The following is a 144,179-nucleotide window of genomic DNA, read 5'->3' as shown; positions in this document are numbered from 1 at the left end:
TCAGCCAGTCTGTGTCTTTTGGTGGGAGCATTTAATCCATTTACATTTAAGGTAATTATCGATATGTATGTTCCTATTCCCATTTTCTTAAATGTTTTGGGTTTGTTATTGTAGGTGTTTTCCTTCTCTTGTGTTTCTTGCCTAGAGAAGTTCCTTTAGCATTTGTTGTAAAGCTGGTTTGGTGGTGCTGAACTCTCTCAGCTTTTGCTTGTCTGTAAAGGTTTTAATTTCTCCATCAAATCTGAATGAGATCCTTGCTGGGTAGAGTAATCTTGGTTGTAGGTTTTTCTCCTTCATCACTTTAAGTATATCCTGCCATTCCCTTCTGGCTTGCAGCGTTTCTGCTGAAAGATCAGCTGTTAACCTTATGGGGATGCCCTTGTGTGTTATCTGTTGTTTTTCCCTTGCTGCTTTTAATATGTTTTCTTTATATTTAATTTTTGATAGTTTGATTAATATGTGTCTTGGTGTGTTTCTCCTTGGATTTATCCTGTATGGGACTCTCTGTGCTTCCAGGACTTGATTAACTATTTCCTTTCCCATATTAGGGAAGTTTTCAACTATAATCTCTTCAAATATTTTCTCAGTCCCTTTCTTTTTCTCTTCTTCTTCTGGGACCCCTATAATTCGAATGTTGGTGCATTTAATGTTGTCCCAGAGGTCTCTGAGACTGTCCTCAGTTCTTTTCATTCTTTTTTCTTTATTCTGGTCTGCAGTAGTTATTTCCACCATTTTATCTTCCAGGTCACTTATCCGTTCTTCTGCCTCAGTTATTCTGCTATTGATCCCATCTAGAGTATTTTTAATTTCATTTATTGTGCTTGTCATCGTTTCTTGGTTCCTCTTTAGTTCTTCTACGTCCTTGTTAAATGTTTCTTGCATTTTGTCTATTCTATTTCCAAGACTTTGGATCATCCTTACTATCATTATTCTGAATTCTTTTTCAGGTAGACTACCTATTTCCTCTTCATTTGTTAGGTCTGGTGTGTTTTGACCCTGCTCCTTCATCTGCTGTGTGTTTTTCTGTCTTCTCATTTTGCTTATCTTACTGTGTTTGGGGTCTCCTTTTCACAGGCTGCAGGTTCGTAGTTCCCGTTGTTTTTGGTATCTGTCCCCAGTGGTTAAGGTTGGTTCAGTGGGTTGTGTAGGTTTCCTGGTGGAGGGAACTAGTGCCTGTGTTCTGGTGGATGAGGCTGGATGTTGTCTTTCTGGTGGGTTCGTCCACGTCTGGTGGTGTGTTTTGGGGTGTCTGTGGCCTTATTATGATTTTAGGCAGCCTCTCTGTTAATGGATGGGGCTGTGTTCCTCTCTTGCTAGTTGTTTGGCATAGGGTGTCCAGCACTGTAGCTTGCTGGTCGTTGAGTGAAGCTGGGTCTTGATGTTGAGATGGAGATCTGTGAGAGATTTTCGCCGTTTGGTATTACGTGGAGCTGGGAGGTCTCTTGTGGACCAGTGTCCTGAAGTTGGCTCTCCCACCTCAGAGGCACAGCCCTGATGCCTGGCTGGAGCACCAAGAGCCTTTCATCCACACGGCTCAGAATAAAAGGGAGAAAAAATGGAAAGAAAGAAAAAAAGAGGATAAAATAAAATAAAATAAAGCAATTATAATAAAAAATAAGAAAAAAAATTATTAAGAGTAAATTTATTAAGAAAAAAAATTTTTTTTTAATTTTTAAAAATAGATTTATTAATTTTTTATACTAAAAATAAGAAAAAAATTATTTAGAAAAAATTTATTAAGAAAAAAAATTTTTTAATTTTTTAAAATAAAAAATATGAAAAAACTTATTTAAAAAATTTTTTTTAAAAATAGAAAATAAGGAAAAAATTATTAAGAAAACATTTATTAGGGGAAAAAAAAAAATTTTAAGCCAAAAAAAAAAAAAAAAAAAAAACGGACGGACCTAACCCTAGGACTAACGGTGAGAGCAAAGCTATACAGACAAAAATCTCACCCAGAAGCATTCACATCTACACTCACAAAAAAAAGGAAAAGGGGAAAAGTTAATATATCCTGCTCCCAAAGTCCATCTCCTAAATTTGGGATGATTCGTTGTCTATTCAGGTATTCAACAGATGCAGGCACATCAAGTTGTTTGTGGAGCTTTAATCCGCTGCTTCTGAGGCTGCTGGGAGAGATTTCCCTTTCTCTTCTTTGTTCGTACAGCTCCCGGGGTTCAGCTTTGGATTTGGACCCGCCTCTGCATGTAGGTCCCCTGAGGGTGTCTGTTCCCCGCCCAGACAGAACGGGGTTAAAGGAGCAGATGATTCGGGGGCTCTGGCTCAGTCAGGCCGGGGGGAGGGAGCGGTACGGAGGAGGCAGGGCGAGCCTGCGGCGGCAGAGGCCGGCGCGACGTTGCAGCAGCCCGAGGCGCGCCGCGCGCTCTCCCGGGGAAGCCGTCCCCGGACCATGGGAGCCTGGCCGTGGCGGGCTGCACAGGCTCCCGGGAGGGGCGGCGCGGAGAATGACCTGTGCTCGCCCACAGGCTGTTTGGTGGTGGCAGCAGCAGCCCTAGCGTCCCACGCCCGCCTCTGGGGTCCGCGCCGACAGCCGCGGCTCGCGCCCGTCTCTGGAGTTCGTCTAAGTGGCGCTCTGAATCCCCTCTCCTTGCGCGCCGCGAAACAAAGAGGCAAGAAAAAGTCTCCTGCCTCTTCGGCAGCTGCAGACTCCTTCTCGTGCACCCTCCCGGCTAGTTGTGGTGCGCTAGACCCTTCAGGCTGTGTTCACGCAGCCAACCCCAGTCCTCTCCCTGGGATACGACCGAAGCCCGCGCCTCAGCTCCCAGCCCCCGCCCGCCCCGGCGGGTGAGCAGACAAGCCTCTCGGGCTGGTGAGTGCTGCTCGGCGCCGAGCCTCTGTGCGGGAATCTCTCCGTTTTTCCCTCTGCGTCCCTGTTGCTGTGGGATCCGCGCTGATAGCCGCGGCTCGCGCCCGTCTCTGGAGCTCGTTTAGGCGGCGCTCTGAATCCCCTCTCCTTGCGCGCCGCGAAACAAAGAGGCAAGAAAAATTCTCTTGCCTCTTTGGCAGCTGCAGTCTTTTTCCCGGACTCCCTCCCGGCTAGCACCGAAGCCCGAGCCCCAGCTCCCAGGCCCCGCCCGCCCCGGCGGCTGAGCAGACAAGCCTCTCGGGCTGGTGAGTGCTGGTCGGCACCGCTCCTCTGTGCGGGAATCTCCGCTTTGCCCTCCGCACCAATGTGGCTGCGCTCTCCTCCGTGGCTCCGAAGCTTCCCCCCTCTGCTACCCGCAGTCTCTGCCCACGAAGGGGCTTCCTAGTGTGTGGAAACCTTTCCTCCTTCACAGCTCCCTCCCACTGGTGCAGGTCCCGTCCCTATTCTTTTGTCTCTGTTATTTCTTTTTTCTTTTGCCCTACCCAAGTACGTGGGGATTTTCTTGCCTTTTGGGAGGTCTGACGTCTTCTGCCAGCGTTCAGTGGGTGTTCTGTAGGAGCAGTTCCACGTGTAGATGTATTTCTCATGTATCTGTGGGGAGGAAGGTGATCTCCGCGTCTTACTCTTCCGCCATCTTGCCCCTCCCTCCTTCCTAATCATCTTGTTTCTCTTTTCTATCAGGAAAAACCTCCTCCTTTGCCCTTTCGCATGAACACTAGATTACTAAAAATGAAGATGTGGTCCTAAATCAGTCAGGTGGATAAATGCCTAGGTGAGAATTAGTGGATAAATCTGGAGTCAAAGAAGTGTGATGAGAGCTTTGGAAAGGGTGTAATCCAGGGAACTGCCAACAAAGTACATGGCCTCCTTGTCCTTTTCTTTTTCTCTGCTCTGAGTATTCTCTGTGTTCTAGAGGTCCTATGGATTCAGCCCTCAAACAATTGGCAGAAAGGTCCCTCATAATGAGAAGAATTTGACTCCATCTTTCTCCTCTGTTTCAAACACTGACCCAACTGTTGTATCTTAACCGTGGCTCCTCCTTTATTATCAGGAACTTCATGTTGCTGTCTCTCTGTTAACTGGAACAATGTACTAACTAGTAGAGAGATGGTAAGATCAATTAACATAGGTAGGACATCAGCCTGAATACACCTGTTTGTATGCGTAGTGGCAATTAGCTACACTAGTTTATCAGCAGTCACACCTGATTAATCTTCTGCTTGGTAAATGTCAGGAGATACCTGTGGTCACACAAAATAAAGTTCTTTCTTATAGAATTCTAACTGGTCCATTGAATTGTTTTTCTTGGGTTAAGTAGGATTATGAGTTAAATGAAACTTTGTGAATATGTGAAATTCAAATTGTAAACTATTTGAAACCTGATTCAACAGTTATATATTAATAACATCTAAGGCAATTGGTAATAAAGCAACTTGAATAGTGGCTGAATGTGAAAATATATGTAAGTTGAGAAAAGAAAGGAGAAGGAAATAAAGCAGGAAAAATTAAGAGAAGAAAGAAGGGTAAATATTTGCGAAGTAGGGTGGGAATTAGAGGCTTATGGAAAGTGAGCCACTCTCAAGCTTCCACAAGTCTGCCCAGAGCACAATTTGCCATGCCTGAATCTCATACAGACACATCTACAAGGAATAATATCCAGGTACTATGCCAGACACCTTCCCTTGGACCTGTACATTAGTCATGAACCGAATCTTCATGGCAGAGAAAGAAATAGTCTTTTACCATTTACTAAACAGTAGGAAAATACAGACTGACAAATTCATAAAGATGTTTTAAAAATAGAAATTAGGAAGTTAGGATTAACATATACACACTACTATATATAAAATAAATAATCAACAAGGACCTACCGTATAGCACAGGGAACTCTACTCAATACTCTGTAATAACCTATATGGGAAAAGAATCTGAAAAAGAATAGATACATGTATATGTATAACTAAATCACTTTGCTGTACACCTGAAACTAACACAACATTGTAAATCAAATATACTCCAATATAAAATAGAAATTAAAAAAATAAAATAAAAACAGATAGTAACAAAAAATAGATACATCGCTGGGAGGGAGGATACCAACTAGTATATGGTTCTTCTGCAGAACAATCTAGCAATACAGATCTAAAGCCTTCAAAATATTTATATTGTTTGACCTAGTGATAAACCTTGAAGACATTATGCTAAATGAAATAAATTAGTCACAAAAAAAACAAACACTATATAACCCTACTTATATGAGGTACCTACAGTAGTCATATTCATAGAGACAGAAAGTAGAATGGTGGTTGCCAGGGGCTGGGGGAGAAGGGAATAAGAAGTTATTATTTAATATATAAAGTTTCAATTCGAAAAGATGAAAAAGTTCTGGAGAGGGATGGTGGTGGTGTTTGCACAACAAGATGAATGCACTTAATGCCACTGAATTGGACACTTAAAAATGGTTAAAATGGTAAAGTTTCTGTTATACGTATTTTACCACAATTAAAAATTCTTCTGAATATTTAGCAACAGGAAAATGGTCAACATGGGAGAAACAGTAGCAAATATTTTCCAGATTTTTCTACAAAAATCACTGTAAGCACATGTAAGGAAGAAAAGATCAGAAGGTTATTCCAAAGCACAAAATGTTAGTAGACATTATTTCCAGGTGAGATTATGAGTGATTTTCTTTTTCATATTTATCTGTATTTTCTAAATGTTCTAAGTAAATATACAGTATATTTATAACTAGATAATAAAATAAAATTTAAAAGCCCACCTACTACATCTCTATCCTCTTACCCTGCTTTATTACTATAGTAATGGCACTTATTACTACCTGAAAGTATATTGTCTCCTTATTTGTTTCCTTGCCATAGTCTGTTTCCCCACGTAGAACGTAAGTTCTCTGAGGTCAAAGGCATCTGCATCCTTTATTCTTGAAGAGTTTCAGGCACTTAATGAGCACTCCATACATATTCGAGTGAAGGAGAATGAGTCAAAATGAATGGATGAGGGAATGAACAGAAAATCAGTCATGCTCAAGTATGGACAGTGAAATTCCTTTCTCATGTATCCCCACTCCAGGCACCTGGGGTAGCGACCCTCTTCCTCCCACCTGTAACCAGCTCAGGATTGGAGGAAGGGCTTTCTCCAGATTAAGCATCATCAGAATGAAACAAAACCTGAAATGTGTCCAAATTAGGGCTAAGAGAGTAGGAAGTAATCTAGAAACCCTCTCGCTTAAAGGATAGTTGAAGGGCCTGAGAATGTGAAAGAGAAGGCTTAAAAGGGAGGGAAGATGTAGCCATTTCCAAATCCTGGAAAGTAGTCAGGTGGAGTCATGCATTTATTCCATAAATATCCATTGAGCCCCTTCCGGGTGCCAAGGACTGAAATAGGCACCAAGAATACAGAAAAAAAAAAAAAAAAAGAATTAGATTTCATCTGTTTAGCTCCTGAGGGAATACCAAGGATTGGTGAGAAATTTGGAAAGACAGATTTGAATGCATTGTAAACAAAAGAGTCCACAATAGCATTTCTTAAAGATCATTTCATGGAACCCCAGAGATACATGGAATGTTCATTTATGTTACATAAAAAAAGAATTATGGGGCCAAATAAATTTAGAAAATCTCAAGATGAAGTTAGCGCTTTTTAAACTATAGCACACGACTTCTCAGGGTCTTTAATACTGTATATCATTGTAAACTGTGACTCTCCTAAACAGCGTATGATTCCTTTCCCCAAACCTTTTGGTCAAGAGGACAATTTTTCAAGGCCTCGGACTTCCATAGGATGAGCATTAGGAAAAGTTATCCTCTCTTCATAATGAGAACATTCACCTGTGGAAACAGTGGCCTGCGACCATGGGTGCAGACAGGCACTGCAGCTTGCCCCTGAGACACATACTGGCACCACACACCGCAGATGCCCAAGTCTTCATCCTGAATCACTCCTATAAATCCAGTCCTCTCACCTCATCCCCCTCACCTCACAATTTTCCCAGTTACCAGTCTCAGCACTCAATTATTCCCCTTTCCATCCTTGCTTTGAACCTGGCCTTAAAGAACCATGCCTTGTATTTCTGCTTCTGAATTGTGCTCTGTGTAATAATGATTCTGGTTCTTTCCCTAAGCTGCCGGGTGCCACCCTGGGTAAGGCTCCCCGGGTTCAACTCTTTCATCCAGCTCACCCTACATGGAGGAGGGAGACCCAGACAAGGAGTAAGAGTTTCTTGTGTCAGGGATGCCATAAATGGGGAGAGCTTGGGCTTGCTGATGTGGAAAGTTTTTCCCTGTTCTTATTTTTGGCTACTTCTTCGACAGGTCTGAGATTCTGTAACGTCCTATTTCTAGACATTATTTTAAATACATTTAGTATCTGGGAAACCAGCTATTTCTCTGACTGCATCATCTTGTCAGTTCTCATATGAAATGCAGATGCTCCGCCACACAACTGAGAAATCTTTCACGTGATGAGGCAAAGCTACTCATCGAAGGTCACTGGGCTTTGGTGTACCTTCCAGCCATATGAATAAAAACCCACGATGCCTTTGAAGCCTTGCATGAAACTCCTGTGGGGAGAAACTCTTGTGACTTTAGACTATAGTCCTCAAAGTCTGTCCCATTTTTGTTCTCTTACCTTGTAACTTGGGTTCTCATGCCAAAATCCAGTGACCTCATTGATTGCAGCACCTCAATACAGCCCATGTACTGGAATAAGAAAAGAAAAAAAAGAACAAGTAGGAAAAAATAGCACAAAGATAGCTCTTAGCTTCAGAGTGATTTCCTGGGAAACACCTTAAATCAGCTCCTGATATCAAATTACATTCGCACACTCAGCCTGCCATTGATATTTCTGGCCATTAATGGATACATGCCTTCAACTGCAGTTCAGTTATAAAACATCAGCTGAATCCAAAATATGATATCAGGAATACAGCTGTCATCCCTGACAAATGTGAGCTCAGAGGTTAAGAGCTTGGGCTCTGGGGCCAGACCATGTGAATCTGTATCCTGGCTCTGCCAGTTGTTAGTTATGGAACCCCAGCAAGTTACTCAACTTCTCTGCATCTCAGGTTTGTCACGGTAACATGGGGATACAATCAGAATTGTCGTGAGAGTAAAATTATTTCCTACAGGTGTTCTAATAGCAGTGCCTGATACATTCATGTGCTCAAAGATCAGAGGAAGCAAAACTAAAGGTAATACAGGAATATCACATCTTCTAGGGAGATAAAATAAGCATATAAGTGCAGATAATACAGGACAGTAATATAGGAAGATCTTATTTTTTTTTGCAAGATCATTTATTTATTCAGAGGGTTCAAGGGGAAAAAAAGTCATGTCCTACACCAGGAATGAGTACATTTAGCTTGAACATGGAGTATTGGAAAAGGCATGGAGACGTATAAAGCTAAAAGATGGTTTATATTTAATGTGGCAGCAGTGGGAGCCATCAGGCTGCTGGAAAGAGAGTGATGGGATCGTCTGTCTTTGAGGAGCTTTATGTCAGCAGCAGTATGAAGGTGGGCTCATGGCGAAGAAAAAGGGACGATGCTCCTTTCGAGAGGGAAGTAAGGACAGCTCACACTGAGGAGGGATGGTGGCAGTAGGAAGGAGGGGACAGATTCAAGTGACATCACGGAAATAGATACTACACCATTCGGCAGTTGATTTGATCTAGAGAATAAGGGAGAAGGATGAGTCAAGAATGACTCAGATGTTTCCAGCCAGGGTAGCAGAGGGAACAGTGATTCCATTAACAGAAACAGGAAAGCCAGGAGAGGGGAAGATGGGTTGGTTTAGGACCCACTGACTGAAAGACACTGGTGGGGTATCCAGGAAGTAACAAGCTGATAGTTGAAAACTGGATTCTGGAATCGTGCAGAGGCATTACGTGTAGGGACTTAGTAGTCTTCTGTGTAGCTTTGCCAGGTGAGGCAGTGGGAGTAATCCTCTTAGCAGAGCCTCAGTTGACGAGGGAGAGTGTTTCTCTGAGAATGAGCTCGGAAATGTTATGAGAGCCAAGTGGTCTGATTGAAAGTGACCTGTAGGCTCCTTGGAAAAGATCAGCTTCCTGTTTAGCTTTCCTCTGGAAGCCTTGCAGCCTCCCTCTGCTTGTGCAAAGATGGCAGGAGCTGGGGGTGCCTCCCCAGATACTTCTTGCAGTATTTCTCGGCGAATTCTACAGATTTCACATCCTAAGAGGAGGTCAGTGCACCAAGTGTTGCCTAGAGCCTTGTGCAAGGGAGAGCGTACTGGCCAGGACAATTACCTGGCCATTCTCAGCCAGATTCCTGTTCATCACATTCCTCCTGGGGGGGGTCTAGTATTGACAAAAATTTTTTTTAATATTTTATTCTGTCCCAATCACATGTAACATCCCAAGGCTTGAGTACCTCAAGGAAGTAAGCGATGTCTAGAGATTTCTGTTCAATAAACCATTAGACATATTAGGAAAGGAAAGCTAGATGTAGCACTGTAGTAAGCCCATCTCAAAACTGTCATGAAAGGAGATTGCAAGGGTCCAAGCTCCATGTCGAGAGTGGATTGAAAAGAAAGTTTTCCTATCCTCACTGGCTGCTCTGGCTTTTCCTGCCTTTCTGTGTCTCCTCCCATTCCAGAACTTAGCACCTGCTCCCCTATTTCCTGCACCTCTCAACCTGGAGAGAATGGACTCCCCACACAGGTTGGGGAACAGGTCTAGGCTATACCTCCAATTCCCCCCAGGAAGCCTTGTTGGTGCAGAGGTGGGTGTCATCTTTCCCTTCAGCTGTAAATTTTCAATTTAAGACCAGGTGATACAGCCTATCCAGGTACAGTTTTTGAAAATGTGACGAAGCACCTCCAGTTTTCACACTCAGCCAGAGTGATTTTTAAGAAATGAATATCAGGCCATGTCCCGCCATTGCTTAAAACCTCTGGCATTTATTATCAGAACAAACCTGTTGCCATAAACACTTAAATGCTGTGTTTTCTGACCCCTGTTTACCCCTCCAACTCCATCTGTGTCACTCTGCCCCTGTGCACTTTGCTGCCACATTGGCTTTCCTTCTATTCCTCAAATACACCCAACACTTGCCAGATACAAGGCCTTTGCACTTGCTGTTCCATTGCCAGCTCTGCCTAGCTCTTCCCCCACTGCTCTGCAGGACTAACTCCTTTTTGTCCTTCAGGTTTTAATTCAAATGTCACTGCCTCAGAGGCCCCCTCCTGTCACCCTTCATCACAGTCCCTCATTTGTCATTTCATGCCACTATCAGGTTTACTTGTCAATTTGCTTATTACCTGTCTTCATTCCCTTGGCCATAAGCACCGTAAGAGTAAGGCCCATGATCACCATGGTATTTCCAACACCTGGGACAGCGCCTGGGCCACAGCGAACTCTATAGATTTTGCATCCAACGAATACTGGATGAAAGAGTGGAGAAAGCTTCTACTGTTCAGCTCCAACAGGAGCTTTAAAATGAGCAGGGGGAGGTGAAGGTCTGACCGTTCTCCCCATCCTGGGGATGAGTGAAGAGTACAGAACTGAGGACTCAGAAAGGGACTCAAGGGGAAGGTGGGGAGAATGGGCCCAACTCCCCAGGTGTTCCAGGGGTGGGGAGAGCCCTGAGCGATAAAGTTGATGGTGGGGACTCTAACAGGGGAGGAGATTAGGCTGCGGATCTGAACAGGGCGGGGAGAAAGAGGCAAAAAAATGTCAGCTGGGACAGAAACGCTCCAAGGCTGATGAAGCTCAACAGCCACGTGCGGGAGGGTGTCAGATGGTGCAGTCCTCAGCCCAGTGAAGTGACGCACCAATGGCGGGATTCTGGTTAACAATGAGGAGAGGGGTTTTTAGTAGAGAGTGGGAGAGGAGGACGGGGAGGAGGGGAATCTTCCAAGGTTTTGTTCTTTTTTTTTTTTTTAATTTATTTATTTATGGCTGTGTTGGGTCTTCGTTTCTGTGCGAGGGCTTTCTCTAGTTGCGGCAAGCGGGGGCCACTCTTCATTGCGGTGCGCGGGCCTCTCACTATCGCGGCCTCTCTCGTTGCGGAGCACAGGCTCCAGACGCGCAGGCTCAGTAGTTGTGGCTCACGGGCCCAGTTGCTCCGCGGCATGTGGGATCTTCCCAGACCAGGGCTCGAACCTGCGTCCCCTGCATTGGCAGGCGGATTCTCAACCACTGCGCCACCAGGGAAGCCCCAAGGCTTTGTTCTTCATCACGCTTCATGGAGATAACCACCTCATCCCCTTCCTTCTAAGGCAGCCCCAGGCGTTGCTTCCGATCCCCTCCCCTTCCTTGAAACCTGTTTTGCTTCACACGCTTGTCTGTCAGCAATGGCACGCCTTCTGCCAACCTCCCTGTGATAAACGTGAGTCATAGCCTGAGGTGATCGTGACCATGAGCACGTTCCCCGTCGACCCTGGGCACGTGAGGAAGAAGCCACTCTGGGCAACGTGAAGGGAGAAAATCAATGCCTGATTTTTTCCACAACGACCCTGAAGCCCAGATGCAGCTGGTCTTCCCTTTTGACTGACTCCGTCCATTCCACTCTGAAACCATCGCTGTGAGGAAGCAGGGAGAGGGCAGTGCATGAAAAGAATCTGTCTGCATCTTCATTCAGGTACCTGACGACTGCACAAGGGGAAAGCGGCTGAATGTTCAGGCCCGAGGGAGGAGGAGTTTAGTTTGTTGATTTCAGTATAAACTAGGGATGATAGTACCTCCCATTCATTTATTAAATGTAGATCTGCATAAGACATGCTCTCTGTTCTTAAGAAACCCAGCCCCATGAGGATAGGCCAACCATGAAAGAGATGATTTATCTTTTCTTTCTATGAGGTTAGTCATTGTTAATTCCATTAAACAGACGAAGAAATTAAGGCCTGTTAAAGGGAAGTGGCTGGCTCGGTTTCATGTATTCAGTGAGACTGAATCAGGGCTTATTCTGGAGGCCACGGCCCCTTTCTGGGAACCTTTGTGTGAACCTTGTGGAACAGGAAAAGCAAAAAGAAAAAGAGTCATCCAGCTGCTCCCACTGACTCTTCCTTTGGTCTTCCCAGGTGTGTAAGAAGGTAGCGAGCCTGGGGGCCACATGGTAAGAGCAGGCATGAATCCACGCTCTTCCGGGGCCTGCAGGAGGTGGCACATGAGGCAGAAGACACTCCCTAGTTCCTGACCCTGTGATGAGGAAAGGACACTGAAGACCTTTATTAGAGGCATCCAGGAGTGGTGAGAACGTGGCGACACTCAGACAACCTTCCCATTCAGCACCTGACAGACGGCTCACCTAGCTCCCGGCTCACACACTCCCTTCATGCCCCAAGGCAGTCATAATATTTTTGTACTGTCTGAGCTTCAGCCACTTGCCTCCAGGGAGAGATGAACAGCCTATTCATGGCCTGTGTATCTTGGGTTTTGCATTCCAGAGAAGAAATGACTGCGGTTTTCAGAGAAAAGGAATGAGAGCTAACTTATGGGAAATTTTCACCTGACTCTTACGGAATGATGACTTCAAAAGACCTAAAGAAAAAGGATATATATTCTTATATCCTCAGAAAAAAATGTCTGCAGGATACATAAGACACGGTTAACAGTGGTTACCTCTGGGAATGGGAGAGAGGCAGCCCTTTTACTTTTTACTTTACATTTTTGTATTGCTTATGTTTGAAAATAAGTAGATGGTATTATTTTAGAGTTTAAAAATTAAATAAGGCCTACCACTTAACCTCTTGGGATCACAATTTTTAAATTACTAAGTAGGGTTAAATCCCTTTTTTTCAATGGCATATTCCCTTCCTTAGAACGTGCCTGTCCCTGTGCTAAGAGAATGGAGGAATATTGTTCAAGAGAAGGTTAAAGGCATTGGCCCTGCACTTAATAAGATGGGAAGGAATGACACTTTGAAACAATCAGAACACTGAAGAACAGTATATCAAATACGATATGACAAGGGTCTGACCTTCATGCAATAAATGTTCAACAATGGTAGAGGCCACCAATGTGGCCTGAAGACACTGCAGGATTTTTCTGCCACCTCTAAATAACATCTAGTCTTTCCCATTTAAAAAAGAAAGGGGGGGGGGAATGGGGAGAGGACATTCTCTTCATAACCTTGAGACACTGTCTCCACTTCTTTACTTTCCATTCATGCTTCAACCCACTACAGTAGTTTCTGGTCTCAAGACTCTATTGAGACTCCCTGAGCAAACCAATGATCTCCTCGTCCACAGTGACCTGTTCTGGTCTCCAATTCACCTATCCAGAGCAACTGCCATTGCTGACCTCTAGCCACCTCCTTCTCTTTCCTTGGAGCGTCTCTCCTTGGTTTTCTTGAGAGTATTCTCTGGTTCCCCATCTTTATCCTCTGACTCTTCCTTCTCTGTCTCCTTTGCTGCTTCCTTTTCCTCCCCTGTCTTTTCTTTAAACAATGTCCCTTCTCCCGTCACTCTATACCATTGGTTCTTAACTCTGACTGCATATTAAAACCGCCAGGGAAGCTTAGAAAATTCTGGTTCCCGAGTTCTACTCCAATCCAATAAAATCAATCTCTACCATGTATACTCCTTTGCCTTCACTTATTACCTGGATGCTGATGGCACACAGATTTTCAACCCAAGCTCTCTCCCATGTTCCAGATCTGTATAATCACAGGAATATTCCACTTGCATCTCAAATTCAACAAGTCCAAATTATTCCTCTACTTTCATTTCTGATCTCAACCAGTGGTATCACCATCTACCTCTCTATACAAACCGGAAAACGCAACTCTTCCCTTTCTTTCAAACCCCTCATCCAACCAGGGGCCAAGTTCCATCAATTCAATCATCTCTCACATCTGCCCTCTCTTCTCCCCTCAGCTCCACACCCTGCCCCAAATTTTACCACCCTAGTTTAGGCACACTCTGTCTCTCAATTGCAATAGAGTGTACTCACATCCATTCAATGCACTTAATTCAACTACTATATCCATTTGGCCGGCAGAACGTAAGAGATCAGTCCCTTCGTTCAGCCCTTCAGCCCCCAACCCTACTCCTCAAACTAGACTTTGACCTCAACTGCCCCAGGAAAAGGGGACCTCTGCAAATACAAACAGAAATATGAGTGATTGACTCTGAACCTTGATGGTCCAGGTACACAGGTGTTAGAGATTTCAGGGATTACCCAGTGCATTCTTTACCTGAGTTTCACCCTGGTGTTGAATTTAGAACACAATCCCCTGAAGAAGGAGTGTCCTACCCTCTGAATCTGCCTTTTCCAGTACAGCCAGCACCTTACTGAAATGCAGGTCTAGCAGGATATCACTCCATCCTATCACACCTCATTCCCACTTAAAACCCTTACAGACCCCCCCACCTTCTTAAAGCAGAGCTTCTCAAACTTTAGAGAACTTCAGAATCAACAGGGAAACTTCAATGGCAGATTTAAAAAAACAGATTCCTAGGGTTCTGACAGATTCTGCTTCAGTCGGTCCAGGAGATTGCATTTTAATAAGCATTCATGGGTTCCACTACAGCTGGTCCAAGAATTAACACTTTGGAGAAAACATCAGTCTTCAGGAAGAGATCCTACTTTCTTAGTTTAATGGACAAGGTCCCCAGCTATTATCATTCAAAAGTCACTTCCATGAAACCTCTCCTCTTTTCCTCCTTTCTTACCTTCAGGCTTGACCACTACCTTCTCTGGACCCTCCTCCACACATTATATGGATGTCCAGAAGACCTTTCATAAAACATTAATTGTCCATATGGCTTTTATTGGTCAATGTGTGTATATCTCTTTTAGGGTAGGAATAGTGTCTGTTTGTATCCTCAGTGTTGAGCCTAGCTCACCAATGTTCCTGAGATGAATGAGTAAAATATGGCTTGAATAACTTTTAAGAAAAGATAGGATGTATGTATAAAAATAATTATATTAAGGACTTAGATCATATTAATCCTTTTTTCAAACTGAATCTCATCTAACTTAGATTTTCCAAAAGAATAATCATAAAGGTCAAAAACTCAATGCTTAATAATTAAGGCATTAATGAGTGAGTGGATCCAGGTAGAAGAAAGTAGCCAGATACAGGCAAATCTGGAACTATACGGCCTACAAGAAAGACAAAACCCAAAGTACTCACTCTAGCTCCTTGTTGTCATTTGGGAAACCAGGTCTGATTTTTCAAGAGAAGTCAGAAGTAAGACTTTATTTATGAATTTTCCTAAATTTTAAAACTAACAGGTCACAATGAACAATCCAAAAGTTAAATTTAAAAAAATCTATTTATAATAGAATCCAAAGCAATAAAATATTTATGAATAAATTTAACAAAATAAATACAAAATTTATGCTTTGAAACTATAAAATATTGTTGAAAGAAACTCAAGAAGACCAAAACAATTGGAAAGACATTCCAAGTTCAGAGATCGGAAGACTTAATGTTAAGGTAGCAGTACTCCTCAAATTGATCAACTAACTCAACTAACTAATTGCATAAGGAAAGACATATAGATCAGTGAAATAGACTTGAGAATCCAAAAATAAACCCTCACATTTACTGTCAGTAGACTTCTGACAAGGGCACCAAAACAATTTAAGTGGGGGAACAACAATGTTTTCAACAAACGGTGCTGGAGCAATTAGATATTAACAGAATGAAATAACATACAAAAGAATGAAATTAGATCTCTATTCCATACCATATGCAAAAATAAACTCAAAATGGATCTAAGACCTACATATAAGAGTTAAAATGATAAAACTCTTAAAAGAAAATAGGCAAAAATCATCAGGACCTTGGATATGATACCAAAAGTACAAGCAACCAAAGAAAAAAACAGATAAATTGAATTTCATAAAAATTACTTTTGTGCTTCAAGGGACACTATCAAGAAAATGAAAGGACCACGCACAGAACGGGAGAAAATGTTTGCAAATGATTTATCTGATAAGGGACTTGCATCTAGAATACATAAAGAACACAACTCAATAATAAAAAGACAAATAACCCAATTTTTAAATGGACAAATGATCTGAACAGACATTTCTCCAAATAAGATATACAAATGGCGAGTAAGCACATGAAAAACTGTTCAGTGTCATTCATCACTAAGGAACTGCACATCAAAACCACAGTGAGATACCACTTCACACCCTTTGGAATGGCTATAATTTAAAAAAACAAACAAACTGAAAATGGAAAGTGTTGGCAAAGGTGTACAGAAACTGGAACCCTCATAATGGGAATGTAAAATGGTGAAGCCACGAGGGAAAACAGCTTGGCCGTTTCTCAAAAAGTTAAACTAAGAATTACCATATGGCTCAACAATTCCACTCCTAGATATACACCCATGAAAAGTGAAAACACATGTCCACACAAACACCTGCAGTCAAATGTTCATAGCAGCATTAGTCGTAATGGCCAAAAAGTAGAAACACCTGAATACCCATCAACTGATGAATGGATCCATAAAAAGTGGTATATCATGCAATGGAATAGCGTTTGGCAATAAAAAGGAATAACTACTGATAAATGGTACAACATGGATGAACCCTGAAAATATTTTTCTAAGTGAAAGAAGGCAGTCACAAAAGACCGCATATTGTGTGATTCCATTTATATGAAGTGTCTCGAATAAACAAATCTATAGAACTAGAAAGGAGGGTTGGAAGGTTTGGGGGGATGCGGTATGAGTGCTACAGGTTACAGGGTTGCTTTGGTGGTTGATAAAGATGTTCTAATATTGGTGATGGTTGCACAACTCTGTGCATATACTAAAAGCCATTGAATTGTACACGTTATATGGGTGAATTGTATGGAATGTAATTATATATCAATAGAACTATTATCAAGCAAGAATAACAACAATAATAGGCCAAACAAATAATATGTTCAGGCAGTGTAGGATCCTGATATAAATTATTTAGGAAATACGTGTGAATGGATGAATAATCAATCTATGAATGAGGCTTCAGAAATCATTATAGTTGTTTGAAATCTTCAGCACTCTTGAGGCAGAGTTCATTGCTCTTCCTCTGGGCTCCCAGAACATCTTGGTCACACCACAAGGTTGTACTCACCCAGTGGTGCTGCAATTTATCTGTTTAAATGTCTATGCCTGCCCGCTGCTGGACTGTGGGCTTCTCAAGGGCAGGCAGTGAGTCTTAGTCATCATTATCCCCAGCACCTCTTACAGGGCAATAAACGATTTATTTGAATGAAGTAGCCAAGAAATAATGTTCAGGAAGTCTCAAAATAATCTGCATCCTAACTGGTCCATCTGTAATGTGTTCCTTCTTAAAGAGGTATATTTCCAGTTAAAATAATCCTGAAGTGAAGCTGGTCAAAGCCCTCCTTGTGCCAGGTGTGAGTTGGAAGTTGCATGTGTGAGAAGGGAGTGGAAAGTCCTTCCCCGTTTAGTGCAGCACCAATCTATGCAAACCTGGGCAGATGGACACTGGGGAGGGGAACTCTGCCTCTGGAATGGGAGCAACATTGGGGAGGGAGTTCAGGGGGGGAGATCAGTGAGACAGGCCTCAAGAGAAGAGGCACAAGGGGTCTTAGCAAACACTGCCTTTTCTTCCTTTTTTTTTTTTTTAAATTGAACTATAGTTGATCTACAATATTGTGTTAGTTTCAGGTGTACAGCTTCAGATTCCTCTCCCTTACAGGTTATTGCAACATACTGAATATAGTTCCCTATGCTATACAGTAAATCCTTATTGTTTGTCTACTTTATATATAGTGGTGTGTATCTATTACTCCCATACTCCCAATTTATCCCTCCCCCTACCCTTTCCCCTTTGGGAACCATAAGTTTATTTTCTATGTCTGAGAGTCTATTAACACTGCCTTTTCTTAGATGATCTTACAGCACCTTTGAAGCTTCTCCTCCAAGAGCACAGGGCTGCTGACACTTTCCTGCTCTCCACCATTCTTTGTCTTCTTGTATTTGCTTTTCTTCAGAGCACTTATTGCTGACAACAGTCAGTATTTGTTCATAGTCTGTCTCCCCCACTAGAAGGGTAGTAGCGGAGAGCAGGACTGCTCTCTCTCCAACACCTAGAGTACTGTCTGGTACACAGTAGTCCCTCAAAATAAATTTTGGTTGATTAAATTGAACAGGTGGGTTTTTTTTTTGTTGTTTGTTTGTTTATAAATTTACTTATTTATTTATTTTTGGCTGCGTTGGGTCCTCGCTGCTGCGCGCGGGCTTTCTCTAGTTGTGGCGAGTGGGGGCTACTCTTCATTGTGGTGCGCGGGCTTCTCATTGAGGTGGCTTCTCTTGTTGCAGAGCACGGGCTCTAGGCATGCGAGCTTCAGTAGTCGTGGCACATGGGCTCAGTAGTTGTGTCTCGCGGGCTCTAGAGCACAGGCTCAGTAGTTGTGGCGCACGGGCTTAGTTGCTCTGCAGCATGTGGGATCTTCCCCAGACCAGGGATCGAACCCGTGTCCCCTGCATTGGCAGGCGGATTCTTAACCACTGCGCCACCAGGGAAGCCCCAGGAACAGGTTTTTTAAATCCAAACATCTACCCTGATGAAAACTCCCTCTGCTCCAGGTTCAAAAGCCTGAAAATTTGGATTTGGTCATTCATTCCCACTTGGGGTCTTCGCAACCAGGGAATTTCAATCCTCCGAGTCCTTAATGTTTACAAAGATGGAATCTTCTAAAGTAAGTTGTGTGTTCTGCTTCTCCCTCCAAAAGCAAGATCTCTCTCTCCAGGTTTCCTGTCCAAGCCAAAGCAGGGCTGTGAAGGGAGCAAACCCTATCACTCTGGCCCAGATTCTCACCTTCTATGCTCTTTCCCCACTAAGTAGATTCCTTCGCCTGCAGCAGATGGAGAGAGCACCTATATTTTAAAAGTCCATCCCTAGGGGCTTCCCTGGTGGCACAGTGGTTAAGAATCTGCCTGCCAATGCAGGGGACACGGGTTCGAGCTCTGGTCCAGGAAGATCCCACATGCCGCGGAGCAACTAAGCCCGTGCACCACAACTACTGAGCCTGCGCTCTAGAGCCCGCGAGCCACAACTACTGAGCCTGTGTGCCACAACTACTGAAGCCTGCGCGCCTAGAGCCCGTGCTCTGCAACAAGAGTAGCCACCGCAATCAGAAGCCCATGCACTGCAACGAAGAGTAGCCCCCGCTCACTGCAACTAGAGAAAAGCCCGCGCGCGCGCACAGTAACCAAGACCCAACACAGCCAAAAAAAAAAAAAAAAAAGGTCCATTCCTAGTTACCCTAAGGCAAGCAGAACTGATAACATCTTAAATATAATCTCCTGGGGAATTTTAAAATTAAATAAGGGCATTTCTAAGTTGATTCAGAAGAAAAGTTTCTCTTTAACAGTGGGCAACCAGGATCCTGCAAATAGAGTATCTTGAGGTCCAGAAGCCCAGGTAAGCAATAAAGATCTTGGTCTGGTTGGCATTTTGTTGACACTCTAATATGCTAGGATATAAGCTGCCTACAAGCAACCAAAAAAAAATTTCAATTCATCTGAAAAAGAGTACTGGTTTTCTGTGGGCAAGGAAAGTATGACAACCATCTGCGTTACATGAGGCGGCTGTGCAGCATCTCATACCAACAGTCCTACTCGCATTGAAAATTCCTTACACTCAGGCATTTTTCTGAACTGAGAGAGGTTTCATCTCTGCCTACAGACCTGAGCACAGAACAGTCAATCAGCTTGAGGGTCATCCCTGCGGCAAAATCCACACTGAGAGCATTTGGAGGGCTCTGACCTCTCCTAGGAATAACTTTACACCCATGTCTTGGGAGACACGAATGGCTCTTTCTGCGGCTGGGCACAGCCAGAAAAGTCATCGTACGTGATCATGAGCTTTTGTAGGAACAGCGATTTACACTGTCTGTTCTCACAAGTGTTATCTCATTTGATCCTCACGGTGAAACTATGACAGAACCTGAACGGGTGTATGATACCCCTTTGACAGATGGGAAACTGATTCTCAGGGGTTCAGTGCTCTGCTCAAGGGCCACAGGACTGGTTCATGGAGAACCCAGATCTTTTGATGTTTAAAGCTATGCTATTCCACGTCATCTCCCTGACCTGGAGAAGTTGAGCATCTAGGGGAGTCTCCAAGCCCTACATCTATAAAAAACACAAGCTAATGCACAGTGATGTTGAACACCAATGTAAGAGACTCAGGTGTGCGATTTCCCCACAGTACCTGGGTCAGGTAAGAGAAGAATCCCCGTGATGCTTACCTCCTTGCAGTGCCCTATGTTCCATGATGGGTAGAGTCTAGGGAGACATGTAAAATGAAAATGAATTCAGGGAACTGAAAACTTCTGGATTGAAGATATTGCATTGTATCTCTCCTCCACTCACCTACCCAAATAGTCATTTTATATATATTTTTTTCTCTTTTTAATATATATATATTTTCATTATAGCATGAAGAGAAAGAGTGGGAAAGCCAGGCATCCTCTATCGGTGGCAGATGTTTTTATATTCTATCATAATTTATAGGAACTTGAGGATTGATTGCTGTAACCATCACCTAAAACAGTAAGTTCCCCACGGTGTTGATCACCCTTTGTGTTCTGGAGAAATAAACACTACATTGTACAAAGGTGAATTCTCCATGAAAAAATATTCTCAATGTGCTCTTTGCAGAAACTCCTTGGGGGCCTTATATCTTACATTCAATTTTGATATTGTTGAGATTCAAAAGCTGCAACCAATAGCTTCAAGCTAAGTCGTTTGTGGAGAAGAGCAAGTGTTGGCCCTGTGACCCAGTCTCCTAAGAAACTTTTAAGAGAGTTTTATCACTGTGTAGGTATAATCCTAGGAAATCAAGAATGCTATTTTCTGTTGTTCTTGGAGAAGGCCTCTAACCTGGAGGACTGGCCCCCATAATGAAAATGAGATTTGGAATATTAGCCCTATTCAGATTACGTTGCCCTTGAAATAGCAATTGACTACTCACTCCTGATGGATCCAGTGAAATCCTAAGTTGTGTCAAAGCGTTAATATGTTCAGAAGAGAAGAAACCTTAGCAGTCCTGCTTACAGGAAGAACAACTGAATAAGTGATCCCAACAGCCATTTAACTAGAGACCTGTGGTTAAAAAGGCAATCTTTCTCTTATTCCCTGGAAGGTCCTCATGCTTTGGACACTATCGTCTATGCCGCTGAGACGCTGGGATTGCTTATTAACATAGAATGACCTAGTCTATCCTGACCCATATGGCAACCATGAAGGAGGAGAAGGAACAGACCATAGCGTCTAGGAGCATGGGGTCTGGGAGTCAGGCAGGCGGGGTCTGAAACTCAGCTTTGCATGTGTACTAGCTGTGACACCTTGGGCAGATAAGTTACATCTCAAGGACTCAGTTTCCTCATCTGCAAAACAGGGACAATAACTTATCTGTTTCATAAGTTTATTATGAGGCTCAAATAAGGTAATGCAGGTGGGGTGCTGAGCACAGTGATGGAAGGGCTCAGAAAAAGTCAGTGACTATCCTGGGATGTTGTTGTTCCTCCCCCTCCTCTTCAGTTCCATCCACCTGCCTCCTAGTTTGGGGAGCTGATGAATAAGCCTCAACTACTGTGAAGGGACCTCAATCAAGAGCACTCTTTATAGGAGTGTGATAAACACCGGGATGCAAGGTGCTATGGGAGTATGTAGGAGGGGCTCCAACCCAGCCTCAGGGAGTCAGGGATGTTTCAGAAGAAGGGATGCTGGTGTGAGTCATGATGGGCAACTAAGGAGAGGATGGGGGAGGGTGCGAGGCAGTGGGCACGGCACGTGCAAGAGGTAAAGGGCAAGAATAAGTGGTACTCCAAAAGCCCTCAATATTCAATATGACTAAAGTCCAGAGATATGGCTGGAGGTCTAGGCAGGGGCTACAGTATATTAGTTACCTAGGTCACTGTCTGCCCACATAATTCAATGGGCTCTTGGTGGCCAGCATCTGGGTCCCATTTACCTTGCATCCTTAGAGTCCCGCACAGTGCATGGCACACAGTAGGCTCTCTATAAATGGTCACAGAATGTCTGATGATTATAACCAAATTTCAGGCCACCTAAGGTTAAGTGTGATGCCAATTTCTCCTCATTCTTCCGTAAGTTTCCAAACAACACTTCCACCCAGCCCACTTCACAGACCCAAATAAATACAAGCTAAAAATATAGCCCAGGTCATGAATCATAAATGAGATGGAAAAGCAGTGACTCACCGAAGTTAATCTGCTTCCCAGGAGAGTGCTGCTGGATGTCCTTTGCTCCAAAGGTGAGGCAAAATGCCAGCACCATCACTGCGCAGATAGAGCTAATGTAATTCCCAGGCCTGCCATTGGGTGCTCATCTGGTATGCTAAGGCTCCCATTCAGAGGTGCCAAGGGGCAGCAGCTCTGTGCATCCCATACAGGGCAGCAGAGGGATGGGCCCTGGCACAGAGGCGGACAGGGTACTCTGGGTGTGTGCTCAAGAAATGGTGTAGGGCCCTGTCTACTGTATCAATGGTCCAACATGTCCACCATCTTGTTGGCTATGGCCTTAATTTGGTTATCGCCATAGCCAAGGCAACACCTTCGCAGAATGGCTTAGTGGATGACTTACCAATGTATTTGTATCCTTGTCTAATTAAGAACTTAATATAATCTAATAATGATGGTGTGTGTATGGTCTCTCCTGTAAACCTATAAATCCCCTTAAAATGCTACAGCTTTGGGCTTCCCTGGTGGCGCAGTGGTTGAGAATCTGCCTGCCAATGCAGGGGACACGGGTTCGAGCCCTAGTCTGGAAGATCCCACATGCCGCGGAGCAACTGGGCCCGTGAGCCACAGCTACTGAGCCTGCGCGTCTGGAGCCTGTGCTGCGCAGCGGGAGAGGCCGCGATAGTGAGAGGCCCGCGCACTGTGATGAAGAGTGGCCCTCGCTTGCCACAACTAGAGAAAGCCCTCGCACAGAAACGAAGACCCAACACAGCCATAAATAAATAAATAAATAAAAACTTCTGATTGTCTTTAAAAAAAAAAAAAAGCTACAGCTTTGAGCTTTTATGTCCTTATTTCTCAGTTCAGAGCATTTCAAAAAAATTAAAGTATACCCCACACCCCCAAATCCCACAAATCTGACTCAGCCTTGAGTACTCAGGACATAGAGTTTTTGTAAAATTAAACACTTATTGAAGGAACACTACACACTCACAAATGAGAGCATCTGCAAGTACTACCACAAGGTACACAAACTTTAGCAGCCCCATCAAACTTTCTCTTCTTGTCACTTTTCTCCACCGAGCAGTGTCTGCACCCATCCCAGCAGAGACTCAAAGACCCCTAAACTTTTGCTCCTGCCCCTGCCTGTCAAATTGAATTTTACCCTCGATAAATAATCTGAAATCTCGGATAGCAGTACATCTAACTAAACTACTATGAAAAACTGGGTACCATTTAATTTAGTATTACTGGAAAAGGCCAATTGAAAAAGGCCAACATTTTTGTCATCAGTTGTCATGTTTAGTCAAACATGATGTCCACAGTAGAAGCATCCATGTGACAGTGGTTTCCAGCTCTCTAGGACTGTAACGATGCCCAGTGTGTGGTCATGTCTGGAGGCCATGGTGGCCAAAGAACCTCATTCACGCCACCTTCCTTCCCAGTCACGGCACTGAAGTCTTATATGAATAGTCAGTTGTTCAGTTATGCTGAAACCACAAATCACATTTGTCAGTCTCCCACTTGGTGATAAACTGCTGAATGATGCCGTACTAGTTTTCAGCTTTTATAATTTCTCTGAAAAAGAAGCAGCCAACAATGTGCCTTTGCAGAACGGCAGCCCAAATGTTAATAATCTCTCATTACACTTCTTTGTACATGAAACACAAGAGTTTTCTGTAGCTCAAGTCAGTGAATTCTGACTCCAGATAATAAGACTAAAAGGATACTAGGGCTTGAAAGGAACTTAGAGATTATCCATTTCAACCCCTCTACTTTTCATGGCTAAAAAAATTAAGTGGTTTATCTGAGGTCACTCAGCATTTAAAGCACAGGCAGAGGAAAGTCCACTAAAGACACAAAACGAAAGTCAGGGGCTTCCCTGGTGGCGCAGTGGTTGAGAATCTGCCTGCCAATGCAGGGGACATGGGTTCAAGCCCTGGTCTGGGAGGATCCCACATGCTGCGGAGCAACTGGGCCCGTGAGCCACAACTACTGCGCCTGCGCGTCTGGAGCCTGTGCTCCGCAACAAGAGAGGCCGCGACAGTGAGAGGCCCGCGCACCGCGATGAAGAGTGGCCCCCACTTGCCGCAACTGGAGAAAGCCCTCGCACAGAAACAAAGACCCAACACAGCCATAAATATATAAATAAATAAATAAATAAATAAATATTTAAAAAATTAAAAAAAGAAAGTCAGAAATGTACAAGGAGAACCAGAAGAGTATGATACAGTGGACATCGAGGGCACAGAGAGTTTTACAGAGGAAGAGATTGTTAACTGAATTCAGGGCGGCTGAGAAGACCAATAGGCTAGAGGCTGGAAGATGTCCACTGGAATTTGGCAACTATCGGTTTTAACTGTTGGTTTTAGTGGACCAATATCAGTAAAGCAGAGGAGTAGAAGTCAGAGAGCAGGACATTTAGAGGGTGATCTAGAGGTGAGAAAGTAAACCAACGAGGAGAGTGCTTTTGATGTTATTTTTGTTTTGAGAACTTTATATTTTAACAAAAGAGTAAAGATAAGCTAAGGGAGGAGGTTACTTTAAGGATGGAACAGACTTGAGCATTCTCATGCTCATATGACAGAAAGGTTGACAGTAACAGAAGAAGGTGAGATCATGGTCCCCGGGAGGCAGAAGTGTAGACTACCCAGGAAATATGTAAGGTCTGATTCAAATAATTTCTTTAAATGAGTCAAAGTCTCTTGGGCTTCCCTGGTGGCGCAGTGGTTGAGAATCTGCCTGCTAATGCAGGGGACACGGGTTCGAGCCCTGGTCTGGGAAGATCCCACATGCCGCGGAGCAACTAGGCCCGTGAGCCACAACTACTGAGCCTGCGCGTCTGGAGCCTGTGCTCCGCAACGGGAGAGGCCGCGACAGTGAGAGGCCCGCGCACCGCGATGAAGAGTGCCCCCGCTCGCCGCAACTAGAGAAAGCCCTCGCACAGAAATGAAGACCCAACACAGCCAAAAATAAATAAATAAATAAATAAAATTTAAAAAAAAAAAAAAAAAAATGAGTCAAAGTCTCCCAAGTACCCAAATTAAACAGCTTTCAAAGTTGGAAGAAACATTCGCCCTTTTCAAATGTCTGGATATTATTTGGAGATTCTTAAATATTCTTTTAAATAGTCAGGACCAAGCCTAAATTCGCCTAAGTGGAAACGCCATTTATGGTGGACAGCAGCAAGATCCTACCACTTCAGCAACCACAGGGTTGCTTCAGAATTAAATCACAGGAGCATTGTGATTGGATCGAGTCAATGTTTGAAAAAAAAACAAAATAAAACAAAACCCTAGACTCATGAAACTTTTGCATTGGAAAAGACTATTTTTCCCCACCACCTTATTTAAGTGACTTGAAAAAGGTCACAAAGCTCTAAACAAGTATAGACATTTGCTGATCTGTTCACAATCATAGACATCAAGTTCCCAACGAATTCTAACATAAATTTATGAATCAAACTCAAATAATGCCTTTAGACTTCTTAAAGTGACACCTTCAGAAAGCAACTCAAATAGACTCTCAGATTCAGTTTGCTTATTTTATAGCTTGTACTTAAAAAAAAAAACCCAGAATTTTTAGCTGAGGAGAAAGAAAAGAGAGCAGGAAGATCTATACTTTCCTTTAAAGTCCATTAGCGTGAGGTGGCTCATTAGTACCATCGGTTATTAAATTAAGTAATGACTTTCTACAAGAATATATAGTTCATTGTAACTAATCAAAAGAAGGGAACAGGGCTTCCCTGGTGGCGCAGTGGTTGAGAATCTGCCTGCCAATGCAGGGGACGCGGGTTCGAGCCCTGGTCTGGGAAGATCCCACATGCCGCGGAGCAACTAGGCCCGTGAGCCACAACTACTGAGCCTGCGCATCTGGAGCCCACGCTCCGCAACAAGAGAGGCTGCAATAGTGAGAGGCCCACGCACCACGATGAAGAGTGGCCCCCGCTTGACGCAACTAGAGGAAGCCCTCACACAGAAACGAAGACCCAACACAGCTATAAATAAATAAATAATTTTTTAAAAAAAATTTATACTTGAATGCTCATCGCAGCATTAGTCATAAAAACCAAAAAGTGGAAACAGCCCAAATGTCTGTCAACTAATGAAAGGATCAACAAAATGTGGTATATCCATACAATGGAATATATTCAGGCATAAAAAAGGAATGAAGTACTGATACAAGCTACAACATGGATGAACCTTGAAGATATTATGCTAAGTGAAAGAAGCCAGACACAAAGGGACACATGTTATATGGTGCCATTTATATGAAATTTCCAGAACAGGCAAATACATAGAGACAGAAAGTAGACCAGCGGCTACCAGCGGCTCGAAGATGTGATGGGGAGTGACTTCTAATGGGTACGTGGATTCTTTCTGGAGTGATTAAAATGTTCTAAGACCAGACAGTGGTTATGGTTGCATAGTTCTGAGAATATACGAAAAACCATTGAATTGTACACTTAAAGAGTAAATTTTATGGTATGTAAATTATATCTCAATAAAACTGTTATAAAAAAATAAAACTTAGATCTAGAGAAAAAAGTCTGGCATTTCCCTCTCAAGAATTTTTTTTCAATCAGCTATCAAGCATCTCTGAAGAGAAAAAAGCATGTAATCTTCATTAGACAGAGGTTTCCATACAAAATATTTTCAGTTCTAGAAGACTGACTTCTAAAGGGAGAAACTTCAGTTATCTGAAAAGTTCAATGATTTCCTGGTGATGCCAACTAAATGAGCCTGACTTATCAGGATTCCTACCAGTGGTGCTGACAGCATCTGTGGGCACCTCATTCAGAAAAACAGCCCCACTCTTAGCTCACTTAGACAGTTGGGTGATGACTCACAGAGTTTCTGCCCTCTCATTTTTCAGGGTTGCTCAGTGTGCGTAGGAAGCATTAGCTCACTAGCAGGTGAGCCGCCTCAAAACCTTTCTGGAAGTCAGCAGGGTATAAATCAGAAATAAATATATCACCCGTGAGTATGCACATTACTCTTCCTGGAGGCCTCCAGGATCAATACTCACTCCTTGCCAGGACCCAGGGGCCTCCCACAGCAATGTTCACGTCCCACCTCATCCTTCCGCTTCCTTCTCCTCTCCCTTTCCTCTCCTCCTCCTCTTCCTCCTTCTCTTCATAGCTGATAGCCTAGTTAGCAAATCCGATTCTTAACGTTTTCTGAAGGGAGATTTGCAAATTCACCACACACCCCAGGCCAGAATCTCTTTTACTTGTGTCACGTTGGGGTTTGCTGCATGGCCCTCTCCCCTCTTTTTTGCCCTCTCTCTGTGCAGTACATTCTGAATATTCCCTCCACAAAGCATTCCTATCACTGGACCAGGCACAGTGATGCGGCGCTTGAAGTCTTAGCCTTTTATTTTCACAGAACTTTGCAACCTATTACTGTTTGTCAGAAAACATAAAGAATTTAAGATCTGGTGTTGAAGAAGGGTTTCTTTGTTTTTGAGTGAACAGCTTAGAGCTACTCCAGATGGGTTAACATATTTTTTAAACTCATCTCTGTATGTGAAGGGATTGAGAAGAGATAACTTGAAATAACTCAGACAGGTCCGGAGAGTCCAGCATTATGCAGCCAGGCATGTGTGAGCTCGCATGAACTCTCTACCCGTGATGTGCGTCATGGGGAGTTGGAGATAGGGGTGGATGTACAGTTAGAGCTACTCTGAAAGTTTTAAGCATTTATTTCAAACTTTCAGTACTTCCAAGACATTTTACTTTCAAATCAAAAACTTTTTCCAAGTATCTCTTCATTTAGCCTGAATAGCATCTTTAACACCCTTTCAGAAAACCAAAAGAAAACCAGCATAAAAATACTTGAGCCTCGGGCTTCCCTGGTGGCGCAGTGGTTGAGGGTCTGCCTGCCAATGCAGGGGACACGGGTTCGAGCCCTGGTCTGGGAGGATCTCACATGCCGCGGAGCAACTAGGCCCGTGAGCCACAACTACTGAGCCTGCGCGTCTGGAGCCTGTGCTCCGCAACAAGAGAGGCCGCGATAGTGAGAGGCCCGCGCACCGCGATGAAGAGTGGCCCCCGCATGCCGCAACTAGAGAAAGCCCTCGCACAGAAACGAAGACCCAACACAGGCAAAAATAAATAAATTAATAAAAATTAAAAAAAAAAAAGGCACACCTGAATTTATTTAATTCTGGTGTTATTCTCTAATAGAAATACATCAGACAAAAACCACAGGTTTTGCTTTCCAAAACAACACACACGCTCACATCGACAGACATGCTGCCACACACCGGGGTGAGTTGTTGCAAGGTGGCTAATCTTAGTTAAGTCTCTCTCACTTTCCTTGGGGAAATGGTCTGTCTTGATGGATCTCAGCATCCCCAGCTACAGAATAAGTGAAAGAGCATGTCCCTATGCTGAGGACCAGGATCCCCTTGGGTCTCCCAAGGGAACACCTCCCGGGGAACCGGGCTTGGGCAAGCAGCTATGCAGGTGAGGAGAGCAGCTTAGGGACAGAAGACAGCAAGCTGAACAGGGCAGGAAAGGAGAGGTCTCCCTCTCAGGGCCAGGAATTGTCTCTCAATAGAGGAATGACCAGAAGCATGGCCCCTCCTCTGGGACACTACATTGCCACAGCACGTACTGACACAGGAGGGTGCCCCGATCTACCAGTCAGAGACAAAAAAAGCATGATGCAGAACAGGGTGTCCGGTATAATCTTCATCTGTGTCAACAAGTATGCGTGGACACAGTATGTCTGTGTGTATACATAAATATGCAATGCTTAGGGGAAAAGTCTGAGAGAATACAAAACAAACTTAAGAGTGGCAATTACCCTACAGAAGGGGTGTTCACCTTTAACCTTCTGCATTGAATTTTTCCCAAAATGAGTATGCCTTACCTTTGACATTGCACAAAATACAATAAAGAACAAGATTCGATTAAACAAAAAGAACTCAGAAAAGTTAGTCCTCATAGCTCTTTTTTCCTTACTATAGTCCTGACTTTTCCATTTTTAAAAAATACAGATGAGAGAACAACCTCATTTACCACAATCCGGGAAGCCTTTGCATCCCAACGAGCACCAAGCAAAGAAGAGTTAAAATATATCCATTTTGTTGAGTATGACAAATAGCTATGTAAAGTCAAATTGGTTTTTGGTAGAGCATATTTCTAATACTTAATGTTGTTGCACCTGAGAAAGATATGTATTTTTTCCAAGTGACAAACAAAAGCTAGTGAGAATAAATTACATCTGCCCTTGTAACAAACTTATTCTATTTGTTTAATGTTTACAAAATTACATGGAGATGCAAAGGGCACCCTATAAAATGCAGAATGTTATTAAGAGAAAAAAAAAGAGGGCCTTCTTAGTCTCAAGCTGGTAAAAATGTTGATAACAGTGAGGGGAACTCAAACCCCAAGTGTTTTCTGGTTTTCTTTATAAAGGGAAAGGCTTAGGGCCATAGATGGGTTTCTAAATTTAAACTTCCATCCCCAGAGATACCCTTACAGTTGCTGATTCAGTTTCATCTCTTAAAAACAGGGTCTTGAATGGGATTCTGCATGGGTAGTCAGGATATCTGCTGTATTCCTAGCTGTGGTTTTTATTTCCTAGTTTGCCTTCGGACACTCTCTGTACATCTTTTTCCCTGAACAGAAACCGTTTGGAGACTAAGTACAACAGAATTCATTAAATGCTGTTTGCTCTTCAAGGGCAAGATGTTGTTGTCAAGTTTAGTAGGAAAAAAAGTAGAATGGACAACATGCTCACTGATTACAACCATGCAACAAAGCGTTTCTATGTGATGACAAAAATTGGAAATGCATTGTGAGACATATCAACAAACCAAGTTGCTGTACTGTTAACACACAATACTACAATAAAACTCTGCTAACTGGTTGCCACTTAACTAACTTGCTGCAGCCAGCAGGGTACTGGAATGTCCACATCTTCTGCTGCCACCATTTGAATTGTGGACTGACCAAGAACCCCGTTGTATTTGTGCCATACCTGCATATGGAAGTTGTAATTCCTATTGAAATCACATCATCTAAGTAGATATTAAACAAAATGATAAAATATGATTTTTAAAGGTTATAATTTATCTAAAAATTAAGTCAAAAGCTTTAGAAAGACTTTATGGAGACAAGATGCTTTTAAAAATAATGTTGGGCTTCCCCGGTGGCGCAGTAGTTAAGAATCCACCTGCCAATGCAGGCGACATGGGTTCGAGCCCTGGTCCGGGAGGATCCCACATGCCGCGGGGCAACTAAGCCCATGTGCCACAACTACTGAGCCTGAGCTCCAGAGCCCGCGAGCCACAACTACTAAGCCTGCGTGCCACAACTACTGAAGCCCGCACGTCTAGAGCCTGTGCTCCGCAACAAGAGAAGCCACCGCAATGAGAAGCCCGCACACCGCAACAAAGGGTAGCCCCTTCTCACCACAACTAGAGAAAGCCCGCGCACAGCAAAGAAGACCCGACACAGCCAAAATAAAAATAAAAAAAAAATTAACTTTAAAAAATAATAATAATGTTAAATTAGATGTGGATAAGACAACTCTAAAAGATTTTTTTAAATAAAACTGATTCTGCACTCAGATTGATTTGAAGATGTCTCTGAGAACTCACCTCACTTTAAAAAAACTGAAAGGAGGAATGTAGATGAGGAACTATATAAATTCTATGAGTAGAATTTATGCAAGAATGATGAAAAGGGATATTAATCGTTGTATGTATAAAACTGAGAGAAAAGGCCTGGACTCTACAACACAAAAGCACATTTATATAATTTTAACTTGAGTCAAAAGTATACGTGAAACATTTCATCAGAGAAGGGGCCTTCTACTATATAACATTAAGAAACCCTCCATTCTTTACCACTCTCAAAAGTCACCTAAACTCTCTCTGCCTTACTGGGACAATTGTCAGATAAGGACGCCCAATTGCTTGGCTTGACTCACATAGTGCACACCAGGCCTGATGCTCTCCCCAACTCTGCCCACCTGCAGGACACCTCCCTCTCGTCTAGATAACTCTCAGCAACTTCAAGCTTCACGTGTTGGCAATTGAACCTCTTACCTTCCCTCTCAACTCTGCTTCTCCTCCTGTCATCCTCCGTGTCTTTTACTGGCATGTCCTCCCATCCCACCCCAAGCCTTTTACCTCAAAACCTCAGGCAGGTTGGATTGGAATCTGCCCTCCTTCTCTGCCCTCTTCAAATTTTTCTTCCGCAATGTCTCTACCAGTGTTTCTTTATTTCACTCCTTCTATCAAGACCCTAATATAGACACTTCTCACCTTGATTATTGCTGTAATAAACTTTGAAAGGGCTTCCCCACCTCCAGTCACTCCCTTCTCTAGCACAAATGAATCCTAATGCCTCTGCTTCAACCTCTAAACTCCTTAGCCTGCTATTTAAGGCCTGCTCAAATAATAATAATCTGGCTCAAATCTCAGTTTACTATCTACTGGTTTTTCCCGAGCAGCCTCTACTCTAGCCAACCTGAAATCAGTGCTCTTTCTTATATATAACCTATATTTCCTTATCTACATCCCCTCATCTGGAGTACCCTTTTTAAAAATAGTCCCTGTGGTTGGACTTCTATCCAACCTTAGGGACCATCTCAAATGCCATCTCCCCTGGGAGCCTTCCCTGACCACCCAGCTAGAAGTTGTCTCTGCCTCTAAGAGTTCAGTACACTGATGTATCTGACTATTTTCTATAGGTGTATATCATTTCCCACCTCATGTTATGATTATTCATCTCCCAGTTTCAACTGAAAGCTACAACAGTAGAGTTTCGCAAAGTGTGTCTCATCAAACAGTTCCGTCAGAAGTTGATCACTGAGTCTGAAAATGCTGCCTACTGTAGTCTCCACCGTAGAAACTGCAGTGGAGGTGGAGAAAAATGGATGTGCATGAGAAGCGTCCTAAAGGTGGAGCTGACTGGACTTGATCATTGCAGGCTGTGTGGAGTATGACAGAGTGAGTCGTTCTGACTTGGACAAGTGGGAGATGCCACTCACTGAGAGGGCAAGGGGAGGGAGTGGGAGGGTGGGGCATCCAACGCTGTGCTTGGTTTGCAACAGTTGAATCTGAATACCTTAGCGGAGAGGGGGAGTAAGAAGATGAAAGGACAGACCATGGCTCTTTCTCAGTTCTCATCTTCCTTGAATCCTCCATGGGCTTGACACTCTTTCATTCAACCTCTCTCTCCCCGAAACTCTCTCCTCCTTCTCCCTAGATGACCCTGTCCTCTCTCCATCCTGCTCTGCATGCTGCTAATTCTGTCATCAAGGCCTGTTCTTCCTTCCCCTCCACAGAATACTTCAATGTGGCATCCCCAAAACCCTCTTCTCCCCCCTGCTCTACACTCTCCCTTTGGTAGCCTTGTCCATTCCCTGGGCCTTGATGCCAACAGCAACAAAAATAATTTCTCCTCAGTCCTAACCGTTCTATTTTCTTCTGGAGATTTCCACCTGGATGCTTTGAGGTCACCTTGAAAGCAGCACATGTGAAATGGAATTCACCCCTGACGCCCAAACCCTTCCGGCCTCCGCCCTTCCTCACCAAGTGGGTCTCACATCTTTCCTTGTTTCTATCGCCACTGCCTTTGTTCCCAACCCGCTCCTCACCTGGGCTTCCTTTCTTCAGCATCCCTCCTTTTGGGTCCTCTCTGAGCACTGCAGCCCATATAATCTTTCTAAAACATACCTCCGAGTTTGTCATTCCCCTATTCAAAAAACTTTCAATAGTTCCCTGTTGGAGAACCCAACTTGTCAGATACTATACATATTTGTTATAGCACCAGCCCATGCTCTGATCTCCAGCATATACGTAACACACTGTCCAACCGGATCCAAGTACTCTCTATTCTCCAAACACATCCTCCACTTTCCTGCCTCCATGCCTTCACCCCTGTCATGTTCTTTGCCTATAATGCTCTTCCTCCATCTCTGCCTATGGAAACTCCACCCATTTCTCAAGACTCAGTTAAGATGCCTCGTCCTTCATGAAACCTTCTATGATCACCTCAAAGGAGTCCCCTTTCCTCCCTGCACTCCCACACATTTTACTCGTGTCACTTTGGTGTCATCTATTATGCCCTGCCTTATATTACAGAAACTTTTGTGGACACCTTTGCTCTTCTTTCATACTGTAACCTCCTTATGCAAGGTTACATCTTATTCACAAAAGGTAGTGAAAAGAGCCCTGACCTGGGAGTCGGGAGACCTGAATTGTAACCCTTGCTCGACCGCTCATGAGCCCTGTGACCTTGGATCACTTAACTCACTATGAAACAGAACTTTGTAGTCAATGAATCAGTCTGAGTCCTGAGTCCAGGGTTAAAAGAGCCCTGCTGTAGCACAGGGAGATCAGCTCGGTGCTTTGTGTCCACCTAGTGGGGTGGGATAAGGAGGGTGGGAGGGAGATGCAAGAGGGAGGAGATATGAGGATGTATGTGTATGTATAGCTGATTCACTTTGTTATAAAGCAGAAACCAACACACCATTGTAAAGCAATTATACGCCAATAAAGACGTTAAAAAAAAAAAAGAGCCATACTGAGAACAGAGGACAGGGAGGGACAATGTCTTTCAAGGACCTGGAGTTGGCACTAGGTAAAAAAAAAAAAGAATTATACATTCACCATTTCCCAATGAATGATTCATATAAATTATTCTCTGATGACACTGAGGGGAAAAATCTAATTTCTGCGGTTACACTTACAGCATACAGACTTTTTGCTCAAGTTGCTTGCTTTCTGGCACTTCCTTCCCTCTAACTAGAGGAAGTTTCCAATCCAAGACAGGCTCGGTTCTTAAAATCTACTTGTAAGTTAGCTGTTAAAACCCTGAAGGCATTTCCCTATAGAAATGAAGGTACAAGTAATGGTAGGATACCCTGGTTAGGATACCAACTTAGCCTATAAATGCCATTTAGCCCAGAGCACACCTGAGTTAAGGCCGAATCTGCTGCCAATGTGGACATACCTGATGTACAGCTGAGTCATAACAACGTAGCCCCCCCCCCCCACTCTCATTCCCACCATCTGAGATCCTAATATGGAAGCCAGAGGAGTATTGCTTGGGTGGAGGTAAGAGAGTGAACTGTAATTTTAGAGACTCTGTGGATTTAAGAGAGGGTAAAGGAGAAAGCCTGAGGAAATTAGAACTACGTTAGGTTAGATTTTTACAAGTTAAATGCTGAAGCAGGTGTTGATTCTTTTAGTCACAATTACCTCCTAATGCACAGCCCAGGTTTACGTGCTTCATCCCTCTGACTCAGGGTTTCTCAGCCTCAGTGCTATTGACAGGTCGGGCCTGAGAATTCTGTGTTGGGGGGGATCTCCCGTGCACTGTAGTGTGTTTAGCCCCCATCCCTGGCCTCTAGTCTCTAAAGACCAGTAGCGCCTCCTCCCCCTCCCCCGTTATGACCACTAAAAATGTCTCCAGGTGTTGCCAAATGTCCCCTGAGTGGCAAAATCATCCCTGGCTGAGAACTACCGTACTAACTGGACTCAGCAGAGGTTCCCAAATTTTCTGTGCATCAGAAAATTTGTGCATAGGAAGCTTGTTTAATATGCAGGTTTCAGGGCCCCAGCCTCAGAGATTCAGATCCAGCAAGTTCAGAATGGGGACGGGGAGGGCAGAGAATCTGCACTTTTAGCAAGTATTTTTGACTGATCTAGTTGGCTCTTGGCAAACTTTGGGGAATACTACAATGAAGATGCGATGAAGTTATAAATATTTTCCAAAAGCAAATGCTTTTCCCTCTGCTGCACTGAGGGAAGAGGAATGCTGACTAGTAAAGGAATACTAGGCAACTTTAGAGAAGAGGGCAGGCCTGCCCTGGTGAGCACTGTAGGAAAGGCTTAGGGAAGAAAGTTCCATGGGGGTGGCACTACTGTCCGGGAGAAAAGATGCCAAAGGGAGGTGGTAAAACGCCAAAATCAAAGTTAGTCTATTTCAGATTTCTTTTGCCCAGAGGCACACCTAGACCTTTGAAAGTTCATTCTCCTCCCTCCACCTGGGACTTACCATGTGACAAGCTCTGCGCTAAGCTTTGTACGTATACAACTTCATCTAATCCTCTCCCTAGTCAGATGAGAAAACTTTATCAACCTTTAACATTATTTCTCTGGGAAAATTCATTGTAACAAAGAACTGATATACAAACCAACTTTGCCTAACACATCTTCACAAAATAGGGACAGCCTGTACTAGTCCTGGAGCTCCACCACTCTTGAAAACTCTGCAACTTTGTTAGGATGGGAAGAGGCTCTCTGAGTTGAGAAGGCCAGATCCCGGTCTCCTGGGTCTCACCCATTCCCAGTACTCTGTTCCATGCCCCGCATAAAAGAAAGAAGCCCTGCTATTTTGCCCATGAAGAAGACATTCTCAGCTTCTCTCCCAGGTATTCTGAATTGGAAAATGAAAGATAACGTTACAGGTGGGTATGCAAACTCAGCCACCTTCGGGGGGCAGACAGGTGATGTAAGTGAGTGAAACTGGGTGGGACCGTGGCTCAGGCCCCAGCTCTGGTCATCTGTTGACATGTGGTCAGCCTGGTGCTGCCAGCTCTTCTAAGAAGCCAGAAATCCAGAGTTTTATATGGAATGTCTTCGTTTTTAAATGTTGGCACTAATCCAGAGAAAATTTTTTTCTAATTTGGCCAAACAAAATATATCGCTAAACTGTTGGTTTATGACCTCTGTGTTCCAGATTCTTTTCTGGGTAGGCACTGCCTGTACTCTGCATTCTTTTCCCTCTCTCCCTCCCTCTCTCAATCCCATGAACCTCCCACGGGCAACAAGATTTCCAATTCCTCCCAAGAACTGCCTTCGGCCTCATTTTCCTTCAGAATCCTTGGCTGCCAATGTCTAACCCTGACAAATGGGAGCAGCTCCTTCAACTTCATTCCATCCTTCCTTAGCCTTAAATGTCTGCCCTCTCCTTCCTACCCTTGTGCTGTGTCCTCTCACGATCACACCCCTTTGGTTGCTGGTTGCTTCTGGATTTCCCATGAACTTGCTTTAGTCATCTGTCATCCCTGTTCTTCAGGGGCATAAATGGGAAGGCGATGGGTGGTTGATATTGGTGGGCCTCTAAGCATTACAGACCCCTAACCTGCATCCTGGCCAGGCTCCAGGGAAGTACAAGGCCTCTGGAGGGGAATGGCTGGAGGGGGAGCTAGAGAGGCTGGATTCTCAGAAGGGGCTCCCAGAATGAGTAAACATCCTAGTGGACAAATGGAGGTCTAGATGCAGGGGTGCTCCTGCCTTTAGGGGACCATCGATAAACAATGAACTGAAGCTCAGAGACCTTTCCCTCATTTAGGGGTGCAAAATAAGCCCCTTGATTCATTACATGATCCTGAGATTGGGGGACAAACAGTGATCAAAATTGACAGTATTGTCAAACAAACAAGAGAGGGCTTGATGTTGGATTTCATGTGATTTTAAATATATATATATTTTAATGTCATCCCTTGTACACCCGAGCTAATGGTTGCAAATTTATACTTTTTTATCATCATTGCTATGCTATCAGTAAATTTTCATATGATGCTCCCAATAAATGTTTTCAAAAATCCAGCTCTTTGAGGCCTCTTGACTTTTCCAAATACCCCTTCACAAAACTCTCTTGTTTCAGATGCAATCTTTTCATGTAGCAGCTATTTGCATGCAGCATTGAGGCCTGCATCTTTTGGTCACCATGATCTTAATACTTCATTGCAAATCTGACCAGACCTCCCTGAGATCCAAAGCTTGTATCTCTTAGGAGAGGGTAAGAGACCCCAGCTACCTCATACTCCTACTCTGGGGAAGAAACTGTGAAATGGCCTTGCCCTGTGAGCTGTGTGTATCATTTAGATCACTCTCCTCGTGATGGGACTGTCACATTGGGAAACAGGGTTGGTTCAATCCAACCCATGTGATGACATGGTATTGGCTTTAAAGTAATATGAAAATGGAAGTGAGAGGAAAAGCCACATTAAGGAAATGACCCCAAAGGGTTTCGGAAGATGAATGAAACGGGGCCAGTCCATGCATGTTGTACAAGTCCTGGTCCAACGTGGACACGTTGCCACCCACAGGGACCTCCATAAACAAAAGGGTAAAACTGGCAAAGCCACTGCACTTTGGCCTCCTTGCCACTCTTCCTTGCTCTCTTTTTCCTTCTCACTGCTTTATAAAAACAGTTTTCCTATTAGAAAAAAGTTTTTATTCTGGTGTTTAAAAAAACACATACGCTCAACATTTCAATCAAGTAGACATGTTTGACATAGCGCATTTACTCTGGGGAGTGAGGGAAGGTGAAGCAAGATAGGGGCAGAAAATAGAGTGTTGGACATACACACTGCAATATATAAAGAGATAACCAACAAGGACTTACTGTATAGCACAGAGAGAACTATACTCAATATTTTGTAATAACCTATAAGGGAAAAGAATTTGAAAAAGAATATATATATCAGTTATACATATATATATATATATACACACACACACACACACACATATATATGTATGTATGACTGAATCACTGTGCTGTACACCTGAAACTAACACGACATTATAAATCAAATATACTTCAATAGAAAAAAAAAAGAGTGTTGTAGACAGAACTGGGAGCTCTTGTCTGGGCTCCACCACTAAGTTGCTGTGTGGCTTGGGGCAAGTCACTTCACATCTCTGAGCCTCTCTCCTCAACTGCAAAATGAAGGTTTTGGACCTGGTGATCTCTGAAACTCTGTATTCCAGTTAATGCTCTAGTGGTCAGGGGTGGTCAAGGACTGGTCAGATCAAGGGATGTGTGAGAGTTTAAAGAGAATAGGAACAACAGGTCAAACCTACCAGGATTTTCCTAAGTTCTAGAAGAATCTACTTCTTCATCTACTTCAAGAAAGAAACAGGAAGGAAATATAATACCCTCCATGCCAAATTGTCAGTTTTAGCTGGAATTATTTCCTCCCACCCGTATTACGTCTCTTTTAACCACCAATAACTTCGAGAAAAGGGAAATTAGCAGAGGCAGAAAGCACCTCCATTAGCTGTGGGCACCTGATCCACACCACCAAGGTCTGCCTTTATTTTGCATAAACCATGGGACAGTTTCTTCAAGGGTTTCCCAGGGTTAGAAATCTTCCTCTTTCAAGGTTAGAGTTACCAGACTGCCTATGTGTGTGGCAGGGCCTTTTTCTCTTATCACTTTTGTCCAGAGACAACAGAGAAGGGTTAACTCCTGCTGCTCCTGCAGACCTCAGATTGGACACCAAGCCCCAGCAGGACCCAGCCAGCTAGACCACGTGAGCTAGGCCACGGTCCCGGAGTGCCGGCCACCATCATTCACCCTGGCCCGCCCCCTGGACCTGTCCGCCCTCCACTCCTCCCTGGAATCCCACACTTGGATGCTGTTCCATGTGACTCCTATCTCACCATCTCTCTTAAAATGTTGACCACCTGCACCCAGGCCAGTGCAATGTTTCTGCTTTGCTGGTAAAGCCAACTCAGTGTTAGTAAGAGGGTGCTAAGGACATTCCATCTCTTCTCTATTAAGACAAAGATGTGAAAAGTTATTTCCTTCAGAAAAGAGATCCTAATAGAAGGAGATTTCAGACCAGTGGGAAAGGAGACCTGGGGTCTCAGGATCTTAGGCAGCATTCTATTCAAACTCTTGTTTTAAATATGAGAAAATGAGGAGGTGAAATGACTCGTCCCAGGTCACACAGCTGGCTAGTGTCAGAGCCATTACTTTAACCCAGATCTCATAATTCCTAGACCAGTGCTCTCCTGCAGAAAAGACACTTGGGGCAGACAGAACTTTGTAGTACCATCGACCACATCTAGTGTAGACAATAGACAGTAGACAATACTAGTCTACAGCTTCAGGATGGTGAGACTATACCGTGAGATTTACAAAGGAAGTAAAAAAGATCATATTTGCACACAAAGCTGATGAGCCCAATACCCAAGAAAGTCTCTGTGGACAAACACATTGCAGTAAATGTTCTTGGGGACTGTTAAGGGTTGAATTGCATTGCTCTAAAAGATAAGGTGAAGTCTTAACCCCCAGAACCTATGAATGTGGCCTTATTTGAAAGTTGAGCCTTCGCAGATATAATCAAGTTAAGATGAAGTCATAATGGAGTAGTGTGAGCCCTAATCTAATGACTGGTGTCCTTGGAGACACAGGAGAGAAAGCCATGTGAAGATGAAGGCGGAGACTGGAGCCATGCATCTATAAGCCAAGGAATGCCAAGGATTGCTAGCAGCCCCCAGAAGCTAGAAGAGGCAATGAAGGATCCTCTCTGAGAGCCTTCAGAGAGATCATGGTCCTCCTGATAGCTTGATTTCAGACTTCTAGCCTCCAGAACTGAGAGAGAATAAATGCCTCTGGTTATAAGCCACTCAGTTTGTGATACTTGTTATAACAGCCCTAGGACACTAATACAGTCTGGGGAAACGGTTGGGCTGGGTGAGGCTGAAGTGAGGAGACTGAAATCATGCAAATGAATGCAAGCGGACAAATTCTATGGGTTGGTCCTATAATAAAGTTCTCCTGCCCAGCGTGGTCCTTCATCTGTGCTACTCTATTTACGAACCTGCAGGACTGCCTGACTTGCTCAGAGGTAAGGGGAGAGGGTGGGAAGAAGACAAGCACTGGAGTGAGACAAACCTGGATTTGAATTCTCAGCCTGCTACTTACGTAAGCTGTAAAGTGTAGGGTAGACGACAAACTCTTGGGGTCTTTGTGCCCTCACCTGGAGAAAACAGCCTTCCTCAGAGGGTTATTGTGAGAACTACCGTGCTTACCTGTGGCAGTTCTATCTGGGTTAGTTTCTTTGCCTCTACTTTATTTAGTCTTTGAATTAATCTGTAGGCAATCTATGGACTGGGTGTGGGAAAGGAAACTAACATTTAAATACCTCCCATGTGGAGAAAGGAGCCTTAGTGCCTTCAAATGCTGGTGATGGTACATTATGTATGAAAGTGGTTAAGAGAGTAAATCCTACGACTTCTCATCACAAGGAAAAAGTATTTCTTTCTTTTTCTTTTATTTTGTATCTATGTGAGGTGATGGATGGTCACTAAACTTACTGTGGTGATCATTTCATGATGTATGTAAGTCAGATCATGACGCTGTACACCTTAAACTTATACAGTGCTGTATGTCAATTATATCTCAATAAAACTGGAAGAAGAAGAAAATGCTGGTGATGGGGGCACCTTAAAGGCCATACAGACCAGTCCTCTCATTTTAGACACGCGAGCACTGGTCATGTTGTATATTTTCCACACTCACCATGCACAGACCACGTTGGGCACCTGGGAGACCTCCACATGAATGTTTGTTGCTGGATGAAGTGACTTGGAAAGACCTCATAAAGAAATGAAACTTAATCTTATGGTGGGAACAAATGTCACCATTTGGCCACATTTAACAGATTTCACCCACCTCACTACTTTGCCCAGACCCAGTCTGGCTGTCCATTTCTAACTTGGTATCTCTCAAAGAATGGTTTGCTAGCCCACCTTCCTTGAGAGACCTTCAGGGGGTTCAAGTTCTGAGCTTAAAAGAAAGTTACTCAAAAATAGGTGCTCAGCATTCATCAAGTATTCTCAGCTGTAAAATTGATTCTACATCATAAGACCAAAAGAAGAGTCCTTTTTAAAAGGATATTTAATCCAAAGTCAACTCTTAACTTAGAGTAGATGGCAAATTAAGTCCCTAATGTGAAGATAAAAGATGCAAGACAAACTTAAAAGTAGCTCTAACTATGCCATTTTTACCCAGGAAGAATACAGTATCCTCCATCTCTACCCAATAACTGCCTTTCTTACTTCCCCTGCTTTATTGCTCCCTAGCACTTATTACATGTGACATATTATATTTACTTGTTTATTCAATCATGGCTCAACTTCCCTCACTGGAATGTAAGTTCCATGAGGGCTTAGACCTGGTCTCTTAATTCACTGATGTATGCCCAAGGCCTGGAACAGTTCCTGTCACATAATTCGTTCACAGTACATATTTTTTCAATAGATGAGAGAATGAATAAAATAAATTTGGGCAAAGAGAGGAGCAGTCACATGATGTGGATAAGAGAGTAGAATATGTGGCTGCCTTTTGCCTAAAAGAGTTGCCCCTATGTCCACTAGCCATCAAGAATATCTCTATCACCTCATACCAGTCAGAATGGCCATCATCAAAAAATCTACAAACAATAAATGCTGGAGAGGGTGTGGAGAAAAGGGAACCCTCAAACAATGTTGGTGGGAATGTAAATTGGTACAGCCACTATGGAGAACAGTATGGAAGTTCCTAAAAAATTTTAAAATAGAACTACTATACGATCTAGAAACGTCACTTCTGGGTATTTATCCAAAGAATTCAAAACACTAACTCAAAAAGATATATGCACCGCGATGTTCATCACAGCATTGTTTATATTAGCCAAGGTATGGAAGCAACCTCAGTGCCCATCAACGGATGAGTGGATAAAGAAGACGTGGCATATATATATATATATATATATATATATATATATATATACACACACACACACACACACACACACACACACTGGAATATTAGCCATAAAAAAGAATGAAATCTTGCCATTTGAAACAATGTGGATGGACCTTAAGAGTATTATGCTAAGTGAAATAAGTCAGACAGAGAAGGCAAATACCATATGATTTCATTCGTATGTGGAATATAAAAAACAAACAAACAAAAATAAACAAAGCAACACGTAGATACAGAGAACAGAGTACAGGTTATCAGAGGGGGAGGGGCAGGCGGCGAAATGGGTAAAGGGGTCAACTGTATGGTGATGGATGGAAACTAAACTTTTGGTGGTGAGCACACTGTAGTGTATACAGAAGTAGAAATATAATGTTGTACACATGAAACATATAATGTTATAAACAAGTGTTACCTTTATAAAATAAATTTAAAAAAAAATAATGTCTCTCTCGCTTCTCTGCTCTGATTCCATCATCACCAAGAAACCTTTGATTTAAATCTTTCTATGTGCATTTTCCTACAGATGGGATCACAATTTTGGTTTACTTGGCACAATATTTTTCACTGTAAAGTAATAGGTTGGCATTTCGCCTTTTAAAATTGGTTCACATCACACCTAAAAGAATTCTGAGAAGGATCTTAATCAGGATGAAAACCTGTGGTGAAAAGAGCAAAGACTGGCACATGGGGCAATTGGGTTCTAGTACTAACTCTCCTTTTGACTCACCTATGTGGCCTTAAAAAAAAATCACTTCTCTGGCCTTCAGTTTCCTCACAGAGGCACTGAACTTGATAACTTCTGAGTTCCTTCCATCTTTCAAAGTAGGGTTTTATAAAAATTAATAAAGTAGGCTTTTCCATGTATTTTGACTTCCTAAAATAGGTGTTAACTGGTGTCACGTCACTGTCTATTGGCAACATAGTATGATTCACGTGGATCATGGGGTCAGCACTTTTCCTGGGGTCAGTCATCATTGCCAGGAAAAGACAGTCGGCATCCTCATTAAACATCTAAAATGCCAGTGGCGACACTCCCTAAGGAAAATGGAGATCACACAGCAACTCTTTCACATTTAAAATTGTACAGGTGTGTGGGTGTGGGGAGGTGGAAGGAAGTACAAGAGGGAAGGAAAGGCAAGGCAGACGGTAGAGGATGTCTAGGTGATGGGAAGGCAGGTGCCAAGTATGGGTTTGGAGAGTCACATTTTTCCATTACAGCCTGGCAGATGCCTAAGCTTGACCAGTGAGAATTGCCCACGAACTTTTAGTAGATACATGTAACTATTTCCATTTTGAGCTGTGTCACTGTGAGGGAGGGCAAGAGCTCAGTGTCCCATAAATTTATCTTCCTTGGAGATTTTTGTTATCAATTCACCTAGGCTGCCCTAGCCTGCTCTCACTGTAACCCTTCCACTGTTCATTATTTGGCCTTCTTTGAGATCTTAACTGCCTGTGTGTGATACAGTTATTGGGCTCTCTCTCAAATGTCTACTTTCAGATCAGACTTCTCACCTGAGTGCTAGTCTTATACGACTGCTACCCACAAATTAGTACCACTTAGATATCATCACTTTAAACATAACATGTCGAAAGCAAACTTAGCATGACCCCCTTCCCTACTCATTCTGTTTCTATCACTGACATCACCAATCCCATTCTGAGGCTTACATTTGAAGTTATTTTTCATTCCTCACAACTCCTTTATCAATAATCATCCACAACCTCTATAAATAGCAATAACACACTCAGAAATCTACCCACTGCTTAATAAATGTTCACCATTCTGTTATGTGTATTGTGATCTGAAGTGATCTGCTCAGTCACCCAAGACTGTTGAGGCTTCTCACAGAGGCTCTTACATTCATCTCCTTTCTCTCATCTTCACATTAATCCATGTTCCCATCCCCTGGTGCCTAAACTCCCGGAGTATCTTTCTTATCAGCCTCCAAATCTCTAATTTTTCCCTGCTTCAGTCCATCTAAAATAAATTCACAGACTGATCTTTTTGAAACCACTTTCATCAAGTTATAGTTGGCCTACAAACCTATGATGGTTTCTGTTTATGAATCAGAGTGTTTATAAACTCCCCATACGGCATTAAGAGCTTTGGTCAGCTGCTCCCTCCTCCCCAAGCTACCCGAGATCTGTATTTGTCTTTATTCGACTCAAATTTGTTTAAGCATCAACTATGTGCCAGCCATACTCTCTATCACCCACTACCCTCCAGCATCCCCTCTCTTCTCCAGTTAAGCCCAGTGTGATGCTCCCCTGCAGCCACCACAGTGATACCTGCCATTTGGACTTTGCTCATATTCTTGCCCTGCCAGGAGTCTCCCCCTTTCTGCCAATAAAAATCTGATAGCTCTTCCAAGATGCACCTTCTCCTGAAGGTTTCCCATATGAAAGAATCCCAGACCACAACAACCTTTCCCTTTTTCTGAATTCCTTCAGCATTCTCACACCAGATATCTATTGCTAAATATTGTCCGCTTATTATTTCACATGCATTTGTTGGTCTCCCCGATTGAAACGTGAGCTCTAGAAGGGCAGAGGTCAAATCTTCTATTCTTCTTTTACCCAGATCTGGAACGGAAAAGGGCAGATGCAAGGCCAGTAAAGACCTTGATTTTGCACATAGCTCATGGGCAAGGACCAGTGGGCACAGCGTAGGCAATAAAGACAAAAAATGTGCACCGAAGACCTAAGACTAGCTCCTAGCACAAGGCTAGAAGCTCAGCCATGTTCTGAGAAGTGTTTGTTAAATGCTGAATTAGATTTTCAGAAATAATACAAGTCCCTTACACACCATGTATTCCTCTAGCACAAAAATCTCTACTGAAACACAATGGCCAGTAAAATTTATGGGGTCTCAATCACTAATTAGATTTGAAATTCTTGAGTCTTCTTGGCCAGAATGATCAGTCCAGTGGGGACATCTCAGCTGTCTCTATGAGAAGTTGCCCCTACACCTGGCAACTACCTATGAGTTAGCACCAGTTCATGCCCCTGAGCCAAAAGTTGTGTGACTCCAATACAGGCCAGATATCTGTAGGGAAACCTATACGCTCAGCCTCCCTCCTCCCCTCCCTCCAGCTACACAACGTCTTATCCAAACCTAGAACCCGGCCAGGTGATGTGCAGTCCCTTTCAGAAAGCAGAGAAGGTGCCCCTTGTAGAAGGAGTGCAGAGAGGAAAATGGACTTACCCTCACATAGTAGTTCATGCCCATCCCCAACAGGTGCTGCAGAAAGTGCTTGTCCTGCCTGCTCCCGGGGGTTGGCTCCCCAGGGCCGGGAAGCGGGCAGGCATCAGGAGTTAAAGAGGTTGCCCTGTGCCCCAGAGAGTCCCGCTGAGGCGGAGGTGCTGGCACGGCCCTATTCAGACTGGTTTCAGGGGAAGCCGGGCTGCTGGGAGCCGGGTCTTGGCTTTCCTGGAGCTTGAGTCGAGGTACCTCTTTGGTACCCAAGCAAAAGTTTTTCAGACTCAGCAAGGTGGCTGGGTTGGCCAGCTTTACGCTGGCCATGCGAGGGATCAAGGTGCACAGTGGGGTGGGGCTCTCCTGGGACGCCAAGGTGGCATCTTCAGCCGGCAGGTGAGGTGCCAGGGCGGGGTAGGGAGGTTGCGGCGAGCCCTTGTTCCCCGCCGAGCCTCCGGGGCTGCCTTCGTCCAAGGACGTGATGGACTCGTTCCGAAAGCGGCTATACTTGGCCCTGTGCAGCATCCCGGGGTGCCTGAAGAGTCCTACATACAGCACGAGTCCTGCCAGGCTGTCCGGACCGCGTTCTCGCATAGCCTTGGCAGTGCTGAAGCAGGATACTGTTGCATAAATCGCCTCGTCGTCTGCTACATAAACAGTGCGGAAAGCAAATGCCTCAACGCCCCGTGCAACTTGGAGGCAGCCACCTCTCCAACTCCGTTCTCGCCCTCGCCCGCCTCGGCTCCGGGTCCTCGAGGGTAACAGCCCAGGGGAAAACGCCTTCCCAGCTGATTTCAGTCCCTCCCCGGCCCAGCGGCGGCACCCGGTGTTCTCGCCTTGGATTCCCTGCTGGGAAAGCCTGGACCCAGCCTCGCGGCGGCGGCGGCAACCGCTCACGGCCAACTCTTAGGCAGGGAACGGGGCCGCGCGCCCGGCCAGCCGGTCCCGCCGCATCGCTGGCGGTGCGGGAGCCTTGCAGAAATATTTAACGCCCCCTACCCCCCAGCCTCCCCTTCTGCACACAGGAACTTTCAAACCTGCTCCCTCCGGTTCCCACAGGGCGGGGCAATGTCTGGCTCATTAACCCTTTACTTGTTCCAGTGATTGCTCATTTTTAAAAAAAGGAGAAAAGAAAATGCATATGTGGGCCAAAGGCCCTTGTGCCTGGGTTCGTTTCTTCTGATGGCTGCCCTCTCTTGGAGGATCTTATCATGCATCCCTTCTGGGCCACAAGCCAGGAGTGCTAGTGACAGGCGCTGCTCCGCATTATTTCAGGGACTTGTGATCCCTCCGTGTTCCTCAGGTCCCCTCCCAGCCTGCCCACCCTGGCTCCGAGCTTCCCTCCCTCCCCGACTCCCCTCAGAGCTTCTTTCAGGAGCCTATCCGCAACAGAAGGCTGAGATGTGCAGGATGATACGCAGAGTGTTGAAATTTTTATGAATGAACTTTGCTGAATGAATTTCTCTCTGTGTGTGCAAGCTAATAAATCAGTGAATGAAGCTGAGAATAGCTGTAATTGACTGATGGTCTCAGGGGTGCTTGGTTTTTATCCAATCAGGCGCCAGCTTGATGACTCATGCACCATAAATATACTAAACTAGTAGCCAGGAGAAATAAAGCTGGAGGGAGAGAAAGGAGAGATTTTATTTTGTGATATCTGAGGAAAGGGTTAAAGGGAAAGGCAATCTTTAGTGTAAATCATCTGTAAGCTGGGCAGCAGGTTAAAAGGTCCATTTTCTTTTTTGTTGAGATGGCTGGGAAAGCCAAGCAGAAGAGCTAAAAATTAGACCCATTGTTCCACGGATATTAGGACATATGGTACACAACTCCTGTGGGAAGACGTGATGCATTTTTCTTAGAAACATAGTTTTTTTTTTATTGATTGCTGGTTCCATCTCCCGTCTGGTGCAACTTCCTGTACCTATCAAATGCATTCTGAAGACATGATGACAACTGCAAGAGGCTTAGCACACAGGAAGCCAGGAAGGGAGCTGAGAAAGGGAAATGCAGGTTCTTTTAGGAATGGAGAAGAGGAAACTGCTGAAGCACTGAGAGGATGTGAAATCACATATCAGAAGAGACAAGAAAATCTTGGCTGAAGGTTACATTTCTTGGTGGGCCAAGGCTCTTGCATCTGAAACTGAACATTAATCCAAAAATTAAAACAAACCGGCAGCCACAGGAATCAGGGATGCCACCTTCACTGTCTTATTGCCCACAAGGCTGCATTAGGCTCATGTGTATTTATGACTTTGGTGGCCTGAGTTCTCTTGAGATCCAAACACAGGTTCTGAATTAAATGGTTACTTGTAAGCAGCTGAAAAGGCATCCTTGCTGGCTTCCTGCTCCCCCACAGAAATTCTGCACCTTTTCACATCCCGCCTGCCAAAACTGTTAGGATGGTTTTTCCCTGGGAAGGCCTTTTTTGCATCTTCATAAATCTTGCCGTCAATGCTCACTGACCTCCCCTCTCTGCCCTCACACCTCCTCCTGGCAAAACTGAAGAGAGTGGCTAAGCCAGTTGGACTCCACATCCCTGGGGCTGAGGAGATAGGCTCTGGGCAGGACTGTGAAGTAACCTTCCTCATTTTCCTTCCTCCCCACCTCTCTCCTTCTCTCACAAGGGTCCCTTCCTTGGTGTCACAGACCCCATGCTATGCTGCCTTGAGAAAGTTACTTTACCTCTCTGTGCCTGAATGCCCTCACCTGTTAGGAGCAGCCACCTAATGGAGATGTTATAAGGGCTCATGAGATCATCCTAATCCCTGTAAGGCACTTGGCACCATGCCCCACACAGTGCCTGCCTCACCAAGCACATGACTGGCAGTGTAGAGAAAGGCCATTGGAACTTGGGCTGCCTGCCCCTGAAGCTGGCACTCTTACCCCCTACAGAGTAGAGTCTACACCATCCAAGGCAACTAAAAAGAAAAATTAGCACAAAGTAGGAGAAGCTGAGAAAGCCAACACTGTTCAAAGAAACAATTTCCTAACACTTGTGTGGGCCTGGAGAAGGAAGGATAAACAGGAGCCCGCCTGGCTTATGTGAATCCTGGCTGAGGTCTTCATGCCTGGAGGAGGGGGTGCCCAGGGATCCCGCTCACCCAGGCAGGCACTGTGCCGGCCAGACTCCGGGGGCTCAGACCAGCCCCCGTCCCTCAGGAGGAATGAATCCTAGAAGGGCTGGGGAGGAGAGGGAGGGGAACCAAGTGGGACCAGGTAAGGTAAGAAAGCAGCCATGGCCACCGTGGGCTGCTTCTCTTTCCCTAGGGACCCTGGAGATCTTGGCTCTGGTAGGCATCTCTGCCGGGGCCTTTTATGAGGGTGAGAGAAACCAGATCTGCAACTGGGGAGTGGGGAACAGCCTCAGAGGCCCAGCCAGCCCAGCCGGGCAGCTCTCAGCCCAAAGACGGAAGCTGAAAAACTACCCCAACAGCCCCAGAGCAGGCTCCTTAACTGAGTAAGATCTCCATTCCAGGTGGGTGGGTGGGCAAGGCCGATGGCTTCCTTTCTCCCAGGATGTCAGAACGCCCTCTTCAGTTAGTAATGATGAAAATAATATTCACAAGAGCTACTAATGATGGAACAAAAGACAGTTTACCTGCACTCACATTCAATCATTATAACAAATGTCGGAGGCCGGCACAATTTTCATCACCGCCTTACCGACGTGGAATATAGGCTCAGAGCAAGTTCAGTGACTTGGGCAAGGTTCCCTGGCTGTTGAACAAGGAGGCCAGGATCCCTCCAGCAGCTCTGCCTGGCTGCAGAGACTGTGCTGGTAGCCACTGTACTCCGCTGCCGCCCAGGACACCAGAGAGCTCAAGTCTAGATCCCAGGCCTGTCATCTCCACACTACAGAAGACACAGTCAAGGTTCCGAGTTTATAGTAAGCTGCTCCGGTTTACTGGCTTGTGCAAGCCCCATGGTGGGTCTCGTGTAGAACTGAGCGCTGACTCACTTCAGGCACGTACCCTTCCCTGCTGGGAAGGGTAACAGCCAGTGTGTGCAAGAACCTAACTACTCACACTTGGTGCTCACTAAATGTCAGTTTTTGCTCCCCTCTCCTCTTTGGAGATCACATCTATAAAATTCGCCCGAAATACCTCACAGGACTGCTAGGAGTAAAAATATGAATAATAGATAAGAAAAACCATTGTTGTCATTAAACCATCAGAGTACATTAACCCCTCTCATCACTGCCCTTGGAAAGCAGGGGTCTGCTTAGACCACTGTGTATGCCTCCTCTGCTTTGAGACACACTGCCCCCCTCCAAGGGAGCCTGTTGTGAATCAAAGTGTCAGTTTCAGGGACAGCCTGCCCTGGCTGGGCTACTTGGGTGGAACAGGCAGTTTCAAGGAAGTGCTGGCTCAGGCTGGGCCATGATAGAATTAGCCAGGTCCTGCTAGGATTTCTTAGAGGAGTGGAGGAGAAGGGGACCTGGGCAAAGATGCCTGCTCAGCTTTGGAAGAGAACCCAGTGTGGGATTTGGGATGGAGGAAGGGTGTGCTAGAGAGTATAGGGAGGTCGAGATAGAATAAGACAAAAATAACTCTGGGAGATGGTGGACCAATTGTTACTTTGGAACAAAGTGGAGCAGGTAGCACCAGAGGCTAGGACTCCTACTCCAGCCACCGATACCATGTCCATCACAAAGCAGACCTACTCCTGAAGAACAGTCACTGGGCAATACCTACTCCTGAAGAATTTTCACTGAGGATGAGTCCAACGGCCCATCAGTGAGGAGTGAAAACACTGCTGAAGCTCTATTTCAGGAAAAAAATTTTCCACAAGACAATATTCATATAAAGCTCTTGGCAGAGACCAAATACCCTTTTTTTAAAAAATTTATTTTTGGCTGCCTTGGGTCTTCATTACTGCGCACGGGCTTTCTCTAGTTGCAGCAAGTGGGGGCTACTCTTTGTTGCAGTGCACGGGCTTCTCATCGCGGTGGCTTCTCTTGTTGTGGAGCACGGGCTCTAGGCGCGCAGGCTTCAGTAGTTGCAGCATAAGGGCTCAGTAGTTGTGGTGCACGGGCTTAGTTGCTCCGTGGCATGTGGGATCTTCCCGGAACAGGGCTCGAACCCATGTCCCCTGCACTGGCAGGTGGATTCTTAACCACTGCACCACCAGGGAAGCCCCAGACCAATACCCTTTTAAAGATGGGGTAGTGAGGTAGTGAACAAGAGTTGAGTCTCCGAGAGTCACGGCCTAGCTTCGAAAAACGGAGGCAGAGTTTTTCCCAGAGTCGTCATTAACTCTGAAAGCAACATCTTCTTTTTGCCTCCTGAACCAAACGTTTCCAGTTTTCCCACAGTCTTCAGCTTTGGTAGGTAAATAGCTCTCTGATGGTTGCTGTTGGCCCTCACTGGCTCTCACGGAAGCAGGGCCAGCTAGAAACAGCACAGGAAAATGGATATTTTCCCATCTGTTGAAAATGAGATAATGTACCTGAAAGTGCTATGTAGAGTTAGACATCATGCAGACGAAAAATAGATGAGTTACTTAGGGTCAGGTTCAGTTGAAAATAACAGAAAAATCCTAAAGAAGAGTGGCTTGAACAAAAAATGTATTTCCATGGAGGTGGGAAGTCCAAGGGTAATGTCAGCTCTTGGCCATCCTTAAAGTATATCTCTTTTCCTCATAGTCCAAAATGGCAGCTAGAGCTCCAGCTATTTCATCTCCACTCCAGACAGCAAAAAGGATGAAAGGACAAAGAAGGACATGCCCACTCTCTTTAAAGAAACATCCTAGAAGCCCAACACAATGTTCCACTTACATCACATTAGCCAGAGCTTAGTCACATGGCTGCAACTAGCTGTAAGAGAAAATGAAGTCTTCTTTATCTGAGAATGAAGAAGTCTTTTGTCTGGGTGCATCGCTGCTGCACATAAAATCATAGTCTGTTACTGGGGAAGGAGAGGAGAATGGATATTGTGATAGAAAATAGTATCTCTGCCATAGTAATATTTTCAGAAGACCTTCTACCTAAATAGAATTTAAAGCTAGCATAGAATAAAAACGTCTTTGGTCAACGTGGCCTATTTCCCCTTTTTTCTGTGTGCACATGCACCATGTTGCACACACACACACACACACACACACACAGCTTTAAAATGACCCATTTAGGGCTTCCTTGGTGGTGCAGTGGTTGAGAATCTGCCTGCCAATGCGGGGGACACGGGTTCGACCCCTGGTCTGGGAAGATCCCACATGCCGCAGAGCAGCTGGGCCCGTGAGCCACAATTACTGAGCCTGCGCGTCTGGAGCCTGTGCTCCGCAACAAGAGAGGCCGCGATAGTGAGAGGCCCGCGCACCGCAATGAAGAGTGGCCCCCGCTTGCCGCAACTAGAGAAAGTCCTTGCACAGAGACGAAGACCCAACACAGCCATAAAAATAAATTAATTAATTAAAAATCACTACTTTAAAAAAAAAAAATGACCCATTTAAAAACAGGTGCTGTCAGAACAGAAGATTGCTTGTACATACCCAAAGGGACTGGTGGAGTCTCTAGGCCTCTGAAAGGTGGCCAGGTGCTTCCAGGGCCAGCAGCAGACAGTGACAGGAAGTGCATCCAGATCGCTGCAGATGGCATTCTAAGTGGTTAATTGGGGTTAGGGATATCTTACAAAGAGCGTGTGGGTGTAGGACAGGTGGTCAGAGCGCAGTCATCAGGAGGTGTCTGACCCAGGAGCAGGATTCCAATTCTAACTGTGGATTGGCAAGAGAAGAAGGCAAAGACAGGGTCCTGGACCAATTGAAACTCTGGCATTATGAGTTGGCTAATCCAAACTTCATTTCCAATCCTCTTTTCCTTTGCCCACCTCTACCGGGAAAAGCTAAATACCCACTTTCTCAGGCTTCCTTGCAGCTGCAGGGTGTCAGGGCGTGTGACACAGTTCTGGTCTATGAGATGTAACGCAAGTTTCATGGGGGCTTCTGAGAAAACACCTCCTTTCCTGACAAAAGGGGCAGAGAAAACTGGAGCCTCCCCTCCCTTTCCCTCATCTTCCTATCCTGAATGTGGATGTGCTACCTGGAGCTGTGGCAGTCATACTGCAATCATGAAAGAAAGACCAACCAAGTTATCAAGCCAATGGTCTTGGAATCCTTGAATCACTGCAACAAGACCAGCGATCATCCCTAGATACATTGTTATATGAGAAAAATAAACCTTTACTGGTTTAAGCAGCTCAAGCAGCTCTTGGTTATCTGGTACCTGTTACTTATGGCCCAAAGCATTATTATCTGATACAAACATAGTGGCAAGAACAGGGGTACAAGATGAGCAGAGCCTCTGGGCAATTAGGAAATAACTATGGAGTCTGGTGAAAAAAGTCCAAACATAGTCAGACTAACCTGGGTTCAGATATGGATGCTGACATTATGGTAGGCAGACTAAAGACTCCCAAAGACATCCATGTCCTAATATCAGAAACATGGTAAAAGAAACTTTGCAAATGTAAAAGGTGGTCTAATCACCAGATTCCAATGTGTGCAGGAGGGTGTGTTTCCCCTACACCACTAGGTGTCCTACAATTCAACTCAGTTCTGGCACTTTCTATCCAGAGATAACATCCGATTCCACACGTTACGGGCTTGGTTCCACCAGACTGCCCTCCACTTCAGATGCCAATCCCAAGCCCAGGTTGTTACTTGTGCTTCTGACCGACAGGCTATAGATTGGGGGTCTCAACAACCCCTTCCTTGGGTCCGATTAATTTGCTAGAGCCGCTCACATAACTCAGAGACACATTTTACTTATTAGATAACTGGTTTATTATGAAAGGATATAGCTCAGGAAGAGCCAGCTCAAAGAGGTGCATAGGGCAAGGTGTGCGGAAAGGGCATGGAGCTTCCATGCTCACTCCGAGTGTACAACGCTCTCTAAATCTCCAGGTGTTCACCAATCTGGAAGCTCTCAGAACACCATACTTTTGGGTTCTTATGGAGGCTTCATTACATAGGCATGATTGATTAAATCGCTGGCCACTGGCAATCTATTCTACCACCAGTCCTTCTGCCCTCCCCAGAGGCTGAGGGCTAGAGCTAAAAGTTCCAACCCTCGGGCTTCCCTGGTGGCGCAGTGGTTGAGAATCTGCCTGCCAATGCAGGCGACGCGGGTTCGAGCCCTGGTCTGGGAAGATCCCACATGCTGCGGAGCAACTAGGCCCGTGAGCCACAGTTACTGACCCTGCGCGTCTGGAGCCTGTGCTCGGCAACGAGAGGCCGCGATAGTGAGAGGCCCGCGAACCGCGATGAAGAGTGGCCCCCGCTTGCCACAACTAGAGAAAGCCCTCGCACAGAAACGAAGACCCAACACAGCCATACATACATATATACATACATAAATAAAAAGAATGTAAGCAGACAAGAATATCATTAAAAAAAAAAAAGTTCCAACCCTCTAATGACATGGTCGGCTCCCCTGGCAACCAGCTCCCATTCTTACGTGCTTTCCAAAACTCACTTCATCAATATGACAAAAGACAACTTTGATGCTCTCATCACTTGGGAAATTTTATAGGTTTTAGACCAAATATATATTTCTTACTATAAATCACAATATCACAGAATGTGATTAAGATTACAGATCTTGAGATGGGGGAATTATCTGGGTGGGCCCAATCTAATCACATGAGGCTTTCAAAGCAAAGAACCCTTCCCAGCTGTGGAAAGAGCTGGGAGATTTAAGACAGAAAAAGGAGGAGAGATGTGAAACATGAGAAGGACTCAACCTGCCGTTATTGGCTTTTAAGAAGGAGAAGGCTGGTCATGAGTCAAGGAAGCTAGGAAGGGCCCTCAGTTGACAACCAACAAAGAAACAGGGGTATTAGACTTACAGCTGCAAAGAACTGAATTCTAACAACCCAAATGAGCAAAAACAAAAAACAAATAAACAAAACTCTCGATGCTTTCCTAAAACCTCCAGAGAGGGATGCAGCCGTGCCAACACTTTCTTTAAAAATTTAATTTAATTTATTTATTTTTTATATAGCAGGTTCTTATTAGTTACCTATTTTATACATAATAGTGTATACATGTCATTCCCAACACTTTGATTTTAGCCTGGTGAGACCCATGGCAGATCTCTAATGTGCAGAGTAGTAAGATAGTAAATTTATGTTGTTTAAGCTAAGTTGGGGGTAATTTGTTGTGGCAGCAATAGAAAACTAATACAGATTTTGATACCAGGAGTGGAATGCCACTGTAGCAAATACAAAAAATGGAGTGGCTTTCAGACTGGGCAACAGGCAATGGCTGGAAGAATGATTTTAAAAGTCTAGATTTCTTTTGAGTGGATTACTATTAGAAATATGGACATTAAAGGTACTGCCTATGAGGTCTCAGAAGAAACTGAAAAACAAGCCCTTAGAAACTGAAGGAAAGAGAATCCTTGTTATACAGTGGCAGAAAGTTTAGTGGTGGACTTCCCTGGTGGCCCAGTGGTTAAGAATCTGCCTGCCAATGCAGGGGACATGGGTTCAAGCCCTGGTCCGGGAAGATCCCACATGCCACAGAGCAAATAAGCCCGTGAGCCACAACTACTGAGTCCGTGTGCCACAACTACTGAAGCCCACGTGCCTAGAGCCCGTGCTCCGCAACAAGAGAAGCCACCACAATGAGAAGCCCACACACCACAATGAACAGTAGCCCCCGCTCGCTGCAACTAGAGAAAGCCCGCGCACAGCAACGAAGACCCAACGCAGCCAAAAATAAATAAATAAATAAAATTTTTTAAAAAAGAAAAGTTTAGTGGAATTGTGTCTTGCAGTTGTGTGGAAAGCAGGATTTGTAAAAACTAAAATTGGACATTTAGCAGAGGAGATTTCCAAGCAAAGTGTTGAAAGTGAGTTCTCGTTTCTTCTTGCTGGTTTTAGTAAAATGTAAGAGGAAAGAGATGAATTGAGGGAAGAACTGTTAAACAAAGAAGAGCCAGGATTTTTATCATTTTGAAAACTCTCAGAGTATCTGGATGGCAAGGTGCTAAAATCAAAAGATTCACTGTTGGAAATGTGCACTCTACAGAAAAAGCTGAAGGTGTGACATCTTGGAAAGATCAAAAGGTCAGAGAATAAAGTCACAAAAGGCCCTTGGATTAAGGATGTGCCTTATAAATACCCTCAATCAAACTAGAGAGTTTAAGGTGTGTTCTCTCAGCCATATAAACAAAAGCCAAAAATAGAAATGGGATTACCTAGGAAAGGTTTGTGAATGAGCCTCTTGTCTAATGGACTAAATCCCCATTACATACATGGGAGACCCACAAGGTTCTTGAGAATGTCATGCCAGCAGAAACCCTGCCAGCTTGAACTGAAATGGACAGAGAAAGTCCAAAATTAAAGAAGGTTGTCAAACTCCAAAAATTCTATAGGTAGGAAACAGGCTGATAAAACTACTCCCAGCTGCAAACCCATGCTACCCTTCATGAAAAAGGAAAGATGACAGAAGGCAGAGCCATGAGTCCAGGGGACAGAGCCACAGGCCACAAAGGATTATTCTCAGACCTTGAAACCTAATGGAATTTGCTCAGCTGGATTTAGAAATACTTGAGACAAATGACTCTTTTTTGCTTTCCACTTTTTCCCTTTTTGAACTGAAATACCTATAACTGTTATCCTATGCCTGTCCCACCATTATATTTTGAAAGCAGATAACTTGTTTCTTTAATTTCACAGGTCCACAGGTAGAAAGAAATTGTGCCCCAGAATGGATCATTCCCAGAGCTTCCCCCATACCTGAGTTGATGATGAGATTTAAACCTTTTGAGCTGATGAGATTTTGGACTTTGAGTTGATGCTGTAATAAGTTGAGACTCTGGGGTAATTTGGGATGAGGTGACACGTGGGACAGATGTGGACTTTGGTGGCCAGAAATACACTTACCTATGGGAAGTTAAAATAATACATTTGTGTCATTTAAGCTGCTAAATCTGTGGCAATTTTTTTATGGCAACAATAGAAACAAATACAGACACTTAGTACTAAGAATCAGGGGGGGAAGAAGCATTTTGCACACAGAGATTAAAAAAGAAACAACAACAATAACCTGAATAAATAAGTAAATAAATAAATGGGAGAAAAAGTTTGCCCCATCTAATTCTGTCCCCAAAATAAATGATATCGTGAGCCTTTCCTGTAACTTACACACTCCCTATCCAAACTGCTTTTGCAATACTGATGAGTGAAGATATGTGATGGCTTCTGCAGATGTGATAATCACAAGAGAAAATCGGTGTTCTTCCACCATGAGTGGACTAAGTGCAAACCTGGTAACCTTGGTAACTTTGTGTTTTTCTCTTTAAATATCCATTTAAATTTCCCCTTAAATACCTGTTCAGCCTTGGTAAGGTTCAGTTCTTCCCCTCCCTTTGGCCTCTGTTCTAATAATAATGGCTATCTCATAATGATGGCCTACTCTGTGTCACACACCCACTTAGTCCTTACAGTAATGCTGCATAGTAGACATTTATCTATCTATCTATTTATTTATTTTTGGCTGCCTTGAGTCTTCATTGCTGCACGTGGGCTTTCTCTAGTTGCAGAGAGCGGGGGCTACTCTTCATTGCCATGCACAGGCTTCTCATTGTGGTGGCTTCTCTTGTTGCGGAACATGGGCCCTAGAGCGTGTGGGCTTCAGTAGTTGTGGCATGTGGGCTCAGTAGCTGTGGCTCGCGGGCTCTAGAGTGCAGGCTCAGTAGTTGTGGCGCACGGGCTTAGTTGCTCCGCGGCACGTGGGATCTTCCCGGACCAGGGCTCGAACCCGTGTCCCCTGCATTGGCAGGTGGGTTCTTAACCACTGCGCCACCAGGGAAGTCCCAACATTATTTTTTTTATACATAAAGAGAAACTGGGGCTAAAACTGAACAGAAACTTTTTTATTTTGTGAGCTAAGCTTTCGAAAGCCTGAGCTCCCTTAGAGAACCTCCTTAACAAGGTAAACAAGTTTTTCTTTTGACCAAAAAATGCTTTGGTCTCTAGTCTTCCCTTCATACCATCTATGTCATTTTGGCAAGTTACTTCACCTCTCTGAGCCCCAGTTTCTCTTCATCTGTATAAAAAAGATAATGTCTGTCATATACATAGCATTACTGTAAGGGCTAAATGGGTGTGTGTGTGACATATAGCAGGCCATCGTTATGAGATAGCCATTATTATCAGAGCAAAGGTCCAAGGGAGGAGCAGAGCTGAACAACAGCAAGGCTGAATGGATACTGAGCCCATACATTCTAATCTAGAACATCTTAAAATTTTCCCTAAATTATGTCCCCTTCAAAAGTCCTTATCTTTTAGAGATACATATGGAAGTATTTAGTGATGCAGTGACATGATCATCGAAATTTACTTTAAAATAATCTAGCAGGGGAGAAAAGTAGGGGGAATGGGGCACAAATGAAACAAGATGGTTGTATGCTGATAATTATTGAAGCTGGATGATGGATACATGGGAATTAACTACACTTTGCTCTCTACTTTTGAAGCCTGGAATCATGTTGATCCTACAGGTGGGGCATGGAGGTCAAGAAAAAGCACTGCAGAAAGCAGGGCTGGGGAGGGACAAAAATAGGGTAGACAAATTGTCCCATACTCAGCTCTGCTCTTATCAGGCTTGTCAATAGACAGGAAGGCATGAGGGGTGTAAAGTTTGGGTCAAGTCACCTGTGCTTGCCAGGACTGCAGCATTACCTCTAGGAAGTGTTCCTAGTCTAATCTTCCATTCCTGCAACATACATTTAAGAAATGTGCTTTATACAGCCACTATGGAGAACAGTATGGAGGTTCCTTAAAAAACTAAAAATAGAACTACCATACGACCCAGCAATCCCACTATTGGGCATATACCCTGAGAAAACCATAATTCAAAAAGAGTCATGTACCACATTGTTCATTGCAGCTCTATTTACAATAGCCAGGACATGGAAGCAACCTAAGTGTCCATCAACAGATGAATGGATAAAGAAGATGTGGCACATATATACAATGGAATATTACTCAGCCATAAAAAGAAATGAAATTGAGTTATTTGTAGTGAGGTGGATGGACCTAGAGTCTGTCATACAGAGTGAAGTAAGTCAGAAAGAGAAAAACAAATACCGTATGCTAACACATATATATGGAATCTAAGAAAAAAAAAAAAGTCATGAAGAACCTAGGGGTAAGACGGGAATAAAGACACAGACCTACTAGAGAATGGACTTGAGGATATGGGGAGGGGGAAGGGTAAGCTGTGACAAAGTGAGAGAGTGGCATGGACATATATACACTATCAAACATAAAATAGATAGCTAGTGGGAAGCAGCCGCATAGCACAGGGAGATCAGCTTGGTGCTTTGTGACTACCTAGAGAGGTGGGATAGGGAGGGTGGGAGGGAGGGAGATGCAAGAGGGAAGAGATATGGGAACATATGTATATGTATAACTGATTCACTTTGTTATAAAGCAGAAACTAACACACCATTGTAAAGCAATTATACTCCAATAAAGATGTTAAAAAAAAAAAAAAGAAATGTGCTTTGTCTTCCTAAGCCTCCAATTCCACAAAGTAAAATGGCTGTGGGGAATGCATATTTTTTGCCAAGGTGGTGGACAGTGAACTCTTCATGGCTCTGGAAAACCATGGACTATTCACTGTTCGTTGGGCAGCTCTGTTCATGGCAGTAGCGTACTGTAATTGAAGAGGATGCCCTCTGGTGAACTATGCAATTGTTCCCTAGCCAGTGAAGTAGTGGAGAGGTTTCCCAATGATATGTTTTTCTTCAACACTCAATATGCATGTCCATGGCTTCGATTCATAACCAGTGAACTGCTAAACTTCATTTTCTTTCTAGTCCAAACTCTTAAGTTCACATTTCTGGCAATCTTCAAACTCAGCAGGTCAAAAATACAGACTTTGATCAACATCACCATCTTCCCATCCATCCAACTGTCATCTCAGACTCCTTCCTCTCTTCATTTCCTACATCTCATCACTCACCAAATCTGTCTGTTCTACCTTGGAACTGCCATTTGATTTTATACTCAGCTTTCCATTCATATATATTCACATACAAGTCAAACCCTGGTCATCTCTCACTGAGATTCTCCCTCCACCCATCCAATATACTCTTACCAAAATTATCTTTCTTTCTAATTCAAAAATATGATCCTATCAGTTCCTGGATTAAAACCTTTAATAACTCCTATGATTTATTTACAGGGTACAACTCCAACCTCTCACCGTGGCTAACCCCAACTAGCTTTTCAACTTCTTCTCCAGTCATTATTCTTTGTAAATCCTGTTTCTAGCAAGCCATGCTTACTGGCCACTGCTCAAGGACAAAGGAACTATGTGAAAAAAGGAACTATGTGAAGGTATTCTCGTACAACTGTCCTGAGAAGTTTAGCTAATCTCCCCTCCCCCCATGCACCCTCTCCCTCATCTTCCTCACATCCCAAATACTGTATCTTTCAACTTCTCAAAATCTGTTCTCAGATTCTTCATTCACACTGAGGCAAATAATTGATAATATTTTAAAGTGGTATAGGTGGTAACTGCCTTTAAAGAGATTTTATTCAGCTCATCAAAGAGGGATGAAACCAGCAGTATGGTAAAGCTGTTTCAAATGGGAATTGGAGGAACAGGGGTTTATACAGTCTACCAGGAAAGGTGTTATGGAATAAGTCTGCCAAGCTAGGGACAAAACTGGTTAATGTTCTACAGGGCCATAAAACCATAACCTTTGGGGTTATCTTTTCTACTGGACAAAAATTATTTGCCTCTATTCTAGACAAAGTCTACAAGTTAACATGTAACTTCAGAGTCTGAGCCCCTAATTAATAGTAAAAAGCAAAGTCAGACACAACTACATTCCCTGGATAATTAAAGAATTCTTGGTTGAGTCTGTTAAACAATGCTTCACCGTAACATTGAAAAGATACTGTTCACTTTTTTTTTTTTACTTTATTCCCAAGTTTTTAATGATATTCTTTTTCAAACACATCAATGGAGATGATTGAACTGGAGGAACTTCAGACATCAGTCAGTAGATGTATACGGGTAGATTAGAATTCTAATATGTGTTCCTGCCCTTGAAACCAACTGTAAGGATAGTTTTGCTGGTAAAGCAAATAATGAAATTAGGGAGGAACTTCTCAAAGGCTAATACCATCTGATGAGCTCACTGATTTTTGGATCAAAGACAAAATTTGATCCACTGGGCTTACTCTGGTGACCCAAGTCTAGCCAAGACTTTGAAAAGCAAATCAGGCCTGTTTTCTGTCAACTATTTCCTGGAAGAACCACAAAGCAGCCTGGTTACCCAGACACAATCTGGAACAGGAGAAAATCACTTGTTCTGGAGCAGACAGACTTGAATTTGAATCCTAGTGCAACCACTTATGAGCTGATGATCTCTGAAACTCAGTTTTCTCACTTTCAAGTGGGTGATTATACGTATCAAAAACGATGGAGAGGGGCTTCCCTGGTGGCGCAGTGGTTGAGAATCTGCCTGCCAATGCAGGGGACACGGGTTCTAGCCCTGGTATGGGAAGATCCCACATGCCGCGGAGCGACTAGGCCCGTGAGCCACAATTACTGAGCCTGCGTGTCTGGAGCCTGTGCTCCGCAACAAGAGAGGCCGCGATAGTGAGAGGCCGGCGCACCGCGATGAAGAGTGGCCCACACTTGCCGCAACTAGAGAAAGCCCTCGCACAGAAACGAAGACCCAACACAGCCATAAATAAATAAATAAATAAAATAAAAAATCTAAAAAAGAAAAAAAAAAACGATGGAGAAATGGTTCCCAAATGTTGGTTCCCAAACCAGTGCTTGTCTTTAAAAAAGTTTTTGCCAATTTATAGAGAAATAGTAATAATATCAAAAGTACATAGACAGAGAGATATACTTTATATAGTAAGGATTTTATAAAGTTAAATTTAAATGCTGGGGGGTTTTTTTGTTTGTTTTTTCGAGATTATTCTTTTTATTTTGTATATGTGGTAAAATGTCTTTTCTGTTATGAAGTAATTGTAATCATAAATAGTAGATTTTAAATGATTTTACATGGCAAAATAAAAGTTGGCAACCCTATGTCAATCTCCAAATGACTTTTGATACTGCTCTGGGAACCACTGTGAGAGAGTGTATGAATTTACTTTGTGAGCTAAAAATATGTGTATAGAGTGAGCCCTTATTGCTGTTGTCTCTGAAACCGACATTTTTTGTATGGTGATGAAAATATTATCCAGCTGGTCCTAAAGTTTCCTGAGGAACCCAAACTAAAGCAGAGCTTCTCCTGGGAGTCTAACTGGGGCCAGGCCTCTCGCAGAGAAAGAACTCAGGGGCCCACGGGCAGCATACAGCCCCTGGGTTAGGCCCAGGCCTTCTCTTGAAGAAGAGGAATTTCATCCCCCAGGACTTTTACTTCCAGGGGGCCAAGTGAATAGCATGATAGGACTCTCACTCTTTAGTGGCTAAGAACCTCCCTGCCTACGAGGTCAGTGATGAGAGGGAGAATCCAGTTTGCTGCAGGAGAGCGGGGACAATGAAGGAAAGGAGAGCCTGGTACTCATACTTGGGAACCTGTGTCAGGCTGGTGGAGCTCTAAAAGGCCAGGACCAGCGATGCAGCAATGTTTGCATAGGAGACGGAACAGCCCAGGACTCCTGTCACAGTAAATGGCGCTGGAAAATCCCAGGGAGCCATGTCGACCTCTTGTTTTAAATCCATTTTTCCATACATGTTTTAAATCCATGTTTTCACCTTACAAAGAAGTACTTCATTGAAAGAAATAAAAACAAGCCAGAGATGAAAATCAAATTCACTGATATACTAATTTAGACTCAATCCTGTTAATATTATAATATATAACCTCAGGGTGGTTTTTTTTCCCCTAGTCATGAACATTTTTTCAAACAAAAATAACATAATATTGTGCATACAGTTTTCTACCTTTTTTTTTCTGTTAGCAGAAAACCCACATTTTTCCACGTCACTAAATGTACCATGTTATTTTAATTGCTATGCGGTACACTATGCAAATGTGCCATAATTTAACAAATGGGGTGGGGGGGGGTATTTGGGTTTCTACACACACACACACACACACACACACAAACACTCCATAGGGCAGTGCTAGCTCTTATAGCTAAACCCTTCCATACAAAAAATGCTAATTGCAGACTCTAGATAATGGGTATATGAGTATCCACTTTACCATTCTTTCAACTTTTCTGCAAGTTTGAAATTTCTAATAATAGGATTAGAGTGAAAAAATTTTAATATCCTCATATACAGAATGAGTTGGGTCAACGAGGATGCCTGTTTACAAGTTCTGGAATGAGAGCTGGACGACCAGCTTCCCGGATGAACTCTGTCACGGGTGGGCTCCTTCCAGGCCTGTCCCTCGCTGCCGGAGGCCGGGGGCTGCGCGCCAGTCCCGGGAAACCCGGGGCCGCAAGAGTGCCCTGTGCGCGCTTTCGCACGGCCTCCCTGAAAAAGAGCAGCTGAGCGCCAGGCCGCCAGGCGCTCAGCATCTAAGCTGCAGGCGCCCGGAGAAGAAAAGGGCCAGTGTGCGCTCTCGAAACTCAAAAGCCCTTCTCCAGGCCCAGCGACTCACGGGGGAGCGGGGGAGGGAGCCGAAACTGCGCTTTAACAGTGTGGGCAGTCAGGCCGTGGGTGCCCCGCAGGACAAAAGGGCCTCAGTGCTGGAGAGAAGGCAGCCCCCGGGGCCTGGCGGCAGCATAAATGGAAGCTGTGTCCCCAACAGCACTCAAGTTCACCTTTGTCTTCTGAGTCCAAGTCGAAGGAAGGGTACAGAAGGAGCCTGCAGGCTCACCTCCCTCCTCAGGGATCTGGTGATAGGAATGGCCAAGCTCTTTCTCCAAGATGCTGGGAATTCAGATGAAAATAGCAATGTGCTTGCCTGCTAGCTGGGACAGCGGTCAGTATTTATGTCAATAGCTGCATCCTCTGGCTAGGGCCAATGAGGAGGAGGGAAGCCAGTACAAATTACTGGAACCAGTGGCCCTGAAGGGGCCCAGGCAAACATGTTACAGAGCAATAAGAATTTGCCCTTGTTGGGGTGCTGAGGACAGGAATGGGAGATGAGCAGATTCCTTTCCACCAGACCCTGACCAGCTAGTGGCAATACAGATGCTGCCACTGCCTCTTCCCAAAAGAGAGAGGCCACCCCTGTATTCTGGCCTGACAGCTGCCGCCCACTGATCAGCAGGGGAAGGTCAATGGTGGAAGGTTAAAGGCTACCCGCTCTTACACCTGACCTTTGCTGAGTTTTCACCTGGAGTTGGCACAAGGTCAGCCATCGTGGGCCAGGTCTTTGTTGGCACTTAAGGAGGAAAAAAGGCTCTGGGCTGAATTCCTAAATAATTTTAGTGGCTTGAAACAGAGTGAAGAGTGGGTGTAATGAAGACCAATTCATAAGCCACTCCCACCGCCATCCCCCCACCACACACACACACACACACACACACACACACACACTCTAGTTGTACCTAAATTTTGTAATTTTACTTTTTGCTCTAGAGAGGTGAGATAGTTAAAACAACAACAACAGCAAACAAACGAGCTGACACACAAACTGTGAATCTCAGACTGAGTTTCATTCCTAGCCTTGCCACTTACTGTCTAAGACTTTGGACAACTAACTTAACCTCATTCAACTGCCTCATCTATAAAGTGGGCATATGATAGCTACCTTACAGAGTTGCTGTTGGAATTAAAAGAGAAAGTATATGCAAATGTACCTAGCATGGTAGTAAGCTTGCAAATAAAGTTTTTTCTTCATTTGTTTTTCAAAACCTGATTATTCCAAATATTGTTCCAGATGAATTTGAGGCTGCTTACACAAATATAGACAGTACTACACCATAAATAATAAATGAATACTTTCAAGTCGTGCTCTGTATAATTCTGAGTTCTTTTTATCTTTACAACAAGAATGTATTCATCCATTAACTTGTGAAATAAATACACTGAAGAACCAAGTGAAGATAACAAACAAGGAAATTAAGGTGACAGCAGTGGTGATAGTATATAAAGTGTTTGACAGAAGGGCAAGTAAACTTGCTAGAAATAGGCTGTCAATTTAATTCCTGGCTCCCAAGCAGCCATGACAAAGAGGGAAACATGATCATTTCCATGATTCCTGGTGTTCACTGATGAAAACAAACCTGTGTCTCAGGATCACAAGCTATTTCTCTACAAATTTCTCTTGAAAGTTTTTGTGAAAATAAACACAGCCCTTTTGTGAACATCAGCAATGTTCTTTAAGAGTTTCAAAGGGATGTTTTTCATAATGCTTCTCAGTGATGGCCTAATGTCCATGCACAAATCAGTGAGGGTGCCCTTCCAAGCAGCTCACTTAAACTACCTTCGCCTACACCACCAACTACAATAGCACTGTGCAACTGACTAGCACTTCACAACCGGCACACCCCATTCGAGTACACTAATCCATTTACTCCAGCAATCCTGAGACTTGATCAAGGCCCTCTGCTAGAAGATGGTAGAGCCGAGACTCCAAATCATATGTTTCCACATCTGTACATATGGTTCCACCAACATGGAATAAGTCATGGGCAACTGTAAGAGAATCAAAGAAGAAAAGAGACCTAGTGTCTTATAAGGATAATATCTAGCGGGCCAGAGAAAAGCTGATAAGAAACAGAATAACAGAGGGCAGCTAAGTTAGTCCAACTAACTTGAAGGTGAAGGATTTGAGCTTAGAAGGTGAGAAAAAAGAGACAAAAGAGTTTACACAGTAATGGGGAAAATGCTAGGCGATCACTTGTGTAAATCACATAGACTCCAAGCCTTACGGTGAAGACGGAGGGTAGAGATTTGGTCATGGGAGCTATATTAGTATGCTCAGGCCGCCATAACAAAATACCACAGACTGGTGGCTTAAACAACAGACTTTTATTTTCTTACTGTTCTGGAGACTAGAAGCCCAAAATCAAGGTGCTGGCAGGGTTGGTTTCTGGTGAGACCTCTCTTCCTGGCTTTCAGCTAGCTGCCTTCTCACTGTGTCCTCATGTGGCCTTTCTTTTGTGCATGCATGGAGAGACAGCATGCTGGTGTCTCTTCCTCTTCTTATAAGGACACCTATCCTATCCGATTGGGGCCCTGCCCTTATGTCCTCGTTAAACCTTTATTGCCTCTTTAAAGGCCCATCTCCAAATATAGTCACATTGGGGGTTAGGGCTGTAATATGTGAATTTGGGGGAACACAATTCAGTCCACAACAGGAGCCAAAGGTTGGGTGAGGGGAGTGGCCCTAGAACATGGAAAGGAGAAAATTCCAGATCTGCCAATGAGAACCTTATTCCTTCAGGCTGTGGGACACAGGCTAGTCCTAGCTGGTAAAGAATGTAGAACCGAGAGGCTCTTTGGTACAGGGCGGAAGCTGTGCAGGGTCTCACGAGGGATCAACATGTAGCATCACAGCATGTTAGCACGAGAACCCTGCAGATCAAACCCCTGGCTTGGCCACCTATAAGCTCTGTGACCTCGGGCAAGACACTTAAGTGTTCACATTCTGAGTGTCCTTATTGCTAAAATGGGGCTAATAATACCTACTTAATCTACTGCAGAAGGTAGAAAATTGAAGACCCATTCCCAGCCTCCCCACACCAACACATCCCAACTGTACATAAACCTTGTAATCAATTATGAAATAAAGTGAAATGGTGGGTATGAAAGTGCTGGGGAAACTAGAAGGTACCATATAAACGCTGTAAACGGTAATACCAACAGCAGTGATGACAGCAGCAGAAGCTACCCTCTGGCATTTTGCCAACTCAACACTGGCCTGGGCCGCCTCTGTGTGAGCCCTGCCGGTGCTGCTGGAGGCCGGCGCTCATCACAGCAGTGGCACCAGGAGCCCCTCGAGAGGACTCCCCGAGATTGCCAGGCCAAAAGGGCCCATCCTCCCCCTCCTTCAATAACATGCCCAATTACTCCCTCCCCTACTCCTTGTCTCTCCCTCACTTCCCTCCAGTCTCCCCCCCGGAACTTAGATGTCGGTAAGGCGAGAGCAGGTACAGATAGAACCCCAATCCTCCTGAACCGCGTGGGTCCGGGGTCCGGCATGTCTTCGTTGTCTATCACAGCTGTGAGTGGCCACGGGTGCACGCTGAGGGTCCCCAGAGGTTGCTGGAGCGGCCACCTCATTCTTGCTCTGGCCCAGGCCCAGAGCCACAGCAGGACTTGGTACACACTGGAGAGCAAGGAGGGATCCACCCAGGAAGCACCCTGGGTCCCCGACGTCCTGGTCTTAGTGACTCTCTTCTTTGGGGAGCCAGGTGGGCAAGAGGAGGATGAAAAGGAAGTTGCCATTTCTGCCTCTGCCTTGGCAGTTCTCGAAGCCTTGGTTTCCTTCTGTGAAAAGGGAGTAATGTCATCCTCACAGGGAGGCTGCGAGCATTAAGTGAGAGGACCCAGGTGAAATGCCAGCGACAGGGCCCGGCAGGCGGGAGTCCCAACGGAGGGGCTACAGTCATGTTTCTCGGGCCATTGTAATGCTCCCCTTCTCCCCCCCGCTACCTTGACACCTGGTACGTATTCCTATTGTGGCATTTATTCATATGTGGAATTAGATACTATAACTATTAAAATCACTCTTTATTGAAGGTCTCTCACGTGCCAGGCACTGTTTTAAGTGCTGTGCGTTATTTCACTTAATCCTCACAACTCCTGTTTTGTAGACAAAAAAGCTCAGGGCAAGGTAACTTGTCCAAGATGGGACGTGAACCCCAGAATGTCTGAATCCAGAGTCTGTACTCTTATCCTCTCATCGATTGAGTGCTTCTGTTCATTCTGCTGTACTATAATTTGTTTGTTTATTAGATCTCCTTCCCCTATTTTTTTTTTTTTAATTATTTTTTGGCTGTGTTGGGTCTTCGTTTCTGTGCGAGGGCTTTCTCCAGTTGCGGCAAGTGGGGGCCACTCTTCATCGCGGTGCGCGGGCCTCTCACTATCGCGGCCTCTCTTGTCGCGGAACACAGGCTCCAGACGCGCAGGCTCAGTAGTTGTGGCTCACGGGCCTAGTTGCTCCGCGGCATGTGGGATCTTCCCAGACCAGGGCTCGAACCCGTGTCCCCTGCATCGGCAGGCAGATTCTCAACCACTGCGCCACCAGGGAAGCCCCTCCTTCCCCTATTTTAAATGATAAGCATTTTAAGGGCCAACACCTCATTTTACTAATCTCCTTTCTCCTGTACCAGCACAGGGTCTGGCACACAGTAGGCACATAGGAAACAGCCAACATTTATTGAGCACACGTATTATGTTCTGAACACATTACAGATGCTGCCTCACTTATGTGTTAGGAGTTAGTTTGTTTGCTTTGGTTTCAATATTCATTTATTTATTTGGCTGTGCCGGGTCTTAGGTGCGGCACGCGGGATCTTCATTGCCACGTGAGAGATCTTCGTTGCAGCATGTGGGATCTAGTTCCCCAACCAGGGATCGAACCCAGGCCCCCTGGATTGAGAGTGTGGAGTCTTAACCACCGGACCACCAGGGAAGTCCCTGTGTTAGGAGTTATTACGTCCATTTGTCAGATGAGAAAGGTTATGTAACATGAACGTGATCCGTGCCAGCTCTGCCCTAGATCTGCCTGATTCCAGAAGGCATGTATTTAACTCCCCCCGACCACAGGAGCGATACTGATCCTGAGGGAAGGCAGCTTCACATGCAGAAGTGGAAAATACATTTGTTTAAGTGAATAAAAGCAGTCCCTCCTTTATGTTTATACACACAAATATATGTGTTTATTAACATGTAGCCATGTATATTGCTGGTATGTGTCTAGTTTAGCTCTGGAAGCTGTGTCTCTAGGAAGTTGCATTTTGGGGGTGGGAACAGCTGATAAGCAGGGAGGAGACTTACTTTTCACTGTACACCTTTTTGTGCCTTTCGAATTTTGAATGATGTGTAGGTATTTTCTAGTTAAAAACAATTAAAATATTTTAAAAGACTACTCTAATTTTGGCGGAAAAGATACTGAATCCAGGAGACCCTGGTTCTAACCTCATCTCTGCCACTGGATAAATCTGAATAATAATCAGATTTATTTTCAGTTTCTTCATCCATTAAATGGGTACAGGAATAGCTGCCCTACCTTCCTCACAGGGTGAAACGAGATCACCTACACAAAAGCATTTTGTAAGGCGCGAACCACCCTGCATATCCCACACATTACTAATATCATAGTTGAATATCCAGAGCACGTCCACTCCCCCTCTGGACACCTGAGGCCCTTGCAAAAAGCAGCATGGCCTTGAGGGAGATAATTGGCATTTCCAGGTTAGAAAAGAGATTTGAATAGTCCAGCAGACATCTGTGGCTAGAGCAGCACGAAACACCAGAATGAAATCTCTCAGCAAAGCGCTTATATTTCCCCTTCTAACACCATCGCACACCCACAGGAAGTGGTCTCAAGGGGCTGCTTAAGAACTGCTCTTGGGGCTTAAGAACATATACAGAGGTAAGAAAATGGCCAGGAGAAAGGCAGCCCCTCTGCAACTGGTGGAGGTAAATACAGTGATGATGGTAGAAGCTGTTGGTGGTTGGTGGTGCTGCCCTGTTGCTATTTTCTGCTTGGCTAGAGAAGATTCCAGGTGCAGGGAAGCTGTAGGGTCTGCAATGTCACGGGGTAGCAAAGTTTGGTAATCTCTTCCTCAGGAGTTCTATCACCCCCAGCTCAGCAAGCACAACTATTTTGGCCAGAAAACAAAGCTTTCCTTAGAGAATTTATTTTCAAAAGTAGAATTGGGGGCTTCCCTGGTGGCGCAGTGGTTAAGAATCCACCTGCCAATGCAGGGGACATGGGTTTGATCCCTGGTCTGGGAAGATCCCACATGCCACGGAGCAACTAAGCCCATGAGCCACAACTACTGAGCCTGCGCTCTAGAGCCCGCGAGCCACAACTACTGAGCTCACGTGCCACAGCTACTGAAGACCTCGCGCCTAGAGCCCGTGCATCACAACGAACAGTAGCCCCCGCTCGCCGCAGGTAGAGAAAGCCCGCGTGCAGCAATGAAGACCCAAGGCAGCCAAAAATAAATTAAAAAAAAAAAAGTAGAATTGGGAGTGGGGGACAACCCCAGGGGATTTTCTAGTTTCTGAGGCAAAGGGTGGAGTGGCAAGAGGCTGGGGATTTGGAAATCTGGGTTCTTTTAATATGCCTCCAAAAGTTTGTGAACTTGGGCAGGTCCCTTCACTTCCCTGGGCCTCAGTTTCCCCATCTGTATATGAGGGACTTGAACTGAATCATCTCTTTGGTTCTCCCCATACCAAAGATCCTATGTCCTGGAAACTCTGCCCTGGGTTCTGCTCGCGATGCCCTCACCCACATGCTGCCAGCCCTGTGTCTCTCTCTGACAGTCTCTAGGGAGTCTGCTGGGTTTCCCCATCCCAGTCATCAGCATCTGGAGGCCACAGATAGGCCTCCCTAAGACGTGAACACCCCAGCGGAGGAAAGTGCCACTGGCTTGACATCACACCAGGAAATCTTGATTCTCACACTGTCACACTGAGGTGGGAGTTTGGGTAAGGAACAGACCACATACATGATCCAGCAATCCCACTCCTGGGGGCATATATCCGGACAAAACTATAATAAAAAAGACACATGCACCCCTATGTTCATAGTAGCACTGTTCACGATAGCCAAGACATGGAAACAACCTAAATGTCCACCGACAGATGAATGAGTAAAGAAGATGTGGTACATATATACAATGGAATACTACTCAGCCATAAAAAAGAATGAAATAATCCCATCTGTAGCAACATGGATGAAACTAGAGATTATCATACTAAGTGAAATAAGTCAGAAAGAGAAAGACAAATACCATATGATATCACTTATATGTGGAATCTAAAATATGGCACAATTGAACCTATCTACAAAACAGAAACAGATTCACAGACATAGAGAACAGACTTGTGGTTGCTAAGGGGGAGTGGGGGAGGGAGAGGGATGGACTAGGAATGTGGGGCTGGTAGATGCAAACTATTATATTTTGAATGGATAACAACAAGGTCCTAATGTATAGCACAGGGAACTATATTCAATATCTTGTGATAAACCATAATGGAAAAGAATACAAAAAAGAATGTATATATGTGTATAACTGATGTACAGCAGAAATTAACACAAACATTGTAAATATTTTTAAGTATTCACCTGTACTTCAATAAATTAATTAAATTAATTAACTAATAAAATTACTGACCATTATCTTTACTGAAAATTTTGTAATCTATTATTGCTCAAAATATTTTTAAAGGAACAGGTAGGGTACTGATATTCACACAACTGACAATCTTCTCCTATAATAAAAGCTCATTAATTTAGGTTTCACTAAAAAAAATAAAAGAAACAGACCTCGTACATACATGTGTATGTGTACACGCACACGTGTATTCACTTGCATGTGTTAGGAGGAGGGGCCAGGAAATTGTGACTGTGCACCTATCATCCTGAGTGATAGGCACTTTCTCCTAGAAACAAGGGGAAATCACAGCAGCAGTTTCAACCCACGTAGCTGAAACACTGCATTTCCAACCGCTTTGCTTCCTGTAGTCGTGGTGGTGGTGGAAACGGGTGAGGTTCCTATCATTTCAACTCTGAATTATATTTTAGGGCTTCTGGGGTTTAGCTTGGAAGTAATGTGGTTTCTTTGGGAAAATGTTCTGAGTTCCAAGCAAACTGTTTACACGCTCTCAGCGCACAACCATGTGTGGGTCAGGACTACTGTGCTCCCCTCAACTCCACCAAGGCACCTAACTCAATCACGGGCCCGTAATCATCAATACTCCACTAATTCAATTAAAATATCAATATAATAAAGGGTCCTCTTTTCGTGACTGAATAAGTCTCCCTATGTCTAGGAACAGTAGGGTGACCAACTCTCCCTAGATTACCCAGGACGGTCTCGGTTTTAAAATTAAGTCCCACATCCGGGGACCTCCTCACTCCTGGGCAAACCAAGATATGACTTAAAGAAGAGAGTGAGTCTTCTGCAGGCAGGGGTTTTGCGCTCTATTCTCCTCTCCGGGAATATGGAGGCTGCTCAGGCATTTCCAAGCCCCTGTCCAGGGATCCTCCTGAGGGTCGTGGCCTGGGCAGCTGTTCCCTGAGAAGGAGTTTAGAGTAACAAGCAGAGGCTTTAAGGCCTCTGCCTCAGGGACATTGCTCACCAGGGCAGGCGACTGGATTCCACTTTGTGGTGTTGTCCTCACCACTCGTGCTTGAGTCCATTGTGTGGTCAGGGCCAGACCAGCTCATTCCCTAGGCCTTCCGTGAGCACTTGACTCACGCTTTCCTTGGAGCATTCACTCAGCAGCCCTTACCAGATGTGCCTCCCTGCCCTTTCGCTCCTCACACGCCTCCCCATGTGATGGGAGAAAATAAATAGGAGCCGTGGGAGGGGGCACTGGCATGTGATCAGAAGCTCTGGGTGAACTCTCCTCATCCTCTTCCCCAGGGTACGTGGGAGAGAAGGGCCTGTTTTATCCAGAGGATCTGGATGTGTCTGGTTAAGTTCACTCTGGAACATTAGAGAATGTCTAAACACGTGCCAGAAACACAAGTCAAGAGCACGGATTGCACTGGGGGCCCTGAACCCATTCAGGACTAATCAAGCATCCTGACATTGTAAGTCCAGTTTTTCAACCTCTGTATTGTTGACATTTGTGGGGCGCTGTCCGGTACTCTGTAAGATACTTAGCAGCTTCTCTGGTCTTAACCCACTAGATGCCAGTAGCACTCTCTACAGTTGTGATAATAAAAAATATTCCAGGGCTTCCCTGATGGCGCAGTGGTTGAGAATCTGCCTGCCAATGCAGGGGACATGGGTTCGAGCCCTGGTCTGGGAAGATCCCACATGCCGCGGAGCAACTAGGCCCGTGAGCCACAACTACTGAGCCTGCGCGTCTGGAGCCTGTGCTCCGCAACAAGAGAGGCCGCGATAGTGAGAGGCCCGCGCACCGCGATGAAGAGTGGCCCCCGCTTGCTGCAACTAGAGAAAGCCCTCGCACAGAAACGAAGACCCAACACAGCCATAAATAAATAAATAAATAAATAAATAAATAAATAAATAAACCCAAAGTTTAAAAAAAAAAAAAAATTCCAGACATTGCCAAATGTCCCCTGGGGAGATAATCACCCCTGGTTGAGAACCTCTGAGTTACAGCAGTCCAGGAGTCCCTTGTGTGTCCCATCTTCCTGGACCTTCACAGCTTAAGCAACATGTTTTTATGCACATTACATGAAAAGCTAGTTCCCCAGGAAATCTGAAAACTATGAACTCTGAAGCAGATATCACCAATGCTTGCTCTGAGCCAGCCAACCAGATGGTGAAATGCGACCCTTGCCATAGTAAATACATGGCTGGCTTGCTGCCTGTTGTACCATGGCGCCGTGGTTCCCGAAGATGTCAATGCTGCCACTGCCACCATCAAGACCAAGCACAGCATCCAGTTTGTGGACTGATGCCCCACTGGCTTCAAAGTTAGCATTAATTACCAGCCTCCAGGATGTTCATAGTTTTTGCACAGAGAAAGCTCTCTATGGCCAAGTAAATAATCACATGTTCCATGGTCCAAAATGTTGAGGAACTGCTGCCTGACATATAATAAATCTTTCCCCTCATGGAGAGTCAAAATGCATTAGGATATTAGAGGCTCTAAAAAGTCTGACAGTAAGGAAACCTGTTCAACTCTGTTGGACAAAACAGTTGATGCTTGGCCACAGTCCTTTAATAGCAATTTCCTTTAAAACTTCTTTTCTTTTTTCCTTTGTGCTTTTCCTAGATGTTTGGGCAGCTTCATCATCTTGATTCTTGCTCAGATTTCATGGAAACTGGTGGCAGCCTACCTAAATTGCTGCAGAAGTTGCAAGGACATGGAAAAATTTTCTTCAATTCTTGAATTAAAAAAGAGAATTTGGTCAATATATCCAGGGATTGTAGATGGGGGCCACTATAACTGGCAAGGGTGAGTTGGCTATGGATACAGGTCCAGAGTGTTTGCTATGATTATATTCTAGGTAGTTGTCCCTTTAGAGTTTTGCTACCTGAACAGGTGTGAAAGAGTCTTTGAAGAGGTAAAGCAGCCCTGAGCAGACCCAGGGCACCAGGATCAGGCTTACTTAATTTCTATTCTGAGCAAGGGATGCCATCACTTTAAATACTGTGTTCTCGTTGCTAAGGAAACCAGATAAGTGGGTTGCCAACACAATCTGCAATCTTTCCATGAAGATTAAAGCACCTTGTTCCAGCTAGAGAGCAGATGGGAAAGTCATAGGTGCAAGCCATATTTCTCATTACCTGGGGGAGGGTTAGGCCAGGTGATGGATGAAGTTTCTGGTTCATGGGGAAGAAGATAAAATTTGTAGCTATTGGCTCTTAACAAATTGTAACTATTTGCTAAATCAATCAAGATAGGGATTTAATCCTGACTTCTAGTTCCATTTCTACCACTAATCTTCTTTGTCAATGTATTGAAGGCAGACTCAGTACAAAGTTTGGGAAGTCAGTTACAGAATAGAAAGTGATTGCATTTTAGTTGGCCTGTTCCTTTTGGTTATTCTAATTAAATATCTCAAGCATATAAAAAGTATATAAACAATAATATACCACACTCTTACGTACTGATGATACAGCTTAAAAATGAAACGTTACAGATACACTGGAAGTTGCTTGTGCATTCTTGCCCCCTTCCCATTTAATCTCATAGAAATGTCTCACATATTTGTCACCTCCGCTTATACAGGAATCATTAGGTACTAAACCTACCATATGTTTTGAGTTGTAAGCAACACAGGACCATTAAATACAGAGTAACTCTAGGAGCCCCCCTATTCTAGGGTAAGGCTTTTCCCTTTGAGATTTAGGTTAGTTTTTCTTCCAATCCCAGACCATGAACAAAAGGGGAAGTAGGGGTTGTCAGGAAGTCAGAGAGTAGGAGTGGCTGCACAGAGCACGGCTGCACTGCAAATGCTGATTTCCTTGCTTTAGCCTTCTTTCATTCATTAATTCGAAAGATTTATTGAGTGCCTATTTTGTGCCAGGCATTGTACTAGGCACTGAGGGTAAGCAGAAACAAAACAGTCCTAAGTCATTGCCTGCACAGAGTTTAGTAGGGGAGGAGAGACAAGATGAATAAAATCTAGAGGAAGTTAGAGCTTGGTAAGTACAGATGGGTGGGGGAGGGGAAGAGCAGGTTTGGGGAATAAAAGGACGAAGGGGTGTTCCATTTCAGATAGGGTAGCCCCTGACTCCCCTGAGGCCTCACTGTAAAGGTGCACTTGAGCAAAGACCCAAAGAAGGTGCAGGGTGAATAGACTTTCCAGCAGAGGGAACAGATAGTGCAAAGGCCTTGAGGCAGCAGTAGGCTTGACATGTTCCAGACCTAGCAAGGAGGCCAGTAGAGTGAGCGAGGGTGGGCGGAAAGGTGTGGCAGAAGAGGAGGTCAGAGGAGGTCTCTGTGTGAGTGCACAGGCATGTGGACCACTGTAGATAAGGAAGAAGAAGTTTTCTTCTCCAGGTGAGACGGAGCCATTGGAAGGCTTAGAACAGAGGAGTGACATGATCTCTTAGGTTTGTAATAGGATTGTTATGGTTGCTGTGCTGAGAATAGACCACAGGAGCACAAGAGTGAAAACAGTATGACCGGGGGAGAGATGGTTGCAAGAATCCATGTGAGAGATGGTGAAGACAGGAAGGAGTGAAAAGTCATTGAATTCTGGTTATATTTTGGTATGAAACTAACAGAATTTCCTGACGGGCTGGACGTGTGGGAAGAAGAGGGCTCAAGGACGATCTCAAGGATTTGGGCTAGCTGGTTCTGGACACCCTATCTGGGTGTAATGGAGGTGGTGGTGGTTGGAGTGGCTGAAAGGCTTCCACACCTACAGCTCTGCCTGGGGAGAGCACCCTCCAGGTGCTCTCGGGTCCCCGCTGCAGCCCTGGTACCACTCTTTATGCCCCCAGCCACCCACCCTGACACGATGCTGGCTCTTGCCACATGTAACCACAAAGGTGGAAAGTATTCTCAAAGCATTTGTGGTGAACGCCTCTCTTCATAGAATCATAGACCATTTGGGTTTGAAGGAACCTTAAAGATCACCTATGGAAGACTCTGTTGGTTGTTAAAAACAGACAAGCTCTCTATAATTAAGAAAAAACAGTCGTGATCAAAGGCCTAGGAACGGGCTAAAAAGGCAAAGCTGTCAGCACAGAAGGCAGATCCTTGTTCTGTTGTTCCCATGGTGAAGCTGAGCAGAACCCTGAGGGGCTCCTGGGCACGAAAGCCTGTGTCCCCTGTTTCTTGTTTGTAGGGAACAGACTCCAGCCTCCACGACCTTCCCTGAGTTCCACAGGACAGATTCGAACAGTTGCCAATCAGGGAAGGGAGGGGATGCAGAGACAAGGGAGGAGCCGCCAAGAAACAGTAGTGCAGCCTTGGGGCAGGGTCCTGGTTCCACCTCAAGGGATACACATAACAGTATCTTTGAGCTCTTTACAGAACTAAAACCCCCAATAAATGGAAGATGTCAGCATTCTTCATTCCAGAGACATGACAGTTTGATAACCTTGAGAAGCTCATCAGGAGACCACCTGAGACCAGATTACAGGAGTGCAGACCCTGCACACACCCTGATCCTTATCAGCAAGCCTGCCCTTGAACCCTTGCTATAAAACTCACCAAATCCTCCTGGGTTGGGACACACAGTTTTTCAGGGCTCAAGTCCACTGTGTCCCCCTTTGCCTGGCAAAGCAACAAAGCTGTTCTTTTCTACTTCACCCAAAACTCCGTCTCTGGGATTCGATTTGGCACTGGTGCACAGAGGCCAAGTTTTCGGCATCAGTGGCCTCTCTACTGTCTTGGCCCACCCACTCCATTCACTTCCTGTGGCCTTCAGTTCAAATTTTTGAGGAAACTAGGGTGATTGACTTAATTACCATGGCCCATTCTGGGTACCAAGCTGCTTTGAGGGTACTGGCAGCCTTTGGCTATGGTGGCCTTGGAAAGTGCCCAGCCTGGTCCAACTCAGGACCACCCTTGACCAAGGAATGGACTTGCTGTTTCCCCAAGGAGGATAACTGACTCAACCGGCACATCCCTCGTTGATAAAGGAGAACCAGAGAATCAAGGGACTTGGCCCATGTTCCAGAGGGAGTAGAGAAAGGGAAACATGAGCCCAGGCCTCCCAAAGCCCTGTATTGACAAAGCAGCAGGGCTTGTTTCTGACGATGTTCCTCCCAGGCAGCCACATGCCTTCTACCACTGGGTAGAACTTTATACGATTTCTAGTACATCCATGACAGATGTATCATCCCTAGAAATAAAGGGAAGAACTGGGGAAAAACCACACAAGTATCAAGTGCCATTGGACATCATCATCAATTTGAGAGGCTGGCAAACTTTCTGTGAAGGACCAGATAGCAAATATTTTAGGCTTTGCGGGCCAGATGGTCTCTGTCACAACTATTCAACTCTGTCAATGTAGCACAAAAGCAGTCATGGACAATATGTAAATGAATGGGTGAGGCTGTGTTCCAAGAAAACTCTATTTATAAAAACAGGCTGCTGGCGGGACTCCCCTGGTGGCGCAGTGGTGAAGACTCCACGCCCCCAAGGCAGGGGGCCCAGGTTCGATCCCTGGTCAGGTAACTAGATCCCACATGCATGCCACAACTAAGGAGCCCGACTGCCGCAACTAAGACCCGGTACAACCAAAACAAACAAACAACAAACAGGCTGCTGGCTGACTTGGCTCACAGGTTGCATGCAGTTTGCTGATCCCCTTAACTAAAAGGTTATGAAATAGTTTAAATGGTGCATCTTAAGTACTAAGGAACAAGTAAAAATTAAATAGTTGAATCCTTTTTCTTGGCCATCATTGTGTTTGAATATTTGTAAAGTAGGAACACAGATCTTTCTTACCTTCCTAATTACAAACATTAGAGCATTTATGAGAAATCACCATTTGCCTTACAAGACGGGTTTTAGGAAGGGGAAAGCAAGGAAAAAGTACAAGTACAATGACAGGGATAATCACCTCTAATATTTCTCCTATGATTGAGAAACCAATAATTTTCAAACTTTTCTCTTATTCCTCCTTAACCAGAGCTAACACACAAAATTAACTGCTTAAATTTCAATCGTTATCCTATTCTCAAGCAGAGGGTTTGCAAAGCAATGAAAATGCTCCAACTCAGGTAAACAAAGAAGCAAAGATAACCTGGGGAATCTGCACACCTAAGTAGGTACCACTTTTACTCACATCACTCTTCCTCTAATAGATAAGGGTGCAACCAACACTGCCTTAAATCAGAGTCCCACCATAGGAAGGCTGTGGTTATTACCTGTGCCCTCTAGTAATTCAAGGCTATGACCAAGCCTGATGCTTCTGAGAAGACAAAGCACTCATTTCTTCCACAGAAACCTGTACTACTCCAGGCCCCAAACCACAGCTAACTCACAATTGCATTCTCTGGTTGCTCAGCTAGGAGCTCCAAATTTCATGCAATTCAGTTATCTTATTTGCTCTAACCCTCTGTACCTTGAATACAGGCAGCCAGGTTATAGCCACGCAGTTACCCAACGCATTTCTGCAAGAATAAATCTCTTTCCTTGCCAGAGGGTTGCCAAATAATTACTCAAAGTGTCAGAAAGATGGGAGGAGCAGGGTGAGGGGAAATAAAGAGATTGAGACTGGGTCCAAAATGGAAACATCTCCCCCTTTTCCAAACTCTGCATTGTGGGAGCTCCGGTGAAACATGCTTTGGCCCTGTGATCCACAAGGCTGCCATTATTACCTATAATGTAATAAGCCAGGTGTCATATTTCATGTGTCAGAAGAACCCATGTTAAGCTAAAATACTGAATTGTTAATTTAGAAATTTCAAATAATTGAACTAAAAGTGTGATCTAAATGTCTTTTGATGGTGTTCTCTAAAATGAAATACTTATGTGTATGGCTCCTGAGTTCTGAGCTTAGACTCAGAACTAAGCACCTTTTATGGTCAGGCCCATAGTTCAGGATACTTCTCTTCCCTCTCTCACTTAAAAAAAAAGTTATTAATATTACATGGTAGCCTTTGACTGTTTTCAGGTGCCATGCACACCCTCTTCTGGTCACTTCTAAGAAAACCTGATCACTGTTAGGAAAGGAACTCTGTCAGCAGTAGTACACATTTTGGTCCAAAAAAGGGAACTATCCTGGTAACAACTGAGAGGCAACCCTCCTTTCTCTTTGTGATCACCAAAACTTAATTTTTCGTTATGAAAACTAGTGAACCTATTATCTTCTAACAGATGAGTTTTCAGATTCCCTCCACTTCATTGTGATACAGTGACAAGGTCTGAGACAACTCCAGGCAAAGGGTTATCAGGTGAGGCTCAATAAATCCAGTCTCTGAGGCAATCAGTTCAGTCCCAGCAGATCTCACATTGCAGAAGACATGTGAAGATGAGGGGAAGCCCTGCTTAGTTTGCACACACTGAGCATTTTGTGCTGACAACATAGAAGACGTAGTGAATAAAAGCACAGACTTGACCACAGGACTGAGTTTGAATCCCAGTTCTGCTAATTTACCAGCTGTGGAAGCTTGGGCAAGTTACTTAACATTTCCATGATTATTTCATCACCTAAAAAGTGAGAAATTATAATAGTATTTCCTCATAGGGCTGCTGAGGATTAAATGAGTTAATATTGGGAAATGGCTTAGAACAATGTCTGGCACAGAGTAACTAGCATAAAAAGGAGAAGGAATTGGTAAGAGCCTTTTCCTAACACTAAGATGGTCTCTGGTGAGATGGTTAGACCCATGCCACAGATCACACCAACCATAGAGATTTTTACTAGTTACTCCTTCCTGCAGATTTTACCTTCTTTGGGCAAACCCATGAGAGCACTAAGGGATACCACAAGCTGGACTCTTTCTTCTCTATCCTACATGTTGGGCAAGTCAGGAATTCCTCAAGCACCTATTCTGAAATGATAGACTACATTTCAATAATCATTTTATTAGTTACAGAAGAATTTCCACTAGTATTTACATAGTGCAAAAAAGCTGTTATTACCCCTATAATGTGATATAGCAATCATCCTTCATACAGCAAAAGACCTATCAAGATGAAAATCCCTTCATGTTATAATTCACACTAACTTTGCTAGTTTTTAATTAGAGCATTACAATTAAGACAGTAAATTATAAATTCATGTGGTATATTTAGAAATTAAATTACAAAATAATACAAATCCTCTTAAGGTGTGATGTGCCAACAAAGTTTAAATTTTTATCATTAATTAGAATTCAGATTTCAGATTAGGCAAACAGTTTGGCTGATTCTGTGATGTGTGTAAAGGTTGGAAGGAACAAGGGAGGAAGAAGATAAATTATTTCACAAAAAAATTTTTAAATCAAAAAAAGATAAAGTGTTTAAATGGATAAGTTAATGTTCTACTTTGTTGACACAACATACAGAAAATACTTAAATGACAGGTTTTTTTTTTTTTTAAGCAAACAGCAGCTTTACAAACACTAATACTTCTTTATATATATATTAAAGTAACAATGTGTTAGGATTGAACAGTTTTGTGTTCAAGAGTTGAAAAATGAATGTGGAGCTCACTACTCATTTGCACACTGTAATTCCCACCCCACCCACCTCCCCCAGCTTATTAAGAAATCAGACAATTACATTATTTGGATATTAATTTCTCAATATTTGAACTATGTGAATTCCTTTTGACTAATTCTTTTCCAAATACTGGAAGCATATAAAATACCATCTCTGCAAAAATGACATCCAGTCAGAGCCTTTAAAATCTTTTCAATGTATAACACATTTTTTCCCACGTTTAGTCAAAAGAAATATATTACAACATTTACAAACATATTTAAACCAAAAGTTAAGCTAATATGAACACTGTCTCTTGAGAAGTAATCTTCACAGCAAACTAACCTACTGAAGCAGAAATCTAGTTTTGGGAGTGCAATTCATATATTTATGTATTGAAATAGAAATCTAATATTAATTATTGCCAGTAAAACCTCTACACATGAAGAAAAAAATCACTATGGTTTTTATTTCTTGTGATGATGAACCTTTATTCTTAGCATTAGATCTCTCTAGATCTCCAAAGAGCTACTCACCCCAGATCCAAAAAACACTTTCCTAATTTTCACACCTCTGCCTGCATATAATATACACAAATTCCAGAATTTATCAAAAGGAAACGAATTATAAAGACATTATCAATACTTACTTAAGCATATGTTCTACACAGTAGCATTTCCTTTAATAAATTTTGGGTTGTCCTCTAGAGGTGACCTGTCTCATATAAAAAAGGCCATGGTCCCTTGGGTTTGCTGGCAGAAGATACTGCACATGCAAAAGCGTTTATCAAACACATAACTGAACACTTCTGAAGTCTACAGCAAAATTCAAAGTTATTGGTGTTCTGAAGATTTCTTCAACTTCCCTTTTGATACAAATGTCAAAAATCTAAAATGACAATTCTGATTCAGTAGAGATATAAAATATAAGAAACCTTTGAAAGCCACTCATTACCTTAAGATCAAGAGTTATTTGAATCACTGACATCAAGCAAAGGAAATTTACACCATTAAAAAGTATGCAAAATTTTTCAATATACTTTTAAGATTGTCAGTAGTTCAAAACCTCTATCATTTCTTTAAACCAACTAACACTTCCAAATGTACAGAGACAGTAGGATCTGCCACATATAAATCCATGATTACTATTTCAGAGGCTTCATTCCTTACATGCTACATACCTTTAAGTACTGGATACTTTGTGCCTAAGAAGTCTTTACTGAAGAACAGTTTAGACAGGACAGTACAATAACGTCCCCTTTTAGCACACTAATAAAGTTGATAGACTGACATTTCCTACACAGCAATGCTCCTAAGCTTTCACAATTCACAAATAACTAAGTCATCAACCAAGAATCTGGTCTCTCCAGTAATTAAATGTTGGGATGATCAATAAATACATCAATACTAGAACAGTAGTCCCAATGCATTCAGTAAAGAATCTGCCCAATTCTTCCCTCTCACCTCTGTGAGGCAAAGCTCTGCCCCATAAAACCTGGGCAGGGAAAATACCCTTCCCTCTTCAGTTCTGTGCCTGCTTATCGGAGTTGGAAGTGTAAAGCTGGCATGCATGTGTGTGTGTGTACGCAGACACGTGTGTTGGTTAACTGGAGGTGGTGGGTGGTTGGAGGGAAGACAGAAAAATAGGTAATTTGTAATTCTCCCACCATTATAAACTTGCAGAGGTCACTACCAGGTGGTGACTGACTAGCAAAACATATAGCTCAGTAACTTTAACTTCGCCCAAGGAGGTATAAACATTCCAGGAGAAGGGTAGAGATAAATAACAGTGATAAAGAATTAATACCTGTGCCTATCTCCACACTCTAAAATCATCTAACAGTTTCAGCACAATTAGAACTTTCTCTTTTCTTCAAAACTTCCTCTTCCAAACCTCGATTATCAGGGTACATGTTACAGTCGCATAAAGTTCCTTTCCCTGACTCCCGTCAGTAACTGTGGTCAGTGTTAGCTGGCAGGTGCTCAAGGTTAGGGACAAAATATTTTTCTTAAAAGGTGCAACGGTTTTTCACTCAGGACAAGTATGAATACCCAATCAGATCCATATTTTAAGTCCAGAGAATCCCAAATCAGAAGCATGCAGGAGAACACACCAGTATAAGACTCTGCTTCTGGATAGTTTACAATTAAGTGCTGCAGTCATACAACCGGTTACAATTATTCACCTGTCAAAATTTGCCTAATTTTATGCAAATACAACTATGTACAAGAGCATTCCTGAGGTAAGTAAGAAGCAAATGTGAAACAGAACCCAGAATGTCCTATCATGGGTGACTTCTCACTATTAAAGACAACATATCTAACTTTCCACAGATAAGGCCAGCTCTAATCTACCATGGTGGCTCCTTTGCTAGCCTAAGTAATGGAGGCTCTGTCTTAGCCCGTCCCAACTTTAATCAATTACCATGATCAGTGACTTCTGAAATAAGCATTTGTGGACTAAATAAAAGTTGCATCCATTTTTAATACAGAACACTTCGTGAACTTAGTTACCCTCAGCCATTTTTTTAGTTTTCTAACTCTACCTCCAGTTCTTTTTGAAAGAAGCCCAAACAACTTTTTGGTCAGACAAATTAAAAGTATAGGACGTGTAGTCCTGAAGCAAACATTGGTAACTGCTCCTTTCCTTAGAACCTTAACCTTTAACTTTCAAAATGACTAAATAGGCATTTTAAATTTACTTTCTTTAAAACCTGGTCTTCTTTTTTAATCATTATTTTCCATAACAAAATAAGCTGAAACAATTCTGAATTTTCCGTACAGTTCTTAGAAAGACACTTAGATGCTAATTAAAAGCTAAGCTATGGATCATAACAAAACAAGTAAGAGACAGCTACAAAAATATTTGTCAGGAATTAAATACATATATTAAATACTGGACAGTGCAAAATGTTGAGATGAAGCATGAAAGATAATGGCTGCAACCCTTACATAGTTGGAGATAGATAGCTGACATTTCCTGAGTTATAGATTTGGGGGCGTATAATTAGAATCAGAGTGCTCCTTGTTCAGCGAGCTGCAGTTGCTGGGCTTCTGCTGTTCCTGACTTGCTTGATGGTCAGTAGTCCAGGCCTCGCTATCCATCCCTGGCTCTAGCACCTCAGCAGCCTCTGCTTCCTCTTCCCCACTTTGCTCTGCATTGTCTTCCTCAGAACCATTAAGGGTTTTTCCAAGCTGAAGAGTTTCCATCGTTCTCTGAGTCTCAGAGACCCAAGACTCAATTCTACTATTGAGCTGCACTTCTACAGATATGGGTTCATGAGTATAATCTTCCTCCTCCTCCTCATCTTCATCATCCTCTTCTTCCAGCATGCCAGGTACAAGAGTGCTGGTGGTGCTGGTGATGGAGGAATTCAAAAGATCCCGGCCACTGCCATCCAAAGAGCCGGTCTCTGTACTCTGCTGTGAGGCCCATTCCAGGTCATCTGGCTTCACTTCCTCTTTATCACTCACTGTTGATTTTCCAGGGTTTGTAGCTGAGGTAGTACTGCCTGCAGCCACTGATGATGGCTGCTTACCAACAGGGGCTGTGTCAAATGGAAGTTTACTGGGTTTTTCAGATGTGCTGTGCTTACAAGAAACTTCTCTCTCATTTTCTGATGTTTCCAATGCATCCGAAGTTTCCACCATGTTTCTCCAATTTGTTTCTGCAAATATCAAACAGATTTTTTAAAAACCAGAACACTGTTTCAGAATCATGCAACTCTTACAAGAGAGAAGAACAAACTACAGAAATCTGTTGGCTCACCAACTGACTGGAATGTTATAAATGGAAAACAGTTCTCAAATTTTTTGCTTCTCAAAAAAACCCAGCACATTTAACATAAAGAAACAAAGAGGCCAAAATAAGTATATTAATGCTTCAGAATGCAAAAGATCTAATACTAACAGGAGCCTCACTGGCTCTAATATATAAAATCCATGTATTCATAAAAATCAATGAATTGCCTAACTTTTTTTGGCCCTGAAGTGTCCTGGGCTCAAGGATCCACAAGTCACAGATGGCAGAGCCAAGATGTCCATCAGAAAAAAAAAGAGAGAAAGAAATAGTTCTGATTTAACAGGCTTATATTGTGCTCCTTTAGCAAGTCAGAGCTGTCTTTTGGCCTGTAATGGAACTTGTGTTTCCATTTATAAGCAAAGATGTCATGCATGCACTGCTAATATTTGTGAAAATGTGTTTTATAACATATGTATGTTGCCTGGCTTACCAAGTGACTTTGAAGCCAAAAAATAATAAAGTGTTATTATATAATACAGTGGTGATCATCTAAATTATTTTTAACAACAGGTAGTCAGTTTAGAGCAAAAAAATGTACTAGGAATCAGATGAAGAACAACTCTCCCACCTATTTTTTTGTAAGTTTTATTTTTTTTTCCATTTAGTTTTTTTATCACTGAGGTATAATTGACATAAAACATTATATTATTACAGTTTCAGGTGTACAACATAATGATTCAGTATTTGCATATACTGAGAAATGATCACTACAAGAAGTCTAGTTAACATCCATCCCAATAAATAATTACAAATTTTTTTTAAGATCTACCCTCTTTCAAATACACGATACAATAATATTAATTGTTGTCACGATGCTGTACATTAGATCTCCAAGCCATATTTATTTTATAACTGGAAGGTGGTAACTTTTTACCCCCTTCACCCATTTCGCCCACCCCCAGCCCCCCCCGCCTCTGGCAACCACCAATCTGTTCTCTGTATCTATGCGCTTCGGGAGTTTTCTCTGGGTTTTTTTTGTTTATGTTTTGTTTTGAAGATTCCACATATAAATGAGATGATACGGTGTTTGTCTTTCTTTGTCTGACTTATTTCACTTAGCATAATGCCCTCGAGGCTCATCCTTATTATCACAAATGGCAAGATTTCATTCTTTTTAATAGCTGAATAATATTCCACGGTGTGTGTGTGTGTATATATATATATACACACACACACCACATCTTCTTTATCCACTGATCTTCTTTACCCATTTATCCATCAATGGACATTAAGTTGTTTCCGTATCTTGGTTATTGTAAATAATGCTGCAATAAACATGGGGGGTGAATACCTCTTTTTTGAGCTAGTGTTTTTGTTTTCTTCAGATAAATACACAGAAGTGGAATTGCTCGATCATACAGTAGTTCTCATCTTAATATTATGAGGAACCTCCATATTGTTTTCCTTAGTGGCTGCACCAACTTACATTCCCATGAGTAGTGCACACGGGTTCCCTTTGCTCCACATCCTTGCAAACATCTGTTATTTTTTGTCTTTTTGATAACAGCCAACTAACAGGTTGTGAGCTGATATTTCACTGTGGATTTGATTGGCATTTCTCTGATGACTGGTGATGTTGAGCATCTTTTCATGTACCTGTTGGTCATCTGTGTGTCTTTCTTTGGAAAAGTGTCTATTCTGATCCTCTGCCCAATTTTAAATCGGATTTTTTTTTTTTGCTATTGAGTTGTATGAGTTATTTATATATTTTGGTTATTAATCCCTCATCAGATACATGATTTGCAAATATATTTTCTCCCATTCAGTAGGTTGCCTTTTCATTTTGTTGATGGTTTCCTTTGCTGTACCGAAGCTGTTTGATTTGGTGTAGTCCCACTTATTTTTGCCTTTTCTTAAAAAATAAAAATCCCCTTCTATTTGCATTGTAGCTGCTATTTGCATTTTACAGGCATAATGATCAAGCTGTAGTGATAAAGCAAGCCTATTCATACAAATATAGTTAACTTGATTGCCCCCTATCAATTATATATTGCTACAGACCATATTTTGGCCACCTGGAGTCAGGGCGCATGGTTTGGGGAAAAAACCTTCCTTTCCTGCAGCTACTTCAAATGTAGAACAGGTCTTTCCACTTGCATTCCTACCTCATGACAAAAAATCTAGTCCTCCTACTTTATTCTCATTCTCTGTTAATAACATCCTTTTCAGTCTCAAAGCAGAAGAAACCTTATAGTAATCCTTGATCCTATCTTTCTCCCTTACTATGTCCCTTCATTCCATTGAACTCATAACTATACCATGTCACTTCGAGCCCCAAAACTATTAAATTTGGTCACTACTGCCTTAGCTCAAGCCTCCTTTACCTTGCTGTACATCTACTATATCTTTCTAATTGGTTTTGTGAATTGATCACATCACTGTCTAACTGGCTTTTTATTACCCTAGTAATCCAAACTCCTTAGTTTAGTAACCAAGCCCTTCATAATCTATCCTTCTGGTCCCATTCATTTTAACTCCCAGCCATGCATTCCATGCTCAAGGTCACTTTGAATTCTCACTGCTCACAGAAGTCATACCCTTTCTGTTTACAATTCTTTGCTTTGCATAAGCTGTTCTTTCTGTATGAGATGTGTTTTCCTCCTTTACCCTTCACACTCCTACTCATTCTTGACAACCACCTTTAAACGTCAGTTCCTTTGTGAAGCCTTTCCTGACTTTCCTAAGACCATCACTAACCTGAACTCCCACAGCACTTTCTGCATATTTGGTTCAAAAGCATTTGTTTTTTGTTTTCTGTTCTACTCCCTCCTCCCTCCTCATTCCCCCTCATCTCTGTGTTCCTGTGGCTGGCATACAGTATGTGCTGGGAAAATAAGCCTTTACAGTAAATGAAAATTTTCACCCATATATTTAATTATGCAGAAAATAACTTTCAAAAGCCATACAATTTACAAAATTTAGGTACACATATTTCCTTCCGACAGTTATTTTCCTCTTTCAAAAGTACTGTAAGAATTCATGTGGGGTCTTAGAAAAAGTCCCACCTCTCCCTTGACGGTGAGTCAAAGGAACAGGAAAAAGAAAGGTGGTCAGAAGACTGAGCAGGGATGATCTCTCTCCAGGCTCTGTCTTGGGCATTCAGCTACTAGGTAGGTGAGCTGAAAGCCAGACAGGTCCTTTGGAAAGGAAAGGGAGATATGACCTTGGAAGCAAAGACAAGGGACTCTGTGATTAGCCATCAAGAGACCTGTCACAACGATCAAAGAGCCACTGAGGTCACAAATCCACGGGGAGGGTCCAGGTTCCCACCTTAAAGTAATAGGTGAAGCTTGATCAACAACTAATGAGCACACACATAACTGTGATGGGGAGAAACAAAGCGAGTATGAAAATGCCGTCTTTGGTTGGAGGAGCGGGCAGGGGATGGGAGGGGGTTGGGCTGAATGCAGGAGTCTAAAGCCAGAATAGCACATCGAGAAGCCCACTTCTGAAGAAGGGATTAGGAAGCAATGTAAAGGCAGGGTCAAAGATCTCAACAAACCTGGAAATGTTACTGATCCAAACCTACCCTGATTCTGAATTGTTTCCTTTAGCAGAATTTAGTCAATAAAGCTGTTCTTTGCTTATTAACCCCTCTATGCTTTCCTGTTTTGTTAGTTGGTTCTTTGTGAAACTACCTTTTCAACTTTCACAACACTAGTTGGTTTGTCAGAGGATGAGGTGTGTGTATTTCTCCCTTCAGTCAGTACACAGAAGGAAGCTGTCCATCTTTAGATAGCTGTATATAGTAGAGGAACACAGAGATGAGTTCAAGACCCTACAGAAGAAGGTGTGGTGGCAGGGAACGAGCCGGAAACTCAAGACAGATAGAGGTAGTCCTCCCCTCACAAGTGGTTACTGAAAACCTACCGTATGGTCCTACTGGAAATTCATTCAACACACAAGGAATTCACATCACACTGGCTAAGAATTCTAGAGTCAAACTTAGCAGCTGTGTGACACTGGCAAGTTATTTACCTCACTTCATTTTAGTTCTCTCATCTGTAAAATGCAGTACAATACTTCTTATCTCCTAGGACTGCTCAGAGGATTAAATGTCTTAATAAAAGTGCCTAGAAGTGCCTAGTAAGAATTCAGTAAGTGAGCTATTATTATTATATGTCAAGTGCCCGTTAGGTGTCAGGTTTCTATCTCAAAGAACGTACTGCTTAGTTGGGATTTATGTTTGAAACTATTTGTTTCACGTAAGTATGACAAAATTGAGACTCAGCTCCGAGGGAAGGAAAACATAAGCAAAGAAAACAATTACGGTGTACACAAAGAACAGTAAGACTGAACTATCATAGGAACCTTTCTATTCTACCAATGTTTAGCATCCCTTTCCCAGCTTTGTTTTCTCTTTAAACTGTGGAAATCACAAGAAAACATTTTAGAAATCTTGCACCAGAATGGCATGGGAGACACTATTTGTTGTCTACCCAACAGTCATTCCCTGTTTTCTTCCTGGCTAACAGAACCCCCAAACTTGAGATGGACTTGAACACAGTCCCATGGGAGGAATTAAAATAGTTCTTAGACTATCATGACTATCCCATTCCCCTCTGCCAAATATTCTCTTGCCCACATCTCCGCTGCAGCTAAAAGCAGTCACATGGTCGGCTCTGGCCAAATGAAACAAAAGGCAAAGTCTTCGGAAAATTGTTTCTTTCACTGATGAAAAGAGCACACTGCTTGAACCTCCTGCCTGTACTGTTGTGATGCCCAGGGCCACTGCAGCCATTTATGAACATGAGATGATAAGCACAAGAATAAGAAGCCACAGACTGAAAATGGAAGAATAGAAAAAAGGAAAGAACTAGGGACATTGACAACATGGTGAAATAATTAAATATCCTAATTTCTCAGGCCACATTAGCGGGTTTTATGTCTGTTGCCGAATACACCTGATACCGACAGAGTAACTTTGTGTTTTACTCTCAAAGCAAATTATTTATGATTATTTCCACTTATTTTGTTGGCATCCTCATAAATCAGATCATAGGCCAGAATCTTTAAGGTTCTGTCTAAATCCCTTCTTAGAATTCAGCCATTAGCTCACAAAACTTTAGCTGTGAATGAAACCTTATACATGATCTAGACAAACCCTCCTCACTTTACTGAAGACAAATCTGAGACTCAGAAATTAATCAATTATGCCTAAATACCCTAGGCAGAGTGTGGAAAAGCCAAGGCTTCAATCTTTGAACACTTTAAATCTGGTGCTTTTTTGAAAACATCTTCTAAGTCTTTGAGAGGTTCTTTTTATAACTTTTCTTTTTATGTGCCCAAATGAAGATCACAGTCATTTCCCCAAACCCACAGCTTTAGGAATTTATCTTGCAGTTTACCTTTGAGATCTGGCATATCACTATATAGAGAACTGATTTCATTTACAAAGTTGGCCCTTTATCTTCTTTACTTTCAACTAGTATCACTTTAGCCAAAGAAACATCTCTGCCTCTAAGCCAGAATCACCTTTCCCTGACCAACAGTTTCTGAAAGGTGCACAATAACTTGTTAGTTGCCTCTGGTCTACAGCTTTGTCAAAAGCATTCCAAACATTTAACTACAATCACAGACAAGGACAGCAGGAAAGAGAAGTGTGGGAAGAAAGGAAGAAAACGATGACTCAGTTTTTCACGTTACATTTTAGGTGGCAACAAGCTATTTGATAAACTTTCAGATAAGACTAAAAAGAGAAACGAAAAACAAGAAGCCAAGGTGAAAGAGGTGGCTGCACTATTTTTGAAAAAGAATAGGGGAAATGAATCAGAAACTAGATCAAGAAAGTGATCTAGTATTCTAGTACTAGTGTTCAAAGTATTATAGAAACATTGCAAGGAAACTACTAAAATGCAGAGAACAGTAACTATTGTTACTTTAAACCTTATACATAAATACTGTTTTTAGTCTATAATTCTTTTTCACTACCATCAGATTTAACTCAAGACAAATGTCACAAGTCTAGGTTTGATAAGTTTAGATTGAATATTCAGGTCTTTTGTTTACATAGTAAATACAAAATTTTAATAATCAAGTATAAAGTATTAGAATAAAACTTCCTAGAATTTATTTATTTACTTAGTGATAGGTCAGAAGAATGGTACATTTGGCTTTTTAAATCCCTTTGGGATTTTTTTATTTTTCTTTTTAAGATTTTGGAAATGTGACTAATTTCAGGGTCTCACAGAAACTCTCAGCCCCAAATATTCTCCTAACTTTCAATGGACATGTTTAATGCAATTTTTAAACCAAAAATGTGAGCAAAACTTGAATAATCAAGAAGATAAAAACAAAAGGTAGCATGGAAAGTCATTTTTAAAATGACATTCATCACTAAATTATTTCAAACTTTCAGTCATTTAAAATGGTATGTAATAACTTACCATACTCCTTTTCATTTACTTCAGAGATGGGTTCAGAAATAACACTGCAGAAAGAAATGGCGCTTGCTGCAGAGGGATTCCGAGAATGCCCCATGTGGTGTGGCACCTTTTTCACGTTCTTCAAGGCTTCCTCGGCTTGCTCCTGTTCCATTGCTGCAACCATATCTTTATATGCTTTCCTGGCTTCTTCAGTGAGTTCTACTAACTTATTAAACAGGCTCTAAAGAGAAAGAGATTTTGCGCAGTCCATTTTTTGTTATACTCTTTATCACTATCATTAGCAATAAATACCTCTACTGTTTCAGGATTGGATACACTTTCTATCAGCACAAAATCCAAATGGTATGCAAACCACAGAACCTTATAAAATACTCTGTAACTTACATATATTGTTTATTTAATTCTCACAAGTCTGAGGCAACTTCTTGATTCAGTACTAGCCACTAAATATGCTATATTAAACTTCTTACACAGTTTATCAATTCAACAACTGCACCCTTTAGCATGTGGCACTATAGTGGGTACAAAGACTACTGGAACCATCCCTCTGCTCTCAAGGAACCTTCCATATGGCTGAAAGGAGAGGAAAGGAGACAATGATGATTCAGGGGACAATACCTTAAATGCCTTGAGATGTACAAAGTGGTTTAGCTTTGGGAGGAAACATCTAACTGCTGGGCATCAGTGAAGAATTCATAAAGGAATATGACACCCGATGTAGGCCTTGAAAATCTGGTATAGTTTTGAGGAGTGGAGATAGTACATTCTTAGCCAAGCACGCAAAACCATAAACCAAGGTACAGACTTAATAAAGTTCAAGGCTTGTTTGGGGAGCAGTGAAGAATCTTATATGGGTTCGAATATAAGGGAATGAGTGTATGCAGGGTGATATCAAAGGATGCAGAAGCAGATGGCAGTCTCCACAGGAATGAAAAGTTCCCTATCATGTTTGCTTGTTAAAAGAACTCTTTACAAGAAGACCAAAAAGAAGTAAGTGATGGTATGGCTAGCTGCGGCCTTGAAAATGATGAAAGGCTAATTATAAAAATAGAATAAAGAACCTGGAAATAGAATGTGGAGTTAACCAGAAGTTCTTCCATCAGCAAAACAGAATGAACATGAATGGAATTAATAATCCCAGTGAAACTGTAAATGACAGAGCACATTTGTGTTAATAAATGGCAAAATTCGTTAGGCATTAAAGCTGTGCTTCAATAACTATGACGTCTAACGATGTGTAAAGAAAACTGAAGTTTTCACAGTCACCAGAAAGACAACCAAAGAATGACTTTTAGTGATTCTTACACCACAATTCAACGCAATTCAACAACATTCTACTCCTGTTTAATGTCTTGATTTAGTATCAGAATGCAACATACCCACACATTAAGTAAAAAATTTCAGATGGTAAATATGACCTGGCCACCTGTAAGAATATGTTTAATTATATATATAAAATTATGTTTTCAGACAATGGAGAAAAAGTATAGCACATTTTTTTTTTTCTTAACAAGGCACTGTCATTTAAATATAAACCATAAAAACATGAATGCATGGCAAACATGTCATATTACTATGGAATAATGTATCTCTAAAAACTAAACTTAAGCAGGAAAAACATAAGTAGTGTGCTTTACCCAGCTGCAGTTTAAACTGTTTAAAGTACAAGTACAATAAACACTGCTGCTAACTGTACTGATTTTTGAAAAGGGGTGGGTGCTAGTAGTATCAAAAATATATTCAGGATTTACTTATTTTTAAAAAGGAGGATGGATTCTGTTAAAAAAAAGCCCCCATGAGTTACATGTAAGAGACTTCATAAATATTTGTTTGCAATGTTTAATAAACCACGCAATTAAGTGAAGCCAACAAAAAGAAAATAGGCTTATGGATATGCAATTTTGAGATTAACATTGGTTTTACAATATAAATAAAACACAGAAACTGTTGGGAATAAAACAATACGCAAGAAGAAGAGAAAATAAAATTGAAGAGAGAAGCTATTAGGGAATAAAAGCCTTGAATATCAGGGTAAGGACAGAAAGCTTAATTCAAAGGTTAGCATTATTACATGGTAAATATAGGGTAGGTGCACTACCACGTTACTATGAGTAGACACACTTGACAATATATCAGTACTTCCTTTACCTCCGTTTTATGAATGTGTTTTGGTTTAAACAATAACTTACTACCTCAAAATGGAGAAGGCAAGAAAAGCAATGTACAAACAAAACTGCCAAACATTTTATAATATAATATCATACACATAACCTAATAAACACAGTTCAGTAAGAAGTCAATACAATTAAAAACAAACATGTCCCCTTTTCCTGACCCTGATCCCATTCCTATTCCATAAACTCTAATAGTGAACAAAAGAGTACACTGTTATTATGTGTCTTTACCACAGAGCTACTTACCACCCAAATTCTCACATGTAGTTTAACATTAACAGGCAGATATACATCTACCATACAATTAATTAAACAAACATTTATTACCTGCTCATCCTCGAGTAATGTAAAAGGTTTTCAGGGATATAAAGACAAGGGAAATCAAAGAGGAAATCAAAAAATACTTAGAAACAAATGACAATGAAAACAGGACAACCTAAAACCTATGGGATGCAGCAAAAGCAGTTCTAAGAGGGAAGTTTATAGAAATACAATTCTACCTCAAGAAACATCTCAAGTAAACGACCTAACCTTACACCTAAAGCAATTAGAGAAAGAAGAACAAAAAAAATCCCAAAGATAGCAAAAGGAAAGAAATCATAAAGATCAGATCAGAAATAAATGAAAAAAAGAAGAAGGAAACAATAGCAAAGATCAATAAAACTAAAAGCTGGTTCTTTGAGAAGATAAACAAAATTGATAAACCATTAGCCACACTCATCAAGAAAAAAAGGGAGAAGACTCAAATCAATAGAATTAGAAATGAAAAAAGAGAAGTAACAACTGAGACTGCAGAAACACAAAGGATCTTGAGAGATTACTACAAGCAACTATATGCCAATAAAATGGACAATCTGGAAGAAATGGACAAATTCTTAGAAAAGCACAACCTTCTGAGACTGACCAGGAAGAAATAGAAAATATATACAGACCAATCACAAGCACTGAAATTGAAACTGTGATTAAAAATCTTCCAACAAACAAAAGATCAGGACCAGATGGCTTCACAGGTGAATTCTATCAAACATTTACAGAAAAGCTAACACCTATCCTTCTCAAACTCTTCCAAAGTATAGCAGAGGGAGGAACACTCCCAAACTCATTATACGAGGCCACCACCAACCTGATACCAAAACCAGACAAAGATGTCACAAAGTAAGAAAACTACAGGCCAATATCACTGATGAACACAGGTGCAAAAATCCTCAACAAAACACTAGCAAACAGAATCCAACAGCACATTAAAAGGATCATACACCACGATCATGTGGGGTTTATCCCAGGAATGCAAGGATTCTTCAATATATGCAAATCAATCAATGTGATAAACGATATTAACAAATCGAAGGAGAAAAACCATATGATCATCTCAATAGATGCAGAAAAAGCTTTCGACAAAAATCAACACCCATTTGTGATAAAAACCCTCCAGAAAGTAAGCATAAAGGGAACTTACCTCAACATAATAAAGGCCACATATGACAAACCCACAGCCAACATCACTCTCAATGGTAAAAAACTGAAACCATTTCCACTAAGATCAGGAACAAGACAAGGTTGTCCACTCTCACCACTATTATTCAACATAGTTTTGGAAGTTTTAGCCACAACAATCAGAGAAGAAAAAGAAATAAAAGGTATCCAAATTGGAAAAGAAGAAGTAAAACTGTCACTGTTCGCAGATGACATGATACTATACATAGAGAATCCTTAAGATGCTATCAGAAAACTACTAGAGCTAATCAATGAATTTGGTAAAGTAGCAGGATACAAAATTAATGCACAGAAATCTCTTGCATTCATATACACTAATGATGAAAAATCTGAAAGAGAAATTAAGGAAACACTCCCATTTACCAGTGCAACAAAAAGAATAAAACACCTAGGAATAAACCTACCTAAGGAGACAAAAGACCTGTATGCAGAAAACTATAAGATACTGATGAAAGAAATTAAAGATGATATAAACAGATGGAGAGATACACCATGTTCTTGGATTGGAAGAGTCAACATTGTGAAAATGACTATACTACCCAAAGCAATCTACAGATTCAATGCAATCCCTATCAAACTACCAATGGCATTTTTCACAGAACTAGAACAAAAAATTTCACAATTTGTATGGAAACACAAGAGACCCCGAATAGCCAAAGCAATCTTGAGAAAGAAAAACGGAGCTGCAGGAATCAGGCTCCCGGACGTCAGACTATACTACAAAGCTACAGTAATCAAGACAGTATGGTACTGGCACAAAAACAGAAATATAGATCAGTGGAACAGCATAGAAAGCCCACAGATAAACCCATGCACATATGGTCACCTTATCTTTGATAAAGGAGGCAAGAATATACAATGGAGAGAAGACAGCCTCTTCAATAAGTGGTGCTGGGAAAACTGGACAGCTAGCTACATGTAAAAGTATGAAATTAGAACACTCCCTAACACCATACACAAAAATAAACTCAAAATGGATAAAAGACCTAAATTTAAGGCCAGACACTATAAAACTCTTAGACGAAAACATAGGCAGAAGACTCTATGATATAAATCACAGCAAGATCCTTTTTGACCCACCGTCTACAGTAATGGAAGTAAAAGCAAAAATAAACAAATAGGACCTACTGAAACTTAAAAGCTTTTGCACAGCAAAGGAAACCATAAACAAGATGAAAACACAACCCTCAGAATGGGAGATAATATTTGCAAATGAAGCAACTGACAAAGGATTAATCTCCAAAATTTACAAGCAGCTCATGCAGCTTAATATCAAAAAAACAACCCAATCCAAAAATGGGCAGAAGACCTAAATAGACATTTCTCCAAAAAAGATATACAGATTGCCAACAAACACACGAAAGGATGCTCAACATCACTAATCATTAGAGAAATGCAAATCAAAACTACAATGAGGTATCACCTCACACCAGTCAGAATGGCCATCATCAAAAAATCTACCAACAATAAATGCTGGAGAGGGTGTGGAGAAAAGGGAACCCTCCTGCACTGTTGGTGGGAATGTAAATTGACAGAGCCACTATGGAGACAGTATGGAGGTTCCTTAAAAAACTAAAAATAGAACTACCATATGACCCAGCAATCCCACTACTGGGCATATACCCTGAGAAAACCATAATTCAAAAAGAGTCATGTACCACAATGTTCACTGCAGCTCTATTTACAATAGCCAGGACATGGAAGCAACCTAGGCGTCCATCAATAGATGAATGGATAAAGAAGATGTGGCACATATATACAATGGAATATTACTCAGCCATAAAAAGAAACAAAATTGAGTTATTTGTAGTGAGGTGGATGGACCTAGAGTCTGTCATAGAGAGTGAAGTAAGTCAGAAAGAGAAATATAAATACAGTATGCTAACACATATATATGGAATCTAAAAAACAAAAAATTTTATGAAGAACCTAGGGGCAGGACAGGAATAAAGATGCAGACGTAGAGAATGGACCTGAGGACATGGGGAGGGGGAAGGGTAAGCTGGGATGAAGTTAGAGAGTGGCATGTACTTATATATTCTACCAAATGTAAAATAGATAGCTAGTGGGAAGCAGCCGCATAGCACAGGGAGATCAGCTCAGTGCTTTGTGACCACCTGGAGGGGTGGGATAGGGAGGGTGGGAGGGAGATGCAAGAGGGAGGAGATAAAAACTGATTCCCTTTGTTATAAAACAGAAACTAACACACCATTGTAAATTAATCCTATTCCAATAAAGATTTCAAAAAAAAAAAAAAAAGACAAGGGTCCTACCCTTGAGGAATTCACACTTATATGAAGAAACACATTAACTATGACAAAGCAGTGTGATATCTATAACTGAGAAAAGCATGGGCTGTTAATGGCAGGACAAATATTAATTACATGATCGTAGAGAGTAGGTGTGTAGACAGATAATTTAATGGGTAGTGGGAGAGAAACTGAATGGATAGGGGGATGGGGGTATTCAAATATGGTGACTGCACAGGAAAGATAGACACTTAAATATACACAAATAGTATGGCTGAGAAGAGGGAAAACGGTCCATCAGTTGTGTCACAAAATACTTTAGAATCAACTTCATAAAAAACAGTCTTATTGTATGCACAGATTGTATACATACAATTTAAAACAAGTATAACTGAAAACATTTCAATGTAAAAACCACAATAAAGTCAAATGATGTTCTAAAAAGAACCCCATACGCTCAAAAAAACCCCACCAATCTTAAAATGTTATCAGTTAATTAGCATTACTCTAAATAAATAACAAATAACATTTACTTTATCATATATCAGCTCCTATGGGCAAAGTTTGTATTAGCCGACTATGAGAGGAAGACAAATATCGTGGGTGTAGAATTATTCTCTCAACTGGTTTAGGAATTCATTTTCAAAGGAAAATCCTCTCCAAATAAAGGATTCCTTTCTCTCTTGACTCCTAGCAGCCCAAAATATACCCAACATATAGACTGAAGAAATTTGTTTTACTTTGTACAATATTGGATACCTTTACCCAGCAGTTAACATATGGTCAAGTACTACATATCTGAACCCAGAAAAAAAAAGTCACTGTAGCAGAAATACGAGCTAAAATCTTTTCACGATGCTATAGGACTGACTTACGCAAATGTTTTCAACACTAAAAAAGGAAATGTACTACTCAAGAATTTTCCACTCATTCCTGGAGAGTCATCATATCACTTCTCCAAATGCTCAAACATAACAATGGCACGTGTCCAAAGAAGATGTACTATGGGGGGTGGGCAGTGAGGGACAGCGTCTTCTAAGTCTTACCTCAGCACCAAAGTAGTTGAAGATTCCTACCACACTAACAGGAACCAGCTTGTTCACACAGCGTCCTAGAGCTTTTCTTCCAAGGGCAAACACAAAAGGAATTTCTTGTTCCCGTGCCATGGCTATAACATTATAGAGAGCCTCATCCAGGCCACCTGAGAAATCAACATGTATAGAAGTTTTTAGTTATTTCCTAAATGGAGCTATTTTAGTACCCGACAGCATAAAACACAGCAGCAAAGGAGTCCATGAATGCTTGTGGCGCTTAGGCTGTTCACCACATTTTCCTATCTGAATTTGTACTTTATTTGGACATTATGTACGTATTTTCTTTCTCCCAGTTAAATACTATATTCCTTTAATGCCAGTATTTTTGTTTCTCCACAGGGACTAGCATAGCAGGAGTCAAATTTCAATATAATAAACATTTTTCGTTTTTTAAAATTAATTAAAATTGTTAATAGTGGCTGATTCCTTTATCTAATCTCTCAGCTCAAGTAAGCAACCTATCACATGCAATAAGACCGATTATACATTACTGTTTTTACTGGTATTTTTCCCCTCTGCCTGCTACTGCTACTTGATGCCTCTCTCTACTCCAATCACCTGAAGTGGTTCCTCCATGAAAAAGGACAAATAACAGTGCACAACATAGTACAAAAGCCTCTGTTACTGCTGGTTTCTGAGAGACACATCTCCACCATAAACAGGGGCAGAGACCTGTATCTTTTTTCTTTTTTTAATATTGTATTTAACTGATTTTAAGATGCAAAATTTTTTCCACATACTAACAACTCTGAACTAGGGTAGCATTTTACAATCAATGGAATCTTTGGATTGATAGAATTTTTCTTTCTTAGTGGAACATAAAATATTGCTGCGTCATACAATCACCATGTTCTATCCTGAACAGTAATTTTAGGATACAAAAATTACAAATTACATTTTTTTTCTGAAATAGGGTAGGATAACTGTCTAGAGAACCCATTTTCATTTCTGACATTAGTCACTGCTGTCATATCGTTTCTACAATCATGTTGGCTTATATTAAATAAGAGACAGGAGAGTCTGATTTCCCAATTGGAAAAACTCAATGAACTATGGTAAAAATGCATATATCAAAACCATTATGTAAGAACTGATCTGGAATTTGGGATTTATAGGAGATGTTTAGGTACTGTTATTAATTACTACATAGTTTGAGAGAGTCTTTCAACTCCTCTCTTTCATACAATGGAGGTAATTATTTTTGTCTCTCTGGCAAGATCAGAATGCCCCAATAGTAAAAGGAAAATTATTTGAAAGTGTTTCTTTGAGAAGCATTAATTATGTTGTTTAATATATTTAAAATATACCCCTCTAACGACCAATTCAGTACCCAAGTGTTCAGGACTGGAAATTGATTTTGAAATTGTTTTAAATATAGTGGCAAATAATTACAGTTATAAGTGGACAATGGAAAGCAGACCTTCAAAATTAGATTGTGAATATTTCTTCCTAAAATAGAAAAATTTTTTTTAAAAATTTTGATTGATATCATAAAGTCACACAGCCCAAATGTTTTCAGGTTCATTCAAAATAATTATGGTTTGGAACTGTCAACCATACATCAATTAGAAGATAGAAATGTTTACCAAAATAATTTCTTTATTTTTAGAAAAATTGATTTGTAAACTTTCTAGGATGATTAGAAAGTAGGGCCATTTATTATTAAGAATGCCACAGACCATGATCACATAAATCCATATCCTCTTCATAAAAGAGGATATTTCTCTCTCATTTATCTAGAGAAGCAGGGAAGGCATTTAGCTTATTCAAAAGTAGCACGATCATTAAGGAACACGTTCAAAAGAAGTTGGTTAGCAGAGCCTATCCTTTTTATCGACAGTGGAAATTATTAACTGGATCTTTAAAAGACCACTCGTAATGACCTTGGCGTCAGAATCAAAACACGGTACTATGTTTGTGTGGGCCTACATAACCTAGGGTCTATAATGAGACATACGTTTTGGCCTACACTTGACTCCTGTCCACAGTCAAAGACCAAGAAGGAGAACTGTATCTTTTTCCTAATTTTTTTAAGAGAAAAGAGCCATCAAAGGAGGATAATGCAAAAATTTTAAAGTAGAATAGGCCAGAAATGAGCCATCAGGCTACGTGGTAGCACCTCTGGGAACCAGCTGCCGGGTCGCCACTGCTGGGTTTTTTAGTTGCTCCTTTGCGGGGCTAGTGCCCCTGCTCTAGGCCTGCCTGAAGAGCTGGGGGGGAAGGTGCACCGGAGGAGACCTTCAAGATGGCGGAGGAGTGAGAAGTGGAGATCACCTTCCTCCCCACAGATACATCAGAAATACACCTATATGGGGAACAACTCCTACAGAACACCCACTGAACGCCGGCAGAAGACGTCAGACTTCCCAAAAGGCAAGAAACTCCCCACCAACCTGGGTAGGGCAAAAGAAAAAACAGAGACAAAGAATAGGGATGGGACCTGCACCACTGGGAGGCAGCTGTGAAGGAGGAGAAATTTCCACACACTAGGAAGCCCCTTCACTGGCGGAGACGGGGGGTGGTGGGGGAGAAGTTTCGGAGCCACGGAGGAGAGCGCAGCAACAGGGGTGCAGAGGGCAAAGCGGAGAGACTCCCACATAGAGGATCGCTGCCGACCAGCACTCACCAGCCCGAGAGGCTTGTCTGCTCACCCGCCGGGGCAGGCGGGGGCTGGGAGCTGAGGCTCGGGCTTCGGAGGTCAGATCCCAGGGAGAGGACTGGGGTTGGCTGCATGAACACGGCCTGAAGGGGGCTAGTGCACCACAGCTAGCTGGGAGGGAGTCCGGGAAAAAGTGTGGAACTGCCTAAGAGTCAGGAGACCATTATTTCGGGGTGTGTGAGGAGAGGGGATTAAGAGCACCGCTTAAAGGAGCTCCAGAGACGGGCGCGAGCCACGGCTATCAGCACAGACACCAGCGACGGGCATGAGACGCTAAGGCTGCTACTGCAGCCACCAAGAAGCCTGTGTGCAAGCACTGGTCACTATCCACACCTCCCCTCCTGGGAGCCTGTGCAGCCCACCACTGCCAGGGCCCTGTGATCCAGGAACAACTACCCCAGGAGAACACACAGCACACCTCAGGCTGTTGCAACGACACGCTGGCCTCTGCCGGCGCAGGCTCACCCTGCATTCCATACCCCTCCCTACGCCGGGCCTCGGTGAGGCAGAGCCCCCGAATCAGCTGATACTTTAACCCTGTCCTGTCTGGGCAGGAACAGATGTCCTCAGGTGACCTACACGCAGAGGTGGGGCCAAATCCAAAGCTGAACCCCGGGAGCTGTATGAACAAAGAAGAGAAAGGGAAATTTCTCCCAACAGCCTCAGGAGCAGAGGATTAAATCTCCACAATCAACTTGATGTACCTTGCATCTCTGGAATATGTGAATAGACAACGAATCATCCCAAAATTTTGGTAGTAGACTTTGGGAACAACAATATATATATATATTTCATTTTTCTCTTTTTGTGAGTGTGTATGTATATGCTTCTTCGTGTGATTTGGTCTGTATAGCTTTGCTTTTACCATTTGTCCTAGAGTTTTGTCTGTCCTTTTTTTTTTTTTTAAGTATAGTTTCTAGCACTTGTTATCATTGGTGGATTTGTTTTTTCGTTTGGTTGGTCTCTTGTCTCTTTTCTTTTTTTTATTACTTTTTAATTTATCTTATTTTTAACACTTATTTTTTATTTTAATAACTTTATTTTCTTTTCTTTCTCTCTTTCTTTTTTCTCTCCCTTTTCTTCTGAGCTGTGTGGCCGACAGGGTCTTTGTGCTCCAGCCAGGTGTCAGGCCTGTGCCTCTGAGGTGGGAGAGCCAAGTTCAGGACATTGGTCCACCACAGACCTCCTGGCTCCACGTAATATCACACGGCAAAAGCTCTCCCAGAGATCTCCATCTCAACGCTACGACCCAGCTCCACTCAACGACCAGCAAGCTACAGTGCTGGACACCCTATGCCAAACAACTAGCAAGACAGGAACACAACCCCACCCATTAACAAAGAGGCTGCCTAAAATCATAATAAGGTCACAGACACCCCAAAACACACCACCAGACAGGGTCCTGCCCACCAGAAGGACACGATCCAGCCTCATCCACTAGAACACAGGCACTAGTCCCCTCCACCAGGAAGCCTACACAACTCACTGAACCAACCTTAGCCACTGGGGGCAGACATCAAAAACAACGGGAATTATGAGCCTGCAGCCTGCAAAAAGGAGACCCCAAACACAGTAAGTTAAGCAAAATGAGAAGACAGAGAAACACACAGCAGATGAAGGAGCAAAGTAAAAACCCACCAGACCAAACAAATGAAGAGGAAATAGGCAGTCTACCTGAAAAAGAACTCAGAGTAATGATAGTCAAGATAATCCAAAATCTTGAAAATAGAATGGAGAAAATACAAGAAATGCTTAACAAGGACCTAGAAGAACTAAAGAGCAAACAAACAATGATGAACAACACAATAAATGAAATTAAAAATTCTCCAGAAGGAATCAATAGCAGAATAATTGAGGCAGAAGAACAGATAAGTGACCTGGAGAATAAAATAATGGAAATAACTACCGCAGAGCAGAATAAAGAAAAAAGAATGAAACGAATTGAGAACAGTCTCAGAGACCTCTGGGACAACATTGAATACACCAACATTCGAATTATAGGGGTCCCAGAAGAAGAAGAGAAAAAGAAAGGGACTGAGAAAATATTTGAAGAGATTATAGATGAAAACTTCCCAAATATGGGAAAGGAAATAGTTAATCAAGTCCAGGAAGCGCCGAGAGTCCTATACAGGATAAATCCAAGGAGAAACACACCAAGACACATATCAAACTATCAAAAATTAAATACAAGGAAAAAATATTGAAAGCAGCAAGGGAAAAGCAACAAATAACATACAAGGGAATCCCCATAAGGTTAACAGCTAATCCTTCAGTAGAAACTCTGCAAGCCAGAAGGGAGTGGCAGGACATATTTAAAGTGATGAAAGGAAAAAACCTACAACCAAGATTACTCTACCCAGCAAGGATCTCATTCAGATTCGACAGAGAAATTAAAACCTTCACAGACAAGCAAAAGCTAAGAGAATTCACCAAATTCTTTGCTTTGGTAAAGCACCACCAAACCAGCTTTACAACAAATGTTAAAGGAACTTCCCTAGGCAGGAAACACAAGAGAAGGAAAACACCTACAATAACAAACCCAAAACAATTAAGAAAATGGTAATAGGAACATACATATCGATAACTACCTTAAATGTAAATGGATTATATGCTCCAACCATTTACTTAAATGTAAATGGATTAAATGCTCCAACCAAATGCTCCAACCAAAAGACATAGACTGGCTGAATGGATACAAAAACCAAGACCCGTATACATGCTGTCTACAAGAGACCCACTTCAGACCTAGGGACACATACAGACTGAAAGTGAGGGGATGGAAAAAAGATATTCCATGCAAATGGAAATCAAAAGAAAGCTGGAGTAGCAATTCTCATATCAGACAAAAATAGACTTTGAATTAAAGACTATTACAAGAGACAAAGAAGGACACTACATAATGATCAAGGGATCAATCCATGAAGAAGCTATAACAACTGTAAATATTTATGCACCCAACATAGGGGCACCTCAATACAGAAGGCAAATGCTAACAGCCATAAAAGGGGAAATCTACAGTAACACAATCACAGCAGGGGACTTTAACACCCCACTTTCACCAATGGACAGATCATCCAAATGAAATAAGGAAACACAAGCTTTAAATGATACATTAAACAAGACAGACTTAATTGATATTTATATGACATTCCCTCCAAAAACAAGAGAATACACTTTCTTCTCAAGTGCTCATGGAACATTCTCCAGGATAGATCATATCTTGGGCCACAAATCAAGCCTTGATAAATTTAAGAAAATTGAAATCATATCAAGTATCTTTTCCGACCATAACGCTATGAGACTAGATATCAATTACAGGAAAAAATCTGTAAAAAAAATACAAACACATGGAGGTTAAACAATACACTACTTAATAAACAAGAGATCACTGAAGAAATCAAAGAGGAAATCAAAAAACACCTAGAAACAAATGACAATGAAAACATGACGACCCAAAACTTACAGGATGCAGCAAAAGCAGTTCTAAGAGGGAAGTTTATAGCAATACAATCCTACCTCAAGAAACAAGAAACATCTCAAATAAACAACCTAACCTTACATCGAAAGCAATTAGAGAAAGAAGAACAAAAACTCCCAAAGTTAGCAGAAGGAAAGAAATCATAAAGATCAGATCAGAAATAAATGAAAAAGAAATGAAGGGAAGAACAGAAAATATCAATAAAACTAAGAGGTGGTTCTTTGAGAAGATAAACAAAATTGATAAACCATTAGCCAGATTCATCAAAAAAAATAAGGGAGAAGACTCAGATCAACAGAATTAGAAATGAAAAAGGAGAAGTAACAACTGACACTGCAGTAATACAAAGGATTATGAGAGATTACTACAAGCAACTATATGCCAATAAAATGGACAATCTGGAAGAAATGGACAAATTCTTAGAAAAGCACAACCTTCTGAGACTGACCAGGAAGAAATAGAAAATATATACAGACCAATCACAAGCACTTAAATTGAAACTGTGATTAAAAATCTTCCAACAAACAAAAGCCCAGGACCAGATGACTTCACAGGTGAATTCTATCAAACATTTAGAGAAGAGCTAACAGCTATGCTTCTCAAACTCTTCCAAAATATAGCAGAGGGAGGAACACTCCCAACCTCATTCTACGAGGCCACCATCAATCTGATACCAAAACTAGACAAACATGTCACAAAGAAAGAAAATTACAGGCCAATATCACCAATGAATACAGATGCAAAATTCCTCAACAAAATACTAGCAAACAGAATCCAACAGCACATTAAAAGGATCATACACCATGATCAAGTGGGGTTTATCCCAGGAATGCAAGGATTCTTCAATATATGCAAATCAATTAATGTGATACACCATATTAATTGAAGGAGAAAAACCATATGATCATCTCAATAGATGCAGAAAAAGCTTTCGACAAAATTCAACACCCATTTATGATAAAAACCCTCCAGAAAGTAGGCATAGAGGGAACTTACCTCAACATAATAAAGGCCACATATGACAAACCCACAGCCAACATCGTTCTCAATGGTGAAAAACTGAAACCATTTCTTCTAAGTTCAGGAACAAGACAAGGTTGCCCACTCTCACCATTATTATTCAACAGAGTTTTGGAAGTTTTAGCCACAGCAATCAGAGAAGAAAAAGAAATAAAAGGAATCCACGTCGGAAAAGAAGAAGTAAAGCTGCCACTGTTCGCAGATGACATGATACTATACATAGAGAATCCTAAAGATGCTACTAGAAAACTACTACAGCTAATCAATGAACTTGGTAAAGTAGCAGGATACAAAAGTAATGCACAGAAATCTCTTGCATTCCTATACACTAATGACAAAAATCTGAGAGAGAAATTAAGGAAACACTCCCATTTACCAGTGCAACAAAAAGAATAAAACACCTAGGAATAAACCTACCTAAGGAGACAAAAGACCTGTATGCAGAAAACTATAAGATACTGATGAAAGAAATTAAAGATGATATAAACAGATGGAAAGATATACCATGTTCTTGGATTGGAAGAATCAACATTGTGAAAATGACTATACTACAGAAAGCAACCTACGGATTCAGTGCAATCCCTATCAAACTACCAATGGCATTTTTCACAGAACTAGAACAAAAAATTTCACAATTTGTATGGAAACACAAAAGACCCCGAATAGCCAAAGCAATCTTGAGAAAGAAAAACAGAGCTGCAGGAATCAGGCTCCCGGACGTCAGACTATACTACAAAGCTGCAGTAATCAAGACAGTATGGTACTGGCACAAAAACAGAAATATAGATCAGTGGAACAGCATAGAAAGCCCACAGATAAACCCATGCACATATGGTCACCTTATCTTTGATAAAGGAGGCAAGAATATACAATGGAGGAAAGACAGCCTCTTCAATAAGTGGTGCTGGGAAAACTGGACAGCTAGCTACATGTAAAAGTATGAAATTAGAACACTCCCTAACACCATACACAAAAATAAACTCAAAATGGATAAAAGACCTAAATTTAAGGCCAGACACTATAAAACTCTTAGACGAAAACATAGGCAGAAGACTCTATGATATAAATCACAGCAAGATCCTTTTTGACCCACTGTCTACAGTAATGGAAATAAAAACAAAAATAAACAAATGGGACCTACTGAAACTTAAAAGCTTTTGCACAGCAAAGGAAACCATAAACAAGATGAAAACACAACCCTCAGAATGGGAGATAGTATTTGCAAATGAAGCAACTGACAAAGGATTAATCTCCAAAATTTACAAGCAGCTCATGCAGCTTAATATCAAAAAAACAAACAACCCAATCCAAAAATGGGCAGAAGACCTAAACAGACATTTCTCCAAAGACATACAGATTGCCAACAAACATGAAAGGATGCTCAACATCACTAATCATTAGAGAAATGCAAATCAAAACTACAATGAGGTATCACCTCATACCAGTCAGTATGGCCATCATCAAAAAATCTACAAACAATAAATGCTGGAGAGGGTGTGGAGAAAAGGGAACCCTCTTGCACTGTTGGTGGGAATGTAAATTGATACAGCCACTATGGAGAACAGTATGGAGGTTCCTCAAAAAACTAAAAATAGAACTACCATACAACCCAGCAATCCCACTACTGGGCACATACCCTAAGAAAACCGTAATTCAAAAAGAGTCATGTACCACAATGTTCATTGCAGCTCTATTTACAATAGCCAGGACATGGAAGCAAACTATGTGTCCACTGACAGATGAATGGATAAAGAAGATGTGGCACATATATACAATGGACTATTGCTCAGCCATAAAAAGAAACGAAATTGAGTTATTTGTAGTGAGGTGGATGGACCTAGAGTCTGGCATACAGAGTAAAGTAAGTCAGAAAGAGAAAAACAAATACCGTATGCTAACACATATATATATAGAATCTAAAAAAAAACCAAAAAACCAAAAAATGGTTATGAAGAACATAGGGGCAGGAGAGGAATAAAGACCCAGACATAGAGAATGGACTTGAGGACACAGGGATGGGGAAGGGTAAGCTGGGACGAAGTGAGAGAGTGGCATGGATTTATATATACTACCAAATGTAAAATAGATAGCTAGTGGGAAGCAGCCGCATAGCACAGGGAGATCAGCTCAGTGCTCTGTGACCACCTAGAGGGGTGGGAGGGAGACACAAGAGGGAGGAGATATGGGGATATATATATATGTATAACTGATTCACTTTGTTATAAAGCAGAAACTAACACATCATTGTAAAGCAATTATACTCCAATAAAGATGTTAAAAATAAATAAATAAAGTAGAATATATTTGCAGAGGTAAAGAAATGCCCGCTTAGTAGTTCCCACTCTGATCACAACACAGGGGACACTTGGTTGGCCCCAACTAAATCCTTCACTAGTGTTCATAAATGGGGATTTTCTTTACAATCTGATCTCGATTTTATTACTCTGCCTCAGGTGCTGAAACATTTCATTTTCTTTCCTCATGTTCAATATTATGTTTTATACCTAAACTCTGCTAAAGAAGACATACGGCTTCCACTTTAAAATTCACTGCATATTCTACAATTATACTACATAAATATCAAAACACTTCAAAAGTAAAATGTTCATACCTTTGGACTGGATTTTTTCACAATTTGGAGAAATTATAACACATTTGATCTTGTTTAACTTCATATGTTTCGTAACCTCTCTTAGACCCATGACCAGCCGTCTCCTCGCTTTTGCTCTTACAGGATCCTTTTGGTAGATGCGTTCCTGGAAGCTGACAAGCTCTTGAAGAAGAATAGTCACACATTCATCAATCTCTTTACAAAGAACCTGATTACAGTACCTGTAAAGGAAACCAAAAGTAGGTAATTATAAAATTATTTTAGGGAAAAAATACATCCAGTAACAGGTTTTCATTAAAAAATCAAGTCTTTAAATATCTCCTAAATCCTTCAATTAGAAAAACAGAAGAGTTTTCCTGAATTACAACAGATCGGCTCTTCTATAAAGGGTAGATTAACCTCGGGGAAGTACTAATCAAACACCCAATTATTAAATTCCTAAGGATATACATCAAATGTTAGCCTGCTATTAGATAAACAGGTATAATGTTTTTGGTAAGGAGATAATGTATAAAGTTATTTCATTCCAATGAATACTAAAGATGCTTCTAATAAGAAACAAATTAATTTCATAAAAGCTAACTGAATGCCCTAATACCAACCATTCATCCTCCACGCTTGGATAAATCACAGTCTCCGGCACTGGCTTCCTCAACCATAAAAATAAGTAGTTATGGATGACAGCCTCAATGGTCCCTCTACCTCTGAAAATCTACGATTACAGAGGATGAATTCAGTAATTAAATTGAAGCCAAAACCAAAGAGGTCTTGAGGTAAAAGTCACATGGCTTTATATCAGGCAAAGCAACTGAATGAGGCTCTTTGTGAGATCATATATGGTTATAACGCAAAAAACAGAAAGCAAGTAGTGTGAGGTCACTATAGTACTTAATTTCAAGGATAAGAAAGTCATTCTAGTTTAAGTAAACTCCTTATATATTCCACTTTGCTAGCTTTCATCTATAATCTATCTCTACCATAAGCAGGTACTTAACAAGGATAATTGGTAAAATTTCTAATCTAGGAATGCCGGGTCAGCAAATTACCACTTCTAAATTACTGATACATTATATGGTGGGGAAATCTAGGCCTGCCTTTCTTTAGTGAAAAAAAATGTTCTGCTTTGGAAATTTTTTTAATGTTTATGTGAAAAGTGTTGAAATAAATGCAAGTATGACATTACTTCAGAACAGAAGATATAACTGGACAGACTGAGGAAAGGTTATCATACAGTATACAAAATTAAAGAATGCAATTGAAGAATAAAACATCAAAAATGCAATTTTCTTCACTCTGCTTTTCTTCCAAGCTGTTTATTTCACACATATGTAAGATTTTATTCTCCAAGTATTTCCTTTGTCACACATCTGTGATATTTAATTAACTTCCCAAACCTAGGCAATAAGTATTTGCTCAAAAACAATAATATAAAGGAACAGAACAAACCAATGTGGTTTGGATTCACACATATTTTACTTTCACCCTGGGATTCTTTCATAGGTAAACTTAATTTCAAAGGTAAAATTAATTCATCTACACAAATGTTTACATTCTAAAATCCTTCACAGCAATAACTGTCAGTTCAAGGTTATTCACAGATGGGCATTTTCAAACTTAGAAATATATGCTTAAAAACAAATAGGTTTATGTAACAGGTTCACTACATGTAGTAGGATCTTAGAAAATTGTTATTAATTGGTTAGAGAGGTTTTTTTTGAAGGACCCATAATATAAACAAAAAAGCAAAAGCATTTGGAGAGGAAAAATGTCACAGTATGACATTTTATATAATACATAAGCTGTAAGAGGCCAAATTTCATGGGTATAAACACTAGCTGATATAAAAAGAATGTATTTACTGTCAAATCACTTTTACATGAACACTGACAGCTGACGGAAGGCAAATACTTTCCATATAATAAAACCCGTTGTTAAACAAAATCTGAAAGAACTTAAAGATCTTTGGTATTCTGTCTGTTCAACCCACCAAGAAAAAAATGACAATATTATATTCAGAACTACAGTCAAGATACTTAAACTATTCAACCTCAATAATGAGACTAAAACTTACTCTCTAAATCTTTTGCTGTGGATTTTGGTTATTGTCGAAGATGCCATTGGACTGCCTATCCCAGAACTAGCCGGAGAGCCTTGTGACACAGGTGTCATACAGTACGGAGAGTTCTGACTTGCTGGAGAGAGGGATGCATCACTGGGCATGCTCAGTCCAGCATCTGTGGAGACGTGTGGTGAGGGGAAAGAATTTAGAAATTTTGAATGCTGAAAAGCTCTATACTGATCAACGTAATTTAGAATGGCAGTTATCTTTTGTTATCACTTCCAAATTCTCCAGAAGCTACCAAGTTGGGCACTGTTCGTATCACAAACATTTCTCATATACTACAAAAATCAAATTTTCCTATTATGTCTTAAAATATACTCTGAAAAACATCAAGCATAGCCTACAAGTCTCCACAGAAGAGATGCAAGAAGGCCAAGTTATCTAAAACATGTATTCCCAGGGGATCTAAATTGAAGAACAAAAGACGTATCCGCTTCTGCACTCTTTCCAGATCGTATTACCCATCTCCTTCATCTCTATTTTTCCACCTATTTCTTAGAAATAAATTTTTTAACTGTCTAAAAATTCCCATTGCTGCTGGCAACGATGAATTCTACCTCATTCATTCTCTCCACACCACTCCCAATTCTCCAGGCACCACCCCAGCTTCTCTTTCATTTGGTCTTTGCTCCTGTGCTCAGGCAGCCACGTTTGCAGATGCCACCTCTTGACTCAACTGCCACCTTTAGTCACTGCTTCTTTTCTAAACGGCTCTAAAACTCAGGAAAGGAGTTAGCATTTGTCCAGTCCATTAATTTGCAAAGTTACACATATATCTTATCTCTCTACTGGATTGTAAGCTTTTTGTAACAGGGCCAGTCCACTATGTATCTTTATGACATTTCCTGACCTTCCCATCCCTACCCCACTTACTAAAGTACATATGATGGATGTTCAACACACACTTGTTGAAGGAATGCATAAACAGATACACCTAAATACAAAGGCAATGATACTTAATTGAGAGTAAAGGGGAACCCTAACCAAACATATTGGAACAATTCTTAGAAGAAGTAAACTTATTTTTCCAAACACCGCTACTAAATCTATGTGTAAATCAGATTTAAATGTTTTGCCAAAAGTTGAAGAATAAATACCAGTAGAAATAGGGACCTAGTCAGGTTTCTCTTAAAATCTTTCTTCCACAGTAGTATAAATTTTAGAAGGCATCTGCAGTTTTGCTGAGGTCCCAACTGGAATCATGTGCTGGCTACCCACTGTATGGGACTGAATTTTCCTGACCAACTGGCCTCTGCACTACAACAAGCTTTGCAATTATTCCACAAAAACAAGGAAGAAAATCAACAAAAGCAATTCAATAAAATATACAGGTGACCCTTGTACAACATGGGGATTTAAACCTCATATAATTTATAGTCCGCCCTCTGTATCGCGGTTCCTCCACCATCTGTGGATTCAACCAACCATGGCTGAGTAGTACTGCAGTATTTACTATTGAAAAATATCCGTGTACAAGTGGACCTGTGCAGTTCAAACCTGCGTTGTTCAAGGGTCAACTGCAGTCCTGCAAAGAAAGTCAATTGTGTTCTAGATATAAAAGAAGGCAAGATGAAAGGAACTGTGACAGTTACAGAGGATGCATTAGTAAGGTCATAATTATGAGGGTTTACAACAAATTCAGGATTTAAGCTTCAAAAATGCCATAGACCTACTATGTAACACCTGCCTCCCCGCCCTTTAAATATCTCCCTACAGAAGCATCTTCGAAAGAAACCACTCTCAAAAACTAAAAAATTTAGATAAAATATGGAGCATATTTAGGAGAATAACTAGTGATGTGTTGTTACCTACTAATTAAAATACTTCGGACCATTTTATGAGAAGAAGGGGGAAAGAGGTGATCTTACCTTCTTGGGAAACAATCTCCTGCGGCAAATCATCAATAAAATCTAAGTGCATTTCTATTGGTTCCTCAGATCCCAAAAGATTGTGGTCCACAGTTAAACGGCCCTTCTTTTCCTCTCTTTCTTTCAAAATAACCTAAAAGTCATTACCAGTCTTTAATTACTAATTACTCTTTAAGTATGTACTGAATGATTTAAATGGTCACTATTACACAGGAATAGTAGTGTTCACTTAAAAAATGGATGTAAGGATTTTGGTTGGCTATGTAGAAACTGACTGGCAAAAAGGTAAATGTAATTTTAGGCACTGTAGTTGAAGGAAGTACTATATCCAAAATAAAGGACGGCAATATAATACTACAGCTATCAAACCACATCTGCTTCATTCTTTAAATCCTAGTAGACAAACTAGGGTTTCCCCCAAAATGGATAAAATAAAACCTTTGGAAACCAGGTCACATAGTTACGTTAGATTTATTTGGTCACAGATCATCTCATTCGCTCCTCCTAATAACAATACTGAGTTAAACAGAGCAGATATTATACCCAACTTATAGATAAAGAAGATGAGGATAAGAAAGGTTTGCTAAAACTACACAATAAGTACTGAAGTTAGTACTAGAATCCCAGGCTTCTGATACCTAGGGTCTAAAGTTTTTGGATACCTAAATGTTTAACGTTTTTTTTTAAACTGATAGAACTCATTCCCCAGGGCCTTGGTCAACACAGAAAGATAGTCATGATGCTGAGATCCCCAACCTTAAATTAACTAGTCATCATAAAGAGGCATGTCTAAGAACTTTTCACAATAATCTGTTGGCCAAAACGCCACAACTACTTTTGCAAAACGATTTAAACCCTTTTTTATACTGTAAAGTAAATATCCCCAGGTTTTGGTTTACCTTTTTAAGTGCTGTGGGCCGTTTTAGTTTTGCAATTTCCTTTTCTTTTCCTTTTTTTGCTTTAGAGGAAGTAATGTCCAAAGAATTAAAGGATGTCAAACAGGGCTGACCTTTGGTTAAGGGTTTTCTGTTAGTAGAGTCTTTAGTGTGAAAAGAAGCTGCAGTGACCACTAAAAACAAACAAGAACATTAGTTTTACTACTATGGCCAACTCCACATATTTTCAACATTTCTAATAATAAACCTATAAGAACAACAACATCCTCTTCTTGTGGAAAACAGACATCATAATAGCAGGAGCAGTATGTGGCCGTGCAGTGTCCCTCAGATACAGCTCCAAAGAACCATTCTACCTCTGGAATTTCAAAACTCTGCACCTCTCCTTATTCCTAATGAATCTAAAAATGACCCTTACATAAGATAAGTAGTCTATCACTCCTCTCCTCATTTCAGTCTGTCAGTAAAGAATGATATTCCCCTCTCAGCTGCACTCTCAGTACTATTCAGCAATTCTTTTATGCCTGATTGATTGTTACCCTCATTCTCCCGTGGATACCACCCATCCTTCAGCAGACCTAGCCTCTAATCTCAATTCTCTCACTCTAGCAGAAAAGCTTTCCTGCTACTTCCTTGAGAAGATGCTTTCCAATATAAACTTCTAAGCCACCTGAGAGGAGGCAGCAGGCATCCTTACTCCCACCGAAGGCTTACCAACCACCTCTTCTCATAATCCCATCTCAGGATTAATTCCTCAAGGATTTTGCTCTATTACTTTCCCCTTGCATCTTTCAAGTTCCTCCTTGACTTGACCCCTGACTCTTTTCCCTAACTCCCCAAAAGAAGTTCAAAATCTCCTCTATATAAAAGGAAGAAAAAACAGGCAAACTAACAAAACCTCTCCCTTGACTGGCTTCTAAGCAACCATCACTCCCCTTTCCTTCCTCATTACTTCCCAAATCATTATAATCTGGCCTCTGGCCTACCCACTCTCTTGAAACTGCTATTGCCAAGATCACATAAAACCTTGCAACTGCCAAATCTAACTCTGATTCTTTGCTCTATTCTAGTTTTTTCCAGCATTTGTTACCAAAGACCACATCCTCTTCCTCAAAATTCTATCCTCACCTTTTGTGACATTACGTTCTATTTTTCTCACTCTTTCTCAAACCTGTTTCTCTGGTTCTTCTTCCTTCTGTCTTTTAACTCTGAGCATTCTACAAGGCTTTTATCCCTGAACATCTTTTTCCTAATTTTTCTTTCCCCTGACAATCTTATATATTTCCACAGCTACAACAATCATCTCTATTTGAAATTCACTGACTTCTAACCTGAACTGCACATACCTAACTCTACGTTAAATAGGAACCACCAGGATCTCCCTAACTAGCATTTCAAATACAACAGGGCCAGAGTCTGTTCTTCCCAAGAAAATTCTTCTTCCGTGATCCTTAACCTGTTTAGTATCATCATATACCTAACCCCCACCACAGTCCTGCAAGTCAGAGAGTTTGGAGTCATCTTTGACCTGTTTCCACATTCCATCAATTAAAAAACCCTATTAATTCCTTAAAATCCTTTTACATCTCTGCCATAGTCCCGTCCTTCTTTTGGACTTCCCAAGAAAGCTGATTTCTTTGTAATCAACACTTCCCAATTTAAACATTGGTGATAGATTAGAGGTTAATCTCACTTCTATCTGTCAAGAATCTTACTCCCCCTTTAAAGCCCAGTCCAAATGCTATCATATATGAAGGCTTTTGTAACATACATCCCTGTTGACATAAATCACTCTTTCTTCTATAAGTTCATAAAACTTTGCTGGTATCTTTCCTAAGGCACTGCTTTTTATTAGTTATGTGGGTACGTCTTTCTCTCAGACTAGATTATAAACTCCTTGACCACAGGTATATCTTAATCATATCTGTAATTCCACAGTTCTTGACACCACACTTTGCATGTAGATACTTACATCTGTATACATTAATGTGCTAAACAAATCAAAGTTGTAATAATAAGCCACTTGAAGTTATCACAGGCTAACAATCTCTTTCCCAAAATAACTGGCTAACCTTTATTGAGTGATTATAACCCAGACACTCTTCTAAGCATTTTACATGTATCATCTCATTCAATCCTCAAAACAATCCAGAAGCAGGTACTGTATTATCTCCATTTTAATGTAAGGAAACTGAAGCACAGGAAGATTAAATAACTCGCCAAGGAAAAACATGGAAGAACAGGATTCAAGACGCAGCGCAACTCCAAAGCCCCTGCATGCAGCCACTAGACCACACTGCCTCTGGAACACTGCTAACTCTCAGTTCCACTCCCTAGAGTCCTTTACTCTTAGTGAGATGTTACTGCCACTTTCCTCATCTCAACAGCATGCAACTCTAAAGCTTAGTATGCACTCAATATGATTTTTACTAACAGTTAATCAAAGCTAACGTTCGTACCGGATGGTAACTAGCTATAGGTTTAAACATTTTGCACACATGATTAAAGTTATATAAACTGTTACTTGTATTTTTGTTTAAAAACAGTAGACCCTTTACATAGGAACAGAGGAAAGAGAAAATTCCATTCTTCCTCTCAACATCAGTGCTTTTTGTTGGTGCCTTTCCCCTTCCTTTATCTTATTCCTCATCCTCTAAAAACAAAGACTATGAAAAGAAATGAGGGAGCATGTCAAAGGTGCTGAGCTCTAACTCCGACAAGGTTTGTTAAAATATAAATTACTGTTTCAGCAGAAAGCCAGCTCATTTTCTCTCTCCCTCCCTCCCCTCCTCGCCCTCCTTCCCCCCACTTCTCTCCCTCTCTGTCCCTCCCTGTCTCCCTTTCTCTCTCTCTCTCTCTCACACATACACACAAAATTTGATTAAAACTCCTATGTTTCCCATTTGGTTTTAAATTGGTAATTTAACAGTTATAGAGCCAAATTACTTGTGATTCTTATTGATACCTTTGAAGAAGAGAAAAATTTGGTTGGTTCATAACATATACCAACCGACATTTGAACAGAGACCTGGAGGACCTGATGGAACAAACTATACTGATGCCTGAGGGAAGAGAGTTCCAGGTAAAGGAAAGAGCAAGCACAAGGACACTGAGCTTGGAGCATGTTGGATGCGTCTGTGGAACAGCAAGGGGGTTAACGTGGCTAGAGCAGTGAGTGCCAGGGGAGAATGCTGATGAGGGCAAAAAGGTAACAGGATCAGCTAAGATATGACTTAGGACCCTGGCTTTGCTCCAAGTGAGATGACGAGCTACTAGAGGATTTTGAACTTATATTTGAAAAAGAGCGCTCCTTTTAAGATAGACTGGGGGTTAGGGGTAATAAAAGGTAGGTAATAGTTAGGAGGCTACTACACTGTAGTTTGATGAGGGCTACTATGGTGGCAGGAGAGAAGCTGCTGAGTAATCAGACTCTGGATTTTTGTAGGTATATATAATTTAGATTAACAATTTCCAAAATACATTACCAAAGCCAAACAGCAAATTGCTAGGATTAATGATATCACCTGTATATGACAGAGGTCTGGTATTAGTAATTTGCCGCGCTTTCATGGCTTGTTGTTGTTTTTCCAGAGCTGCTAACATGTCCCCCAAATCTAGTTGTACAGGTGTTTTATTCTTTTTCCCAGCTGCCTTTGATAAAGCTTCCTGCAAGGTAAACATGAAAACATTTATTTTTCATTTTAGTATGAAAATGTGACAATTTAAGATAATTATATTTGTCACTCTTCCATCCATCCCCCAAAACCTACCAAATAAACTATCATATTTGTTCATAAAAATGAATACATACCTGTAGTTTTTTTTGCTCCATACTTATTTCTGAATATTCTTGAGCTGTGGCAAGGGCTGCTGCTAAAGCTTTCTTCTTTTGACTTTTTGCACGTTTAGGAACTGAGGTTGTAATGGGAATTGGTGTCTGAACTATATTGATTGGTGAGTTCTCAGGTAAATCATCCAACTGTGATAACCAGAGAAAAACATTTGTTAGTGATTCGATAAAAGTCTAATCGTAAGGAAAGACAATCTAGAATGTGAGATGTTCTACAGTATAACGGGACTAGACCCTTCAAAAGATTCAATTACATTAAGAACAGAGTGAGATGGTGGGATCATTCTAGACTGGGAGACTGGAAAATAATAGACAAAACAGCAAAATGCAATAGGTGATAATTGTCTGGATCCTGGACTGAAAACAAAATAACTCCAAGGTAAAGTTTTGCAACAACTGGGGAAATTTTAGCATGGACTATATGTTTTATGATGTCATTTAATTAATGGTATTTCCTTGTCTGTAATGGAACTATGGATTTCAAAGGACAGTGTCTCTGTTCTGGCTATGCTGAAAAGAAATACTAAAGATCAGTACTAAATACAGTGCTTCTTCTATACCATGTTGCCCTACAAGTCTTTATACTTAGCTGTAATATTTCTTTTCAACATTGCCATAGCTCCAGAGATGTTCAAATATTTTGCTTATCTTTTTTAAAAGAGTCACTTACTACTTTTGGAGAAAGTTTCTGTTGAATATTCTCATCTTTAGCACTTCCATTCTCATTTAGTTCTCGAAATCCATCTTCATCCTGAAATAGTTCCACATTTTAAGTAAAAACAGAGCTCAAAGCAATAAACTCTTAAGAACAACATTTATAATGCTTAAGAGTAATGAAATGACAGGGAAGTAATTTTTTAACTCAATATTAAACTATTTAAAGTCAGTCTTAAAAAGGAAATCTCATTTCTCACATGCTAAAACATAGCTAATTTAATTATTCAAGGATGGGGATACATCCACACGTGTCCATCCTTTGGATTTCTGCATCTACTATTCCATTTTTATTAATAATTCTACCCTAAGGTGGGTAAGTAAATAAAAAGGAATTCAAAAAGGATTTTATCACATTTCACATAATTTTGAAAAGATTTTAAACAAATGGCTTAATATGAATTTCATTAATATAGTCCCTGTCCCATTACTACCTACACCAGTCAATAAAATTAAAAGTTAAAAAATAAAAATAAATTCCCTATTCAAAGTAATTTCTTAACCAATATCCTCCTTTACACTGAAATTTATATCTATGATTTTTAACTAAATATAAGTTATGGAACCAATCATACGATTAAGTGCAAATAAAAAATCTGCCACATGTACTGTTCTTGATACACTACTTGAGCTGTACCCTCAAGTCCTTTAGGTCAATTACTAAGCTTATCTAACATATTATTCATCTGAAGCCTCTGGCCTCAAGCATATTTAAACTCCATCTATTAACTCATTTTATAGAAACTACATAACAAAAATGAGTTACCCGGGATGTTGTTCACCATCTTGACACAATCAAATTCTACTCATTCTTTAAAACCTATTCCAAATGTTATCCCTATCCTGCCTCAAACCCAGAGGTACTTATTTCTCCTCTCAACTTCAACCACACCCAAGAAGTATCAGGTGTGTACATGTCTACATTCCTCTATTACACAGCCACCTCCCTAAGGGTAGTGTGCTTATTCACCTTAATGTATCATGCAGAGCACCTAACTTTAAACATGCAACAGCCCTCCAATGAGCACCAGTTAGATGAATAAATAATAGATTGCAATTAGAATATAAACTGTCTGCCTATTAGAGAAAGTAAAATAGCCTTTTATCTTCCTTCTTCAAGACTCCCCTGGCTAGCAGCACAAATTAACTAGATTGAACTATTCAAATTTGAAAAACTTAACAAATAGATTCAACAAAGATAATGAAAGTTAGGGAGAAAGTTTCAAACTAGGTGAAGTCCACATAAAATTAAGTTCTACCTCCATATGTTACCTCAAAATGAATACTCATGACAAAAATTTATAAAAATAAACATTAATAAAGTTAATGTTATACTAACTATATATAACCAAGACAAAAATGACAAGACAAATACATCTAAGTAACTTACAATCTACTTGCAGTCACATGCTAAGACATAAAAAGTACTTATCATAATGTAAGAAAAATTAATTTCTTAATGGCAACATTTGCTATAACAATACACAGTTTGAAAAAATACCTCAAAATATAAAGACTCGGAATTTGGGTCGCCTCTATGACATTGACTGGGGTTTAACTGCTTATTATCTTGTCTCTTTTGCAAATTCTGTCTTCTTTCTGAGGAAGTACTATGTCCTCGGCATCTGAATCCAACCTAATAAATAAACCCCAGAGGGGGGAAAATATATTACTTTTAAGTAAAATGTTTTATTGAAGTATAACATACAGAAATGTACCCCAAAGTATACAGCACAATGAATTTTCATAAAGTGCATAACTTATTACAAAAGGTTACAACTTTTGACAAATAAGGTCATTATAATGAAAATACAAAAATGTGATAATTAGTGCATGTTACTTTTTTTGCTTGTGCATGAACGCTTATATCAACTTTATTTGTAATGCCAAAAACTGGAAACAACCCAGATGTCCTTCTTTGGGAGAGTAAACTCACTGTGGTATATGCATCCTATAAAACAGCAGTCAGTCACAAAAAGGAACAAACTACTGATATACCCAATAATCTGAATGAATCTCCAGAAAACGATGCAAGTGAAAAAAGCCAATCCTAAAAAGACTGTATGAGTTCATTTATACAACATTCTTGAAATGACAAAACCATAAAAAGGGGGAACAGATTAGTGGATTCTAGGGGTTAAGGAGAGGCTGGTGGGGAAGGGAAGGGAGTTTGGCTATAAAAGGGCAACATGAGGGATCCTTGCAGTAATGGATCTGTTTTGAATCGACTATATTGATGTCAGTATCAGGGCTGTGATACTGCACTACAGTTTTACAAGATGTTATTACCATTGGGAGAAACTGAGTATTACCTTTTTACAAAACTATCGTAGGTCTTTTAATATCTGTTTTATTGTTTTTTAGTTCCTAGGAAATATTAAAAATTTTAAATCTTGTTTATAAGAAAACAGATTTAAAAGAATAAAACTGTCAATCACATAAATTATTATTATCCTATTGACCCATTTGCAAAATGTTCAACTGTCATAAAAGCAAGAAAAAAACACATTAAGCACTTTAAGAATCTTAAGACAATCAAGTTCCCTCTCTTAAGTACCTAATGCAATTTAGATGAAATGCCTCTGAACCAGGACACCTAGAGAAGATGTGGAAAGTATGATCTTCTTTACCAGTTACCCAAGAATTCTAACAATATACAGAACTTGAAGCAGACCTGGACTGAAGGTGCTGTTGTATAGGCTTTGGATTATTAAATCAAAAATATGCACACAAAGACCTAGAAGCACCTAGCAATTCCCATGCTAAGCAACTGGTCTAAAAAGACTTGCTGATAAGAAACAGAATTTTTTTTTTTTTTTTTTTTTTTTAAGAAACAGTATTTTTATACTCTCTTGGGAAGTAGGCTGTATGGCAGAACTATAGGCCAGAGGATAGTCATATAGTAAATGTAATCTTCCTTAGAATATGCACAATGGGGCTACTTCCTATAACCTATAAGCATCTGTTAGGAAACTTGATAATTTGCCAGGTACCCAACAGTTCCTTGGTTTTAAATATTTACCTCATTTTAAAATAAACTCATGAACATGGATAGAGAGATAGACAGAGGAATACATATGTGATGAAGCAAATTTCTGTAAAATCTTCGATAGCATCAAGCTAGTAGCTATATGAATGGTCTCTATAAAATTACTTCGACTTTAAGGTCTGTTTAAAAATTTTCATAATAAAATATTTTTTAAATTGGCTCATAAAAAGCAGCTCATACAAGGATGCTAAAACAAATGCAATTTACAATGTCTAGGTACTAAAGAAACAACTGAATTCACATAAATTATTAACACTGAAATGAAAACTAATAATCAAGCCCCAATACTGGGATGAACAGAAGCAAGAGAATAATTCTTAAGTACAACTCTTCATTTCTTTGTACAGTCACTATCACAAACAAATAAATGTAAACCTGCCCTCCAAACAGCATTACAATTATATCAAAATGTAAGCCCTGTTGTAAACCAGACTTAGTATATATGCATTAATGTTGTTACAAACATAAAAACAATTTTTTAAAAAAATAAATGCAACTTGATTCTTGTACTTGGAGACATAAAGTTCCAGGATTAAGTTAAAACCCCCAAGCTAATGGTCCCAACAAAGTTCATGAGGACCAAATATGCAAGTATTTCAATTACCTCCTGGAATGAACTAATAACCCCCCCTTTTTAAAAAAATTCTTCTAAGAAAAAAGAGTTTTGTTGCTAGAAAGTGGGCATACAGAACAAAGCAGAAACTATAGCTACAACTACATACTAAGATTCTTAAATGACTAGCACAAAATCAGTATCTAAAGATTCAGGTGTTTATATTCCACTTACATAACAAAAAAGAAAAATACTAGGAATTGACAAATGAGGGATATGTACAAATTTATTTTCAGAAAATTATACAATACTTCTGAAGAGCACAAAAAGGTAACTCAAAAATAAGAAGACAGGGGACTTCCCTGGCGGTCCAGTGGTTAAGACTCCTCGCTTCCAATGCAAGGGGCCTGGGTTCAATCCCTGGTCAGGGAACTAAGATCCTGCAGGCCGCACGGCACGGCCAAAAAATTAAAGAAAAAAGAAAAAATAGGAAGACTTTTTTTTTCTAGAAAGATGCCATATCATAAGGCAATCCATTCTCCCTAAATTGACAGATTAGTTTAAAAACCAATGGAACAAAACAGAAAATCTAGAAACAAATTTCAATATATATGGAAATTTAACATGTGATAAAGGTGGTTATCTCAAATAGGTGAAGTAATGGACTTGTCAATAGATGGTGCTGGGAGATTTAGGTAGCCACTTGAAAAATACAAAATAGGACCCATATCTCACAACATCCACCAAGACAAACTCTAAATGGAATAAAGATTTAAATGTAAAAAAACACAAAAGTATAAACATATTGGAGGAAAACAGGCAAATTCCTTTATAAAAATAAACTTCTTAATGCTATTTAAAACAAACTTGTATATGGCAATAATAATAAGCAAAGTCAAAAATAAAAATGAAAATCTAGCAAAGTATTTGCAACTCATATTACAGACTACCGGCTCCCAGAAATTAAAAAAATTTGCTAAGAGCTTGATCAAATTGATTTAAAAATGTACAAAAACAGGGAATTCTCTGGCGGCCCAGTGGTTAGGACTCCGCACTTCCACTGCAGGGGGCTTGTGTTCAATCCCTGGTCGGGGAACGAGGCTCACGCAAGGCACACGGCCCAAGAAAAATAAAAATAAAAATTTCTAAATTAAAAAAAATTTTTTAATGTACAAAAACAGAGAAGTAGATCAAGATACAAAAAATGGTCAAAGAATATGACAAGTTCACAGAAAAGTACAAACGGCCCTTAAACATACGGAAAGATACTCAACTACTTTAATATACTATTTCTCCCTCACTGGCACAAATCCAAAATCTTGAAAACACATGATTACTGAGGCTACTTGGAAATAAGCACTCTCCACATTATCATTGAGAATGTAAAATGGTACAATCTGGTGTTATTTACCAAATAACAGAAATGACTTTATCTTTTCACTCAGCAATACCTTACCTAGGAATTTATTCTACTGCTATACACACAGATGTCTAATTAGTACTGCAGCACGTCTATTAACAGCAATAGTTTACAAATAATTCAAGTGTCCAATGACAGGACTTCAGAAATTAACAAGGATATATCTATACAACATTAGGAGTTGTTAAAAAAAAAAACTCTGGGAAAATACACAGATATAGGGAAGATAAGAAGACAAGTGGAGACAGGGTAAAAATGAGATTGTTCATTGTATAACCTTTTTCATATATTTTATTTTTCAACCTATTCACAAAATAAAGCCATTTTTAAAAACTTAAGTTTTTACATTCTGTCCTTCATTTACAATTAAGGCTACATCACAGTATAGAAAAAATATGCTGTTTCAAATGTTAAAACACTGGTAAAAACATTAAAAATCACTGCATTGTACAGTAGTTAAAACAGCATGGTACAGGTGCAAAAATCTGATAAATGGAACAAAAAAGCCCAGAAACAGGACCCAACACATAAGAAATTAGCAAATGACTAAAAGGGCAGCACAATTCAGAAAAAATAATGGATTACAATGTTAAGACAACTGGTTAACTACTGTGAAAATCGACCTCATTATGTTGTACCATGCATCAAAAAAAACCCTCAGATTAAAAAGTTTTGAAAACATTACCCTGTAAAACAGAAGCAGAAAATACAAGTGAATATTTACTAGATTTCTAAAAGACTTTTTAAGCCTAAAAACAATCAGAAATTGCAAAGGGGAAAAATATTTTGACTTAAAAGAAAAAAAAGATTCTGCATATCAAAAATCAAGCTACAAAAAAAAAAAAAAATCAAGCTACACACTTAAGAAAAGTATAACAAAGCCTCAGAAGTAGAAAAGAAAACACACACATTGTTCAATATCTGGCTCCAGTTCTTTGGAATGAAGGGAGACAAAATAAACAAACGTTTATGCATTTCTAAAATTGAAAGTTTTGTGCTTTTCACCATTCCGCATCAGTTTTGAGGCAGAGATAAAATGTTTTTCTGTATCAGTATTATTTCCTCTCTAGTGGGCTACTGATATCAAAAGTACCAGTAATGAGACTGCAAACTTGGCAGGTCTAGCAGTTACGATTTCAACATAAAATTTCAGTCCTTAACCAAACATTCCGTAGATTCTGTTTATCTAATCTATATGAACAACTCTTGTTTTAGCTCTTTTGTTTTTAATCAAATAAAGCTAGACTGCCTCACAACCCTGCCACAAACAACAATGACTCATTTTTGCAATAACCACAGGGAAAAGGGCATCATTCTACTTGTTTTCCCTACAGCCTAATTAACATTAGGGTACGTCTGAAGTACTTCATTTCAGGGAAGCAAAGGCACACCGGCAAGTATTTGGTTTATTCAATCCATTAGTAACTTACTCTTACTTCAGTTCATCCAGATCTATTCATATGGTAACTTTAATTCCTTAACTAGATTTAAGGAATCCAGGAACTGTATCTAAAAATTAAAAAGGAAAAATACTGACCAATCAACACCTCCCTGATTTCACAACCAACCAACGCAGGAAGACAATTATTGGAAGTTCGTGGCAGTATATAACTCCCTCTGCTGTACTGCAGCTAAATCTTGCTCCCCAAGACCAGGAAGCTGCCCCGTCTGGCCCCATTATGGCAGAGGCAGCCCTCACTATGGTACCGCAACAAGCACCGAGTATGGCTTGTGGTGTTTATAGTCAACTAAAGACATGTGGACAAGGCTGCAGTCCTGAAGTTCAAAGAATCAATATTTAAGGTATTAAAATGCTTTAAATTTTTTTACATGGATAAGAAACAGTCACAGAAGATGAAGCAGGACTGGAGAGTATTCCTTTTTAAAATTATAAAATATACAAATATATTTCTTAAATATAGAAAAGTAGAAAATGGTACAATATACATCCCACCTACATTCAACATCTTGCCATTTTGTTTCATTATTTAAATAATAATTTTATTGGCTAAGCCATTTAAAAGTTACAGATATCATGTTATTTTAAACAACACAATATGTATCACCAAAAATTAAGGACACTGCCCTTCAAAACCACTATACCATTTATAATAATGCATCTCACACTACTCAAATTTCTCCAACCTAATCCAAATTACCTGTGAATTATTTCTTTGTTCAGCCTGCCTTCCACCTCTAGAAAATGTCTGATTTTTTTCCATCCAAGGTTTTTTCTGAGTTGCCTGGCAAGTTACATTGGACCAATTTACACCACCTGTAATAAATGAGATTTTAAAATATAAAGATGTCAAAACCTAAAGGGCCCCCTAACTTCACGTACTGAAACTCAGTCACTATAAATGTAATACTGAAAAATTTTCCATAAACTTTAAGTGGTATTCCAGTTCTTAGTAATACAAGTTGTCATCTTACAGAATACCTCTAGCTGGAATTTTCTCAATTCCATCAACAAAACTATACTTTCAAATTAACTTGAACTTCCTTGGAAGATTTCCAATTTTTTTGCAGCATCAGCAAGCTTCATGCTTAAAAACAAATTTGTGACATGGACAAAGAAGAAAGTATAGCAAAAACACTATGCAGAAAGTAAGTACCTGCACATATAGATGATTCCACATGCTAAAAATAGAAACAAAAAAGACAATTATTTTCCGCTTAAGAGTAAACACCATATACCTTGCAAAACATTTCATAATTCCATCTAGTGTGAAGCATGCTTATTATAATCTTAGAAAAAATACTTCTCCATAAATGAGTATTCTTATATTAATAATAAAACATACAAAATACATTTTTCACCATCCTATTATTATAGGAATTGTTCATGAAAATAGATACTTCAGCTTTAGCAGAGGACACAAAGATAATACTGACACAGATGACTGATGAGGAAATCAAAGTAATGCCACATACACTGATGGTGCTAGAATCAGGATTTCTCAAAGCCCCAGCTGCAGGTTGGTTGTTGCTGTGTTTGGGACTGCAGTAGCCACTATCACTGTCAATGTCAGCTTCACTAGCCCCCTGCTCACTAGAGGATTCAGCAGTAGGGTGGGATGCTCTTCTCCTCCTGCCTTTGGCCTTCCAGACCATCGTGGCAGAGCTCTCTGAGAGAGATTTGTTAGCGATGTCTGATGGGAAATCTGTAAGGCAAGGAAAGTGTGACAACTCTTTTTGAGGACAAGTTGATCAATTATTGTTATCATTAAAATTGTAAGAAAACAAAGATACGTAACTCTGTAGAGAAAACAGGTGAAAACTTTTGAAACGATCATCAAAAGGTTAAGCTGTTCCTGAGAAGTTGGTTTATAAAATGTATTTAGTATGAAAAGAGAATATTTGTATAACTAAAATATTTGTATAATTAATATTACAGAATAATTAAAACAAACCACCATTACCCATTTTAGAAAGAGAACATCACCAATCCTTTGAAGTCCACTGCATGCCTCCTCCACCACTGCATTCTCTTTCTCCCTCAGAGGTCACCACTATTCTGAATTGCGTTTACCATTCCTTCACTTTTTAAACTAGATTTACCAAGGATTTTTGTATTCCAAAAACATAAATCATGTACTTTTGCAGTTTTAGCTTTATTAAAATGAAATCATACTGTCCATATTCTTCTGTGACTTGCTTCCCCCTGCTGCTACCCCCTCCCCTAAACAGTGATTGGTTTTGAGATTCTGATGCCTGTGGCTGTATTTCATTAAGGTCACTGGAATCTAGAATGTCTGTGTATGAATATACCAAAATGCATTTATCCTTTGTACCACTGATGGGACACCTGGGTTGTTTGGGGGTTTTGCTATTAACAACAATACTGCTGTAAACATTCTTATATAGACATATAAATGTGTATGTGTGCACGTGAAGTTTCTCTAAGATAATTACTGCTAGGCCTTAGGAGATACACATAATATTCAACTTTGCTTGGTAATACCAAATCATTTGCAAAGGTGGTTAAAACAGTTTACACTCTAACAGCAGGATATAAATATCCCCACTGATGCACATATTCACCAAATATTTGACACTGTCCTCTAGGCTATAATTTTTGCCAATAGTTGGGTATAAAAAGATGGCTCATTGTGGGTTTTAATTTGCATTTTTCTGCTTAATAACGAGATTGAGAATCTTTTCTCATGGTTTTAGCCACTCACGTTTTCCTTCCTGTAAAATACTTGTTAATTTTACTTTTGGATTATTTGACTTCTGCCTATTTTTCTAAGTTGCCTGTTTCTCATTTTTGTATTTCACAAATTGTAATTACAAGACATTAAAAAACCTCTTACAATCTCCTAACCTATCATAAATATTCCTTTTTCCACAAGCCTTTTTTCACATACACAATTTTTTCCATATATAATTTTTATACAGAATCAATATAATTTTTGAGTTGCACTGTTTAATATTATGTATGTGTTCTTCATTAATTATAATATATGAAGGCCCCATATTATTCCACTGAGTGGATGTCCTGGAGACTTCTTTTGACTTGTTGCCCGTTACTGGACATTGAGAAGTTTTCAGTGTTTTTTTTTTTGGTGCTGCTGCAGTGTACACACCTTTAATCAAACAGTTCCTTTTCTTTCCAGGGGGAGATTCCATTTGGATACATTCACTTGAGTAGGACAACTGGGTCCAAATATTCCTATAGTTCTGCCAAACTGTTTCAGCCCCTTGGCAGCACTGCATTCCATGGGCCCTGAGCACAACGTGGGATCATTTTCTTATTGATTCCTATGAATTCTTTATATGTCCTCACACTAATCCTTTGTCAGTTACATGCATGGTAAAAATCTTTTCCAAGATTTGTGCCTTGTTCTTTCACTCACGCTTGATAAACAGAAATTCTTAACTTTAGGAATAGTTCTCTCCGTGCAATCATAAAGATATCTGCCTATATTTTCTACTACATGTGGTTTTCCCATTTAAGCCCTTAATCCATCTGGAATAGATTTGCATGATGTATATGTTAGGGGTCTGTGATGCTATCTTTGTCATTTTCCTTATATGTGTTTCCACACGTATGAGTCTGTTTCTGGGCTCTCTGTTCTGTCTGATTTTCACATACTGAATTTTATATACTATATTTTTGTATAAGCCTATAAAAAATAAAAAGGCTTAATAGGTCTTGATATCTAGAGGAAAAGTTATTTTCCAGGGATGTCTTAGCCAGTGCTCCCTTATTTTAGAATTAGTGCTCCTTTATTTCAGACCAGTGCTCCTTTATTTTAGAATTAGTTTGTCAAGTTCCAAAAAAATCCCCATTGGAATTTTTTTTTTTAATAAATTTATTTATTTTATTTTTGGCTGTGTTGGGTCTTTGTTGCTGTGTGCAGGCTTTCTCTAGTTGTGGTGAGCAGGCTTCGTTGTAGTGCACAGGCTTCTCACAGCGGTGGCTTCTCTCATTGCAGAGCATGGGCTCTAGGCGCGCGGGCTTCAGTAGTTGTGGCGCGAGGGCTCAGTAGTTGCGGCTCGCGGGCTCTAGAGCGCAGAATCAGTGGTTGTGGCACACGGGCTTAGCTGCTCCGCGGCATGTGGGAACTTCCCAGACCAGGGCTCGAACCCATGTCCCCTGCATTGGCAGGTGGATTCCTAACCACTGCACCAGCAGGGAAGCCCACCATAGGAATTTTGATTAGAACTGCATTGAATCTATAGACTAACTTAGGGGAAAATGCCATTTGCAACATCAAATTGTCCTGAATGAGCATGCTATTTATTTTTTTAAATGTCCTAAAATAAAGTTACAGTTTTCTGCATCAATGTCTTATTATCTTTTGTCAGGTTTATGCCAGAAACTGTATTCTTGATGCTACTGTAAATAATATCTTAAATTTTGTTTGTTGGCAGCACACTGAAATGCAATTAACTTTTGTATATTATCTTATATCTAGCCATGTTACTAAACTCTTAAATAATATGAGCTTGTGTTCAAGAGTAAAAATTTGTTACAAATTCCTTTAAAATTTTCATTCTACCTATAGTTGATACCAATTAATCCTGATAACTTAAAAACAAACTAAAGAATAAGAATACTGATAGAAGGTATAATCTTCTACTCAAATTATATCTTCATCTTTTCACTTTCTAATTCTTGTGCTTCAGAAGGCTGTCTTTGTGGACACTTAATGAGCAAACCAAAGACGTTAGGATAAATTTTTAAAGCAGTTCCAGGGTTCAAAGCATGTAGAAATGGGTCACTATGTCTAGGAACAACCAAAACATAGAAAATTTTGTCATATATTACCTTGTGACTCTTTTCCATAGCCACTCCAACCATCTGTCAGTTTGTTAATCTCATCACTTTATGCCCTACAAATCACACAATGACTGCACTATCAGCAAGATTGTTTTTTAACTGATTCCCAAATCCCTTCTTGCTCCTAACAGACCTAAGCAATTGTAAAAGGAAACTGAATAGATGTCCAACAGAAAAGGTACAGTCCAAATGAAAGACTGTATGTGCCACCTAATTCATTTTAAGCCAGACAGCATTTTTGTGAAAACTATAGGGGGTAAAAAGCAAATATGCCTTTGAACAGATCTAATTCCTAGCCTTGGATCATTAATAAGGATTTCTTTAATCACAATGGGTGTCGAGTAGAAGACGGCCATCTACTCTATAGCTATTAGGCTGAGACCACAGACACAAAATGAAATTTCACAATATGAACTGGAAAATAGCAAGAATATTTTAAGACTATTTATTAATTCTTATCTATTACCAGGATAAAGCTTTGTAATTTAATGCTTATACAGTCCTCTAAAAAACTTTTGACAAAATGATATCCAACTAGTCCAAAATTTTTACTTATTTGAAGATATAGGTATCACTCATACATATGGTTCAGATCTACGCTAAAATACGGTGCAGAAAACTTGGTAACTTCTTCTATAAAGATATTATAGGATGTTAGGATGTTTTAAAAAGGATTTTAATCTCGTTATAAAACACGTACAATTCTGATTTCTACCAAAATGAGTCCCTCAAATTTCTACAATGTCTGCAAAATTCCATCTCTGATTTCTGAACTGCTCCACTACTATAAGGGGATAAGGAAACATCAAATCCTGCCCAAAACTGTACATAAGCCAGCATGCAAGTTGAAAGAATATTAAGGACATGGACTGTTTTAGCCTTCCTAGAGAATTTCACAAAGTGGCAGGATAAACGGATGAAAGCCTAGAATCCTAAAAAGTGGTAGAGTCCATGGAGTTCCCTGGTGGCCTACTGGTTAGGATTTGGAGCTTTCACTGTGGAGGCCTGGGTTCGATCCCTGGTGGGGGAACCATCCTGCTTGCTTTGCAGCATGGCCGAAATACAAAAAAAAAAAGTGGTAGAGTCCACAATTATAAAGTCAATGCATGACAACAGATGAAAATCAGTGATGTATACAGACATAGAGAACAGACTTGTGGTTGCCAAGGGGAAAGAGGGATGCAGGAGGGATGGATTGGGAGTTTGGGATGAGCAGATGCAAGCTATTATATATAAAATGGATAAACAACAAGGTCCTACTGTACAGCACAGGAAACTATATTCAGTATCCTGTGATAAACCATAATGGAAAAGAAAACAAAAAAGGATGTATATGTATAAATAACTGAATCACTTTGCTGTACAGCAGAAATTAACACAACATTGTAAATCAACTATACTTCAATAAAATAAATTTTTTTTTTTGGCCTTGCCATGTAGCATGTGGGATCCCCAACCAGGGATCAAACCCGTGCCCCCTGCAGTGGAAGCATGGAACCCTAACCACTGGACGGCCAGGGAATTCCCTCAAAAAAATAAATTTTTAAAAAAACCTATAATGTATATATGTAAGAAATCTTGCCTTACCAGTTTGCTGTGAAGCGTCTACCAGTAGCACAATTTTTGATCGGTTATCAGGACCTGCTGCATTTGTCTCTTTCTGAGTAGCTACATTTTTCACCAGTGGCCTTTTGCTTTTTATGTGCTGTTGTAAAAGCTGTTGCTGATTGAAGTAAAAAAAAAAAAAAATTAAGATCTTATTCAATGTACTAAACATTATAAAATACACATCCTTTATAATAGATACTTAAATGTAGGCTACAAATTAGTGACTCCCAACCCATGAGGAAACAGGGTTACTGTGTTAGGATTTCAGGAAATTATCTGCAGCCAATGATAATAGGGTAAATAATGTATTATACACACATTTATATACTATTTTCAAATAGCCATTAATACTACTATAATAAAATATAAATTCATTTTAATTGTCATTTGCATTTTTAGTTTTCTCAATCAATACATAATAAACAATAAGAGTATAATCATGTCAAATTAGGGGTTGCAAATTTTTATTTAAAAGGGTAATAAAAAGGATGGTAACTTATCCAAAAGCAAAATTTTAGCAATGAATTACAAAAGAAATTTCTGCTTTAGAGTTTAAAAAGAAAATATTAAAAAGTTGATCCTTTCCTTCATTTTTAAAAATATGGGTATTCATCACTTAATAGCAATTTATATAATAGAACTCCAAATTTAACTTCTTAGGTTCAAGTGCTGGAAATGCACTCTGAGAAATAATGTTACTTCAAACTCTGAAAGTTATATACTATTGTCTTCTTTTCATTCTCAGAGGTCCCAAAAGGATTTCCCTTGATCCAGAATGTTTCCATGAACAAAGACTAAAATGCTTTTCAAAGCAACTTCTGCTGCTTGTTTGTATTTTAATCTGTAAAAAGTATGCCAGAAGATAGCAAAGACTTTTCACCGAAGAGGCTAGGCTAATGGAATTTAGGAAAGCATCAACTCCTTGACAATAACAGTCATAAAATGCATCTAATCCCTCTGCCTTCTATTAGCTCAAAAGTGCTGAAAAGAAACATGGTTTTTCTTCTTATTTGCTTTGATATTATGGCCTCAATAGAAAAGTAACCTTTTAGTTAAGAAACAGTTACCTAGAATTAACCTTAATCCTCCTGTGATTTCAAGGCCTTTGTGTCTTTTTTTTTTTATTTAGTCAAAGGCTGGTGCCGACAAAAGGTCGTTTCACACATTTATCTTTAATTTTCTTTAGCCCTAGGAGACCTTGTATTCATATAATAAAGCATCCCTTGGATAAAAAAGTGCTATTCCTACTAAAAATTGACAGAATAGAAACAATGAAGTTGAAGAAACAAATGTTCTTTTCCATAATATCTCCTGCTTATTTCTGAAGATTGAAATGTTTTGATGTGCATTAGCCACTCAACACCGCTAGCAAAGGATCCAAACTAATCACTTATTAAAATTGGTGTCACTATGCAATTTTTATCACTAAATTAAAATACTTTGGAAATATCTGTGCATTATGCTTATGTAAACTCTCCGAAGGAACTGGAAGATGACTGTAAATCATATCACCATTTAAGAATGAGGAACAAAAGTAATGGAAAAAAATTATTTTACAAATGCTACACTGTTGACTGTTTTTTAAAAGGTAAATTCAGGATTAAAGGCTAATCAATACAAGTAGCAAATTACTTACACTATTACTAACAAGAGAAATATCAAACACAAAAGCCAATCAAATTCAGTCACTTACTTTTGGTACCACTGGTCCTCTATTACTGTTTCTGTTTCGATGACCAGATAACGGGAAGACCTGTCCAAGCTGATTTGGACGCTCAGTGCATTCTGCGGTTATAGTATTGACAGTATTTGCAGCCTGAAAAGTGTTGGAGTAAGGTGCAGGAAAAGGATGATAGAAACCCATAACTTGGGCACATGGTGCTGGCATCAGCTGATAATATGTATACTCTGTAGAAACAGGTGGCTGAGCAGATATAATGGGGTAAGCAAGGTATGGTCCAGCAGGGTTTGGATTAGGCTGTTGCCATCGTATATCATTGTTATATAATGGAAACTGTCTGTAAAACCAAATCAAAAAAGAACAAATCTATTGACATGTATGTCTAAAAGTAATGCTAAAGCAAAATCTCAACGTATTTTAATAAAAGAAAAAACAGTACAAAATAGTAGCCTCATAATAATTCTGAAAAAGAGATTAAATTACCGTTTTATAAATTTCCTTGCTATAATGAGAGATTTTTATGTACATGTAATAACAATTTTAGGAATTCAACCTGAAAGCTTACTGCATTCCAAAATTTAAAAATTTTGGTATGGACCTTTCTTATTTGTAACTCTCCCCTCAACCGCCTCAAGGTATTGCTGCCTAAAAGTTAAAACACCTAGTTGCTGAATCTGCCACTAAAGGCAGTCCAAAGTTCCCATCCAATGGTAACAACTGTGACAGTCTTCTGCAAAAAGCAGGGTAAGGTGATCATTGTGTAAGGTGATCTTTACAACGGGTGTTTGATTCTTCCACCTCCCATTCTTTAGCTCAGGCCCACAGCCTCCTACTCCTCTACCATACTCCCCTAACCACCTGGCCAAGTCCAGCTCCTTCCCTGGCTCCCCTCCTTGGCAATGCAAGCAGGCACCAGGTCCAAGGGAAAGAAGAGAAGAAAAAGGCAAGATTGTTCACTACCATCTTATCTCCAGCATTAGAGTTCTCCTAGTGCAATCCCCTCCTATAAAGCACCAGTCCTTCCTGTCTCAGCAGTTCTCCTTGCAGACGGTTGCTGCTGACAAATGAGGGGGCATAGGGGGCTGGAGTACAGAGCTTTTCCTCACTATTCCATGACAAAGCAAAAGGGAAAAATATTCCCTGCCATAATTCTAAAAATATTTGCAAATAATCTGATGGCTGGCTTACTCATGAATTCTCAAAGATTATTTGGTAAGGTAAGAAAAATTAAATTTATCATACTGCACACTTGGCCACTTTGTCAAATACAGAATAGTATTTTTAATCTAGTTTACAAATCACTTCAAACATAACCCAATATAGGTCAAAGATTTTTAATATAATGTTAACTTGACTCAATTGAGAAGACTCCTCTAGCTTCTACTGTTTGCCTAATGCCCAAAACTACTAAAGAGTTTTAGACTATTAACTTGAATATTTAATATCTGAGACAGTAATTTAGTGATCTGTTATCTCATACATCCAGAATTTCTCAAAGAATGTGCCTGGGCACACTAGTGTGCCACAATGGTTATAGACGTGTAGAAATATTGATTGCCTTAGCCCTCAGGGGTGGCTGGGCAAAGGCTAGAGCCTAGTCGCCTCATCCATTTATCCCAGAGTGCTGGAGAAGTACAATTTTTTGTGTGTGATATAACTTGAAAGAGGCTGAAAGTACTTTTATACATCAATAAAATGAACTACACCAATGAAATGCTAATCATTCAGACAGTCTAAGCAGGGATAGAAAGGCTATCATGACTATCACAAGGTACACCCTAAACACTAGGTCACACATTATCTGAACTGTAAGCATTTTGCTAAATCACCCTGTGACTACAGCACAGAAGCTAAATTTAAACTACAATCAGAGTCTAAACACATATATGCTAACTAGACACAAAAGCTTCAAAGTTAAGGGCTACCCCTTGATATATTCTTCTTATGCCAGACTGTCTTGGCAATTATGATTAGATGTCTATCCTCAAAAGAGGATTTTTGTTCACCTCTTTCTGAATAATTCATTCCTCCCTTTGAGTCAATTTATTTCAAACAAATTTCAATGACTTATTATAGGAGACACATACAAAGAACTCCATTTTCTCTTAGAAAGAATGAGAAAATAACAATAATCCATGTTAACAATTTTTAAATTTCTACATCATTTGGTTTTATTTACTCCTCTTAGAAAACAGAGAAATGGTTGATGTTTAAAAGTTACAAAAGAAAAAATTAAGACGTATCCTTTGCCAACTTCTATATTTCCCTACTCCTTTTTTCCCCCCACCAAAAGAAAATAATAGTAAACAAATTACCTATTGGACTGGTTTTCCTGAACAAATGGATAACAAGTAATCAGGTAGCTGGGAATTGGAGTTGGTTCTACACCAGAAACACTGCCGTTATCATTTGGGAGTGCCATAGGGATCATAAATGTATCAGGACTCTTCTTCTGGGGAATAAATGGTTCTACCTCAGCTGACAGCTTGACATTCTTCAAAGAGAAAGTGAAACACATTACTAACAAATGAACAAAAATTTAAATAATACAAATTCACAATTTAACGATAAAAGAGACAGTCTTTACAAATAGTAATTAGGTCTCTTCTTAGTATTCACAAGACATTCAAAGGAATAGCAAGGTCAAATTAAAATAATTAAATATGATTACATTATTTAGACAAAGCCATCAAATAGGAGAAAAGTTATCAAAGGTTACTAGATTTCAATGAAGTCATTTCTTACGTAACCAAAGCTGTTAAAACAATCAAGAATACAAGGAAGTTGTACCTCACAGTCCAAAAATAAAGCTGGTAGTAAAAAAAAAACCTAGCTCTTCAGACAAAACAATGTGTTTTTAACTAATTTTGTTAGGGGGAAAAAAAAAATCACTGAACAGAGCTCTGAAGGGTAATTACTTTATATTTGTTTGAATAGTCTAAAAAATAGTCTATTTCTGTCCATTTCAGGAAATTAGATTAGTATGGTTAAATTAAAAGGAAGGAAAATGTCTACAATAAATGAAAAAAAAAATAAGGGAGAAAAACTTTTGCTTCACAGTTAAACTGGGGAACAAATGAGTACTTCAGCTTCCCAGTAGACAAGCCGAGTAAACTAAAGTAATCCAGTCTATGTACTCCATTTTAGTTTATTTTGTATCTTTTCTTATAAATCTATAGAGGTTTAACAGACATAATAAACTACCATACTAAGGATGCACAAGTTGGTGACAAAACTATAAACAAAAGTAAATAAGAGCCATGAAAATCAGGATAGGAATTACTCTTAGGAAAGAGGGAGCTGTGATTGGGAAGAGGCACCTGGACAGTTTCTGGGGTACCTGGCAAAGTTCTATATCCTAACTTGGGTGATACAAGGTATTCATCCAATAATTCACTTAGCTGTACACTGGTCTTACGCAGTTTTCTTTCTATATTTGTTATATTTAACAACAAATTTTTAAAATTTAATTATACAAAGAAATAATCTATAGGCACATTCTGTAAAAGCAGAATGTTAAAAACCACAAACATTACAATCTAAAAAGATATTAAACACTTCTTAGCAAAACCAGTAAGTGGAATGCAATCCTATTTTTCAACAACTCAAATCAACTACCTGAAAGCAATAGCCCTAACCAGAACTTTTTCCCCACTAGGGTGGCATTCAGTAGAAACTCCCATCAAGGCATATTTCTCAGAATAAATTTCATGCATGTTTCTCACAAAAGTAATCAGTAGCAAAACCAAGAAAATCTAAAGAAGAGATTTGATATGCTAAATATAGAGCCATTTTCAGAAAAACTGTTCTCCAAAGAGTCCACTGTAAATATTCAGCAACATGTGTCTGGGGGAAGAAATCTGAACTATATAGCAGTATCAATTCAATATCCTTCCTCCCCACCTGATTTAACTTTGAAGTCTACTTCTGTACTACTAACCAAATCTGAAGTTGAGAACATCATTGAACTCACAAATATCTGTGAACTGGAGTTGGTTTCTTGAATTTCAACACAAGGGGCAAAAACAAATGTTAACAGTGTAAGTCAGTGATTGTCACTGTGATAGTCAACATGATTCAAAACTGATTTACATAAGGTATAAAAATATCAACCTTTGAACATATGAGAACCTGAACAGTTTTATAAATCTGGACTAGAAGACACCAGGGTTTTTTTTTAATGCAAGGTATGCGGTTATATTAAATTCTCAGCCCAATATGAAAAAAAGGAATAATACTAATATAAAGAAATAATTTAAAAATAACTTTTCCTGATCCCCCCAAGTAATACCAACTCATAAATTACTTTGGTAACAACAAATTCAAATTCTTGCTCAAGTCAAAAGGTGCAGGGAATTCCCTGGCGGTCCAATGGTTAGGACTCCACTTCCACTGCAGGGGGCACAGGTTCCATCCCTGGTCAGGGAACAAAGATCCCGCAAGCCAGGTGGCGCAGGGGGGAGAGGAGACAGTGCCACAAATTTTTTATGCCTAGTCTCATTTGTACTCTATATGTTTTATGAATTTAGGCAACCCACTATTCAAAAAGTATCATGCATAATTTATAACTAATATCTGCACATATACACAGTATATGTCCTTAAAAATTAAAGTCTGTATTGGTTTCTATTCTAAGTGCAATTCTAGATATTGGCATTCAACAATAAAACTCACAAACACTGAAACGATCCTTTGTTTTTAGCAGAAAAGAGAAGCTGCTGTAGTCAACAGCTGCAGAAACAGAAGATGTCACTAGTAGGAACAGACTGGCAAACTTTCTCCTATAGTTACAACTCCGTATGGTTTTATAAGTTGTTTATTGTGACTTTGGGGCCTTCAGTGTCACACATCAAAATGCAGCCTCAGTTGTTCTCAGGCCTGAAAAGTAATGTAAAGATCCCAAACTATTTTTTAAATTCCATATAATAAAGCCCATAGAGACGATATGTTAAGCAAGCAACAAATTCTGGCAATATTTCAATTATATTAGCATAGAGATCAAAGGAAAAAATGTCTTAACATAGTGGACAACAAAATGTTATGAAAAAATTAGACTAGTTACTTCATACAATGATATGCCTCAGTTTGAATTTCTGTTTAGTCTCTCTACTTTTGCCATGATCTGTTTTTTAGAAATCAAAAATTTTATAGCAAATTTTTGTCTCCTTAAATAAAATATAAATATGAAAGAAGTCTAAACACAGAACAAAATCTATTCCTGTATTACTCTTTGTTAAAAAAAAAACCACACAATAAAATTATCTTTATCTTTCAGAAATTATTTCAGAATTTTCCAAATTAATGAAAAATCATAATCCCAGAAACCTGTATTTGAAAAAAAAAACAAAACTTAAGCTGTTTCACATCCATTTAAAATCCTGCATATAGTAAAACAAACATCAATAAAACTTCTTTGATGTGAATAATCTAGAAAACCCAAGAATTTATCAGAACAAAAAACTATAAAAACCTTATTTAAAAGTTTATTAAACAAACGCATTCAGATCACTGAGAGCCTATATATATAATTCAACAAACATGCATTGAGTTCATGTTTTGAAGAGAGCACCACACGAGGCTGGTTTAGGGAAAATGGGCGAACATTACTACGAAGCACACGTCAACAGAAAATGCATACTAAACTCCTCTGAGATAGCACATTCAGAAGAGTGCAAATAATTTTCCCAAATTAAGCAACAGAAAAAAGACACTCACTTGAAATCAAAACTGAAGTAGAACATAATAAGGCACGCTCCCACAGTGAAATGTCAGTATGTACTACACACCTAGAGAAAAAATATGACCATGGAAACCCTCCACATTCTTCCTATGTTAAGGTAAATATGATATATCAAACATTAAGATGTTTTACATATCATGGCCAAAGATAAAATGTCTTCTGAAGGAAAAAATGCTTCAGAGATACGTGCTGGCTTTATTGTTTTCTGGTTGGAATGTTTTATACTGAAAGTAAACCACTTGTCAAAACAAATCACATATACATGAGTTCTGCCAAGACTTTAGAAAATATTGAAGAAAAAAATAAATAAAAGCGTTTACCTTAGACTCTGACCATTTGCTTTCCTATCCATACATTTCCCCCCTTTTCTTAAAATAGACCACATTTAATCCTGTTAAAGTCTGGTGGTACTTTTCCAACATCCAACTTTCTAAATTTAATACTAGTTTTTGGAATATGTAATTGATTAATTCCTGCTTTTACATTTTTTTTCTCTCTTTCTTTGAGGGGTTTTCCCCCAAACTCCTTGCCTTGGATGCTTAATTTTTAATTTCCTTTTAAAATGTTGAATAATGAAAACATTTATGACTATGCATTTGCCTCAGAGTAAGCTTCAGCCACATCCCATACATTGTCATATGTAATATTTTATTACTTTTTCAAAAATCTAAAATTCTACTTTATATTTCCTCTTTGATTTAAAAGCTTAGGGGAAAATGCCTTTTAAAATTTCCAAATGGTATTTTCACTAAATGAGCATTATTTACCTTCTTTTTTATTACAAAAGTATTATTTTTAAAATCTGTTAAGACAATCATTTACTTAGATCTATAAAAGCTAACTGTAAATACTGCTGAATAATAAACATTTTAGCGTAACTTATTTAGAATATATTTAGTTTGCAGTGCTGATATTATTTGAAGTTTATAAATAATTTAAAGAAAAGAATTATAAACTGAATAATTTTATATCTTTATTGGTAAACAGCACTTTGCATGAAGCCATATGCATTTATTACACATTTGCTTTTCTAAGAATTAAAGACATCAGTGATCAATAATTTTGTAAATTATTTTAAAAGAACTTATCTAACGTTAATGTACTAAGTATCAAGCCAATGTTTAAATTATTTGATAATACAAAAGAGATAGTAAACCTCAAGTGTTCTGTCACTTCTAAGGTTATTGTTTATTAAAAAAAACCTCAAAACAACTGTCCTAAATTTACTAAAAATAGAAACACTAAGACTTTATAAACAAAATGAACTCCATGATTTATGCTTCACATCCCTTTATACCAGCTTTTTTTCCCTTAAGAACAACAACAAAAAAAAGGCACAATACCAAGTAGTTCTTGGAACTAACTCTGGCAATTAAAATTAAGCTACTTGTTTTGATTTAATATAGTCTTGCTAAAAGAGAATACTCCTGAGACTCTCTTCTGGTTATAACATTCTTTCAAATAGTCATTACTACAATTAAGACTATCAGCTAGTATGTATTCCCAGTAACTTACTTTTTATAATCTCGATCAACGCACACACAATTTATCCTTTTATACAAAGATTTTATATTTTTTTTAAAAAAGAGGTAATTCAACAACAGCAACATGCAAGCCTTCAGGCAAAACATGCTGAGTTTTTTTTTTAAGTTACACTTGTGCAATACTCCAAGGATTTCGCTTAGATTAAGACAAAATGCAGAAAGTGTATATTAGTACTATTTTTTAAAAAATCAAACTTCTATGAATTGCTAACCACTACAATATTATAAGTTTTAATGCTGTAGACATTCCCAGAAATTCTGAATATAAACCAACACTGGTTTAAAATGAAAAAAATAAATGTTTTGTGAAAAAAATGGGAATTCAGCACATATGGCATCTGTTTTTAATGACTTTTACCTATTAAATTCACTTCGTTATTAAAAATATAAAAGTACATTCCAAATAACTTGGAAAAGCCATTGCATTACTCAATGGTATAGTGAAAACAATCAAAAACTCCACAAAGTGGACAAATCTCAGTTCTAGCCCCTAATCTATCATGAAATTAATGGTTCTGTGCCTTTTTTCAATGATGAATATGAGCATATGATGAAATTAATGGAGTCTTGCCCCAGAAAAGTGCTAATTAAAACGAAGGAGACTCCTTCCAGGTCATCCATGGACCCCTGAATTAACTGCCTACAGCACGAACTAGGCATCACTCCCTGGGGTCTCAGCTTCCTGTGAGCATGTGTACAGGGAAAGGGGGATTGATTCAAATTATTCTCTCATTTAAGGTTAGGCTAAGGGAAGAGGCAAGAGGTATTGGAGGGAAAAAAAGAAAAAAGAAAAATTCTTCAACGGAAAACCTACATTTACGATTTTTTTCTGAACCTTAAATTTCTACAAGATTTTAATAGGTTGTGGATTTTGGAAAGATACAGGATGAAAGATGAAGAGGCTCTCTAAATAATTTGCTCATAGCACTTGCTGTTAAGATAATCACACACAAGTAACTATGCTAAGGGTTACCATCTAAATAGTTAATTACATTTCCTCTGGGATGAAGGGAACCATAAGTATACATATGGCAGCATTACTAGTTACAGTTCTGTCATCACAGAGAACGACCAAAATGTGTAACCCTTTCATTAGTGACACACATACAAAAAAATCATTCAAGAAAATTTCCTATTCACTTGTCAGGCTTTGAAATCTCAGACATTTTTGATAGATACCTTGAAAAATTGTTTTTCATTAAATTGGATATAGGGTGTGTATAAAATACCCTGGGTCACAGGAAAGCCTGTATTTATTTGCCAAGGGGCCCAAATCAATTTTGCTTCGGTAAATACACATATTGTTTCATAAAACTCATTTGTGTTTTCAGAGGCATATTCACAAAAAGCTTTTTTTAAATAAAGATTTTGTAAAAAAAAAAATACACACACACACACACACACACACACACACACACAGAACCAGGAGGCTGCTCTTTGCCTGCTAAAAGAGCCCGATTTAAAATGAGAACTGGCTCTCACTAGCTACATACATACAGATACAGGAATTTGGGAAATCTTGTCTCATTATTCAGGTGTTAATCATCCATTTGTAAAGTAATTAGGCAAATCCCTAGTCTCTCTTTTTCCTTCATCTATTTGCCTAGTTCATCACTGGGCAAGGCCTTCAACTGAAGAGGGGAATGGAGAGTAAGTAAACTTAGATTTCATCAAATTAAATCGTTTCATACAGGTCTCAGGATGGAAAATTCCCAAACTTCTGTGGGGGAAGAAAACTATTATTTTAGATTATTTTTTTAACACTATCACCATCCCAGCCTCCCAGCACCTACTGGCGTGGATAATCAATAATTTGATGCAACTGAAAACACTAATGGGACTGCTTTGTGAATATGAAAACGGGCTCGGAAATGAATTCGCGCTTCGGTCCTACACCTTTAAAATATAATATCGACTTTTAAAAGACACTTATTTTTGCGAAATAGTTGGCTAGAAGGGCAAAGGGAAACCGTAGTATTTCATATCTGAAAAGGAAGACCTCCCTAAAACCACTGCAAAAACAATGCTTCGCTCAAGGAAACGTAGATCTTAAAAAGCCCATAACCCGCCCCCCGCCTTCGTCTGTAGTTACCACACATTCTCTGACAGTTTTTCTAAGTGAGAAGCCCTCAAAAGCCTTTCCACCTTGAAAACACATTCCAGAACTGAAGGGAAAGGAAGGGGGGGGAGGTGGTATTCTCTGGAAGTTATAAACCCTCTCTCGGGAGAGCACGGACAACTTGGGAGTCTTCTGGCCCCTTTCACCAAGCCAGGGAAGAAGGGCAAAAGCGAGTCCCCAGCCCGGGGGGAACGGGGCTGGAAAAGCCCCCAAGCTCGAGACAGCAGCTGGAACAATGCAGGAGAGTGGGGCGCCGCCAGGCTCCCGGGGGAAGGAGGTCTGCGCCAGCAAAAACCCGAAGGCTCCGGCCGTCCGGGCCCACGCTCGGAGACCAGGGCCCGCCCGGGAGGAAGCAGCGACCCCCAGCTCCCGGCCCGGCCGGCCCGGCCCAAGCCCGCGTACCTGGTCTGCGGGGGCTCGGTCCATGGCGCCTGCAGCCGCAACAGGCCCGCGTTAGTCGGTGTCGAGAGCGCCTCGGGCCGCTTTCTCCATGGCCCCCCGCTCGGGTCGAGACCGGGCTCCGGACCTCCGCCCCTATCTAGCTGGCCCCGACACAGAGTCCGGCTACGCCACTGGCCGAGGAGGTGGCTCCAGCTCCGGGAGGAGGAGGCGGTGGCAGTCTCGGGGAGGGATCATCTGGGACGGAAGCCGAGGAGGGCCTAAATAGGAGAGAGCCGTAGGCGGAAATGGCGGTGCGCAAAAGGGAAAGAAGGGGGAGGAGACCGAGAGGGGCAGTGGGCGGAGTGACCGCAGGCGGCCTGAGCTGGCAGTAACCGAGCACGAGCTGGCTGATCTGGATGCTGAGACCAGGTGGAGATTCTCAGGAGCAAGTGCCCTGAACCACTCTGCACTTTACGCGGGACTTAATTGCCCCTCTGGACTGCTAAACTAGAGGAGCGTGGGACCACTTGGGACTCAGGACACCCGGTTTTTAGTCTTCAGGGACATCAGAGACCACTTACTTATCTCAAACTACCTCTTAGTGATACTGGAAGAGCTTTTAGCTGCCTGTACATATGACCCTTTCTTATGTTATCCGGCTAAAGGGAGTCTTGACTGTAAAGGAAAACACCCCAGAACGGCCACCACTGAGAAATGGAGACAGGAGGCTCCACAAATACTGATTTGGTAATTCACTGTCAAGATCCAGGTCCACCTCTAGGCTCACCTTCAGGCTGATCTGCCCTATCTCAGAACCCCTCATTTTACCCAGAGTCTGTATCCCACCACCCAACAGGTAACATACCCAACTCTGGTATGTTGGTTTTTCCAGTGTGCCTATTGACTGTTCCTTGAGGAAAGAGACTGCCATGAAATTGGACACTTGGTAAGCATAGCGGATTGCCTCTGGGCATCTCCTTGAACACACCCTCCAACACAAACCCTAAAAGTTCTTGTTTGCTGGTCAGTTCCAGGGTGAGGAAGAAAAATAAAAAGCTATATAAGCTAAATCACACTTAAGTGAGGGAAGAGAGTAGAGGTGGCTCCTGTGTGGGAGAGTGGTGTGGAGATTCACAGCTGGGAAAGAATTTTAAGAAGTTTGCTTTGTTATGCTTCAAGAGACATCAGTAAAAACTTGCATTGCCTTTTCAGTTAGGCTGACTTGGTAGTCTAGTTTTATTTGACTAGGACTCCAATAAGAGGTGGTCTGTGGAGCTCCTAACTGTACTTAAGTTGATACTATATTTTGACCTGATGAAAGGAACTATAGTAGGTTAATAAGACTTACATCAAGGCTGGCAGCGGAAACCATTTCTAAGGAGAAACATTTATATTTGTATGTAGAGCTCTCTCATTTATTTAGGTTTATTAACTCTGCTGCCTCCTCAAATTTTACATGTATGTGTGCGTGTGTGTATGTGTGTGTGTGTGTATATATATATATAAGATCCCGCATGCCACGCAGCCAAAAATAAGTAAACAAATACAAATTATAAACTAACAGATTATCATACTCCTTCACAACTGAAAGATAAAAAGAACTCTGAATTTTCAGGATGTCCCCCTATGGTCTCTAGCCATAAGATACCCCCATCTGAGTAAAAAGATAATAATAATGCAGTAATAAAAATACCATAGTACTTTGATTTTCTTCCTTAAAGAATGACCTGAGGAAATTTTTTCTTCTTTTTTTTTTTTTTGGCTGTGCTGCTTGCATGTGGGATCTTAGTTCCCGGACCAGGGATAGAACCCGTGTCCCCAGCAGTGGAAGTGCGGAGTCCTAACCACTGGACCACCAGGGTATTCCTGTGAGGAAATTGAAATATAGGATCTCTAAGGATCTTTCCACACTGTAGGATTTTTATGACTATGAAATAGTTCTTGCTGAGAATCTTCTATGTACAAGACATTCATTTAAATTTTAAGAACAGAATTATAAGAAATTATAAGAACAAAAATGCCACAATGCCCTTCTAACTTAACACAATCCTGGGAAAGATTGCAATAGCTATTAGAATAAAAATTTAAACCTATGAAGAAAAAGAAGACATTTTAAAACATTACATTTACAGATGATGTGATTGAATTTTAATTAATTCTTTCATTCAGCAACGAATATTTAATGTGCCAGGTGCTATGCTAAGTACTGGAAGTACAGCAGTTAATAAGACACTGAGGGCAGAGACCATGTTTGTCTTGTGGGCAAGACATACATAGAACAAGTAAATACAGGTGAGCTGAGTGTCATGAAACAGGAAGCTCAATAGGTTCTACCATAGTGTGGGATGGGAGGTCAGGGAAGTCATATCTAAGTAAATAGCATCTAAGCAAACACCTGAAGGGTGAGTAGGGGTTATGATAAGTGAGGGGGAAGAAGTAGGAAAGTTGTTCCAAGGAAGGACTCTGAGGTAATAGAGAGAATCCAGCATTAATAGTTAAATAAGCTCTCTCCTTGAAATGAGAGTTCTGGAGGAGAGGGATAATTCAGTAGAGCAAGGCCTCTGAGAAGATTGGGAGGGATAGGACGCAAAAGCCAGGGGAAGAAATTGACCTCAGATGGGAGTAGGGATATGTTGTTTACAATGACAAAAGGAAGGGAAGAAAGGATAGATACAGCTACATTTATAAGTTGAGGGAATTCCTGTCAAATGGCTTCTGTTTTCTCACTGAAATGGCAGGCAGGTTATCTGCTGACAGTGGAGGGAGGCAGAGCTGTGATGATCATGCACTTGTCAAAACTCAGCAAGCATTTTAGACTTGTGCATGTTATTATGTGTAAATTTTGCATGAAAAGAAACTATAAATAAATACTGAACTCTAGTTTTCACAAATGCATGTACCTATGTAACCCAAATCTCTATCAAGATATAGAAGGTTGCCATTACACTCAATGACTTTTAAAACTTCTCTACTTTCCTAGCCACATCAGACAAGAAAAAGAAATAAAAGGCATCCAAATTGGAAGGAAAGAAGAAAAACTGTGACTATTTACAGATGACATGATATTATATATAGAAAACCCTAAAGTCTCTACCAAAAGACTATTAGAAGTAATAAATGAATTTAGTAAAGGTGCAGGATACAAGATTAATATACAGAAATCTGTTGCTTTTCTATACACGAATACTGAACTATCAGGAAGAGAAGTTAAGGAAACAATCCCATTTACATTCACATCAGAAAGAATGAAGTACCTAGGAATAAACTTAACCAAGAACGTGAAAGACCTATACTCTGAAAACTATAAATCATTAATGAAGGAATTTGAAAATTACACAAAGAAGTGGAAAGATATCCCATGTTCTTGGATTGGAAGAATTAATATTTTTAAATTGTCCATACTACCCAAGGCAATCTAAAGATTTAATGCAATCTCTATCAAAATACCCATGACTTTTTTCACAGAACTAGAACAAATAATTCTAAAATGTATACAGAACCACAAAAGGCCCTGAATTGCCAAAGCAATCTTGAGGATAAAGAACAAAGCTGGAGGACATGGAAGCAACCTAAATGTCCATCGACAGATGAATGGATAAAGCAGATGTGGCACATATATACAATGGAATATTACTCAGCCATAAAAGGGAACAAAAGTGAGTTATTTGTAATGAGGTAGATGGACCTAGAGTCTGTCATACAGAGTGAAGTAAGTCAGAAAGAGAAAAACAAATACCGTATGCTAACGCATATATGTGGAATCTAGAAAAAAGGTACTGATGAACCTAGTGGCAGGGAAGGAATAAAGATGCAGACATAGAGAACAGACTTGAGGACACAGGGGGAAGGGGAAGCTGGGACGAAGTGAGAGAGTAGCATTGACATATATAAACTACCAAATGTAAAATGGATGGCTAGTGGGAAGCTGCTGCATAGCACAGGGAGATCAGCCCGATGATTTGTGACCACCTAGAGGGATGGGA

At 40.8% G+C, this 144,179-nt stretch overlaps 2 protein-coding genes across 2 annotated transcripts in view; both read right to left on the bottom strand.

The window, feature by feature from the left end:
• Positions 1 to 45,403, bottom strand: part of SHC4 (SHC adaptor protein 4) — a 132,931-nt gene extending 87,528 nt beyond the window's left edge. The window contains exons 1-2 of the mRNA XM_061180330.1: positions 44,768 to 45,403; positions 7,532 to 7,602 (exon numbers count right to left, since the gene is read on the bottom strand). Of these exons, the coding sequence (XP_061036313.1) occupies positions 7,532 to 7,602; positions 44,768 to 45,352 (656 nt within the window). The 5' untranslated portion in view covers positions 45,353 to 45,403. The remainder of the gene's footprint in view (positions 1 to 7,531; positions 7,603 to 44,767) is intronic.
• A 33,459-nt stretch (positions 45,404 to 78,862) lies between these two features.
• On the bottom strand, positions 78,863 to 140,443 carry SECISBP2L (SECIS binding protein 2 like). The gene is made up of 18 exons (XM_061180328.1): positions 140,218 to 140,443; positions 132,728 to 132,906; positions 130,425 to 130,749; positions 128,711 to 128,846; positions 123,769 to 123,998; positions 123,450 to 123,474; positions 122,994 to 123,109; positions 117,314 to 117,448; positions 115,769 to 115,849; positions 115,060 to 115,227; positions 114,773 to 114,914; positions 111,252 to 111,421; positions 110,353 to 110,485; positions 108,434 to 108,596; positions 106,363 to 106,583; positions 96,547 to 96,701; positions 89,584 to 89,803; positions 78,863 to 83,063 (listed from the first exon to the last, which is right to left on the bottom strand). The coding sequence occupies exons 1-18, from the start codon at positions 140,239 to 140,241 to the stop codon at positions 82,381 to 82,383; spliced, it is 3,306 nt and encodes a 1,101-aa protein (XP_061036311.1). The 5' UTR covers positions 140,242 to 140,443; the 3' UTR covers positions 78,863 to 82,380.
• Between the last annotated feature and the right edge of the window lie 3,736 nt (positions 140,444 to 144,179).

This window comes from Eubalaena glacialis, chromosome 2 (assembly GCF_028564815.1).
Source record: "Eubalaena glacialis isolate mEubGla1 chromosome 2, mEubGla1.1.hap2.+ XY, whole genome shotgun sequence".
Taxonomy (NCBI): Eukaryota; Metazoa; Chordata; class Mammalia; order Artiodactyla; family Balaenidae; genus Eubalaena; species Eubalaena glacialis.
This window is presented reverse-complemented; position numbering and strand designations above follow the sequence as displayed.

Excerpts from the sequence above, each read along its gene's own strand:
- SECISBP2L (XM_061180328.1), bottom strand. The coding sequence starts at position 140,241 with ATGGACCGAGCCCCCGCAGACCAG. Across the intron at positions 111,422-114,772 it reads CAGACCTCTGTCATATACAG|TGGTCACTGCAGCTTCTTTT; the intron begins GTGATATCATTA and ends GTTTGTTTTTAG. Across the intron at positions 110,486-111,251 it reads GGCCCACAGCACTTAAAAAG|GTTATTTTGAAAGAAAGAGA; the intron begins GTAAACCAAAAC and ends AATGACTTTTAG.